At 40.2% G+C, this 144,179-nt stretch overlaps 2 protein-coding genes and 1 pseudogene across 7 annotated transcripts in view; 1 reads left to right on the top strand and 2 right to left on the bottom strand.

Moving 5' to 3' along the window:
- LOC120245535 (charged multivesicular body protein 3) overlaps positions 1-10,887 on the top strand; it is a 102,784-nt gene extending 91,897 nt beyond the window's left edge. For all 4 annotated transcript variants that reach the window (XM_039252622.1, XM_039252619.1, XM_039252620.1 and 1 more), the window contains 3 exons: positions 5,437-5,558; positions 8,616-8,730; positions 10,282-10,887. In XM_039252622.1, coding sequence (XP_039108553.1) covers positions 5,437-5,558; positions 8,616-8,730; positions 10,282-10,424 — 380 coding nt within the window. In that variant the 3' untranslated portion in view covers positions 10,425-10,887. The remainder of the gene's footprint in view (positions 1-5,436; positions 5,559-8,615; positions 8,731-10,281) is intronic.
- A 23,819-nt stretch (positions 10,888-34,706) lies between these two features.
- On the bottom strand, positions 34,707-88,056 carry KDM3A (lysine demethylase 3A). Of its 3 annotated transcripts, none has more exons than XM_039252624.1 (26): positions 87,968-88,056; positions 87,148-87,363; positions 80,435-80,590; positions 78,727-78,837; positions 75,356-75,458; positions 74,517-74,641; positions 74,193-74,265; positions 73,995-74,083; positions 67,415-67,578; positions 65,224-65,744; positions 59,794-59,998; positions 56,351-56,565; positions 52,812-52,964; positions 52,580-52,675; positions 52,062-52,189; positions 50,377-50,572; positions 48,222-48,394; positions 47,621-47,857; positions 45,826-45,997; positions 43,176-43,263; positions 42,327-42,457; positions 38,466-38,585; positions 38,247-38,386; positions 36,590-36,766; positions 36,372-36,506; positions 34,707-35,418 (listed from the first exon to the last, which is right to left on the bottom strand). In XM_039252624.1, the coding sequence occupies exons 2-26, from the start codon at positions 87,331-87,333 to the stop codon at positions 35,338-35,340; spliced, it is 3,975 nt and encodes a 1,324-aa protein (XP_039108555.1). In that variant the 5' UTR covers positions 87,334-87,363; positions 87,968-88,056; the 3' UTR covers positions 34,707-35,337. The 3 variants fall into 3 exon arrangements, with proteins under 3 accessions (XP_039108555.1, XP_039108557.1, XP_039108556.1); XM_039252626.1 differs by having other exon boundaries at positions 50,377-50,524; XM_039252625.1 differs by lacking the exon at positions 87,968-88,056 and adding an exon at positions 87,682-87,720.
- LOC120245538 lies at positions 69,119-69,733 on the bottom strand (annotated as a pseudogene).
- Positions 88,057-144,179: the final 56,123 nt, after the last annotated feature.

Below are 144,179 nucleotides of genomic sequence, written 5' to 3'. Positions count from 1 at the left end.
GAGCAGGAGGGAGGAGTCTATATTTTGGAATGAGAGAAAACTAGAAATATGTAATGAGAGTTCCCAAGAGATTAGGGTCTTGCCCTCAAAGTCTGTCCCCCTTCTACTCCTAGCCTGTTGTTGCTTTGAAAAGCCACCATTTGATGAAGTCACTTTCCTTAGGATCTTCTTCAGCTAAAATGCAGATATCCCTGGGAAGGGTAACATGTTAAGCCTTGTCAGCTATTAATTAATACATTATGATTAGATGCTCTCCAAGTGATAGCTTTCTGACAGCAGCTTCTTGCAGAATAGGATAGATGATGAGTATGCTTTAATTGGGGGAGTAAGTTAAAGGAAAGTTTCAAAAGTGAGGCAGAAAATAGAATTACCATATGATTCAGAAATTCTGTCTCTGGGTATATACCCAAAATAATTAAAACAGGGACTCAAACAGATACTTGTACATCCATATTCATAGTCACATTATTGATGATAGGCAAAAGGTAAAAAGGTAACCCAGGTTTCCATTGAAGGATGAATGGATAAACAAAATGTGGTATATATACACACAATACAATATTATGTAGCCTTAACTAAAAAGGAAAGAAACGATGGGGTGCCTGGGTGGCTGAGTTGGTTGAGTGTGTGACTCTTGATTTTTTGCTCAGGTCATGAACTCATGTTTTGTGGGATGAAGCCCCAAGCGAGGCTCTGGCAGTGCAGAGCCTGCTTGGGATTCTTTCTCCCCCTCTGTCTCTTCGCTCTTCCCCTGTTTGCACTCTCTCTCATTCTCAAACTTAAAAAAAAAAAAAAAAAAAAGGAAGGAAATGCTGACGCTTTCTTACAATGTGGATAAACTTTGAAGGCGTTATGCTAAGTGAAATAGGCCTGTCACAAAAGGACAGATAACTGATTCCACTTACATGAGGTGCCTACAGCGGTCAGATCGAGAGAGACATGGAGTACACTGGTGGCTGCCAGGAGTTGGAAGGAGGGGAAATGAGAAGTTGAGAGTTTCAACAAGTTGTTCCCCAAGTGCCATCATTCTATGTCTGTAATTGAAAATTTGGGGAGAACTAGTTTCTATTTGTTGAAGTTCTTCCCCTTCCTTTTGCCATATGAAATTGGTTGATTTTATTTATTTCCATAAAGAAATGTTTTGGAATTTTTATGGTTAATACAAGAAAGGAATAACACATTTCTGATCTAAATATGTCACTATATGTAGAGGACATCTGAGTCTTTATTAACCACCTCAGTGTTGTTTGCTGTTAAGTGAATATGTTTGGGGCACCTTGGCTCAGGTCAATATCACGGTTTTTGGGTTCGAGCCCAGCGTCTGGAGCCTGTCTTCGGATTCTGTGTCCCCCTCTCTCTGACCCTCCCCTGCTCAAGCTGTCTCTCTCTCTCTCAAAAATAAAACATTAAAAAAATTTTAAAAAAGTGAATATGTTTAACATTTTTAAAAATCCCATTTGAATATGATAGTTTTGCTTGTTGTTTTCTAAATGCATTCATTGGTTTATTCAACATTTGAGTGTCAGCTGTGTCAGGCACAGTGCAAGGCACTAGGAATAAAATTGTGAGTCCACCTCCAAATAAAAAAGATATATCTTGACCTCTCTTGGGCAGCACATACTACCAGAATGGTAACTTTAACGAGAAGATTCAATGGTCTGTGCAGAAGGATGGTGTGGAAATTCATGAAGCATACTGTTTTTTTTTTTTTTTCTTTTCTCATGTCATGAAGCATACTGTTAAAAAAAAAAAAAATCTATCCATCAGGTCTCCACTCTCTAGAGCTATTAGTGGGGCCCTACCCTGCATATTGAGGGAGGAGCTTACAGAGGCCCCGCCCCACAGCTGAAGGAACCTGGGGAGAGCCTGGAAGAGCAGCAGAAAGGCCTGGCTGGAGGCTGCGGAGGGACTAGCAGAAAAAGCTATAACCAGGAAATGGGCTCATTTCATGTGTGACTTTAATCCTTCTAATTTTAAATGTCAGATAGTTTTTATAATGCTAACCTCTTGTTTTCTGTGTCATCTTATCCTTTCTGGAGATTTTTTTATTGTTTAATATATACAGCGAAGAATATTCTGTGCTTTGCCTATTCACTCCTCCCTCCCCCTAACCCCAAGCAACCATTGATCTTTTTACTGTCTCCATAACCTTTTCCAGAATGTCGTATACTTGGAATCATACAAGTCAGCCTTTTAGATTTGTTTCTTAAATTTAGTAATATGCATGTAAGTAAATTTGCTTCATTTTTTAAAGGTTTATTTATTTTTGAGAGAGAGTGACAGAGCGTGAGTAAGGGAGAGGCAGAGAGAGAGAGGGAGACACAGAATCCAAAGCAGACTCCAGGCTTCGAGCTGTCAGCACAGAGCCTGATGTAGGGCTCACGCTCACAAACTATGAGATCATGACCTGAGCTGAAGTTGGATGCCCAACCGATTGAGCCACCCAGGTGCCCCAATTTCCTTCATTTTTTTTTTAAATATTTTTATTTATTTCTAGGAGAGAGAGAGAGACAGTGCGAGCAGGGGAGGGTCAGAGAGAGAGGGAGTCACAGACTGAAACAGGCTCCAGGCTCTGAGCTGGCAGTCAGCACAGAGCCCGACGCGGGGCCCGAACCCACGAACCGTGAGATCATGACCTAAGCGAAAGTCGGACGCTTAACCGACTAAGCCACCCAGGCGCCCCTAATTTTTTTAATTTTTTATTTTTTTACAAATAGTTTATTGTCAAATTAGTTTCCACATAACACCCAGTGCTCATCCCCACAAGTGTCCTCCTCCATGCCCATCCCTCCTCCCCCCCACATCCATCAGTCCTCAGTTTTTGTCAGCATTNAAGATCATGACCTAAGTGAAAGTCGGACGCTTAACCGACTAAGCCACCCAGGCGCCCCTCCTTCATTATTTTTACTGGCTTGAGAGCCATTTCTTTTTAGTGTTGGATATTCCATTTTATATACCACACTTTATTTATTCCATTATTGTTTATTTGCAAGCAACATCTTGGTTGCATCTAAGTTTTGGCAATTATGAAGAAAGCTGTGAATATGCAGGTTTTTGAATACACATACATTTCAGCTTGTTTGGGTAAATACCAAGGAGCACATATAGGAGAGTTTAATTTTGTAAGAAACTGCCATATTGTCTTCCAAAGTGGCTGAACCATTTTGCGTTTCCACCAGCAATTGCTATTGCTCCACATCCTCACCAGCATTGAGTGTTGTCAGTGTTTTGGATTTTGAACATTTTAATAGATGTGTAGTGGTATCTCCTTGTTTTACAAGTTTGCAGTTCCCTAATGACATGTTGATCATCTTTTCATGTGGGGTTTGGATTTTTTTTGCCATCTTTTTTGGTGAGGTATCTGTTTAGGTCTTTGCCCATTTTTAATTGGATTGTTAATTTTCTTATTGAGTTTTAAGACTTCTTTGCATACTTTGGATAACAGTCCTTTCTCAGATTTGTTTTTGCAAATAAAAACAGCTTATGGCTTATCTTCTCATTCTCTTGTAGGGGTGACTATTTTGATTATAAAATAATTTTTATCTCACATGCTTCTTTCCTTGTGGAACATAGAAAGTACATTTTAGTCTTTTCTTTTTCTCTGTATATTTATCTTCTTTGTTTTGAGTTTCCATTGTAGCATTGGCCTTTTAAAAATCCACTTCTCCCAATCCTGATTGGCAATCAAAGTTTTTTGGGATTAGTTTTATGTCTAAGTTTATTTTTGCTTCCTCTTTTCCTACTATACTATTCCTTTTCTTCTCTTCTTCCTCTTCTTTTTGTAAAAATTTATTTTGAGAGAGAGAGCAGGAGAGGGCCAGAGAGAGACATGCAGGGCTCGAACTCCCAAGACATGAGACCATGACCCGAGCCAAAATCAAGAGTCAGATGCCCAAACAACTGAGCCACCCAGGTGCCCCTCTTGTTTCTTTTAACAATCAGAAATTCATCCCTTTTCAAAATACATATGTGTTAGTATTTAACACCTATCACACCATTTTTTTCTGTCTCCCATCTTTTTTTTTTTTTTAATTCAAATCAAAGTGTATTGAACACATGTCATGTTCAAGCACTCTGTCAGAAACTCGGCATGTAAATTAGTATAAAACATGGGCCTGTGTAGACCTCAGATTTTATAGTTCAAAAAGAACTATCTGGAATTAACTGTAATTTTACCCTTCTTTCCATCACTTACCTTTTTACAATGACCAATAGTAACTTTAATATTTTAAAACTTTTTTGTATCATTATAACGGCATATATAATGTTATTTCAGCCATACAGATTCTTGATATTTCTGCTGTAATTATACTGATCTTAATAGATCAATATTTCGCTCTCCCATTCCATCGGTAAGGGAAACGAAGAATACTCTGCTACTAACCAACTTCCTTTAGAAAAATCACACAGTGGTGTGTATGTCACCCAGGCATTTCCCTGGTCACTCTTGTTCCTTGTCTCTTGTTTTCCCTTAGATGTGAAAGCTGCCTAGAGTCTGGATTCAGACAGGGGTAAATTTTTAGAAACTCTTGGCTTAGCCAAACACTGCAGTGCTCAGGAGGTCTCTTTGCCAGTTTTGTCGGACAGCTCAGAACTCATGAAATTGCAAAACAGATTTGGAAGGCTGCCACATCTTTGACATGTTTAAGATGTGTGTGTGGTAGAGGGTAGGGGGCAGGGCAAGGGATGATCGATCATTTGCTATTGTCATCATTTCTTACATAGAATATATAGTGTATATATGATCAGACAACAGAAAATGTTTCCGTAGCTAGGAACTGTAACCACCATATAGCAACACGTAGACTCACTGTGTATCTCATCTTGATTTTTCTCATTTTCCTGAGGACCAGTGACAGGGCCGTCAGAGAGCAGCTGCCATCCATGGGCTAGGGAATGGGGAGCACTAGTTGTGTGTAGCCTAAAGTGTTGTATTCTCCAGTGTGGCCTGGCAAGGTCCGGAGCTGTTCCTCCCATGTGACTCGTCCTGGGTGTCACAGTCATTCCTAGCGGGCTTCCTTCCCTTCAGATACGTGCCTCCAGGCTGCTCTCCACATCAGCCAAATGGTGTGTGTGCTCAGAGTTTGTCCCTCTTGTAGCCAAAGTATATACTAAAAATCAGTCTCTTGGTTAACTAGCATAGAAATGTGTTCTGTAGGCTCACAGGTAGCTTTGGGAGTCCACCTACTACTGTTCTCTTTTATTAGAGTAGCTTATAATTTGACTGTCACTCTTTGTTGTTGTTGTTGTTAATTAGGCTTCACACCCAGCAGGGAGTCCAGCGTGAGGCTTCAGCTCACTGCCCTGAGATCAAGACCTGAGCTGAGGTTGAGACTCAGACACTTAACCAACTGAGCCACTCAGGCGCGCCTATTATTCTTTATTCCAGTACTATGTCACATTCTGTTGAACAGTCCTGTTCCTTTTCCTTTTCAGCGGTTTTGCGAGTGGCCGGTTCCCTGCAGAAGAGCACAGAAGTGATGAAGGCCATGCAGAGCCTTGTGAAGATCCCAGAAATCCAGGCCACCATGAGAGAGCTCTCCAAAGAGATGATGAAGGTGACCTGGGGCAGCCCTGCATCCTATTGCAAGCAGTCGCTCCCAGCAGAGCAGGGGGCTGGGGCTGGGCGGGAATGGACAGACCACTGTTGCCGGACAGAAATGATTTTGAAGACAGAGCAGCAGCTGTTAGCACTGGTTGAAACCAACTGAAGTCAGACGCTGGGTCAGATTGCCAGTGTCCCTTAGGAGAAGGGAAAGTGTGCTCAGGGCTCTAGGGCAGGTGGAGGATTCAGAGAGCTAGGGTTTCCAGGCTCCAGTGTGAGCAGGGAGACAGAAGGAAACCGGGTCTTCCTCTGGGGAGGGAGGTTGTTCCAGACCAGGAATTGGCCACCCTTTTCTTTAAAGGGCTAGATAGTGTTTCTGTAAACGGCCATGCATCTCTGTTGTAACCACTCAGCTCTGCTTTGTAGCATAAAAGCAGGCATAGATAATATGTAACCAAAGAGCACAACTGTGTCCAAGTAAAACTGTACAGGAACAGGCAGTGCACTCTGTTTGGCCCATTCTCTGTGGAGTTTGCTGTCCCCTGTTTTAGGCCAGAAGAGGAGAGACTGAGAACAGAGTAGAAAGCAGTAAGTACCTGCCACTCCCAGGATCAGGGCCTGGAAAGGACAGGTGGTGGCCTTCAGACAGGGAGGGACAAGGCTTAGGAGAGCACGGCTACTGAGTCCCCTGCCAGCCAGTAGTACGTCACATGTGCTGTCCTATAGAGCCCTCCCAGTGACCCTTTGGGGGAGGTATTTTTTACCCCATTTTACACAGAAGGAAATTGAGTCTTCAAGTTGCCAGGTAACTTACCTAAGTGGCCTTGGTTGTAAATGACAGAGCTGGGCTTGGAGCACAGGTGTCTGGCCTTATTGCTTGAGCTGCCTCAGAAATGGAAATAGGAAGTATCTCATACAGGTGTGTTTCACACTTTTGACTTGTGACCTAAGAGCCACCATTATATACCTCAGATTCTTGTATATGGGCTTGTGCATAGAAATTGCCTTTCTTCTTCCTAGGGAATTTTCATTTATGAACTTGAAATATATGCGGGGCTCTAGGGCATGGGAGAGAGGAACTGGAGAGAACTGATGGAACAGCAACGTAAAAAGCTCAGAACCCAGGGCTTTGGAATGAGAAGTCCTTGGGCAGTAGTAGGAAGGAGGGACCGGCATCAGGAGTGTGTGTCCTTTAAAAGTGGTATGTGGATCTTTTTTCCCATGTTGTGAAGACTGTCCATCTAGAATAGGATAATAAAGTGATTTTTGGAATGACTTAGGCCCACTCATTCTAACTTTTGTAGCCACTAGGATCTAAGGGGAAGCCTCTATAAGAATGTGGGGTCTTTTCCACGGTGGTTTCTGAATACTGAAAGTAATACAGATTTGGAGGAAGGCCTGCATGTAGTAGATAAGTTACTGAGTTCACCCCAGGATATACATCCCCAAGTACAAACCAAAGCTTGTGGTAGGAGCCCAGCTCCTTGAGGGTAGGAACACAATAGTCATTCCATTGTCCCCAGACCCTGGCCTTTGTGTGGCACAGAGCAGGCTTTTGATGAATGGTTGCTAATTGAATAGGTGAATAAATGAATGAATAACAGCTTCCACCTCCAGGATGTGGAAGGCTGTTAGAGTCAGGATTCCAGAAGGCTCATTGAACTAGTTAACAAGCATGTATGGCACCTCTTTTCAGTAGCCTCCAACTAAGATGACATTCATGAATTTGTTTGTTCATTTTGGCTGAGAGGAAAGGATCTGAGAATGGGCAGAATATGGTGATTCTGATTCCTGTTACTGAAAGTCACTTGCATATTCTGGCAGCACAAAGGCAGGCAGGAGAGGGGCATTTCCATCTGATAGCAGCCTGGGGAGTGAGAGTCTTGCCCTGCTAAGTGCGGGGAACCAGGCCTGGAGCTGTCGCAGATGACCTCCTGCTCCTTGAATCACTGGGTCAGGTACAAAGCAAGAGGCTCAGCTATTGCAAGTGGCAAAGCAGTTAGGATTTTTCTCTCTTGGCAGCGTCTCAGAAGCCCGAATCCTTGCCTTCCTTCTGCCTCTCAGTCCCTTCTGCCCAGAGGTATCAGGGGGCCTCTTTCTGACATGGGAGGATCCTGTTCTGACCTTCTGCTTCAAAACCAAACAAAAACCAGTCAGTAGGATCCTAATTGGGAGCTGAGGACAGTGTTGGCAAGGAAGACTGTAGGTCTGGCCTGGGTTGGCCAGTGTTCAAAACATTTTACTTTCCTTTTTAAGTTTTATCTATTTAAGTAATCTGTAGACCCAGTGTGGGGCTTGAACTCACAACCCAAAGATCAAGAGTTGCACACTCTTCTGACTAAGGCAGCTAGGCACCCTGAGAACAGTTTTCTTGTTCCTCATACTGGAGTCCCCCTACCTTGAGGACAAAGGAGGCTGAGTGACTCGCTTCAGGCTGCCAGGCACAAGCCTTCCAGTAGAGTCTGAGTGTTAGTTACCTTGTTGGGTCCAGAAATGCTATCTGGTCAGTTCTGTCAGGAATGGAGGATGAGGCTCTGGCGAATCGATTGATCCTTCCCAGCCCCCTGGACTGCCCTTGCACCAGCAGCTGTGACCTGGACATGCCTAAGTACTCTTCAGTGTTCCATGGAGCCCCACGCTGCTCTTGGTACTTGTTATCATAGTGTCCACTAAGACTCCACTCAGCTTTCATACTGTGTTTCAAGTCCGGTGCTCACGGACTTGGCTTGCAGCATTAGGGCACATGTTTCCCAAGGCAGCTACGGGCACACATATTTTCAACAAGTTGTTCCATCATTACTGTCTGGGTTACTGTGTGAGGCTCCACTGATAGAGGCCCCCGTCCAACCTTGGTGCTGAATCTGAGAAGTGTCCCTGTGGCCATTGCCTTTCTTCAGAGAGGACAGACAGCATCCTTGTGTTTCGTGACCATCTGTCTTGAGTGTTCACCCTCAGAAGGGTTGTCTGGACTTAAAGACACTAGAGCTTGGGTGGAACTGGACCCACAGAAGTTTCTGTGAGGAACATTTTTATCGGTTGAGGGACGTGATGTGATTTGTTATGTGTTTAGGCTGGCATCATAGAAGAAATGTTAGAGGATACTTTTGAAAGCATGGATGATCAAGAAGAAATGGAAGAAGCAGCAGAAATGGAAATTGACAAAATTCTTTTTGAAATCACAGCAGGTATGGCCCTGAGACTCTTCCACTTTCTCCCCTCCTTTTATGGTCTTCCTTCTTGCATTCACTAAATTATCTAGTAGCTTTTTCTTTAGGACTATAAATGCAATGCAGTGACTATGCAGGTTAGTTATATAGATACTATGCTTATTTTTCAAGATATTTGAAAAATGCAAAGATCTTTTAAAATTCCTAAAGTTTTAAAAATGGTGAGGAGAAACATTGCTCTCACAACACTGCTTTTGGGAGCTTAAATTGCTGTAGACTTTCTTGAAAGCAATTTGGCAGTAGCTGTCAAAAGCCTGGACCTAATAACACATTGATTTCTGGGAGTTTATTTTACTTTTTAATGTTTATTTTTGAGAGAGAGACCGAGCACAAGGTGAGGGGGGAGCAGAGAGAGGGAGACACAGAATCAGAAGCAGACTCTGGGCTCTGAGCTGTCAGCACAGAGCCCGATGTGGAGCTCGAACTACAAACTGTGAGATCGTGACCTGAGCCAATGTCGGATGGATGCCTAACTGACTGAGGCACCCAGGCGCCCCTCTGTGAGTTGATTTTAAACTAGTAATTAAAGGGGCACCTGGGTGGCTCAGTCGGTTAAGCACCTGACTTCGGCCCAGGTCATGATCTCATGGTTTGTGAGTTCAAGCCCAATGTCAGGCTCTCTGTTGTGAATGCAGAGCCTGCTTCAAATCCTTGTCTCCTTCACTCTACCCCTTCAGCCTCTCTCTGTCTCTCAAAAAGAAATAAACATAAACATTTTTTTTAACTAGTAATTAAGGATGTGCTGAAAGATGGAACGCAAGGATGCCTGTAGTAGCATTATTTATCATATTGAAAAGTTTGAAGTAACCTAAATGCCTAATAATAGAATATTGGTTGAATTATGTTTTAATGGAATACTTTATAGGTATGATAATGTGGAACTAGATTCATTAACATGTAAAGATGTTCACAATATAATGTATGAGAAAAGCCTTGTTATTGAAATACATACTCATATATAAAAACAGGTCTGTAAGAAGAGACTGGAAAGGGGATAAACAAAAAATAGTCATCTCTGAAAGATGGTTGATGAGGTTTTAAACTTTTACTTCTGGAGTTTGGGTTTTATGTTTAATAAAAAAATTGGGAAGATTTAATTTTTATCTGTTTTAAAATTGTTTAATTATTTATTTGTTTTAAAATTGTTGGGAAACACTAGTTCCTCCAGGAGAACCTTTTGTGAAAGTTTAAAAACAATTTAGTTTTACTGAGATACATGTAACATCTGTATGAATCTTAAAACTTAAGTATTCAGTAGTGTTTAGGAATTTAGAACAGGAGTGTCAGACCCAAATTTCTTAAAACCCGAATCCTCTATTATGACCTTGGTATCATTACAAGCTGGTGTTCGCACATCTGTCCCAGTGAGCAAAACCGCAATGTGAACAGCTGGTTTTATTGCCCCTTTTCTGTTTCTCTGTAGGCTCTTCAGGTATGAAAGGCAGAGAGGATGAAGGACCACTTCTTTAAAATGATAATTTGTTCATTTGTTTGCTGTTTTTTTCTCAGGGGCCTTGGGCAAAGCGCCTAGTAAAGTGACCGATGCCCTTCCGGAACCTGAGCCTTTAGGAGCGATGGCTGCATCAGAAGATGAGGAGGAAGAAGAGGCCCTGGAGGCCATGCAGTCCCGTCTGGCCACACTCCGCAGCTAGTGGCTGCCCAGCTGGACCTTCGGGCCCATTCGTGGCCCATCAACCGGCAGTGGGCACACTCCTCTGAAGCAGTCACCATGTTCTGTATCTCTTGCACTACACCTCTGTATGAGGCACTTTTATTCTGGGAAGGTTCTCTGCTAACTATCTCTTCACATTGTAGAGGTTTTGGGATCTCAACAGGATTGTCCTTCAGAGGTGGGGTTATAAATGCATCATTTTCAGGGGTATAAATAGAAGCATCTTTTGGGAGGGATGGAGGGCAAAGGAGTCTGTTTCTTGCGATGTATCCTTTTCAGGAGGATAAACAGAAGTATCTTTTGCAGGAAAGGGCAAGAGAATCTGCCTTATCCCGAAGCACTTCTGATGATAGAGCTGGCCTGAATGTTGAGGACTCTCCATTTTTTGGTCTCTAAAACACTATATAAAATGGATTTTAATAAATTTCTGCTTTAACACTTGGTCTCATTGTAGATTGTCATGTGCAGTGAATTTTCAAGGTGTTTGCAATCTCAGATTATATGTTGACCTTGGAGAGAGAGGAGGTGCCCTAGCCAGTCACATGGAGCTTGGAAGCTCAGCAGAAGAGGCTTCTGCTCTGTGGATGCTGTTCCCCAGCTTTCCCCGATGTGGTGTGGGAGCCACGCTTCTGCTTGGTCAGCTGTTTCGCCAGAAGGATCCTCAGGAATGGTGACTCCTTGTCCTGTTGGCTGGATGGCTGTATTATGTCCTGACTGGGGTGCATATGTAGTTTGCCTTCCCTTCCTTCCAGTGCACGCTGGACCCAGAGCAGACAGCTGTGAGATTAGGACTCTCACTCTCCGTCCAGCTGCTTTTCTCTGCTGCTGCTGCTTGTTGTTCAACTCATTTGGGTAAATACCAAGGAACACAGTTGCTGGATCGCTGGTAAGACCATGTCCGGTTTGTAAGAAACTGCCAAACTGTCTTCCAAAGTTGGCTGTACCGTTTTGCATTCTCACCAGCCATGAATGAGAGTTCCTATTGCTCCACATCCTCGCCAGTAGTTGATGTTGTCAGTGTTTCGGATTTTGACCATTCTGACAGGTATGTAGTATTATCTCACTGTTGTTTTAATTTGCAATTCCCTAGTGACTTATGATGTTAAACATTTTTCCATGTGCTTTTTTGCCATCTGTGTATCTTTTTGGGTGAGGTGTTTGTTTAGGTCATTTGCCCATTTTCAGTTGGGTGTTATTGTTGAGTTTGAAGAGTTCTTTGCATAACAGTCCTTTCTCAGAGATGTCTTTTATAGATATTTTCTCCCAGTCTAAGGCTGGTCTTCTCACTCCTTCACATTGTCATTCACAGGGTGCTTTTCAGTTTTAATGAAGTTGCAGCTTTCCAGTGATTTCTTTCATGATCATGCCTTTGGTGTTAGATCTTAAGTAATGATCATACCCATGGTCATCTAGATTTTCTCTTATGTTATCATCTAGGAATTTTGTTTTACATTTAGGTTTCAGTCCATTATGATTTAATTTTTGCGAAGTGTGTAAGATCTGTGTCCAGATTTATTTTTTTGCATGTTGATGTCTAGTTTTAGCACAATTTGCTGTAAAGACAATCTCTGCTGCATTGTATTGTCCTTATTCCTTTTTCAAAGATCAGTTGACCATTTTTATGTGAGTCTGTTTCAGACTCTCAGTTCTGTTTCACTGATGTTGTACTGATGTATTTGCCTTTTCCTTCACTAATTACCACACTGCTTAATTGCTGTACCTTTATAGTTAAGTCTTGAAGTCAGATAATAGCATCTGTCTTTCAGCTTTTGTTCTTCACTATTGTGTTGGCTATTCTGGGTCTTCTGCCTCTCCACATAAACTTTAGAATTCATTTGTCAATATCCACAAACTAACTTGCTGTGATTTTGATTGGGATTACTTTGAATCTATAAATCAACTTGAGAAGAACTGACATTGACAGGATATATTTTCATGATTGCATTTTTTCTGGCTAGTTTACTCACAGAATGATACTGGAATTAGGGATGCTCAGAATCCCTGAGCATTTTTGTCTTATTATCAGAGTTTACCCTGGTGGATGGATGGACAGAATAATTACAACCACTCTTCCAGCCATTCAAATAAAATGATCTAAATGGAGGGTTGGTTTGTTTTCATTGTTTGAAGAGGTCCTCTTTTCTCCATTCCTGGTTTCAGGTTAAGGAAAGATAATTTTTGTCTTATTATCATGTTATATAGTCCATTTTCCCTCAGTATTCTTTGGGGCATCATTGGAAACAAGGAGAGCCAGTTACTGCCATGGCTCTGTAAGGGTCCACAGTCTGGGAGGAGAAATGATGGTGTAAATACCTGCAATAAAAGTTTTCCTCTTTCCTCAGCCTGTCAACTTAGGTCCAGAGCTAGCAGCACCAGCTCCCAGTGTCTCTGCCCCAACCATAGACCGAATCTACTTGATGCCCTTAAAAAAACAAACATGTCAAGAGTAGCATCCCACACCACTAACCCTTTTGTTTTGTTTGGAAATACAGCTCACTCTAAAAACCCCCATACAGCCTGAGGAGATCACCCAGCATTTCACTCTAGATAGGTTGTAACCTCATTTTCTCTGTCCCTCCCCACACTCCCCATGTTGCGTGTCTTGCCTTCCTGAGCACGGTAATTACCACTTGCACGGCTCACATGACGTGCGGCCTCCTGGTCGTGTATTTCCTCATCTGTCTCAGAACTCCTGGAGAGAAGGGGTTATGACTCATTTGTTCCTAAATAGTTCTAGTCACGCCTTTCTCTTGCACCTCTGCCTGACACCCAACACCTAGTAGAAGAATTATGACTTTTCTTGTCCTACCATAGTGACACAGCTGCTCTTCAAATGCGAATCTGTATTATCAGTAAGAAAGGCTCTTAAGCAAAATGGGAAAGTTTTGGTTCAGATCAACAAAAAGTAGGATCTTTTATTTTTCAGAGCCTTTCCTATACTTTCCCCGAATTTATTTGACCAACACAGTTTTCGAGATGCCAAAATCAACATTTCCTTACCGCTGAAATCTTTTCAGAAATGCAGGTGTAAACCACAGTATGGAAATAACCTTTTCTTAAGCTAAGGAATTTCTCTTCTACATGTAATTAATTATAATTTTAAAAAATGTAGAGCGACATCGGGAAAATGGTAGAGTAGACCACTCCATACACTCACACCTCCAGATTTTCAAAAGTACCAGAAACTCAGAACCAACTTTGTCAGAACTGGGAAACAAGAGTTTATAGCAACCAAGTGAATGCCATATTAAGAAAAAAGAAGCTTCAAAACAGTAAGAAAGCACTGTGGCATTTTACTAGCCCTTGCCAAATCCCTCTCCCAACTTGGCAGCAGTCTTAAAAACTGGAGCTCACATTCTGTGTGTGACCCCAGTCCTAGTTCCAGGGGAGAACAAAGTAGACTTAGTTACAAATTACCTGTTTGTCTGACCTGTTTATAGGCCATCCTGAAGGACTAACATAAGGTGCTCACCTCTGGTTTGCCTATTTTGTAACATAGGGTGGGAAAGCAGCAGACATTGCTTGAAAACATGTTAAGGAAATAATTTTTAAAAAGTGAAATCACCTAGGGCAACAGAATATGCTTGAGACATACAATAGATTGTTTAAAACTGGGAGGAAAAGTGAGGGAGAGGGTTTCTTTGGGATATTAGGATATTCAAAAGCATGTGGAAAGCCACATGCATGCCTAGCACAGGAAATATGATCAGAAAAGATATGAGAAGATCCCACACTTTCACCACTGGCTGATCTATAGGCTTGGGTGCAAGCAGGAAGTGAAGGTTGAGATGGAATTATCAATAATCTGGCTAAGTGTGAAGAGTGTCCCAGCTCAGAGCCAGTCCGTAAAGACTGGGACAGGTGTTTTTTGGTTTGTTTTTTAAAAGGTCTTGGCATTCAAAGAAATCTCTGTGAAAATACTGACTGAAAAGAACAAAGTCTTTAATAATTAAGAAGTATAAGCCTTGGGGAACGGGGAGATTCTGATTTCCAGATTTATTCTCGAATATTCAAATGTCTAGTTTTCAACACCAACAGAAATCACAAAGCTTTACAAAGAAAGTGGGAAGTATGGTCCATTCAAAAGAAAAAATTAAATTTCTAAAAACCACCCCCAAGGAAGCCCAGACACTGCACTTCTTAGAGACTCTAAACCAGCTGCCTTAAATATAGTCCAGAGGTAAAGAAAACCAGTAAGACAATGAATAAAATAAAAATATCAGGAAATTAGTAAAAAGGAACCATATAAAAATTCTCGAGCTGAAGATTATAGTAACTGAAGTGCATTCAACAGATTTGAGTAGGCAGGGGGGAAAAGGTGAACTTGAAGATAGAACAGTTGAAATCTAGTTTGAAGAACAGAAAGAAAAGTGAACAGCCTAAAGGGCTTGTGAGACCATCAAGCTCACCAACATACGCATTATGGGAGTTCCAGAAGAAGAGAGAAAGAAAGGAACAGAATCAATAGTTAAAGGAATAATGGCTAAACACCTTCCATATCTGAAATATATGACTCTACACATCTGAGAAGCTCAACAAATTCCAAATACACAATAAAGGGATTCACACTGTGACACACAGTCAAGGTGTTTAACAGTAAAATGACAGTGATGACAGCAGTGGAAGAGAAGTAACTACTCATTACAAGGGGCGCCTCAATAAGATTAACAGCTAATTTCTCATCACAAACCATGGAAGTCAGAGGCAATGGGATGACCTATTTAAGGTACTGAAAGAAAAACTCAAGATTTCTATATCCAGCAAAACTATCCTTCAAGAATGAATGAGAAATTAAGGTAATGGGGGTCCTTAAGGCTGAAAATATACTACTGAAAGCAATCTACAGGTTTAATGCAGTCCCTACCAAAATACCAACAGTGGGACACCTGGGTGGCTCTGTCATTTGAGCGTCTGACTCTTGATTCTGGCTCAGGTCATGATCCCAGAGTCCTGGGATTTGAGCCTTGCATCAGGCTCTGTGCTGAGCATGGAGCCTGCTTAAGATTCTCTCTCTCCCTCTACTCCTCTTCCCCACTTCTCCCTTCCTCTCCCTCCCCCCTGCAAAGTAAAATAAAAATACCAACAGTATTTTTCAGAGAATCAGAACAAAAAATCCTAAAATTTATATGGAACAACAAAGGACCATAAGTAGGCAAAGCAATTTTGGAAAGGCAAAGCAAACCTGGAGGTGTCATAATTCCAGACTTGAAATTATATTACAAAGGTCTAGTAATCAAAACAGTATGGTGCAGGCACAAAAACACACAGATCAATGGAACTGAACAGGAAACCCAGAAATAAACCCATAATTATATGGTCAATCTTTGACAAAGGAGGAAAGAATATCCAATGGGGAAAAGACCATCTCTTCAACAAATGGTTTTGGGAAAACTGGACGACTTTCTTTCATTATACACAAAAATTCAAAATGGATTAAGGAACGAAATGTGAAACCATAAAAATCCTAGAAGAGAGCACAGGCAGTAATTTCTTTGACATCAGATGTAACATTTTTCTAGATATATCTCCTGAGGCAAGGGAAATAAAAGCAAGAAATAAACTATTGGGATTATTCAAGATAAAGCTTCTTCATAGTGACAGAAACAATCAACAGAACTAAAGGCAACCTACTGAATGGGAGATGTTTGCAAATGACATATCTGATAAAGGGTTAGAATCCAAAATATATAAAGAGCTTATACAATTCAACACTCAAAAAATAATCCAATTAAAAAATGGGAAGACATGAACAGATATTTCTCCAAAGAAAACCATCCAGATGGCCAACAGACACATAAAAAGATGCTCAACATCATTTATAATCAGAGAAATGCAAATCAAAACTATAATGAGTTATCACACCTATCACAATGGCTAAAATAAAAAACAAGAGAAACAGCAAGTGTTGGTGAGGATATGGAGAAAAAGACCCCTCTTGTACCGCTGGTGGGAATGCAAACCAGTGCAGCCATTCTGGGAAACAGGATGGAGGTTCCTCAAAAAGTTAAAAATAGAACTACTTTATCCAGTGATTGCACTACTCGTATTTACCCCCAAAATACAAAAACACGAATTCAAAAGGATATACTAACCCCTATGTTTATAGCAGCATTATTTATAATAATCAAATTATGGAAGCAGCCCAAGTGTCCACTGATAGATGAATGGATAAAGAAGATGTGCTATACACTCTTGCCACTGTTATTCAACATAATATTGGAAACCTTAGCCCCAGCAATCAGACAACACAAAGAAATAAAGGGCATCTAAATTGGCCAGAAGGAGATCAAACTTTAATTCTTTGCAGATGACATAATACTCTATATGGAAAACCCAAAAGATTCCACCAAAAAAAACTGCTAGAACTAATCCATGAATTCAGAAAAGTTGCAGGATATAAAATCAATGCACAGAAATCGGTTGCATTCCTACACACCAAATAATGAAGAAACAGAAAGAGAAATCAAGGGATTGATCCCATTTACAATCGCACCAAAACCCATAATATACCTAGGAATAAATCTAACCAAAGAGGTGAAAAATCTATACAATGAAAGCTATAGAGGGCTTATGAAAAAAATTGAAGAAAACACACAAAAAGGAAAAAGTCCATGCTCCTGGATAGGAAGAACAAATATTGTTAAAATGTCAGTACCACCCAAAGGAATCTACATAGTCAATGGAATCTCTATCAAAATAACACCAGCATTCTTCACAGAGCTAGAACAAACAATCCTAAAATTTGTATGGAACCAGAAAAGACCCCGAATAGTCACAGCAATCTTGGGGGGGGTGGGGAAGCAAAGCTGGAAGCATCACAATCCCAGACTTTTACAAAGCTCTAATCATTAAGACAGTATGGTACAGGCACAAAAACAGACACTCAGATCAATGGAACAGAACAGAGAACCCAGAAATGGACCCACAAACGTATGGCCAACTAATCTTTGACAAAGCAGGAAAGAATATCCAATGGAATAAAGACAGTCTCTTTTCAGCAAGTGCTGGACAGCAACATGCAGCAAAATGAAGCTGGACCACTTTCTTAAATCATACACAAAAATAAATTCAAAATTGATGAAAGACCTAAATGTAAGACAGGAAGCTATCAAAATCCTTGAGGAGAAAGCAGGCAAAAACCTCTTTGATCTTGGCCGCAGCAACTTCTTACTCAACGTGTCTCTGGAAGCAAGGAAAACAAAAGCAAAAATGAACTATTGGGACCTCATCAAAATAAAAAGCTTCTACCCAGTGAAGGAAACAGTCTGCAAAAACTAAAAGGCAGCCAGTGGAATGGGAGAAGTTATTTGCAAATAACATATCAGATAAAGGGTTAGTATCCAAAATCTATAAAGAACTTACCAAACTCAACACCCAAAAACACTCAAATAATCCAGTGAAGAAATGGGCAAAAGACATGTATAGACACTTCTTCAAAGAAGACATCCAGATGGTTAACCGACAACATGAAAAAATGCTCAGCATCACTCATCAACAAAGAAATACAAATCAAAACCATGAGATACCACCTTACACCTGTCAGAATGGCTAACATGAACAACTCAGGCAACAATAGGTATTGGTGAGGATGCAGAGAAAGAGGATTTCTTTTGCACTGTGGGTGGGAATACAAACTGGTGCAGCCATTCTGGAAAACAGTATGGAGGTTCCTCAAAAAATTAAAGACAGAACTACCCTACAACCCAGCAATTGCACTACTAGGTATTTATCCAAGGGTTACAGGTATGCTGTTTGAAGGAGCACATGCACTGCAACGTTTACAGCAGCACTATCAACAATAGTTAAAGTATGGAAAGAGCCCAAAAGTCGATTATGGATGAATGGGTAAAGATGTATACTCAGCAATCAAAAATAATGAAATCTTGCCATTTGCAACTATGTGAATGGAACTATAGGGTATTATGCTAAGCAAAATTAGAGAAAGACAAATATATGACTTCACTCATACAAGGTCTTTAAGATACAAAACAGGTGAACATAAGGGAAGGGAAACAAAAATAAAAACAGAGAGAGGGACAAAAAAGAGGCTTAAATATGAAGAACAAACAGAGGGTTACTGGAGGCGCTGTGGGATGGGGGATGGGCTTAAATGGGTATGGGGCATTAAGGAATCTACTTCTGAAACCATTGTTGTATTATATGCTAACTTGGATGTAAATTTTTAAAAGTTTAAAAACGTTTTTAAAAAATACAGAGAGACCTAAACTGGAAAAAAAATGATGTGGTATACATATACATTGGACTATTACTCAGCTATCAAAAGAATGAATCTTGCCATTTGTACCAACAGTTGGAGGTAGAGAGTATAATCCTAAATGAAATGTCAGTCAGAGGAAGAAAAATACCATATGATTTCAGCCATATGAAAAATTTAAGAATAAAAAAAATGTACAAAGGAAAAAAGAGACAGACCAAGAAACAGTAAAAACACACACTGTTCTCAATGGAATATTCTCCAGGATAAAGCATGTAAGACTGCAAAGTCTCAAGAAATGTAAAAAATGAAACCATACTAAATATCTTTATTGACCACAAAGAAATGAAACTAGTAATCAGAAATAGGGAAACTGGAAAATCACATATATATGTGGAAATTAACACAACATTAAAGAGTCAGGGAAAGGAATCACAATGGAAATTAGAAAATACCATGAGATGAATGAAAATGTAAAGACAATATGCCAAGAGTTACTGCAAAAATAGTGGTTAGAGGGAGATTTAAGCTGTAAATGCAAACATTTAAAAATGAAAAATGCCTCATTAGTAACCTGTCACCTTAAGGAACTAGAGAAAGAAGAGCAAAGTAACTCAAAGCTAGAGAAAAGAATAAAATAAAAAGATTAGAGTGAAAGTAAAATTGGAAACAAAAATCAGAAAAAAATCAACAAAACCAAAGATGGTTTATAAATAGATGAGCAAAATTGATCTTTCACTAGAATGACTATAAGAGGGAGGAGAAAGCGGAGAGCAAGAAGATTCAAATTGCTAACATCAGATTATGCATTACTATCAACATTACACAAAAGGTTTATAAGAAAATAGTATGAACAGCTACATGCTAAACAAGTTTGACAAACCTAGGTAAAATGGGAAAATCCCCAGTAACATAACCAACTACGAAGACTGAGGAACTGAAAAACTGAAAATGTATATAGACCTATAAAAGGAACAAGTAAGGAACAATCAGGAATCAAAAAACCAAACAACAACCCCTCCCCGCCTCCCCCCAACAAAGAAAACTTCAGGACCAGATGTCTTCACTGGTGAATTTTACCAAGTATTTAAAAAGGAATGGGCACCAATCATCAAACTCTCCCCCAAAAATGGAACAGGAGGGAACACTACATAACTCATACTTTAAGGCCAGCAATACCCCAATACTAAAGCCAGACAAAGATACTACAAGAAGACTACAACTATCCTCTTTGGATATAGCTGCAAAAATCCTCAACAAAGTACTAGGAAACAAAATCCAATGGCATATTAAAAAGATTATATGCCATGATCAAGAGAGATTTATTCCAGGAATGCAAGGGTGGTTCAACATAAGAAAATTGAAATAATACACCATACTAACAGAATGAAGGAAGAAAACCACATGGTCATCTCAATTGATACCAAAAAGGCATTTGACAAAATTGAATACATTTTCAGAACAGAAAACCTTCAGAACAGAAAACTAGGAACATCATAAAGGCCATGTATGGAAAATGTGCAGCTAACATCATACCCAACAGTAAAAAAGTTTTCCCATTAAAATCACAAAAAACTATGAATATACAATGGGGAAAGGATAGTCTCTTTAATAAATGGCATTATGAATACTGGACAGAATGAAACTGGAAAAGGCAAAAGAATGAAATTGGACAACTATAGTGCACCAGACCCCAAAATTAACTCAAAATGCATTAAAGATTTGAATAAGACCAGAAGCCATAAAATGTTTAGAACAGAACATAGGTAGTAAGCACCTTGCCACAGATTTTAGCAAGGAGTTTTCTGAATCTGACCTCAAAAGTAAAAGGAACGGAAGCAAAAATAAAACAAGTGATGAAGGACTTTTTAAAAACCCTGGTATTGATTTCATTCAGCCCAGTTAGTACCTGAACTAGGTTACTCACCTTGTATCTTCTATACATGACACACTTAAGTTTTTTCTTTAGAGGAAAGAAAACAAAAGAAAAAAATCCCAGTCTCAAGTCCTAGAGAAAGGGGAAAAAAAAATTGTTGAATCAGACACTGAAAATAAGATGGTGAAGAGGGAAACTGGAAGTCTGGGAGAAAAAAGAAACCTGTGGGATTACAAAATCAAGTGCAAGATGGGAGTCCAGAATTAATCCTACAGGGCAACAGTCTTCCTAACTGTCTGAAATAGGTAAGAAAATGTGTCATGAAACGCAGGGAAATGAACAAGAGCTGTTTGGATAGATTTTAATAGAAGAGCACAAGTTGGCAAGCAAAAAAAAGATCGCAATCAAGACAAGGGTGCCTGCATTGAGGTACTTTTATTCAACACAGAACTGGAAGCTCTGACAAAAGCAATTAGGTAAGATTAAAAAAAAAAAAAAAACTGAAAGTATCCAGATTGAAAAGATACAGAATTATCTTTACTCATATGATCTTCTATGTAGAAAACTAAATATTCTACAAAGACGTGCATGTTCGCGTGCGCACACACACACACACACACCTGTCAGGAATGATAAATTCAAAGTTGCAGGATACAAAATCATGCAAAACTTGGTTGAAAGAAAAATCAGTTGCATTTGTATACATCAGCAAGGAACAATCCAAAAAGAAAATTACAAAATCAATTACACTTTCAATAACGTCAAACAGAATAAAATACTTAGAAATAAATTTAACTAAGGAGGCACAAGACTTGTACACTGAAAGAACAGTGCTGAAAGAAATTGAAGACACCACTAGGTAATAACTGAGGAAAATGTAATGTATCAGATCATCACCTTGTACATCTTAGACTGTCAATTATGTCTCAATAAAGCGAGGAGGGAAAAAGGACATCAATAAATTGAAAGACCTCTCATGTTTGTGGATTGCAAGGCGTAACATTGTTAAGGTAATACTACTCAAACCCATATATGTTGTTTCAGTATAATCTCTTTCAAAACCCAGATGGGTTTTATTTCTTATAGACAAAAAGACCCAACTCAACATTCATGTGGAATTTAAAGGACCCTGAATATTTAAAAAAAAAAAAAAAATCTTCACAAAGAAAAGTTAGAAAAGAACAAAAAGTTAGAAAGAAACGAGGGCTTATGATTCTTGATTTCAAAACTTGTTACAAAGCTACAAGAATGAAGAGTGCACCACTGGCATAAGGATAGATATATAGTCTAATAGATTTAAAGTCTAGTTAATAAATCCTCACATCTATAGTCAATTGTTTTCAATGGGGGAAAGAACAATCTCTTCAACAAGTGATGTTAGAAAACAAATATCATATTCAAAAGGATGAATTTTGAACCTTTCTTTACTCAAAATTGATCAAACCTAAATCTGAGAGTTAAACTATAAAACCTCCTAGCAGACAACATAAGATGTTGAATTTGGCAATGTTCCCCTAAATACAACACCAGAAGCACAGCCAAAGAAAAGTAAAAAATATGTAAATTAGATGATTAAAATTAAAAATTTAAGACCATTTTTACATCAAAGGACACTAGCAAGAGAGTGAAAAGACAACTCACAGAATGGGAGAAAATATGTACAAATTTTATTTATGGTTTAATATCCAGAATATATAAGACCTTATAACCACAAAAAGACAACCTAGTTTTTTAAAAAAATGGGCAAGGGACTTAAGTAGACATTTCTCCAAAGAAGGTATTCAAGTGGCCAATATGTATACCAAAGATACCATCATTATAGAGATGAAAATCAAACAATAGGATGACACTTAATACCTATGAAGATGGCTACACTTGGACAAAGAAAGGAAAATAGCACGTTGGTGATGACACGGATAAACTGGAACCACATCATGCATTGCTGGCAGGAATGTAAAATGGTACCGCCACTGTGGAATGTGGAAAACAGCTTGGTTATACCTCACAAGTTAAATATATGATTACCATTTGACTTAGAAATTACACTTCAGGTTATATTCTCCAAAGGATTGAGAACAGAGACTCAGATACTTGTAGATAGTGTTCATAGCAGCATTATTCACACTAGCCAAAAGGTGGAAACAACTGAGGTATCCATCATCAAGTGAATGGATTAACAAAATGTGTTACACTAAAATATTATTCAGCCATAAAAAAGTATGACCTATGGAAACATGTTACAATATGGATGCATCTTGAAAGCATTACCCTGGAAGATAAATAAGCTACACACAAAATTATAGATATTGTATGATTCCATTTATAAGAAATATCTAAAATATACAAATTTATGGATAGAAGTTGATTAGAGGTTACCAAGGGCTGGAGGTAGGGAAGAAAATGGTTATTGCTGAATGGGTCCAAAGTTTCTGTTTGGGGTGATGAAGTATTTTGGAAATAGATAATGGAACTGGTGACAGATTTGTGAATGCCACTCACTTGTACACTTAAATATAAATCTATGGTGAATTTCCGTAAATTATTCTTTTGCATATTTGAGATGATCACATGGATTTTTTGCCTTCTTCTGTTAAATGTGATGAGGTAATGCCTAAATATTCTGATATGAAACCAGACTTTTATTCCTTAATCTTTTTTTTGGTAATGACACACCATTTTTTATTCATGGCAGATTTGAACTTGGCAATAATTTATCTAGAATCTTTGCCAGTATGCTTATAAGTAATATAAGCCTGTAATTTCCTTTTTCTTGTCATATTTTGGTATATAAAATCCACTAAGTAGTTTTCTCTGTTGTCTAACCTCTTGGCTATTTTTCATAAAAATAAGGATTGTTTTCTAAGCTTGGTACAAACTCACTTAAAAACTGTCTTTGCCTGCCACTTGTTGGGGTTATGGATGGTGCAAAATTTTTAATGAGTCAATTATTTTAATACTAATTTTGATAACTTATCTAGAATACTTTCCAAGTTTCATGTTTTAAATTAACAGTGATTCACTTAAGAATTTTAAAACCTCTTTCATATTTGTAGTTATTTTCATTTTCATTCTTAATATTACTCACTTGTACTTTTTCATCAGTCTTGTCAGAAGTTTGTCTAATTTACTAGTTTTTCAGATAAGCTTCAATTTTGTTGACCATTTCCATTTCATAAACTTGTGCTTTTATTAATCTTTTCCTTTTGTGTACTGTGAGAGTACTTTATTTTTCTAGTTTATTGAGTTGTTTCTTTTTTTTCTAGGCTCTTTTGTTTTCTAACAAATGCTTTTAAAGCTACACATTTACTTCTGTGTAATTCTTCAGCTGCATTCTACAAGCATCTTACTCTATGTACAAGCTAGCAGATTAGTCTGCCACATTTTCATGGATGCTAAGTAAAGGATTTAAGACTCAATATTGACATTTTTTGGCGGTGCCTCAAACCCCAGTTCCCATGGTGATGTCAAGAGGGCCAGATAATACCTCCATCTACAGAGGTTATATTATAGGAGAGGGATACTGGGCTTAGGGAACCCAAATGTTTTATAATGTTCCTCCAGAGGGACGCAGTATATGTTTATTATCAAACAGCTTTGAGAAGATAGTCAAAACAAAGGGCAGTCATTGCCTCACTTAACAGTGTATGCAAAAACATGAGAGAACCAGAAAGAGCTGTCTTCTAACAATCTATAAATCTATGTTGGCGAAACTGACATCTGAACAATATTGAGTCTTCTAACCCAGGAGCATAGCATAATTTTCCCTCTATGTAAGTCTTTCATTTTGCTGTTGTACTTGCAGTTTTCAATAAAAGTCTTGCATGTCTTTCAATTAAATTTCTTCTGAGGAAAGAAGAAATTTTTTTTGCTGCTATTGTAAATGTTATTTTAAAATTTCATTTTAAACTTGTTTATTGCTAATATTTAAAAATACAACTGATTTTTGTATATTATTATTGTGACCTTGCTAAATTATTCTGGTACTTTATAGTTTCTTTTGGATTTTTCATGTACACAATCATGCCATCTGTGAATAAAGACAATATTACTTCTTACATTCAAATCTTTTTCTTCTCGCATTTAAGTAGTTAGGATCTGCAGTATAATATTTGGTGGATGTGGTTAGAGTGAGAACATCAATGAAATGTTCCTGCCCTTTAGGAGAAAGTACAAAATATTTTATTTACCATTATGTGTCATTTTAGCTGTAGCTTTTAATAAATGCCCTTTATCATATCTAGTTTATTAAGAATTTCTATCAAAAAAGGCTATTGAATTTTATCAAAAGTTTTTTCTGATCTACTTACAGTAAGTTTTTCCTGTTTATTCTGTTAATGCACTGAAATACTTGGACTGATTTCCTTTCCTATTTTTTAGGCTTTATTTACTGAGAGAGAGAGACAAAATGTGAGCATGGGAGGGGCAGAGAGAGAGAATCCCAAGCAGGCTCTATGCTGTCAGCACAGAGCCCAATGGGCTCAAACTCACAAACTTGTGAGATTATGACCTGAGCTGAAATCAATAGTCTGACACTTACTTACACTTACTTACTGAGCTACCCAGGCACCCCTTGGACTGATTTTCAAACATTAAACTAGGGGCACCTGGGTGGCTCAGTTGGTTAAGTGACCGGCTCAGGTCATGATCTCACGGTTTGTGGGTTCAAGCCTCGCTTTGGGTGCTGTGCTGACAGCTAGCTCAGAGCCTGGAGCCTGTTTCAGATTCTGTATCTCCCTCTCTCTCTGACCCTCTCCTGCTCATGCTGTGTCTCTCTCTCAGAAATAAATTAAAAATATTTAAAAAAAATTTTTAAAAACATTAAACTAATCTTGCATTCTTGGAACAAACCCCACATAGTCATTTTATCCTTTATATATATCTATATGTAACACACACATAGATATAATTAATGTGTATTAACACATATTACATATATACATATTATGTATATAATCAGCATCTTATAAGATATAATAAAAATATTATAAGAGCAAAGGCCATTACATATTGATAAAGGGGTCAATCCAACAAGATAATATACATTCATAAATATTTATGCATTCAACATAGAAGCACCTAAATATATAAAGCAAATATTAACAGACCTAAAGTGGTGTTAAAAAACAATTGTAGAAGAAGATCTCAATACCCAACTTATACCAATAGATAGATCATCCAGACAAAAAAATCAATAAGGAACACACTGGTGTTCAACAACATACTAGACCAGATGTACTTAACAGATAACTACCAGAAACTTCCCACCCCAAAGCAACAGAATATACATTCTTCAGTGTACATGGAACATTCTCCAGAATAGATTATATGTCAGACCACGAGACAAATCTTAATAAATTTAAGATGAATGAAATCATAAGCTTCTTTTCCAGTGACAATGCTATGAAACTAGAAATCAATTGCAAGAAGAAAAATAGAAAATTCACAAATATGTGGAGATTAAACAATATGATATGAACAGTGGGTCAAAGAAATAAAGAGAAATCAAAAATTACCTTGAGACAAATGAAAATGGAAATAAAACATAAAACATACCAGAACTTGTGGGATGCAGCAATAGCAGTTCTTTTTATTTAAAAAAAAAATACAAAAAAAACCTTTTTAACGTTTATTCATTTCTCTGAGAAAGTACGAGTGAGGGTGGGGCAGAGAGAAAGGGAGACAGAATCTGAAGCAGGCTCCAGACTTGAGCTCCATGGGGCACCTGGGAGGCTTTTTATTTAAAAACAAAAACAAAAAAAAACCTTTAATGTTTATTCATTTCTGAGAGAAAGTATGAGTGGGAGAGGGGCAGAGAGAAAGGGAGACACAGAATCTAAAGCGGGTTCCAGACCTGAGCTGTCCTGGGGCGCCTGGGTGGCTCAGTCAGTTGAGCATCCGACTTCGCCTCAGTTCATGATCTCACAGTTCGTGGGTTCAAGATCCACATTGGGCTCTGTGCTGACAACTAGCTCAGAGCCTGGAGCCTGTTTCTGATTCTGTATCTCCCTCTCTCTCTGACGCTCCCCTGCTCACTCACGCTCTCTCTCTTTCTCTCTCTCAGAAATTAAAAAACAAAAAAACCAGACTTGAGCTGTCAGCACAGAGCACAATGGAGGGCTTGTACTCATGAACCATGAGATCATGACCAGATACAAAGTCAGACATTGAACTGTCTGAGCCACCCAGGCACACCAGCAATAAGCAGTTCTAAGAGGAAGTTCCTGGCAAGAAAGGACTACATCAAGAAACAAGAAAAATCTCAAACAACCTGACATGACATCTTGAACTAGAAAAGGAACAACAAATAAAGCGCAAAGTTAGTAGAAGAAAGGAAAAAACAAAAATGAGTGGAAATCAATGAAATAGAGACTAAAAAGACAGTAGAACAAAATCAATGAACTAAGAGCTGGTTCTTTCAAAAAACAAGCAAAATTGGTAAACTTTTAGCTAGACTCACCAGGTAAAAAGAGAAAAATAAATAAAAATCCAAAATGAAGGAGAAAATGTTACAATAGATACGACAGAAATACAAAGGATCATAAGAGACTGCTATGAACAACTATTCACCAACAAATTTTACAACCTAGAAGAAATGGATAAATTCCTAAAAACATACAACCTACCAATACTGAATCATGAAGTAGTAGACATGAAGAAAGTCAAACAGACTGAATACCAGTAACCAGTAAGGAGAATGCATTGGTAATCAAAAACCTCCCAACAAAAAAAAGTTTACTCTAGATGACTTTCCTGGTGAATTCTACCAAATATTTAAATTAGAATTAATAGCTATCCTTTCCAAACTGTTCCAAAAAATAGAAGGAATACTTCCAAATTCATTTTGCAAGGCCAGCATTACATTGATATTAAAGACAACATAAGAGAATTACAAGTCAATATCCCCAATGAACACAGATGCAAAAATCTCAATAAAATATAAGCAAATTGAATTCAACCTAGAATTTAGAATCATACACCACAACCAAATGGATTTATCCTAAGAGTACAAGGATGGCTCAACCTCTGCAAATCAATGTGATACACTACATTAACAAAATGAAGCTTAAAAATCATATGATCATGGGGCACCTCGGTGCCCCAGTTAAGCAGTTAACTTCAGTTAAGCATCTGACTCAATTCCAGCTCAGGTCATGATCTCATAGTTTGTGGGATTGAGCCCCAAGTCAGGCTCTTTTGCTGTCGGCACAAAGATTCTTTTTCTCCCTGCCCCCCTCTCTCTGCCCCTCCCCAACTCTCTCTCAAAATAAATAAACTTAAAGAAAATCATGTGATCACATCAATATAGAAAAAACATGCGATAAAATTCAACATCTATTTATGATAAAAACTCTCCACAAAGTGTACAGGGGGAATGTACCTCAACACAATAAAAGCCATATATGACAAGCCAATAGCTAAAATAAAATAATAAACTAGAAATAAATACAAAACCTGAATTCTCCTAGATCTGTTAAAGAAATTGAATCCATAGTTAGAAGTCTCCGTACCCTATAATTAAGGACTTCTAACTAAATATTGAAGAAAGAAATATTATCAGGAGAGTTAATCTTTGCACAACACAGAGGTTAGGGGCACTGACCTCCTATGAAATAAAAAATCTGCATAAAACTTTTTACTCCCCCAAAACTTAATAGCTTACTGTTGACTGGAAGCCTTACAATAATGTAAAAAGTCAATTAACATATTTTGTATTGACATATCTTATATACTATATTCTTACAATAAAGTAAGCCAGAGAAAAGAAAATGTTCTTAGGAAAAATTAGAAAATATACACTTGCAGTCCTGTACTCTATTTGTCAATACCTTACATTTACATCATCTGTTTACAAGATTAATCATTTGTCAGCACCTACATCAATATTGTTTTATGTGATGTAAAACATGAAAAGATAATGTGAAAAATTCATATATGTTTACAAGTATAATAATTTATGCACTAATAATGAAGCAGCAGCAATATGATTGCTTTATGGTAGCCTAGGGTAATTGATACAAATGCTTCACCGTACCCTGGCCTGTGCACTAATGAATGAATCGCTATAAAATTTTTATGACCTACGGTGTTAGTCATATTTACAGTATTGGAAATGTTACATTAAAAATGACACTTACCTGTGATGATGGGCTGATACGCAGTTTCAGTATTTTTTGAAAGCAGAAAGCAGAAAACCAACTTATTAATTTTTATAAGTTTATTTTATAAACTTATTAATTTTATATTAATTATCACTCACCTTACACCTGCCATTCTTGCCATGCAATTAGATTTTCAAATACAGACACATACATACACAACAGATCAGCTTATTAACTGTATGGCATGATTACTTACTATTGATAAAGTAGATCATCATAAATGTCTTCATTCTTATCTTCATATTTTGTCTGAGACACAGGAAGAGGAGGAGATGGTTTTGCTGTCTCTGGGGTAGTGGAGATGGAGGTGGAAGGGGAGGCAAAGGAGGCCTGCCTCAGTGTAACTGTATGGAAATACATCATAATGTGTGACTCGTGTTTTTAGTTCTATAAATACACTTCTATATGGTTCCAATCCTTCTTCCCCATTTGCTTCAGTTCCAGTGCCTGTATCATAGAAGGGTCCATGTTGTAAAAGAAGTCAAAAGCAGTCTTAAATGATCGGAACCTTCTGCCAGATTGTCTAAGAGCAATTTGTCTTCTGACACTGCTTTGCCTGTATCTTCTTCCTCAATGTCAGACACCGTTAATTCCTATCAAGTCTTAATTTCCCTGATGCGGTGACTATTAGCCCCTGGATTTCTCCAATATCCATGCCCTGACACCCTTTAACCCCCACCCTTTTGCCATAGTCACATTCTTTCATAATTTCCTTGATTGGCTGTCATAAATCCTATCAAGTCATTCACAGTATCTTAACAGTCTTCTCTAGCAAGAATTTATTTTGGGCTTGACAGCTTTCACAGCTTTTTTTCCTACAACAATGCCCGTATCTTCAACGGTATAATCCTTCATCAGGACTCTCTTCCATAGCATTGACAATCCTTTCCATAGAGTACCAGGCGTAATGAGCCGTAAAGGTCTTTATGACACCCCAAATCTAGAGACCTTGTGTTTGGGGACATGTAGACACTTTAATGCCTTCAGTATTAAACTCATGGAGTTCCGATTGGCCAAGGGTGTTTGTCCAACATCAAAAGAACTTTAAAACACAGTCCCTTGCTGGCAAGGTACTTCCTGACTTCAGGGGCAAAGCATCAATGTAACCAATCCAGAAAAAAGGGTTCTCGTTGTCCAGGTCTTCTTGTGCAACCGTAAGACTGGCAGTACGTGTTTATCTTTTCCTTTCACCTTCCAGCTTGGAGGTTAGCAGCTTTAAAGATGAGGGCAGTCCTGTCAGAACCTGACTGCATTTGCACTTAACAGTAGAGTTAGCCTACCTATCCCCTTCCCACCTTAAATCCTGGTACTTGCTTCTCTCCCAAATAAATGTCCTTTGAGACTTTTTTTTTCCTTCCAGAATAGTGACCTTTCATCTGCTCAGGCAGATACCCTTTCTCCTCAATGATTTTCTTAATGGCTTCTGGGAACTCATTTACTACTTTTGGGTTAGTAGAAATGACTTATCTTGACATTTTTTAAGCCAAATCTTTCTAAAAGTACCAAACCATCCTTGGCTGGCATTGCATTCTCCTCTTTTAGATTTTTCGCCTTCCTTTTGGTTTAAGTTTTTGTCAAATGATAATAGTCTATAGGTATGCCTTTCTAATAGCAATCCTGCACCCAACAAATGCTGCATTTTCAAGAAGATAAAAAATATTTCACAAAAGAGGTTTTGCACCATCTGGTGTAACACAACCATGACTTCATGAATTTCCTTTTCTTTTTAAACAGTCCTTATATTTGGGTTCATTTATCTTGAAATTGTAGGCATCTGCAGGAGCAGATCTCCATCAACGGTACTCACCAAGCAATTCAACTTTTCCTTATGTCATGACTTTTCTCTGCTTCTTGGGAGAGCCTCCAGCATCATCAGTGGCACTTCATATGGGCCCCCTGTTCTTAGTGTATATGGTACTGCACTAAACACAAAAATACATGGCAATACAACATGCAATTTACTGAAGACATGAACTGCTCATGCAGAGATGACTAGTGTCATGTGGTGTTTTACGTGCATTCACTTCAGCAGGTGGTTATGAAATTATTACAGAAGTACAATATGTACAACTAATTTTATGCAGTTACTTCATACTGCATTTTTGTTTACTTTTCTTGATTGCCAGTGGCACCATGTATAGTCTGTGTTTACGTTCCTAAGTTCTATTAAGTTTCAACTTTTCATAATAGTTTTCAGTATATTTTATGGTAATAAATGAAAAATATACTAGTGCCTACATATATTTTATGCATTTATCACATTCCTTTTTTAAACTTTGAATATGTCTAGTCTAGAGAGTTTATCTGTGAGTTTTTTCAAATTATTGCAAATCTCCAAAAATGTTTCCAATAGAATTACTGAAATCCATGCATAAGTGAACCTGTGCAGTTCAAACCCATGTTGTTCAAGGATCAGCTGTATATATATATATATATATATTTTTTTTTTTTTTCAGAGATTAGATGAAGAGAAAGACATTTCCTAACGTGTTAGGTTATAACTTCAATATCATAACCCAACATTACAAGGACATTTCAAAATTTTAGATCAATAAAAAAAATGTTTTAGTCAATACCCTTCATTAAAAAAATTGCAAAAATCTCCAAAATACATTCTATTACTTATGTGTAATTTAAAGCTTTTTCTTATACACTGAAAATTATACATTCCTTTCTAAGCACTATTGTAACAATCTATTTTGAAGTGTTGTATTTTTATTATTCAGTTTCAAAAATTTAATTTCAATTCTGATTTCTTCTTTGATCGATGGACTACTTAAAAGTATGCGGCCTAATTTTTTTTTTTTGCCTAATTTCTTAATATGTGAAAATTTTGCAGCTATCTTTTTACTGATGCTTAAATCTCACTGTAATCACATCAAGAAGGTACTCTAGACAATTTCAGTTTACACAATCCATTGAAATGTACAGTGTACATCCTTTCTGGGAGAACAATCAATATGCACTTGAAAGGAATGTCTGTTTTACAGTCATTGGCTCTAGGGTTCTAATAAATGTTGACTTGGTTGATAGGTTCAATTATTTTGTACTTAACACTGGTTTTGTGTCTGCTTATTGTATCAATTGCAGAAAGAGGTAGAATCAACTATGACTGTGAATTTCTTTTCTCCTTTAATTCTGTCAAATTTTGCTTCATATTATTTTGAAGCTCTCCTAATTAGGTATGTACCCAGTAAGATGATTATATCTTCCAAGTCGACCCGTTTATGAAAAAATCCTTCATGACTTCACTCATATGTGAACTCTAAAAACACAAATGAATTAAGAAACAAAAAGCAGAGCTAGACCTATAAATTGATGATCACCAGTGGGAAAGGGGGTGGGAAATACAGGCCTCCAGTTATAGAATAAGTCACAGGAATAAAAGACACAGCATAGGAAATATGGCCAATGATACTGTAATAGCGTTGTATGGTGACAGATGGTAGCTACACTTGTAGTGAACATACCGTGACGTACCGAGGTGTCCAATCACTATATATTGTACACCTGAAACTAATGTAAAAATGTGTTAACTAGAAGCAAATAAAATTTTTTTTCTAAAAACCAAACAAAAAAATCCTTTTTCTCTCTGGTAATACTCTGTTATCTTAAAATCTTAAAAACAGCATCAATATAGCCACACTTGCTTTCATATGAGTAGTGTTTACATGGTATAATTTTTTCTATACTTTTAATCTACAGTCAAACCATATCTTTCATAAGCAACATATAGTCAAGTCTTTTATTACCGTCAGACCATCTGTATCTTGCATTTGGAGTATGCATGAAGTCCCAGTTGTTCCTTCTTTCCTGCTTTTCTAATCAGTTTTTTAAAAATAAGAATGTCATTTCTCATTTTTATTTTGGTAAAATATACATAATAAAAATGGAGTATTTTAACCGTTTTTAAATGTGCAGTTCTGTGGTGGTACATTTACAATGTTGTGCAACCATCAGCACCACCCCCAGAACTCCATCATCCCAAACAGAAACTCTCACTCCCCTTCCTTCCACTGCCAACACCATTCCATTTTGTCTCTATGGAATTTGACTTCTCAAACATTTTTTTTAATGTTTATTTTAGAGAGACAGATTGCCAGTGGGGGAGGGGCAGAGAGAGAGGGAGGCACAGAATCCAAAGCAGGCTCCAGGCTGTCAGCACAGAGCCCAATGTGGAGCTTGAACTCATGAACCATGAGATCATGACCTGAGAAGTTGGACGCCTCACCAACTGAGCCCTGGTGCCCCTTGATTACTTCTCATATTACTGGAATCAGATATCCTTTTGTGTCTGGCTTATCTCAGCATACTTTCAAGATTCATCCATGTTGTAGCACATGCCAGAATTTCCTTCATTTTTGAGACCAAAAAGCATTCCATTGTATGTATATGCCACATCTTGTTTATCCACTCCTCTTGTTGATGGACACTTGGGCTGTTTCCGCCTTTTGGCTCTTGTGAATAATGCTGCCATGAACACGAGTGTATGGGTATCTGAATCCTTGCTTTCAATTCTTTTAAGTAAGCCTAGGAGTAGAATTGTTGGCTCATATGTTAATTCTGTTTAACTTTTTAAGGAAACTTATCCATGCTTTAAAAAATATTGTTTAACACCATTATTGTTTAAATTCATCCAGTTTATACAATTTCCCTTGTACTCCATTTTTTTCTTGCATGCTCTGGGTTTTCTTTTCTAAGGATATCCTTAAAAGTGCCTTCAGTGAGGGCCTGAAAATAAACTCTGGTTTTCATCTGAAAATTTCCAAGAAGAACAGGGGAAGAATTTTGCTGTGTCTGTACTTCTGTTCTCGGCTGTGTTCTTCAGCACAGAAGAATGGCATCTATTTTCTTCTGACCTCCATGGTTGCTGTTATGAAGTCAACTGTTCGTCTGTCACTTCTCTGAAGATCATGTTTTCCCCACTTTGGCTGCTTTTAATATAAAACCTACTTGAGTATTCTTTTAATATGTTAATATACAGGTGGATTTTTAACTTATCTTGCTTGATTTAGATGGGCCTCTCCAATCTGATGGTGTCATTAATGCTGGAAAATTATCTCTGAATAGCATGCTTGTCCCCTCACTCTCTTGGCTTGCACTCACTCATTATCAAACCTGTATTTTTCAGTGTTCTGCTCATCGGTTAACACTTCTTTATAGTTTCCTGTTACTCAGTGCTGTATTCTGTATTTTTACCAATCTCCCAGTTTATTCATAAAAGATTTTTTTTTCTGTTAAACTCATCTGCTGAATTTCTAATTTTAACCATCATGTCTCATTTCTATAAATTCTATTCAGCTTCTTTTCATAGTTGGTCATTTCTGGAATCTCATTCTTTCATCATATTCCGATACTCTCATTTCTTTTAATGTATTAAACAGTTCAGAATATAATACCAGATCATTCCAGTCTGTAAACCTCTGCAGGTTTAATACGGCAATTTGAAAGTTCCTAATTGACTCTTGTTCATGGCAGCTGTTTTCATATTCGCTGTTACAATGTATTTGAGTATGAATAACAGTGGTTTGACTATTGGTGGGACTCCTCTGAGGCCTGGCTTGAAGAGAAGCCCAGGGAAATACAGAAAGGTGGCTTCCTGATGAATTCTCTTCCTTCAGAAAGGATTGTTCTAAGATCCTACTGTTCTAAAATTTCTAATTTTCTTTTCCTTTGTAAACTCTTATGAAAGACAAGACAAAGTATTTCAATCTCTTTGAAATACCTTTTTAGAACCATTTAAACAGTCACTATTTGGTTTTTTGGTTAACTTCCAAATTTAGTTAATTGGTGATATTTCTTTGCAAAAGTGTGACAAGGCTTCCATTTGGCTAGGAAGAAATCTATTTCCATGTTAGCATTATAATAATAATCACTCACAAATCACTAAAGCGTCTAATTTCTTTGCTTTTAAGAGGCATTCCTGGAGCAACCTCTTATACCTGAAACATTTGAGACATGTGTGTTGAATCTATAACCAGAGGATAAAAATGCCAGTAAGTGGAGTCAAAATATTATATGAATACTTTAATGCAAAATGCTTAACACTTAAAATTAGCAAAGCTTCATTTAAATTAAAACTCCATTTAACTAAAAGATGGTTAAACCCAAGAATTGTACAGTAGTTGATTTCTGCTATATAATGCCAGTCCTAATGCAATACAGTAGGAACTGCATCGTTAGCTGTCATTTCCTCCATCGCTCATCTGAACCCTAAGGGGCAGGGGAGAGGATACTCAGACAGACACAAAACAAAGTACAACCAAATAAACTGTGCAGTGATTCCTAATAGTTATAAATCCATTGACTAAGCTGTCCAACCAAACAGCTGGGAATAACTGCAGGTATTGTTCCAGAGCTGATAAGAGGTTTTGTTTTTACAGCATGGTAGAAGGTCTGCACTAGGTGAAAAGTCACAGTTTAAGGATGCATGTTCTGTAAATAGTTCCTACATATACACATTTAGTGTGTGTAAACACTAGAAATATACATTAGACAGGGTACCCTTACCAGTTGGGTACAGTTTAAAAAAGAAGATGAGGTAACATGAATCTCAAAGTCCACAGGAATCCTGCCTGAAGAATTTGAACAGCTGCCAGTAATTCACGTCCAATATACAGGGGTTAAGGCGGCTCCTGGACCCCTACGGTTTGCTGAAACTGGATTCGCTGGCTTTCAGCATAGCAACTGCATCTTTCACTGCATGGTAGATGACATTCTTCACCTAGAAGGACGGGAGAAAATATGGCCAGTTTACCAAGAAATCTAAAATCTGTCACTAAGAATTAACTTTTCCCCTACCAATTTTACTACCATTCTAAATTTTTAAAAAAATTTAATTTTTAATTTTTTTTTTTTTTTTTTGAGTGGGAGAGAGAGAGAGCACGAGGGGAGAAGAGGGGCAGAGGAAGAGAATCTCAAGCAGGCTCCATGCTCAGCACAGAGGCTAACATGGGACTTGATCCCATGAACTGTAAGATCATGACCTGAGCAGAAATCAAGAGTTGGATGCTCAACTACCTGAGCCACCCAAGTGCCCCTCTCACCAAATTTAAAACTCAGTATTCAAAAGTCAATACTTAAAAGGCCCCTAGGATCCTTTAGGCCAGTATTTCATAACCATTTTAAACCCATGCCTCCTTTTCCCCCTTCTGTAGGTTTTGATGCCATGTGGCACTGAGCCCGGTGAGTCCAAGGAGACGCAAGTCCCAAGGTACAATTTTTCAAGACTTGTATGTTCCCCTAGTTTTCCAAACATAAAATATGTTATATAACTCACTACTTTTACTGAAAGCATCTTTGAGCCCACTCCCTTCTGATCCTCTTTGGATCCCAAAGATTCTGTTCTGCTCTATTCAAGGATAACACCACCACAGCATTCAAAGTCTTTGTTCAAAACCAGTGTCTGGGCAGCTGAGCCAGGATCAGAAATCAGATCTATTCATTTCCAATACTAAAGCGTGGGGCACGGTACTTTACAATCCAAACAGCAGCAAACCAAGTGAGACTTCTACATTTGTTCCTCCTTGGCCGAAGTAGACAGTGGAACTAGACATAAGCCAGCTCATCAACTCATGTACCAAGTGTGATATGGCCAAGTTCAGAGACTCTTTATAAGGTCAATAATGGGTCATGAAGCCAGAGTCAGAGAACGCCAGGAATCAGTAATATTTTTACCTGTAATTTATCTTCATGATTAGTATGAGTCTGTGACAGATAACGGAATTCCTGAGTAAGCCAGAAACAGTGTTTAACATGCTCTGGAGAAACAAAATCTTCAGCCACTTTGATACAGCTATATAAGTTATGAACCTGGAAAACACAAGCTGCATCAGTAACGCATATACAAAAATTCTTACTGTCAGGAAAATAAAGAATAAAGTAATGTTTCTTGCCTGATGTGGAGCTCCTGCTGGAATAAATACCACATCCCCAAGAAACTGTACAATAGCCCAGCCTTGAACTCCATACTCTTGATGAAGACGCTTTCTTAGTGATCGGTCTAAATACCAGCTCTGATCATGAATGGGATCATGATCTGCTGGGTTTTCTTGACCTTGTTCTTCTGATACCTAGAATACATTTGAAATATTATGAAACTGAGCAACATATTGAGGCCCAATGAAGACACTTCCCTCTGAATACTGTGGGCAGCCAACAGATGTCAGGCCTTCCTTAATAGATACCCTGTTGGCATAAAGAGACAAGTAATACTCAAAGACATTAACTGAAAGAACCAAGAGAAAAACCGAAGGCAAATGTGGTTTTCCTTCTGTCATTTCCAATAATGTCTGACTGGCAGTCTGCATAAATTCAGAAATGCTATATTTGGACAATATTTTGGTCTAGACTTTTTTTTTTTTTAACATTTATCTTTTGAGAGAGAGAGACAGAGTATGAGGAAAGTTGGGGCAAAGAAAGAGGAAGACACAGAATTTGAGGCAGGCTCTAGGGTCTGAGTTGTCAGCACAGAGCCCAATGCAGGGCTTGAACCTATGTACTGTGAGATCATGACCTAAGCTGAATTCAGTCGCTTAACTGAGCCACCAGGCACCCCTGGTCTAAAGTTTTGAACATAAATAGGCTCGAGTCCTTAGAAACAGACTTGCTTTTTACAGTTGTTAAAAATCTATACTCATTTAACAATCTATGTTACAGACAAGTCCCAAAGATAGTTGTAGATTAAATCTGTTTATTCTAGACAGAGTTATTTGACAGTCCAGACTCAGGGTGACACACTCAAAGGAAAAATATGGTGACCAACAGGTTTTGGAAGAGTCCAATGATACTAAGTTAGAAACAGCTTTGATTCAAACAATGATGGTTAAGGACCTGCTTGGTAGCAGGCAACAGGCTAGGGCTGTTCACCTTCATTCCTCATGAACAACTGAGGAGAATCAGCCACAGATACCTGGGCTGCAATCAGCAGCTTCAGTGGCAACCAGGTTAAAAACTGAATGCATCCATCTTGCCTAGAACTTCCACACACAGCCCTTGCAGAACAAACCTTGCCTACTATGAGAAACTTGGAATCTTAAAAACCCCAGCATCCCTTTCCAATGACCCTTCACAAACTAGTGGCCACAAGCAATGCCTGAGGCTTTCCTGACCCCCTACTAGTGAAGGCAGACAAAACCTACAGGGTCCTAAGTAACCCCCTCAGAGCAAAGTTAACAAGGGCTAAGGAATAATATATGAACTTCTGAAGCACAGTACTTAGATTTTCAAGGCAATAAAAACAAATTGATACTAACAGATATCAGAGGAACCTGAAGGTAGAATGCACAAAAATCTCCAAGTCCACTATAATGTAAAACACAGACAAAAGAAAAAAGGCACAGCCCCCTCCTCTCTTCAAACGTGTGAGCCTAATCACTTAGAAGTCTCTGTTCCTCAGCAACCAGCTTCAGCCCCGTCAATCTGACACACACAGGTCTAACTTTTGAGGTTGTGATTATTTCCTGATAACCAGCTAGTTTCAACATGTAGTAATTTATAATGTTGCTATTTTCCACGCCTCTCTCCTCACATGCCATAGGATAAAGAGCGCACCTTTTTAAGGAATTCTCGTATTTTCTCCGTGTCCTTTGCAGCATATATGTGCCAGAGGGCTCCTGGCTTCTCTTTTCCCTCGATAAATCGCTTTATTGTGAGTTCATCAGAATCTCCATCTTGGATGGTTTTAAGGACTTCTGGAGCAAGAGAAAGCAAAGATCAGACCACAGCCTCCAGCTCAGAGAGTAAGCCCCACTTCTATCCTCAGCACCCTACCTTCTTCTTGGTCACACTGTCCTTTGGGAATTCCCACATACACCATGACATTAGCTGCATCAGATACGTCTAAGTGAAGATTTGTTGTTCCATATTTCCTGTCTTCTGGAGTAATCAATCCTGCCAAAAGAAAACACTTTAAATTTACTGAGATGTGAAGGCTGCCATTGTCTTTCCCACTCCCTGGGAGATACTTGGTCACAGACCTTAAAAGCTGCCTCTCTAAATCATGTCCAAGAGAGCAGTATTTAATATTAAATTATTCTTTTCACCTTTGAAAGAAAGCAATCTCATCAAATATTTAATCATTAACAAAAAAAAAGTCCTAACAGTAGAACTTCGGTTTCTGATGACAGGCAAAGTAGGTCCCTGACACACCCTTCTCTAAGAACTAAAACTCCTGGATGAAATTATTGGAAAAAAAAAATTCTTTTAATGAATCAGTGTGCTGGCAAGAAAAAAAGAAATAACCATAAGCCAAAAAAATCAGAAAACAAGACCATTAGTACAGTGGCTCCCCCAAAAGGCCATGTGTTTGAGCAGGTGAATCCAAGCTCTGGCTGTCACAGCCTCGAGCGCTGCAGGGTAAAACCTAAGACCGAGGGTTTGAACATGCAGGATGGAGAGTCTAACAGAAACCCCCCTCACATACACATAACGCTGGGACCTCAAACTGGTATATACTCAGAACGAAAGAAAACACTGCCTTGGTTCCTTCAGCTGTAAAAGCAAGCTGTAAAAACAAACAACAAAGCCCCAGAGAGGGTAGGGTTGAGCCACAGCACAAGCTCACAGTGTGAGATTTTAATTTCCTACCCCCAGGAGAAGATCTACTCTGCTCAGCAGTCACCCTACAGCTCACCAAGCCCTGCAGTGACCTTGGACAGCCCACCCGGACAGGCAGACTCTGCTTCTTGAACGTGCAGTGAAGGGAAGCCTGGCTTGAACTGGTCAAGTGGAGGCCATTTGCTAACCTGCCAGCCCGTGAAACAGCCCTGTTTTGTTTGGAGGAGGCCAAGGACTTCCTTCTGATTTGTGAGAGCCTGGTTAGAGGAGCTGTTCTACACAGCAGGGGGTACCCCATAATGTCCACTGGGATTGTGGCCCTAGAGCCCTGTGCTCTCCTTTCTTTCCATTCAGCTGACCTATCAGCCCCAGAGTGGGGAGAGCATTAGGTATTAGGGCAAAAAGCAAAGGATGTGCTTTAGAAGTGATGTATCAAAGGAGATTTGCTTTAAAATGGTAAGGGAAAAATATAACAGGATGGAATAATGAAACACTCATGGTAAAAAAACTGAAAGCTACTGTGACTGGGTGGTAAGTATATGGGAAGTCACTGTATTAGACTCTGAAGTTCTAGGTGCATTTGAGAAACTTTTCTGTAATAAAAAGTAAAATTAAAATTTAATAAGGAAAATCAGTTCATGCAAGAAAAATAAATGAAATGGTTGTAATAAATGATAGCGCGGATAAATATCCAAAAGTCTGATTCTATTTATATAAAACTCAAACACAGGTTAAATCTGAAAGAATATTCTGTGGGGAGATGGTCAGTGCCAAATAGAGGAAAAGAGCTGTGCCAAACGAGGAAGGAGGCAACGCCTATCCAGCCATCAGCCCCAGCGCCCATGCAAATGTGGCCACAGCAACTGCACGCTGGTAAAGCAGTCTCTAAACTGAGAGAGCCTGAACTCCAACAGACAAAAGATTATAAAAACATAAAGGTCCCAGGAAAAGGATTCCCAGAAAATAGAAAATCCTGAAACATACCACCACCATGGACTGTTATGAAAAGCACAGCAGCTGACAACAATCCGGGCCGCTGGTGACACAAGGGGGCTGGGGGCAGAGTAGAATGACTCTAGCCTGGAAATGGGAGACTCGATGTCCTAGTCTCAGACCTGAGAAGGTCACTGTTCCTGCTACTGACCTGAAGACCTGGCCCCCATCTGTAAAACTGCTGGTGCCACTGGAGCTGAAGAGATACTGTCTCTCATTCTACAAAGAGCCTTTCACTCTACAGAGGAGTCACAGCTCAATCACTCAACCTTTGAAAATGACTGCTTTTTAATTCTATGAAAGATACAAGGTATTTGAAAATGAACACATTTTCATTATTTTCAATCCCTCTCTGCTTACTCCGGATGGGAACAATTTTGTCACAGGTAAAGCTTTTAAAGAGTAACACTGCCATCTATCTACTAGTGTCCATGCTGCCAAGCCATTCAAATCAAGCAAATAATTTATTCTGAAAACTTCTCAGATAACCACTTCTACCCCATAAAGCTTGAGGATGTCTACAAAGCACGGATAATCACTACGCAACATTACACCACGTCCACCATTCACTTTGGTGGAAAAATATTTTCATTTACGCAAGTTCATTATAAACCCTCACTGTGAACAGAGTGTGCCCTGAGACCCCAACCAACTAGCTGCTTTGAAGGGCTTGCAAGAAGAAAAGTCAACTAGGGGACATGCAACAGCCCCACAGCGTATGTAGGGCTCTCTGAACTGAGACCTAGAAAGCAAAGGGAATAGGCCAGGGGACCACTGCCTGCTGCGTCCTCTCTCCCACAGGCCATTTCTCATGTTGTTGGGCATCTAGACCATGGGAGCTTCCCAACATAAACTTCCTTCTCGAAATGTTCCCTGACTCCAGTCCAGGTGGATCCCTGAGCTGATTCCACCCTAACAGAAGAACAGTGGGGCTGAGAATCAAGCCCCTGCTCTTCTCCTCCCCCAATAGTCTCGGGATAACAGGGCAAAGGGGCCAAAGGACTGTCCTTTCTTCAGGAGGGTTGCTGCCCTCAGGCCTGAGAGACTGGAGTTGAGAGTAGTTATAGGAAGGAATAAAATCCAACAAGTAATTTCTAGAAGGACTAGAAAAATGGGGTCCAGATAGTATAAAAGACTAAAGCAAATTCAATAAATGATCCAAACAACTGAAACTTCATTTAACAATCAATTGGTAAATAATTCCTTCAAAAATGCCAACTATCATCGATACCTAAATAAAGACCCAACATAAAACTAGTCAAGGTCACAATATTAAGGATAAAAGAGGACTCTGGTAACCGAGGAAATCAGTGTCTATTCTGTACAGTCCTCCTCATTGGATTGTTTACAGAGTCATGTCTAAACAATGAAAATCTAATTCAAAGGGTGCTTTCAGGGGCGCCTTAGGGGCTTAGTTGCTTAAACGTCCAACTTCGCCTCAGGTCATGATCAAACGGTTCATGGGTTCAAGCCCCAAATCGGGCTCTGTGCTGACAGCTAGCTCAGAGCCTGGAGCCGGCTTCAGATTTGTGTCTCCCTCTCTCTCTGACCCTCCCCTGCTCACACTCTCTCTCTCTCTCTCTCTCTAAAATAAACATAAAAACAACAATAACAACAACAAAAACAAAGGGTGCTTCGATTACTAACTTAAGTAACAAACTACTACTCACCAGCATGGAATAATTACATTTAAGAGTAGCTGGTGTTAGAACAGCTGGAATGCTAGCACACTGACTTTAAAATGAGTAACAGAATTAGATTAATTTGATGACATACTATAAAACTATTGAAAAATATCACACTAAAAACAAGCAACACAAAGATTTTAAGATATAATATTAAATGTAGAAAAGAGAAAAATTAAAAATTGCATATGTCCTACAACTGTAACTATGAAAAGGAAATACACAGATACATGGAAAGGAATGAAAGGAAATACACAAAACTGAAGCCAACTGCGATGTTGTTATGATTATGAATGTTTTCCATCTCTACCTACCCCAAAAACAATTTTCTAAACAGAAATTCTGACTTAATTCTATTTCTATTATAAGGTTTTCAAGTTAGCCATTTCTTCCTTACCGTAAGCATTATACATCTTGGGACCGAGATCTGGCCTAACAAAGTAGTTTGGCAGCCTGGAGGCCAAGTTTAGTTTGCCATCTCTCCTTGTATACTCGGGCAGTGGAATATTGGCCATCAGATCATCAAACCTAGGAGAAGAGAACCAAGCATTAACAAAATAAGCTTGTCTTTCTAATCCATCATTGTGTGACCTTGTTTTGTTCCTTCTTACCAAAAGAAACAAACAAAAATTTCTGTGCTCATAAAGATGGAGATAGCGTTCCTTAACATGTTTAAGACCCAACTTATTGTAGCTATGAACAAAGATGTCTTCTTTCTCTACTACAGCACACATTTTTATCAAAATGATAACAACAATATTTCAGACAGATGATTTGAGCGATAATTTCCTGAGGATAAAAAGTGACACTCCAGGATGTATTATTAATTCTAAGTACTCTTAGCATTCAAAGTTCAAGCTCAAATCAGGAAAATGGATCTACCAGTTTAGCAATCTTGCTGTCTAATAAAACGGTATCATTACATTGAACCCTGATGTGTCTGATCCCAGCACTGCCTCCAGCCTGGAGGCTACATACCCCAGCTGGCCTCTTTCTGGCAGAGCATGACAGTGGAAACTAGTGGACCTTTCATCAGTCAGCCAGATCTCAGAGTCAGTAACTTCTTCATGTCATTTAAAACACACATCTCCAAAGACTATAGTCAAGAAATACAATTATCAACACCAGTGGAACTATTCCGTATTTCATCTTTCCCTTCTAAAAACTGTGTTCTCACCACCTCAGAAAGAATTCATCCTACCTGAGTCAAGGACAGACTCATCCCTCACTCCACCAATAATCATACCTAGAAGGCATCATATCTCTAAAGTCTTCTCCTGGTGGCCAGTCCTTAAGTTTCAACACCATTGGTTCCTTTTCATTTTTCAAGCGGTCTGAAAAGTAACCAGAATTACTGAATTGTTACTATTTATAACTCAGAAATAGACCAAAATAAATGGCAAATTAGCATATTAGGTTTAACAACCCAATAAAATTTACCTCTGCAAAATCTTCATAACCTGGTATGTTTAGTACACAAATATTTTTCTTTAATATTCCCCTCCTGCCAAATGCAATAAAATTGCCTATTTTATTTCCATGGGACCAAGAAACCCATTCGTACCCAGCATCCCATTCGAAGGTAGCATGGGAGTAGCAAAATAAAAATTACCAACTAAGCTTTTCTAGATGCTTATTAAATTGCTGCTCACTTAGAGATTTCAGCCATCCCCTTTTGCCCTTTACACATTGGTGATGTTTTCACAGCTCTCTGTCTCAGATCCAGTCTCTTCCTCCTATACAGTGTTCTGGAAGAAGTGAGCAGTTCTCCAACTAATGAACAGCAGGGCACTTTAACAACCAGATGCCACAGATGTTTAATAGACCAGGTTTTCTGAGGCCACCATGAAATAAAAATGACTTATTTTGCTCAGACACTGAAACTACCTGATGTTCTGTCCAGAGATAACTAGGGCCAACAGCACACAGGGTTTAGTCAGAACTATTACCCATTGCAGGCAATGCCAAGGAACCAAGAACCAAGCTCTACAAGGAAAATAAGTGGATAATTACAATTAATAGCAATGACAACTATTATATCATTTCTTGCTGTGTTCTAGTCTCTGCTAAATGTTTTAACCATTTAATCTTACACCTAAAGCCAACAGCCCAGTGAGATTAGGCACTATTTAATATTCCCATTTTGGGATGAGGAAATTGGCAGGTATCCAAGGTCATGCAGCTACTAAGTGGCAGAACTAGAACTGGAACCCAGGTTTGACTTCAGACCCTGTACTCTTGAGGACTAACGTTTGTAATAAGTTTTGTAGTCAAGCAAGTACTGTCCCATAACCTAGCTTAATTAAGTGCACACTCCAGAAGTGTGAAAAATGCAGGGTACAGTGTATGTTCAGAATACCAGCAGTATGTCATTGTGGGTGGTATGCTGGGGGTGTGCGCAGTATAGAAGAGGCAAGCTATAGTTGACTCTTAGCTGTTTTCACCATCTGTCGGCATGAGCAAGTTTGAGACCCAGAAAACTTAAATTACCAAGCTCATATACACAAGTACATATCAAGATTCAGGTTTTGAACTCAGGCCTAACTGGAAAGCCTCATAAGGTCTGCCTCAGCTGCACAGGGCCACCTTGCCAGTCCATTCTGGGACACCAGTATCTAGACAGGGAGACAGGGGGATAAAGGCACTGTCATTTCTAACTGTAGCCTAATCTGAGACAATGAAGGGTGATACTTGCTTCAGAACACCCTTCAAGACTGGCTGAGGTTTTGTTGAGTCTGCATTGTAGTTGACTCCTTTGCCTGCTCAGTCTTGCTTCCTCTTCCTTTATTTCGCAGATGTTGATCCCTAAGTAACCACCTTATGTCTGAAACTCCATCTTAGTACACACTTGTAGAAAACCCCATCATGCCTTGTATTAAATAGATACTGTTATAAATAAAGTATGAGCCATAATCTGTAAATATGGACAAAAGGGAATAAGGAAGCAGACTGAAAGATGAAAGTGTGTGTCTAAAAAAGCAAGGGTGATGAATGAGTGACCTTAAACTACTAGGAGTCTAAAGAATGAGCTGGCCGAACCCTCCAGCAGGGATGGAGGACTGGTGACAGGTGCCTGTGATGTGAATCCCCAGGGTCAAAGATGAACCTGATGCTCTTGGAACCAGTTCCTGACTGGCCAATACACAGAAAGGGCCACATCTTAGCACCAGACACACAGCCTTCTTACTGCCTCAATGCCCCCTAGCCCAGATGCAGTAGGCAGTGACCAGGACACCCAATGTTAAATGAATTCACGTTCCCTGGCATCTTCAGGTGCTATTTTTTCTTTTTTTTTTAATGTTTTTTATTTATTTCTAGGAGAGAGAGAGAGACAGCGTGAGCAGGGGAGGGTCAGAGAGGGAGTCACAGACTGAAACAGGCTCCAGGCTCTGAGCTGGCAGTCAGCACAGAGCCCGATGCGGGGCTCGAACCCACGAACCGTGAGATCATGACCTAAGCGAAAGTCGGACGCTTAACCAACTAAGCCACCCAGGCGCCCCAGGTGTTATTTTCTTAATAATTAAAAATTTTAAAGTAAAAAGGATGTATACAGGTGAAATACACATAAAACCACCAGCCTTGAGTCCCAAGCCCTGGCTTTGTGCTCCCCTCCCACTAGGCACAGGTGGAAGCACAGAATTTCTGTCACAGGACAGACGGAGCCACCTTAAGTACAGATAATGAAAACCTCACCTCTTTAAGGAACTACAAAGTGAATGGGCATCAGGTAGAAAAAATAAACTTTGCAAAAAGAAAGGAGAGGAAGAGATAACACACTAATTTTAAACTGCAAGATCACGGACAATGCTGTTGTTGCCGCTGATGGGCTTCAGACTCCTGCTACTCCTGTGCCATCCTTTCACATTCTAACCCCGTAAAAGGTCTTTAATACATACTTGGAACATCTTCAAATCCATCCCAGAAGTCTCCTACTGTGGCTCCTGTGATGATTTCATTGGTCCTACAGTTAACTAGGTCTACTTCCTGATTCCCAAATTCTTTCCTGAAGGATTCAGGTTTCCAAAGTTCAGTGTTCAATTTATGATGCACTCCTGACACCATCACTGGCTAAAAGAAGAGAACAAAGACGTTAGCTTGAACTCCTCCAGCTCTGTCCCCAAACCAGTGGCAGCCCCTTTTCAAACAGCTGCTTGTTCATTTCTCTGGGGCTGGTCCTCAGTGTCAGATCCCAAAGCGGCAGGTTAGCGCCCTGAGCTCACACAGCACTTCTTGCCTTCACACAGTCCTTGCTTGAACTGCATTAAGCTTCTACTAGCAAGGATCACATCTTCTGACTCAGATCCCATTACTCACAGAATATGCTTGCTGCCAGGCAGGAAAAGGCACCGGAAGTGGCCAAAATAAGCCAGAAATCCCAATTTTTAATTTTTTTTTTTTAAGTTTATTTATTTTGAGAGAGAGAGAAGGTGCCAACGGGGGGAGAGGCAGAGAGAGGAGGACAGAATCCCAAACAGGCTCTGCACTGATAGTGCTGATGTGGGGCTTGAATTCATGAACTGTGGGATCATGGCCTAAGCCTGAGCCAAAGTCAAGAATCAGTTGCCTAACCAACTGAGCCACCCAGGCACCTCCAGGAATCCCGATCTTTATAGGATACAGTCTGACTAAAACACTGGTGAGTTCAAATTTTTTTATTTTTTAAAGTTTTTAAAATATTTGTTTATTTTTGAGAAAGAGAGACACAGAGTTTGAGTGGGGGAGGGTCAGAGAGAGAGGGAGACACAGAATCTGAAGCAGGCTCCAGGCTCTGAGCTGCCAGCACAGAGCCTGATGGGGAGCTCCAACCCACAAACTGTGAGATCATAACCTGAGCCAAAGTCGGCCGCCTAACCAACTGAGCCACCCAGGTGCCCCAAGTTCAATTTTTAAAAAAAAACATTATGTAATGTAAACAAAACACAAGTGGTGGATTGTATTCATCCTGTCATTATCATCATGAACAAATCTTATTAGTTAGTATACGGGGCTGAATTTTTAAAAATTCTTAAATTTTGGGGGGGGTTAAATACATACATAACTCGGCAATTCCCCAAGTCTTGGCCTTGTCCAAGAACACAGTATTCCCTTAGTGAGGGCTCCATTTGGCCCAGAAGAGAAGCCAAAGATCAGGAATACAAAAACCGAAACAAGAAAGCGGAGGAGCAGGTCTGCAAGCCATGCATCTCCTAAACTAGCAACCAAAACCTAAGACTGAACAACACTGCCCTTTAAAAACAGGCTCCTGGAGACTACACACCAATTCCAAGGTGATACCATATGGCTCTGGGCCACCTAAAATTGCCTTCAGCACAAGGTTTCAACTCTGGGAAGAGGGACACATGATTTGAGTCGTATTTTGTCTAACTCCCTAAACCCCATCAGCCTCTCAATAATGCTCTCACTTCTGCTGAGGTTTATCACCCAAGAACCACTGAGCCAAGAAAGCACTCTTCAAAAACCCAATGATAAACTGGTTTGGAAGCAATGAAAACCTCATTGGCAGAGGGCTCAGGAATGTCTGCTGCAAACAATAAGACTCACAGCTACAGTGCCCTAACTAGATTCATCCTAAACAATAAAGTACAAAATAGTATATACCACTTACAACTGAGAGGTAGAGGGTGGAGGGCAGGGTTGTCAGAAGCCCAAAGGGGGTCTGAGCTGGGTTGGGGGAGCAGAGGCCCCTCTTACCTGCCCTTGTTTCCAGCACTCCCTAAACACATTCCAGTTGCTCTTGTTGTTGGGATCCTGGAGGCACAGCAAGCGATTATCACACAGCCAATAGTGAGGAGTGTCAAAGCCCAGAATGCTAGGCTTAATAGTCAGTCCTTGAGGCCTCTTAGATAAATCAGAGGAGGTCTTATTTTGCACCAAAGAAGCAAAGATGTCATCGAGGATTTTTGGTGTATTCTTGAGTCCATTTTCTGTCTGAATTTGAGAAAGAATGCAAGCCTTAAACAGGTCATTCCCTACCATCAAAACATCCATTCCTATAATGGTGGGATGGGTATTACGGATCCAGAGAAGATTCCATGTCAGGATCCTAAGACAAACAGGTAAATCCCCTCCCCTCACTTGAGATTACAACTCACAGGAAACTGGTATAGAAAAAAGGTTTAATAGGAGAAAACGGCCCAGCCCAGCGCTACAAGCCTGTGAAGCCTGCCTGCCAATGAAACCCGCACCCAAGAAGGAAAGCCCAGGATTCAAATCCTTCTTTCTACTTTCTCCTCCTGTTCTGACTGTATTCATCTTTGTAAGATGGAATGCAAACAATAAAACAAATGCATACCTTGCCAGTAGAGGAATTCAAGAGATTTCGGAGGAAACCAGAACTGTTGTTGCTTACAGGTGTTAAAATTGTGCTGTTAAAGGTGTGGAGGACTGTGCTGGATTTGCTCAAAGGGGGGAGGGGTGGAAGGCATTTGATTTCATTCTTTAGAATTGGCATCGTCGGCTGTTTTTCTGGAAACAAAACCACAAACACATAGGTAGAAAAGCATTCCAAAAGGCAAATCCCTTACTTGTCTTCTGTTAATAGAATTACTCTGGAACTTGGTTTTCATTTACTTTAGAACCAAAAAACTTAAGGGGATATATACTAATAAAATTACTGATTTAGACAAGGATTTCCAACTGGTATTGAAATAATAAATATCCAAATTCAAGGCGATACTATGTTAAAAAAAAATTTTTTTTTTTTTTGGGTATATAGCTAACATATCAGGTTACTTTAGTTTCAGGTGTAGCTACCATTTGTCACACCATACAACAGTATTACAGTATTACTGACTATATTCCCTATTGCTGTGCCTTTTATTCCTGTGACTTATTCATTCCATAAATGGAAGCCTGTATCTTCCACCCCCCTTAACCCATTTTGCCCACCCCCTCTCCCCTCTCACAATTATAGGTCTGATTCTACTTTTTGTTTATTCATTTGGTGTTTTTAGATTCCACGTGAGTGAGGGGTGCCTGGGTGACTCAGTCAGGTGAGCGTCTGACTTTGGCTCAGGTCATGATCTCATGGTTCATGGGTTAGAGCCCCATGTTGGGCTCTGTGCTGGCAGCTCAGAGCCTGCAGCCTGCTTTGGATTCTGTGTCTCCCTCTCTCTCTGTCCCTCCTCTGCTCACACTCTCTCAAAAATAAATGTAAAAAAAAAAAATTAGGTTTCACATGAGTGAAATCATATGGTGCAAGTGATATTTTTTAAACTTCTATTTTTTATATGTATGCTCCTGGTAAACAAAATACAACAGATTTATGTAACTTAATACTGTACTAGCAACCTTGATAGATATGTTTATTAAATATAGATATTTTCAGATTTTTCACATGTATAATCAGATTATCTAAAATGTTGACAGCTTTATCTTTTTCTGTTTGCCTTTGCAATAGCCAGGGCTTCTGGTACAATGTTAAACAAAATAGTAATGGCAAGGATCCCCTTATTCCTGAAAAGAGGCAAACTGTTCAAAAGAAAGCAATTTAAAAAACCCCAATCATTATATTTGCTGTCAGTTTTATTTAGAAGCTCATTAGATTGAGGATATTCCCTTTTATTCCTAATTTAAGAGTTTTTTTTTTAAATCATGAATAGCTACTGAATTTTAGTACTTTGTGTCTTGTCACATGACTTTTCTCCCACATTTTCAATGTTTAACTACAGGTGCATTTCTGAAGCCCTACTTGGTCACACTGCAGAATTCTTTATAGTGTCAAATTCTTTTTTTTTTTAACGTTTATTTTTACAAGAAAGAAATAGCGAGTGGGGGAGGGGCAGAGAGAGAGACAGAATCCCAAGCAGGCTCTGCACTGTGAGCACAGAGCCCGATGTGAGGGTTGAACCCACAAACCATGAGATCATAACCTGAGCTGAAATCAAGAGTTGGATGCTTAACCAACTGAGCCACCCAGGTGCCCCAGTGTTGAATTCTATTCACTGAAATTCTGTTTAGGATCTTTGCATGAAAGTAATTAACTTGCAATTTTTCTTTCTTATAACATAGCTAAAAAGCATAATCACCTAAACCTAACTCCAAAGCCTATGTTCTTTATACTGTCCTCATGCATCCTGAGACAAAGCACAGATGAGAAAAATAAAACTGAAGCCAGAACATTCCAATTAGACAAAATAGAAAAAATAAACAGGGTAAGGATAGAGAGATGGAAAATCACTTATTAACACAAACAAGTCTCAGCCCCTTCCTTTCTTGCCAAACACAATCTCACCCTAGAGTTCTACTGTCAGCAAAAGTTCTTCCCTTTGGGGTTGCATTTTAAAAATATTTGCATTTGTACCAGGACTCAGGATAACTCCAGGGAACCAATACTGTCCATCACATACACTCCTAATTACTCTGTTCTTACAGTGGCCGAGGTTGCCAATCCCCCTGTGAATGGATTAAAGTCCTCAGGAACCCGCAGGAGAGCAGGAAGCACTCACCCTTGTTTTCCTTGTTGACATTCCCGCTGGTCAGGTCTGCCAGCCAGTTTAAAGGAGATGTGCTGGCCGGACAGGCAGGCTTCATGCTGCTGGCTGGCTTGGAAGCAGCTTCCCCAGCCACAGGCACTGGCTCCAACACCAAGGCATTCTGCTGGAGCACAGCACCAAGAGTAGGTTTTTCTCCAGCAAAGGAAGTCTGTGTTGAGTTTAAAAGAGAATTTTCCACAAGCTGAAACAAGACATTTCCTTTTCCTTGCCTTTTTCCCTAACAGCTCACCAGTAAGAGAGAAATACCCTAAACAAAGCACATAATGGTCCTGGATATCACCACACAGTAACTTTGCAGTAATAAAGCAGAACTATACAAGATAAAAGAGACTTTTTCTTATAGCTTCTAAATAGCACTGGTAAAAACAAAAGACATGTTTCCCTTCCTACCCCTTTATCACCCATCTCTTGCTCATACAAATCCTTATCATTCCTCCTACTATGCTGCTTTAAAATGACTAGTTTGTGTCTATCTCCCCTGTGAACTCATAGTATGCTGAACAGACACAGCCTGGTTGCTGAACGAAGGAAGGAAGGAAGGAAGGAAGGAAGGAAGGAAGGAAGGAAGGAAGGAAGGAAAGAATCAGGGTAGGAAAGGTACAGCTGTGATTTCAGAAGGAAATGGGATGCAGAATAAAAAATTCTTTTTTGTTTTAGCATAGCATAGTAGGTTTTAAAATGTGACCAACAGCTCTTAAAAGAACTCAAACATTTAAAAAACTGGACAGAGCACACCACTTATTTTTCTGTTACTTAAAAACTTGACTCAGCTAATGAGTTTATACAAACATAAGAAGGAAAACAATCAATTCCTACTGTGGTCCTGGTCTTTCTTTTACATGTGATGGATTTCTGTGAAACCCATTATCAGTATTATTGTTCCTCCATTACTGATGAGGAAATGGAAGCCCATGTAAATCAGTCCGCGTGAGCCAAAGTCATGTGACTAGAAAGTGGCAGAAAAAGATTTCAAATTCAATTCCAAGTCTAAGGAGCACAGCTCTTTTTGCTCTACTGCCTTTGACACCAAAGCTTTATGAAAATGTAAAAGAACTTCTGATTATCCAATCAATGTGAAGGAATGATAAACTGGGGTACAGGGGCAGAAGGGGGACAGAGCAGGGTGGATGTGATGGTGGGTATGAAAGGGATGCTACCAGGGAATACACACGAGCACCACAGAAATGTACAGTTTTTGACATGAGAAATGATTATATAAAGGCTCATTTCAATATTATTTCCTTCAATTCCTCAAATAGAGAGGTAAAATACATTCAGTAATTTTAAAAGATTGTAAAGAATATCTAACTAATCTTAACTCTATAAGGCACAAAATGTTTTTTATAAACCCACATAAAATTCGACAGCAACTCATTAAGCAGGCTACAAGAGATATACATTTTTGCTTTCTCAAGGAACAAAAATTAAAACCAACTAAGAGACTACAGATGAGGTATACAAAAATAATGTGGAAAGTGAGAATGAGTCTATGAAGTATCACATGAAACGTAGGAGCTGTTTCTTTCCACGGACCACTGTCCCCATGTTCCTTTCAGATACACTACAGACATCCTTGGGTTATTTGAAAAGAAAGACAACAATCTCAAGGTTGGTGAATCTAGCATTAACAGTAATACCTGTTTTATGTCTTCCTTTGAGGCTGGCTTTGAAAAAAGTTTGAATTGCCTGTTCGAACAGGGACAATTCGCTTTTATTCCCCATTTTGCTCTCACTGAATGAACAATGTCTCCAACATCATAGAGGGCTAAAAAAAAAAAAAAGGGCGGGGTGGGGGCAGAGACAAACATCTTAACAAGGGCATTAGGTACTTTCAACCTCAACATTACAAAGTAGAAACTGGTATTTCCAACAGGATTACTTTTTAGCAGCATGGTGCTTCTATTTCCTCCTTTTCATCCTAAGTATGCCTTCCCCTACAAAAGCATTTTTTTCCTTCCTTCTACAAAATGATTCACAAGACCTTACTTAATCAAAACGTTTTGGGGCATTACTTAACACATTTTTGGACAATTTATGGTACACACTAAAATAAGTTAGCAAGTTAATTAGCCTGCAGAAAGTAAAACCAAACCACCAGCCCCTATGAGCTAACCAGAACAAGGGGAAAAGAAAATCACTGCACCACATGCAATACCTTTTCCAGGAATAATCTGTGTAGGCATCAGGTTCTCTGGTTCATGTATCTGACTCTTCACACATCTCAGCCATGAGAAAGTCTTGTAGGCAGCACCTACAAAGAAATGATTTATAGTAATTGCTCCCCATGGACTCCAGCCCTAAATGTTTCAGAAATCCATCAACCACAAATCAATAAATGGCTTAATTTGTGTAAGGGGGGCTTGGAGGAAAATCAAGTCATTTCTAACCTTGTTGGCAATTCTTCCGCTTCATCCGGTAGCAATCCACACACACTCCAAACCCGCACCGAGGACACACCCAGTGCAGGTTGAAGATGGTGGTGTCACACACATCACACATTTCCCGAACACCTTTGACAGCTCGCTTCCAAGCAACCTGTCCTACAAAAATCAATAAATCACTTAGTCTTGGGGAGGAGAGTGCTTCTGAAGTAAAACACGAAAGGGGAGAGACTTGGTATCATTCCTCCCTCTTACTGGAGTTCCCATCAACTTTGTTTAGCCTTCAAAGATCATCTCAAACGCCACCCCCACAAACTCTCCACCCTCCACCATGAAGCTCTCCTGGATTCCTTCAGCACTCCCATCAACTTGTATTTGTATTTCAGACTCAGGCTTCTTTACACTGTATGCAGTCAGGTGTAATGTTACCTCCTCTTAGGAGACTAAACTCTGTACAAGCAGAATCCCTGCCTGGACTGTGCTTTGTCACGAACCCACTCTGCATACCACTGGTATATAATAAGTAGTGCTGAGTGAAGCAGTGGAAAAAGCATCAGTAATTACACAAGCTGCAATTCAGACACAGGTATTACACAGCAGCGGTTCTTTCACCTTTTGTTTGCATCATGAGCCCCTTTCAGAATCTGAAGACAGCGTGCACAATGCTTTCTCCAAAGGAAAGAGGAATGACTCCGATCCGCCAACCCAACATAATTGTCAGGTTATTCACACAGGCCCTGAACCCATACATACAACCTAAGGAAAAGCCGCAGGCATGTAGGGAACCTGGAGGGAGCAACACATTAACTTAAAGGGGGCACAATAGTACACAGCTGGTTCCTTCACTGGCCAGAGTCAGAAACTTGACTTTTTTAGTGCCAGTAGGGATGCAGGTCCAGGACTGACTCACACTAATCAAATATCCAACAGGTTGAAGCATAATCCAAGATTCTACAAACCAGTATTTTCTGCTGCAGTGGCCAAGCCCTGATAACTGGCTGGGGTGGCCTGTATTACAGGACTGTGCAGGCCATTATACCCCTCGCCTAGTCTGGAAGAGTGCCAAATCTGATCTGAGGGATCAGAAAGCCTCAAGGAGTATGTGCAAGGAAGTACATTTTCCTGGATCGCAAAAAAGTCCAATGTCTGTTAATCAGAAAGCTCTTTTCTGTCTCTCTCTTCTGAACAAGACTGGATCAATACTGCAATGTTCCTGTTTTATGGAAAATACCTTTTTCCTAATCTAATCTGTGGTTTTTTCATTCTTTCTTGATGGACCAAAACATAAATGATCAACTTCAGCTTTTACCAAATTAATCCACCTGCTAAGTGAACTTCTGCCATTCATTATAATGTAACAGTTCCATGTACAATACACAGAGCCTTAGATGTTTTACAAATGAGGTTTTATGAATTTCACCTTGGTCATCTGGGTTAGACTGTTTTATTACAGAGTATTCTTACATTTCTTTGCTACCTATTTAATGATTATTTGTCATTGAAAAGACAGGATAAATGTATAAAGGTTGAGACCTGCTTCCTAATCTCAGGATCAGAGGGTAGCCCTTTTAGGAACACCTTATGGTGCATTTGTCAGTTATCACTCACAGTGAGTTCCTCTCTCCAACTGACCAGCTTGTCACAGAGGAAACAGAGAGGAACAGGATGATCAAAAAGGCAAGGAGGAAAGGTTAATCATACTTAAATCTTCAAGGACCATCAATCTTCTTGAGCAGAGAAAAAACATCAGTTGCTTATAACAGTCCTGCTAATTCAGGAGTGAAGCTACAAATATATTCCCAACAAGTGTTTCTACATTCCAGTCATTTATATAATACCTCTAGACCAGTTATGCAGAATTTTTCTTGGGGCACCAGGGTGGCTCAGTCGGTTAAGTGACTGACTCTCGATTTCAGCTCAGGTCATGATCACAGAGTTTGTGGGATCGGAGCCCCATTTCTGGCTCTGCACTGACAGTATGGACCCTGCTTTGGATTCGCTCTCACCCTCTCTCTGTCCCTCCCCGCACATGCATGCTCTCTCTCAAAATAAACATTTTAAAATAAAATAAAACATGTAAAAAAAAAAGAATTATTCCTCAACCCCACTTTTACTTAAATGTATTTAATAAGGAAACTCTGTATCTCTGCTAAAAATTAAAACCAGGGTCACGTGTCCTAAATAGACTATGATAGGAAAAACAACTTTAATAAGATCTCTGACTCATAAGAGTCTCTATTAGCCCAACAGAACAGATTCTGCAGCTCTCTTTAGTGTAACTTTGGCTTCCCCCTGGAACGCACAATACCATTCTCCTTCTAGCTTTGAATTCCTCCTGCTTCTTGGAATGCCTCAGTTCCATTCCTTGGACTTGGCAATTTAACAGTATCCATACCTATCCAACAAACTACTTTGTTGCTGAAGCTAGGAGCTTCAGTTAGTTTCTGGTACCTAAAACGAAAATTCTTAAGGCTGGTATGTGTGGGTGCGAGTACTGAAACATAATTGGTTATGCTAAGTTTGAAAAGATATCTACAGAGCAACGGAACGACTTCAACTTTAAGCTGCAACTTTAAGCTTCCCCATTTGGGGAAGATAAAATGATGGAAGAAAGTGTGAGACTTAAATAAACTAGCTGCTCCTTGGTGCTTATGGTTGGTTGGATGTCTTACTTCTCAGAGGCATAAAAAAGAGAGATCATGCTGTTCTCCCAGAAATCATACCTTGAGATGTCACGAGGGAGGTCTGGCTCTCGTGTGTCACTTGCACTGATCCCTGTGGATTACTGGGCTGCCGGATGAGTATGAGAGTGCTCTCAGAAAGTGGAAGACACTGGCACTCATTCAGCTCCGTATATTCTGTTAAAACCCTGACTCTAACAGAATCCTTCTCATCTGAACCTGTTCCCACTCCCTTGCCTGGGACTCAGAGCCCCAGACTGATTCAGTCGAGTGTATTTTCTTTGAAATTCATTCCTGATTAAGAGCTTTGTCTTATGGATGCCTGGGTGGCTGTGTTGATTAAGTGTCCAACTCAATTTCAGCTCAGGTCATGATCTCACAGTTCTAAGATCGAGCACTGTGTTAAACTCTGCACTTACTGTGTGGAGCCTGCTTGGAATTCTCTCTCCCTCATCCTCTGCCCCTCCCCTGCTTGCACAGTGCACTCCTGTTATCTCAAAACAAACTTAAAAACAAATAGAACCTTTGTCTGAAAAATAACCCAACCTGAGAGGCCTCATCACCTTCTGATGAGCCCACCCTGCTGATAAGGCTGTGCAAATTCCACCACTACCTCATCTTCCTTAACAAAGAGTTCTACTCCTCTGGTAACTGCTCTAAAACAACCCCCACAGACAAATGACTGACTCTGACCAATGGACAGAACCTTATAAAAGTCATAAAAGGAAAAATGCAACCATACTATACCAAAGTCATCCAAACCTCTGGGTGAAAATGAAACCCATGCAAATTAGAACTTAGATGTCATTTAGGAACAAAATCAAGTTGGACTCAAAAATCCTACCCCCTAAGAGATGCTCTTACTGTGTGGCTCAATAGTTGACATAGCTTCCTTTTCAGAAATCACCATTTGACAGAAGTGATCTCCAATGTTGGCCAGGATATACTTTGCAGTGTCCAAATCAGTCCCCACAACATTTTTGGTTAAAGGCAACCACAAGCCAATTGCTTCACTGTCATACTTGTTTGGTGTTAAAAAGCCTTCTACCCGCAACACACCATGTTTATTGAATTGTAACCTAGAGGAAATGGAGGGGAAAACAGTGCGTTACACACATACAAAGAATCGATTTACATCTTGTAGTTACTATTTAAATCAACAAATTCCTTCCCAGTTTTCTATAATCTCATGGCTAATTACAGCCAATCGTTACTTAGCAACATCAGTGGAAAGATTTAAACATTTTTTAAATTTCCAAGTTTTCCCTCAGAAGACATAGAGAGGGAAGTGAGAGAGAAGTGCTATTTACTTCAACCAAGATCTAATCATAGTGCCTCTAGGGGCACTTGCTGAACCTTCCAGACTTGGGACTTCACAGCAAGGACAATCACAAGTCACCGCAGAAGAAAATGGAAACCAAACAGCAGGTGACAGATATTCTGATCAGATTTGAATACAAACACTGCTTCAAGAATAATGCTTTGCAAAGGAAGGCTAACTCTAGACAGTCACTGAAGCTATGACCACATAGATCCTTGAGGAATTCAGCACCCGTATGAATCCCAGCTACAAATTATTATGTAAGCTTCTGGGATGAGAGGCAGTGTTAAGACGGACCAAAGTACCTGAAGGTGAAGCAAAAGGCAGAATACATTCTCAGGATTTTCTTTCAATATCTTTAACACCTGAGTGTGTTTCCTAAGCTATGTGTTAGTTTTGAATTTTTTCAAAACTTATTCAAAATGACATTCTATGTTAATCAAGTTGGAGACACAGATGTAGACATAATATACACAGAGAAGTAGGGTATGTTAGGTATAATAAGAATCATTAAATCTTGTAAGAACCAGAGAAGGAAGTACTGACTGTGAGTTTCGTGGGGCTAATATTAAGACTTCGTGGTAGAGATAGTGATTCACATTGGCCTTTCAAGAACAGGTAGACATTAGGTAAGAGAAAGTATGTCAAGAAAACTATATATTTCATACAAAAGAAAAAAAAAAAAGAAGGATGTTGATTTCTCCATGGGTCATGGGGCAGCTAACCAAAAATCTCTGAGCCTATGATACAAACCTAATGTTGTATATTAGAAAAATATTTGTCCAGAAGAGTGTAGAATGAACTGGAAAGACATTGAGAGTTACTTAACAGAAGCAAATTTATTGCAAGCAGCCCAAAGGAGAGGTGCAAATTTTTAATTGATCACCCAAATAAGAGAGTCATAATACTAAAAAATGAATCTGAAAAACTCTTCAAAGGGAGAGATGGCAAACAGGATTTGGCAACTGGGCTTAATACTGTGACCCTAAGCTTCCTATTTCAGTTGCAGGAGAATTTAATGAAAAACAAACTTGATGAGAAAGCTAACGACAGCCTTAACTTTTCTCTAAACGTCAGGGGGAAGAAAAGGCTCTGTTTTTTAAATTATGACTTTTTTTTTTCTTTTACCAAAGAGGTGGGTTTGTTCTAATTTCTACTAGACTGGCTTCTACCATGCAACATTAAGCAAAGGCACTTTCCCTTTCAAAGAGGTCAAAAACAGAAAAACAGCAAAGTCATAAAGTCAGTGCTTTCTAGATGGTTACAAAACAGTGGCTAATAGAAAAACTCCAGTAATATTCAAAAGAAAAAACTATCCCCTCCCTATAAGGCCTCTGCAACTTACACCAAAACTAAACAGTATCTTCCCTCCAGTCCACTTTACACCTTCAGAGCGGAGGAACCAATGAAATCAAGTCTGTAATAGAAATACATAGATCTGGGCGCCTGGGTGGCTCAGTCTGTTAAGCATCCAACTTAGGCTCAGGTCATGATCTCACAGTTTGTGAGTTTGAAACCCGCATCGGGCTCTGTGCTGACAGCTCACAGCCTGGAGCCTGCTTCAGATTATGTGTCTCCCTCTCTCCCTCTGCCCTCCCTTGATCACACTCTGTGTCTTTTTTAAAATTAAAAATTAAAAAAATATATAGATATAATGCATAATATTTTGTGTTCTCTTCAAAATACATTATCAGAACCCACTGTGTATGCATCTTCACACACTTAACAATATAAAAAAATTCTCCAGAGAGGAAGTAGAATAGAGCTAACCTATATTAAGAACTTATTCTGGGCCAGGTGTTATTCAAAATATACACTAATATATGGATATGGTAACATGCTTACAGTTATTACAGTTCCAAATACTAGACACGCACTTTATCATGGTGTTTTTGCAATTTACTCAGGAACAAATGGGGCAAACTACCACCTAAAAAACAGAGTTCATTAAATAAGCCTGAATCTGAAAGTTATCAGAACAGATTTCTGTCATTAATTACAAATGACCTGAAATATCTGTGCCTTTAATTCAGTTATTCAGCACTCTTTCATCTTGATAAAACTAAAGGGTAGGTGAATACGAAGAAATTCAAGTCAACACCTGTTTAGGATTATAACTAGTTGAGCCTGAAAGTGTCTACATTTCTGAGAAAGTGAATCCTACCTAAAGTTAATCTATACCCAGAACAACACTGCTCACTTATATCAAGAAGAAGAAGAAAAACAGCCTTTTTCTTCACTAAAGAGAGAAAAATTTAGAGAAAATTAACTTGACTTAAAAATACAATGAAAAATCAAAGATTCTGCCTATAGATTTAGAAAATATTTTCTAAAAAGACACAACTCTTCCTGCTGGCAGGACTGCACAGAGCCGGGAAAATCTCAACCACTGCCAGAGGGCAGGGACACAGGTGCAGCCTTCCTGCAGGGCAATTTGGCAGAATATCAAAGTCTTAAAAACACACACTGCTTCTCATCGAGTAATGCCACTTCCAGTGATCCTTCCAAAGTAAACAGTGAGAGATGGAGACAAGGAGATGATCGTATCTGTATTATTTTTTAGTGGCAAAACCCACAAAATGATCTAAACACCAATAAGAAAAAAAAAGCTAACATATCAAGTGGTTCCTACTATATACCGGAAACTAAGATTCAAAACAGTATATGCAATATACCCAAGTAGGTATGCTCGAATATAGTTTATGACCATATTAAATACTAAACTGCACTGAAAAGTAACAGTGGTTATTTGTAGCGTTTTAGAAACTTCAGCACTTTTCTATGTTTGTTTTAGAAAGAGAATTTTTTTTTAAGTTTCTCTACTTTAAAAAAAAAATGGAAAGGGATACTGAGAAGGCTATAATTGGCGATAAGATCTAAATGTTCTAACCTAAAGATTAGAAACACAATCTTCACTCTTTTTAGTTCTAGATTTACTGTATGCTATCGAGCCAAGATTATCTGAGCTTTCCCCCAAATACCTCACCTCCTGAAGTGAAAGAAGCGACAAAACACAGGTGAGTCTTTCTGCTGCTCCTTATCCTTGCGGAGACTGTCCAAGCGACACTCCCGGCACTTAGGCAGTTGCGCAACAATGTTCACACAGGAGTCATCCTGGACAAAGGCCTCACCGCTCTGCTGCAGCTTCTTGACTTTGGCTGGGTCTGTCAAAACTGACTTCCGGGATGGGGCTAGAAAAACACAAGATTGAAGAAATGAGACCACAGATTTTTAAAAGTCACCTTGACATCTGAATTCTATTCCAAAGGCCAGTTTTCCCAAATGGAAATCTCCTTAAGTTCCAGTTCAACTATAATTTCTAAAAATGGCTTAACATACTATCAGAATGACTGGAGAGTTTTACTACCTTTATAAAATAATTCTCAGGGCACCTGGATGGCTCAGTCAGTTAAGCATCCAAATCTTGGTTTCGGCACAAGTCATGATCTCACAGTTGTGACATCAAGCAAGCCCCACGTTGGGCTCTGCGCTGAGTGTGGAGCCTGTCTGGGATTCTCTCTCTCCCTCTGCCCCTACCCCATTCGCACTCTCTCACTCTCTCACATAAAATAAACAAATTCTAATTTGGTAAATCAATTTGACAAGGCAACTTAAAACCCTAAATTCATCAACTCTATTCACAGCCCTAGATAAGAAAAGTTATTTTAGGAAAACTCTTCCAAACCAGATAAACGCACTGCAACATTAGGAATGCACAAAGAGAGGTTCACCTCAACAAACAGAGAGGTCTGTGTGTGAGTCAATTCTGTCACTTTTCACACTCAAAGACGGGCTTAAGTGTATTTTCTAAAACACTGTGCCAAAGCTAACCATTCTAAATAGAATAACCAAACAGCTTTCCCACATAGGTCTCTGGATCTGTAAAATAAGAGCTATCTTCTAAATGCTTCAAAGGGGTGCCACATGACCTCTGATAGGTCTTCAATTTCCTTCATGCTAACGTTCCGCTCAAGATTAAGAGCAGTGACTACAGACAGGATGAGGATTTTAAGTAAATGTATTTTTAAGTTTTAATTTGTAATGGCCAGGAGAACTTACAAGGAAATGTTTTTAACATGGTTTCCAAAGAAAAGGGCCACCTGGCTAACTCACTCGGTAGAACATGCAACTCTTGATCTTGAGTCTGTCAGCTTGAGCCCAGCGTTGGCTATAGAGGTTACTCATTTAATAAATAAATAATCACCATAAAGAAAAAGGGAGAAAAAGCAAAGATATGCAGGAAAGAGTGATCTTTGCATCAGCCCAAACAGCACAGAAATGAATCTATTTCTAAGTCTAGAGCCTCGAGGAGTATTTTATATGAAACTGACAGAAAAGACCTTTCTGTGGACACCTGGGTGGCTCAGTCGGTTAAGTGTCCAACTTCAGCTCAGGTCATGATCTCACAGTTCATGGGTTTGAGCTCCGCTTCAGGCTCTGTGCTGACATCTCAGAGCCTAGAGCCTGCTTCAGATTCTGTGTCTTCCTCTCTCTGCCCCTCCCCTGCTCACACTCTGTCTCTCTCTGTCTCAAAAACAGATATTTAAAAAGAATTAAAAAGAAAACACTTTTCCTCCATCCAAGGGAGCAGGGAAGTAGATTCTTGGGCAAATAAATAAAAAACAAAAACAAAGAAACAACTTTTGGAGAACCAGCTGAGAGACAGCTGGGAGAGGTTAATAGTTACGGAGGAAACTGGAAGATCTCAAAGCAAAAATGGTTTTAAATAAAATAAACTTCTCTAATAATGACCTTAGAGGTGTTCCAATGTGACCTCTCTTTTAAAGCAGAACCAGAGAGCACACTGTAAAATGCCAAATGGATACTGTCAGGCCATGACCCCTTACACATTCTTACTCAGTTATAGTGACACAGAAGGTACCTACAGCAAGAAAGGACACAAAATAAAGAGATCAATAGTTCAAGGACTGAGTTTTAATTACTCAGATACTGAAAAAACATCATCCTTGAAATTGGGCTAGGTTTTCACAGATCATGGGCAAAGAGCCGAAAGGTTCTTCCCTGGCTTAGGAGAGGAAATACCTAGAAATAAGTAAGCTAAACTATCCATATCTAGCTCTTTAGCGAAGAGTGCAATAGTTGACCCAATCAGTGATTCCTTCACTTTGGAGCAGAGCCAAGGGAAAAAGGCAATGCCAGCTTCTGAGGAGGCACACATCTGCCTAACAGAAAAAAGGCAGCTGTTCTTACACTCAGCCTGTTTTTGTTTTCTAGTCCTGAAGTGGAGAAGGGACACAGGGGACAGAAGAGCTTCCAGTCAAGTCTTTCTATATCTACAAGCAGTATCAGTGGACATAGCGGAGAGATCCTGGTCACAGTCTCTCACTCTTCAAGCAAGAATCCCAGTAGAAAGTATGCACTGGGACACTTACCGAGGTTTTTCATTTCTCCTAAAATCACTTTAGCTGGTACATAGTTGTACAATGTATTAAGACAAAGCAAGACTCCATAACTCATTTATATACTTGCAATGTGCTTATCGATCTAGAATTTTTACTATTTCTTCACATTATATTAAAATTGGTCTCAAAAACTAGCTGAATGTTAAGGCCTGGTGACTCAAAAAGAATAAAAAAATAAAACAGAAATATGGTTATGAATATTCACTTTCTTTGGGGAGTTACATAACACAAGAGGAAAAGTATAATATTATGCAATTAATTTTATGCAAATCAACAGCTCTATGAACTTAAACCTCAAGAAGGTGGAAGCCAGGCTAGAAGTATCACTAGGCAAAGACAGGTTTTACCACTCCTCCAACTCTGCATCCAAAGACCAAGTCAAATCCACCCATTTTCCCTCTAGCTTCAGAGACCTGAAGGAAAAGCTAAATTGTGGATATATTCATGTCTTACTTATCCAAGTGAATAGTGTTTCTCATTAAGTTCTTTTCAAGCTATCAAAATCCATGCTCATTTTCCCACACAGCTGACAACGATCAAAGGTATTTTTAAACTGTAATAGCTCTGAACTTTTTGACATACCGAAGCCATTTAGTTCTACTAATTCTAATAAGGGAACTTCTGTTAACTACCATCAGTAAAATACATCCTCCAACTTAACAGAAGCGGTATGAAATACAGTGTACCATTTTCTCTAAAGATAATAGGCATACCTTGAAGACATAGTGGGTGTGGGTCCAGACTACCTCAGTAAAGCAAATTACTGGAGTAAAGCAAATCAAATGAATTTTCTGGTTTCCCAGTGCACATAAAAGTTATATTTACACTATACTGTAGTCTACTAAGTGCAACAGCCTGGATCCATTAGGAAAAAACCCAACACATTATCTATGGTAGCTGTAGCCTTACAAAGCATATTACTTAAATAAGACTTGAAAGTCAAAATGATTCCTTGATCCATGGGCTGCAGAACTGATGCTGTGTTAGCAGGCATGAAAACAACATTAATCTCATACACCTCCATCAGAGCTCTTGGGTGAACAAGTACATTGTCTGTAAACAGTAATATTTTGAAAGGAATCTTTTTTTTGGAGCAGTAGGTCTCAACAGTGGGCTTAAAATATTCAGTAAACCATGTTGTAAACAAATGTGCTGTCATCCAGGCTTTGTTGTTCCATTTATAGAGCACAGAGTAGATTTAGCATAACCTAAGGGCCCCAGGATTTTCAGAATGGTAAATGAGCACTGGCTTCAACTTGAAGTCATCAGCTGCATTAGCCCCTAACAAAAGAGTCAGCCTGTCCTTGAAGCTTTGAAACCAGGTATTGACTTCTCCCTAGCTTTCTAAGTCCTAGACGGCATCTTCTTCCAATCTGTTGTTTAGCATAGCCACCTTCATTAGTAATCTTAGCTAGATTTTTCAGCTAACTTGCTGCAGCTTGTACATTAGCACTTGCTGCTCCATCTTGCACTTTGTTATGGAAGTGGCTTCTTTCCTTAAGCCTCATGAACAAACCTCTGATAGCTTCAAACTTTTCTGCAGCTTCCGCACATCTGTTAGCCTCCATAGAATTGAAGAGAGTAATGACCTTGCTCTGGACTTAAAGGAATGTTGTGGCTGGTTTGCTCTTCCATCCAGATCACTAAAAAGATCTCCATGTCAGCAATAAGGTTGTTTCACTTTCTTATCATTTGTGTCCACTGTAGCAGTACTTTTAATTTCCTTCAAGAATTTTTACTTTGCGTTCACAGACTGCCTAACTGTCTGGCACAACAGGCCTAGCTTTATCTTGGCTTTCGACATGCCTTCCTCACTAAGCCTAACCATTTCTAGCTTTTGATTTAAAGTGAGAGACCTGCAACTCTTCCTTTCACTTTAACACTTAGAGGCCACTATGGGGTTACTAATTGGCCTCATTTCACTATTTTTGTGTCTCAAAGAATAGGCAGGCCTGAGGAGAGGGAGAGAGATGAGGAAATGGTTGGTTGGTGGAGCAGTCAGAACAAATGCAACATGTATCAACTAAGTTCGCTATCTCGTATGGGTGCAGTTTGGGGTGTCCCCAAACAATTACAACACTAACATGAAGGTCGCTGATCACAAATCATCATAACAAATATTGTAATAATGAAAAAGTCTGAAATATCCCAAGAATTACCAAACTGTGACACAGAGACTAGAAGTGAGCAAATGTTGGGAGAATGATGCCAACAGACTTCTTGACACAGGGTTGCCACAAACCTTCAATTTGTCAAAACCACAGTATCTGCAAAGTGCAATAAAGCACACACAAAAAAAAATAATAAGGTATGCTTGCACATGGTTTTAAATTGTGAGTGCAGTAGGATTTCCTTTTAAGCAAAGAGAATGCTCAGTGTTACAGCCCTGTCCTTAAAATCTTTAACCAACAGTCCCTTTTCTAGAGGTGCTGATATAAATTCTTTGCCTTTAAAAATACACTGCAGATCTGAACTACCTGCATGAGCATAAAGTATCAATCTCTAACGCTCTATCTGGATGTTAGCAAAAAATCAGTGATAAGCTTAAGATAAAATAATCATCAGATTACTTTGAATTGTGTTTCAAAATTATTTTCTTACAACCAGGAACTGGGAACCGCCTAATTACCCATCTAGTAGAAACCAGTTAAGTCAAATAATAAATGCATACATAATGGAATCCTTACAGCCTTTGAAATGCTGACAGACATCTATACCTATACGAATTCACAGGATAAAATTGTTGGTATAAACCCATTTGTGGAATAGTTTATCTGTATTTGTAATATACATGTAACCAGGTACACCAAAATATTAACAGTAATCATTTCTGAGAAGATTTTAGGATGCTACTTTTCTCCTTTGAACTTTTCCAATTACATGAAGTTTTGCTACAGTCACTTTCATATTATCTTCTCATAAAATAAGGAGATATATATGTACCCACTACCATCTCTCACCTTCTACCGGTACAAACCTGTAAAAACACTCACCATTCTGGATTTTATTGTTGCTTCTTGTACAACAGCTTTCATTATCTGTTTTTACTGAAGATTCCTTCGAATTCTGTGACCGGCATCCTAAAGTTGAAGGTTCTATCTTTTTTTCCACACAACTATTAGAGCTATTACTATTGACACCTGCTTTCTCTTCTGGCTTATTTGAGAGGACATCAGATGTGGAAGGTGTATATTCTAGGTGCTTCTGCAGTTCAGGAGTACTGGCAATTTCCAATTCTGCCGTAGAAGAAGGATTTGTAGGTAAGCACTCCTTAGGAAGGCCAGTTGATGATTGAGAAACAGATTCCAATTTGTTTTCCTGATCAGTGCTAGTCTTCAGCTGGGTACAGCTACCTTTCTGTTCACTAAGGGGTTTTAAGTCTCCAGTTCCAATCTGAGAGAACTTTGAAGACAGCAGTCCTACTTTGCAGACAACGTCTGGTTTTGTTCTCGGTATTTCAGGCTTTGTATTTAGACAGGAAGAAAGTTCTTCTGGTAAAATCTGTTTATGACATCTGAAAAAGATAATATAAAAAAACTAGCATCTAGGTCTCTTTTACTAGGTCTCCTCTTCTTCCCAAAAACAACTGTTTGGTACCTTGAAGCAACCAATACAAGAGAGAAAAGAAAACTGCTTACTTTAGAGAATGTAGGATGGGTTTCTGTGAGCTGGAGTTAAAGATAGTGGCTCTGCAAAAATATCCTAAACGCTCAAAAAAATACAATCCTAAATCCTATCTGTACATTCTCATAAATCTCTGACTACTTCAAGTTCTATTTATTGCAGTATAACGAACCTTAGCTTTCCCTCAAAGCAAACAGTATCATATGGAACCAAAACCACCAGCCACACAAAACCCAGTCCGGCTATGAACAACACATAACTGGCTCTGACGCTGAATAACTGCATCCCTGTTTGGTTAGTAATCAAGACCCAAAGCAACTGAAAAGCCAACTGATTACTTGCTTGTTCACAGAATGATGGGATATTTCTCTTATCTCCTACCTTAATAGGAGATATCCTTAAAGAACTTTTGTTTCTCTGAAATTCACCCTAAGTTTTTTCCCCAGCAAAACACAAAGTGCTTTTTTCCTATTATACTTTTTTTTCCCATCTCTAACACAGGATTTCATTCCTGAGAAGAATTTTGTTTTAAGTAAGGTTTATGCCCAACATGGGGCTTGAACTCACGATCCTGAGATTCAAGAGCCACGTGCACTCAGTACTGACTGAGTAGTGCCCCAAGAATTTCATTTAAGTACTCACATTAGACACTTTGCTTGGGTAGCACCGTCCTTCTCACCGCTCCTTCTTTCTACTCCAAGGATTGTTCCTCCTTCCATCTGACTGCTCTGTGGCCACCTTCCACGCTCATCCCAAGCAGCCCACTTTCCTCCCAACAAACCAATGTGCTCAACCACTCTTCCACCTTATTGCAACAGTCTTCCAAACCCACACTTCACCGTCATCTCTCTGGCCTGTATCTTAAGTCTTTATCAGCTGTCTGCACAGGCCGCCACCGCTCCTAAGAGAGTGTCTTCCCTTAAAACTCTTCTCTCTGTAACCTTGTAGCCACTTCATATCTCTGGTTACACTTTACATTTCTTATTCATTTTCTTCACCTATCACTTAGTAGCCTGTTCTTCCTACAGCTACCGCATCCTCATTTCTAGGACTTCATAGTTTATCCACCGCCACGTTTCTCATCTATACGTGAGATCTGGCCCATAAGAACCACTCCCTATCACGTCTCCCTGTTCTGCACACTCCCGTTGACCTCAGTCTTCCACATACAACCATTCAGCTCTCTTTTCCTCATAGCAGAGGTTTATTCTGCAACTCTCTATAGTATTTCAATTGACTGTTCTCACTGTATCAAGTGAAAGAAGTTGCCCTTTCTTCACATCTCCTTCATTTTTTAAAGTCGTTTTCCACATCTTTCAGTATGCCTACTACCCTTTACACCTCTGAAGTCACCTGACCAATTTGAAAACTCTAATGAAAACCCTGGATAACTTGAGATGTGATGACACCAAACGTAGCTATGCTAACACACTATAAAACACTGAATGCAGGTTAAGCCTTGCCACCTGAGCAATGGTTATGCTCAGACATGGTGAGCCATGGCTAAAATCATTTTCCTCCCATTATGACTAAACATCTTTAACAAACACCCTTACTTACCCTTGGGGGATTTTCGCTCCGAGACTGGGTGGAGAGTTGGCAGCCTGAGGAGTGCTCTGCTGCCTCGGGTCCTTACTAGGTGGGGTTGCTGCCGTACAGCCGAGCAGGATCTCCTTAAAAACTGCTGTGGGCACAGACTGTACAGGACACATACTGGGAGAGGCCTAAAAAGATTACCAAAACAACAGATATTAAAAGGAAAGTCCTTAGTTGGGAAATTATGAAATCTTACCAAGACTCACATTTATTTGCCTGGTGTAGTACTGAACAAGCACAACACCATTTCCAAACAAAAAGCACAAGACAGTAAATCAAGTGAAAAGTCACAAAATTAAGGACTTCTATCTGAAGGCTGTTAAATCATTCCAGCTTTTCACAAAGCTCGAGTCTTCCTATAAAAGATCACTTGCTGATCTTTCACATACCTCTGAATCAGTATGTCAGGAAAACGCAGCCGTGTGCCAATTACTTTAAGAATACGATGCACAAAAGTGACCTTTCAACTGACAGTCTTTAGATTGTGGCAGCTTCATATGCATTTGGTTTCGCATGACTCGAGTGCCTACCATGCTTACTGCACAGGCTGGCAGGAGACCAGACCACTAGGACTCCTGGAGGCAGTGGTGCCTACTGGGCCCCAAGCTAAGCCTTTACAATGCAATAAAGGTTGAGAACATGGTTCTTGCTCTTATATGGCTCATCAAGTCACAAAGGCCACCACAAGCTGTAAAAAATATCAAGTCATGACGAGCCTGTGGGACAAAGTTGGGACACCTTCTCTTTTCAGGGAGTTTTATCTTCACAAAAATATAAATAATGGACTGGCTTCTTTCCAGTTTCTACTATCCACAAACGTGAACTTCCCACCAGGGAAAAAGACGGAAGAGATTAAACTCAACCTCACCTGACTAGTCCTCAGTGAAACCAGGAGAAATCATTCCCCTTGCTCATGTGACAGCCTCTTCGCACGTGCTTGAACTTTAAGTCCTGGGCCCTTACCAGGTGCAGCTCCTTCATTCCACAATGACTTCTACATTTATCTTACCACCAAATCTAAACCCCAAGAATCTTCGAAGTTTCTTCATCTTCTAGGGATTAGCTTCTAAACTTTAAGGTACAACTTCCCTTAGTAAGTTTTTAAAACTTCACAATTCTGAATATATTTATATGTAGTCTATTCATGAATTTTTCTCAGACATTTAACTCTGGCAGCCTCGAAAAGATCGTGTAGTATACGCTAAATAAAAATATCGGAAAACCATGGATCTACTGATTCACTGTCAAAGTTTTGGCATAGCTTCAAATGATACTAAAATATAAAATTATCTGCTCATATATTATATGATTTTAGTCAACTCAACTTTGGTTAAATATTAACTTAATATTCCCCAGAAAAATTTCTTTGGAGGGGGGAAAGCTTTGGCTATTCTAAGAATATTCTTGGGATGGTCAACTTTAGCTCTCTGGGCCTCAGTTTCCTAAACCTTCAGCTGGGGAAATTAGAGAAGTATAGTCTTAAAAGTCCTTTTTGACTTGGTTTCATAATTCTCTAGTAATCACCTATAAAACGATTACCTTCCCAAAGTTTAATTGCTAAGTCATTTCAAAATGCTTACTTGAGGCTTTTACCAAGCATCTTCCCTCATATCACTTTCCTTGTTCTGAATTATGTTTAGAGTTGATGCGCTAATACATATAATTATCTTTTTTTTTTCTGTTTTTACTTTTATTTGCATGTACTTTATGCAGAATTTACTCCCGGGCCATAAGTTTTTGTTTCTTCAGCTTCTTCTGGGATATCTTTTTCTTCTGTGCAACTTCCTCTTCTGGTTTAGGAGCAATCTGCTCTTTTTCAGTGAGGATCATCTCAATGTGGCAGGGAGAGCTCATGTATGGGTTAATCCGACCATGAGCCCAGTAAGTTCTATGCCACATCTTGGGGGCTTTGTTCACCTGGATGTGCTCGATGACCAGAGAATCTACATCTAAACCCTTAAGTTCAGCATTACTCTCTGCACTTTTAAGCATGTGCAGTAAAGATTCAGCACTCTTTTTGGGCCACCGACCCTGTGTCCAGCCCCACTGTTTGGCCTGGGCACTTCAACTCCACCATTGTAGCATCGGAATGGCACACATTGCTTCTGCAAAGTGACATCTTTAAGATACTTGGTGGCTTTTTGGATATGCATCCCCTTGATGGCTGGGCAGTTTCACGTGTGTTCTTAAAGTGAACACGAAGATTTTAACCTCTTGATTTGCATGATTTTGTCGGGTTTTCCGGGTCAAGTGAATAGCGAACCATTTTCAGAGATAACCTCAGGCCGCTCACAGGAACCATATAATACCTTTTCTTAAATTACTTTCCTGAGACAAATTTTGACTGCATAAATTTTTACTCTGCACAACAGCCATTGAGCTGTTTAAGTTAAAAAAAACAACAACAACCCTCTATCTCATTTCCTAAATCCAATCAATGAACCAGTAAATCTGCCTCTATTTCCAAAATATTTACAGAATCTACCCAATTTCTTTCCATTCCACCACTACCACCATTTCCCCCCCCGCCCCCCACGTGGGAGTACAATGTGTCTTCTAACTGGCCTGACTTCCCTCCATTTTTGCCAAATGGTCTGCCTCCTACCCAAAATGTATTTTACCACAGAGCAATCTATAACATATAAATCAACAAAGATCATGACCACTCCACTGCCTAGAAGAGTTCTATGTGGTCTGGTCTCTGCCAACCTTCCCACTCCTCTCATTCTACTTGTTCATGGTGCTGCAAATACACTGGTTTCCTTTCCAGTCTAAACTCTTTCTTGCCTGCACCTTCTTACTTGCCATTTCCTCTGCACAGTTTCATGTGGCTGGCTAGGTCCATCCCCTCACTATCAAATCTGCTCTATTGTCACCTCCTCGGAACCTCTGATTACTCTTTCCAAAGTAGTGCCCCAAAAGGCATCCCCCTAATCTTCTTCATATTTCTGTTTGTACCTGTCATTGCATTAGTACACTGCACTGTGAAAATCCCTTTATTTAAATTATTTTTATTGTCAGTCTCCTCACAATGAATCATACACACCTACTGGCAGACCCTGCTCTTGTGTCCACTGTTAAACCTTATAAAGCAAAGCACATAGCAGATATTCAAGTAAAGCTGGTGGAATACATGAGTGAATGAATGCTGTGAGCACTTAGTATTTCAAAATAGCTAGGTCAGTCCTATGACTGACAGTAATGCTCACCAATGTCTAGTACATATTTAGTATTCAGTAAATATCTGTTGGAAAGACGGATGGAAGGACAGAGGGAATGAAGCAGAAACCTGCTGTTTTACAGTGGTGACTCACCACACCAAGGAAAAGATCTGGAGAGGAATGGCAACACCAGCACAGGGCCTAAGAGTACTGGGCTCTGGTGGCACACCTTGGTCTGAAACTCATCTCCGACATGTCCTAGCACATTATTTAAGCTCTCTGAGTTCAGTTTTCTCAACTGTAAATAAGAATAAAGAATATTTTACAGGGCTGTACTTCACCACAGTGCCTGGCACAGAGATGAGCTGACTCAAAGCAGCAAGATATGAAAATTTTCTCAGTGCAGTCACCATGTATTACAAATACTGTAACTTAGGAAGTTTCCTTTTAGAAACTGAAATATGCTCAATAGGGATAGGGCTCCAATTTCAAAACCAATGTTCACGAGTGCACCGCTGCACTGGCCTCTGACTTGACAAGGGTCAAGGTTTCTTCTTACCTGTAGAGTTTTCCCTGAAGGTCTTCTATACCAGTCATGGCAATAGTTCCTCCCTGCCAGCAGACGGAGATAATATAATTGAGTGTATGATGGTATTCTAAAAAAGACACTGCTGGCTCACACTACTCAGCAGGCTCTCTCAATTAACCAAGCAACGTCCTAACTCTGAGGAATAGTCTGCTAGGCAGAGAAGACCTTCAAGGAGCCAGATGTTACTGGCAAACAGGTTTATTCTATCCAAAAGTATACACCAAGGCAATCCAGACTCTCATCTACCTAATCCCAAACTCCTCTCTTCCAAAGACCACCCTAAAAGTGAACTCTGTGCCAGTCCAACACATCTGGGAAGTGCAAACGCAGTGCAATGTGTGCCAAATGTGTTACTATACTCACCTTCACCCCCATATTTAAGTGAACTCTTTCACCACTTCTTCCTTTATCTCTCTAGCTCTCTTGAAATCTAGCCCCAGCCACTGTTTCCAAAATTTGCTAGATTACAAGAACCACCCAGAATAAAATAAGAATATTTAGGGATACGGAAAAATAGTCACAACACTGGAAAGGAATCAAGGAGGCCAGAAAACATTATGGTTTTTAGGTTGGTTTGTTTTTTTTTTAAAGGCCTCCATGATTATACAGGAAAAAATGAAAAACAAAAAACAGCAGGATAGATATTCCAAAATCTGAATGGTGAGAGTCTGTGAGAAGTGTGATTATAAGTGATGTTTCTTTACGTTAGTGTTTTTCTGGGTTAACTAAAAATTTTTAAATAACTTTTTTTAATGGGAAAATCTTTATTTGACTAGTAAATGCAGCATAAAAGAGAAAAAGGTTTACAATAAAATTAATAAAAAGCCAATACCCATCTCCAGCCAAATCTATCATCCCAATTTCCTTTGGAATGAGAATTTGACTAGTACAAGGTTTAAGAGCTGAAACAGCCATTTTTAAAACATCAAATTTAGCTTCTCAATTTAGATGCAGAAATTAAGCTCAAATAGGTTATGGGAACTTATCTCCTAGCCAAAGTTCAGGCTTTTTTCAAAAACAGGCTGTACTATGCCCAACAATCAGTTCAGCAGCACACAAACTTACTGAGCTGGACAAAATGCTGACTGAGATCAAAAAGACCTGCTTCCTACCCTCGAAGAGGAGTCAGGCAGAGAGGATCACTTACAGATGTATATATTACCATACTTTCATGTGCCTCCTTGAAGGCTAACCATCTACTTGCTCAACTATCCGTCCCATCACTGACATTGTGAAGAACTGATGCCTTCTTCCACTGGAGTTCCCCAATGATCCTAGTCCTCTGCCTGTACCCCACACTGATTCTTCAACGATCCTACCTGTCAGGATGCCATTTCTGATTCTCTGGCCCCTCCTCAACACAACATCATGTGGTTCTCCTTTTCATCTCACCAACTACTTACACTGATGCATCCTCCATGCCAGGCTACACCCAATCAGCTTCTCCAAACTGCCCTTTATTACCTCTGGGACCCAAGACTGCTAATAACCTAACAGGTCATTATTCTATTCTGTTTCTCTCTCAGATGCTGATATTGTGGATTACTTGACAATATCCTCTGTGAGCTTAACTCTAAGATATAATAATCACTTGCTTACCTCTAAGATACAATAATCACTTAACTCTGTAATAATCACTCCCTACTACATTACTTCCCTTGTAAACTTAAAGACAAAAATGAAAGCAGTAATACTGATTTCCAATAATTACCTCTTCGTTCTTTCCTGAACAACCTGAGGTCAGGCCTACACACTTGGAAGAAAGACAGATATTAGATACCTTGGTTTACAAATTTTTTGGTCAAGTGTCAAAGTTCCTGCTGCCTGTACACAGGCTTCAGACTCAGGAAAGGCAATCATCCTAGCCACTTAGATTCTTAAATTTCTATGTGTGTAGCACAGCACTCACTTTGGTTCTAGCTGATGTTGTTGTAGTACCCTGGGCCCTGATGCAGAGCCCTGGATGCATTAACGGACTCTGGCTCAGTACCAAGCCATTTCTTCTTGCCTTACTCCTGCAGACCCCAAAGTTTCCTCTAAAGTGCTGCCAACAATCTTAATACCAACTTGGTCAATTTTTAAGTTCTAAGCTCCAGCCTGGAGCAGAGCCTCACAAAGATGTTTTTCTCCCTGTAATATGAGTACATAAGGATACATACCTAGGTTGTAACAATGTTACCTGTATTGCAATAGGTCCTAAGGATTCAACTCACCTCAAAGAGAAACAGCCTTAAGTTTCTTGATCTAAATCCTTACTAATTCAGAACAGAATTAAATCCAGTACTTGAACTCACAGTGGCACTCATACAAGCCTATACTTTTCTGGGCAGAAATATGTTACAGCAAACCAACACTTCCTTTAAAAATCTAGCATGTCTGTATAACCAATCATAAATTACCAATCAAACCTCTCTATTACCGAGGAGTGGGGAATCCTATTCCAACACCTACTCAGAATTCTGAGGTTCCTCCCCTTCTCTTGTGCCAGGCATTCTTCCAATTTGATGCACACAACTCAGTTTACCCTCAAAAACACTCCTTATGGATGAAAACTGTCAAATCTATTGAGCATTTTCAGCAAATATAAAAAAATACATGTTTTACACAAAAAAATAGTTAACCAGAAACTTATATTATCTCCATCTGCTTGAGTGTAGAAATTATGGCCAAGATCTGGAACTGGCAAAGAAGAGCAGACAAGACAGCCCAGGAGAGAGCTTTATAACCACCAAAAAACTGGCCACGCACCATGAGGGTTAAGGAAACTTTGATACAGTGACAAACATAAGGTTACCTCAGAGCAAGATTTTGCTTGTTTGGAAACTAGGCTTCCATTATTCTCAGAAGACTTGCGTTTTACAGCTCCAATTTTTGTAGAATTACCTAAAATATATAAAAATAAGTAAGTTGGCCTCCCTGTTTCTCTTAACATGAAAAGGAGAAAGGGGAAAGATCAGAAGAACAAACGCTTTAATCAAACAATGTATCTTACCACATGTCCCAAAGTTATCGTGTACAACTTCAACATGAATCAGTGATGGATCAACAATTTTCAGTGCCGGAATCTTAAAAATAAATAAAACAAAGATACTGGAAAACTTAAAAATGCTCAGAAACATACCAGAAATTAGTTCTGTTAACATACAGGAGGAGCTTCTTACAATGATTTCTTTTAAAAATAATATTTCTCTTTCTACTCTAACAGTTTAATATAAAGATAATAAAACCATTTAATTCCTACAAGATATTGTAATTCTTTTCAAAATTATCTTTCTCTGTAAAGTTATCTTTACACACAATTAGCATTCTCTTTTACCTCCTCACAGTTGACTTGCAGAGTTTTTGATGCTGGGTTTCCGTTTACAATGGTTGCAGAAAACCACTGAGTAGATGGGTCCAAGCTATAAATTTTTACTTCTGAACCAACTAAGTTTTTGTCACCTGAAAAAACAAACAAACAAAAAAAACCCTTAGAGCAATTTGCATTATCTCCCAACATACCAACATCTAGGATAATCTCAAGTCTTTGGAAAAAACAGTAGACAAAAATAAACATTAAAAGATACGGTTATAAGCATGAGAAGGCAGACATTGCAGAAAAGCTAGGGGAAAATTTAAAATTTTGAACTATGTATTCCATTTTCTTATTAACCTACCTGAAAGTGGCAATATATTTATTCTACCATTTGTATGAGATCAAGTAGTAACCAGATAACTCACTGAACCCTTACTTTCCTGTGCAGAGTTTTAGGGGATCCAAATTCAGGAACACCAACAGAACTGTGGAGTTCTTACAAAACACTTAAAACTGTGAAACTGACCAGGAAACTCAGTAACAGTATACGGGAAGATCAGGATTATGACATTCATGTTTCATCAATTTTATAAGACTGAAATTTCAAACATATCAAATTCCATGTTAAAATACATCTGAGCTTTTTAAATATCTACTTTACTAGTTTTCACATAAGTCCCAACTTTCCAAATTTCAGAGGCTTTTGAATATATAAAGTCCTTCAATCATCTAGTTGCATGAGGATAGCAATCACTAAAATATTAGAAATTTCAATGAGAAAATAAGTGAGGACTAAAATAGCTCCTTATAAGCTCGTTGTTTATCAACTCATGATCTATCATCAACAATAATCTATATACCTTGTAAAAGATGGCTTTCATCCAAATGTTTCACAATCAAAGCTTGAAATTCTTTACTGACATTCTGATTATCCATAAGGGAAAGTCGAAGATTGTTTACATCCTGAAAAATGGAAGATTTTAAGGTACCAAATATGAAGAGTTAAATTCCAGTGGATACTTCAATTAGCTTACTGTTAAAGTACTGTCGTCAGCCATTTGATGGCACTAAAACCACTGCAACTCCAATGAACTGAAATGGTCAAACAGTAGGAATCCATCAAATGATCACAAGTATAAGGGAGACTAAAGTGAAGTCACCCCAAGCTAAAAGCACGACAAATGCTAAGGAGTGACTCAAAGCATAATTTTAAACATGACACAAATTTGACTATGGGAAATACAATGAACTAGCTGGTCAATCAGTGGATTTCCCAGGGGCAAGACACATACACAGAAACACACAGCTACGCAGAGTCAATTCACTTAAACTGTTTTTAACAAATCACCACACAGATTGATTTAACCTAAAATTCCAAATGCATTCTTGTTTATAAATGTTAAAGGGAGCTATAGGGAGGAACAAAAATCTGAATGAATAGCCTAAGTTTAAAGCAAGCCAGTTTTGAAACACTCAATTCTTGGCACCAGCTCCATTTTGGGCACTATTCCATAGTCTTTTGGCTTTGCGTGCACACTAAGTTATGATAAATGTATACAGAAACTGTCAATAGGAATAACCTGCCAAACACACACTATACAGCACAGAAAACCTTCTAATATCAGGCCTTCACGCTTTTCTGACACTGTGAAATGGATACACAGTAGCCAAAATTAGTTCATCCATTTCTCCCACTGGGATAAAGAACTAGTCTTTTAGTGAGACCATGCTGGGAAAATGCATTTCTTAAGCCAATTAAACTTAGGATCTTCAGAAGAACTCAACATTAATTATCAGAATGGACCATTTATGTTTTTTTTCCCTCATGCTGCTGCAATTTCAAAAAAAAATGTAAATGTGTGCTTCTCTTCTTTAATTTTTTTAATGTTTATTTATCTTTGAGAGAGAGACCACGAGTGGGAGAAGGGCAGAGAGAAAGAGGTAGACACAGAATAGGGAGGCTCCAGGCTCTGAGCTGTCCGCACAGAGTCGGACACAGGGCTCGAACTCACAAACTGTGAGATCAGGACCTGGGCCAAAGTCAGATGCTTAACCAACTGAGCCACCCAGGCACCCCATCCAATTCTTATTAAGAAATAAAACGGCACATTAATGGGGAGAATCACAAATGGCTTTTAAACAAGATAGAATAATTCTATTCTGTCCATGAGAGTTTTAGTGCCAGATGGTTGACCTGGATATTTTGACTTTTTTCTTACCCACAAATAAATAAGTCAAATTCAATCCAAAAGACAGACCTTAAGTTTCAATTCCAACTTCTACATATGCCAAATGATTTTCAGGTTCTCTGTGCATTATACAGGGCAAGCATTCTACTGCAGTAAACACATCCTCCAACAGTTTCATACAGTAGAAGCTGGATGTAATCACCCACATCTACAAGAGAATGCCCTGAAGCACTAAACTTCAGCCACTATTATCATCAGTAAAAGTCAAGAGCACACATCATAATCTCCCTCAATTAATATTATATTAATAGTAATATTCAGAGAGATAACCAAAATGCACCTCCCTGATAAAAAATACTTACTGATCTAGATTTTGCTTTTTCATCTTAAGAAACAAAATTATGAGTTCTACTTTGACTAAAAAAACAGAATTGTCCAGAAAACAATGCTGAGAAGTAAAAACTACTCTATCACTAAATAAAGCGAGATACCCAAAGCCCCTCCTGTATGTCCCTTGGTCCTTAAGAGCAAGTCATTCTTCCTTTTATGGCAGGAAAAATATCAACATCATGAAGGTAACCTGCATCTGAAATTAACTTAAACAAAAGCACCTTTTTTGTTCTATTTAAACGTTACAAAGTAAGGTTCAGAATGTGGACCTTGTTTTCACTCACCTCCAGGACACAGAAATGAGACTTAAGTAGTGAGAAAGCCAGTGCTTTGGGTTTTCCAACATAGGCACATCAACGGCAATGACCACTGACCCTAAACTGCGTTTTAACAAATACAGTCCACAGAAACAAGTCCAAATGGATGTGGATAAAGGGGATTGAGCTTCATAAGTGACCTCTAAAAGACGAATGGTATTACATGACCAATATTATTCCCAAGGTAGTAATCTGGAAATAATCTGTATTCTTTCCTTCTCTCTGCAAACATTTTCATGAGGAAAATAATCACATATAAGCAAGACCCAAGAGCCTAAATGTTGTGAGGAAAAGGGTGGGGGTTTTGCAACCTAATTGGAAAGAACACGTGTGCATGCACTCTCAATTCTCTTTATTCGTTGTAATTATGTTTCATTAAGTCACCACAAACACTGAAATAATGAAGAGTGAACCACTGTTCTTAGTGGAAAGATAGGGTTAGGTTTCTTTGAGCCTCTGGGTCACATTTTCATCAAACAACCTATATACAACCTTGTTTTTGTGTGTGTGTTGAAAGACACATTACTTAATACATATTATTGCATTACTAACCTAGAAATCACAGCCAACAGCATTATAACTCATGGCTGAATGAAACTTCTCTAACATATGTATTTCTTCCCTGAGACACATCACAGCCTTCTTGCACTCAGGAAGACTAGACAGTACTTCGGCACTAGAGTTGGTGTAGTGAAACCACCAAAAAAAAAAGAAAAGAAAAAATTCAGCATTAATTAGACCTCAAAAAGGACACTTGTTTACAGTATGAGAGATGAAACAAGAAGACAGAATGTCACCTTAATCAACCTCAGTTGGGAATATTTGTCAGGCAACTCAAATTTTTTGCCACACTGCCAAGTCTGTGAATGACCATGAAAGTGCCAAAGTACTGATCTGGGGGTTACAAATATATTTTAGCAAGTAGGCAACTTCCCAAATAAAGAAAACAGAATACATAAAATAACAACTGCCGTATATGGACATAGACACGTGTATATCAATGAGAGTCAATCTTTTTAAAATTACTTTTGTATCACCTAGGTGTTGACATACACACGCACACATGCGGACACGGATGGATGGGGACACACACACACACACACACACACACACGGACACCATCAACTGCAGTATCTCTGTCCTTCCAATCCCAAATGGACACACCAACTCAATGGCTAACACTGAGGGATGATGTCTAACAACTAACTGCTCAGATGAGTCCTTTTCTGTTAGACAGCTATTAGAATTAGAGCAATCAACCTCAATATTTTAGTTCTCATCTTAAAAGACTTTGTATTTCTACCTTTAGAGTTTAATATTGTTTTTATGTTTTACCTGTATAGGCTTCAGGAGGTCTTTAGAAAGAAAAACTCTTTGCTGATCTCCCAGAAAGCGAATAGAGGTTATGGATCCCAAACCAGCTTTGTCCAACAGAGACTTGTACACCTACGTCAAAACGAAGGAAAATGTTTTGGCATCACAACCGGTGTCAGCATAACTCTGAAACTGAGGACTAGCAATTTTCCACACATGCAGAAAGAGATAAAACCATTAAGTTTTTTATTTACTGCTGGTATCCCGATAACAACTATTTATCCCATAAGACCACATAAGATCACATAATTTTTATCCAAAAGTCAATCATTTGAACCAGATACACATTTGGAACTCATTAACATAGAAGTCTGGGTCCAAAGATATACAACTTCTCCAAAATTTATGCCAAAAATTGTGTGTATACATTTTTCTGGGAATATAGAACCATGTTTTTAACAAATCTTATAGCAGCAGTGGAAAAATACAATGAGCAAAATACAACTTTAAACAAAACCCTACGTTACTCAAAAACCTCCAGTAGCTCTTCTCATCCACTGACAAAACCTTAACTTTGCTAACACAGCATGCTTGGCTCTTCACAATCTGGTCAGCCTTTTCAGTCACCTTCCTGGCCTTTCCAACGGTCTAAATCTGGCGCTTCCACCATTAAGCCCTATGTCTCAGAAACCCTGAATAGTCCTCTCTCCAGACCCCATGATCATTCTTGTATTCCAACTACACCAGACTTAGATGTGGAAATGGTGTAATCATATGCCGACTGCTATTACCTTCAGGACTAGAGAATATTATGAGTCAGAGAGAACCTTAGAGATCATAAGGCCAAGACTGGTAACTCTCTACAGGAGGCAGGCAACAGCCAGATTTTAACGTATACTCTCCACATTTTAAAAGCAGACAGGGGTACCTGGGTGGCTCAGCCGTTTAAGCCTCCGACTTTGGCTCAGATCATGATCTTGCAGTTCGTGGGTTCGAGCCCCATATCGGGCTCCATGTTCATAGCTCAGAGCCTGAAGCCTGCTTTGGATTCTGTGTCTCCCTTTCTCTCTGCCTCTCCCCAACTCACGCTCTCTCTCTCTCAAAAATAAACATTGAAAAAAAATTTTTTTAGGTGCGCCTGGATAGCTCAGTCGGTTAAGTGTCTGACTTCAACTCAGGTCATGATCTCACAGTTCGTGGGTTCGAGCCCCACATCGGGCTCTGTGCTGACAGCTAGCTCAGCCACTGACTGAGACTTCAGACTTTGAAGAGTCTGTTTCAGATTCTGTGTCTCCCTCTCTCTCTGACCCTCCTCTGCTCACAGTGTCTCTCTCTCTTGCTCTCAGAAATAAAAAAAACATTAAAAAAAATTTTTTAATAAGACAAAAAATAATAAAAATAAAAGCAAACAACTAATTTAAATCTTAAAATACTATGAGGATCAAGCTAAACAGATCTGTATGTCTATATATAGCTGATTTCTGTCTGATCTCTGACCTAGACATCACCCATATTACTTCCAGCCCCATTTTTCAAGAAGAAACAGGCCTGAGAAAGGCAAGGGCCTAGAGTTACAGGAGATCCCAGGTGCTCTTCTAATTCCCCTACATGGTCATGTTTCTGTACTATTATTCTCCAGAGGCCAAATACAGGCATTACATATCCATTTCCCTTGTTTCACACATAACGAATTAAATACCCTCTTCACATAAGCCCAAATTCTACTCACTATTGCAGGCCACTGAACAACTCGTTCAGAAATTTCAGGAGACTTTCGTTCAGCCAAAACCAAGTTATGCTCTACTAAAAATGCTCTCCTTAGAAGGCTGTAGACTTCTATCCATCTTCTCTTCCTCCAAGATTCCCCATCAAACTCCACACACACCTAAACAGAAGGTTAAAAAAAATCAGATTTGATTAACAAAAACAAAACAAAAAACGCTAACGTTGGATTATGCCCTTATTAATCTACTTGCATCTTTAATCTGAATATCTTAACGTTTGCTGCCCCTCTTTCCCGCTCTTACTTCCCTTCACAGCCCACAGTAAACCAGTCAGACATGTTAATCTAACCATCAAGCTCTGGCACCCAAATCTCTTTGGGAAGCGGCAGTCTAGGGTTTTGGAGGCCAATTTCTGCCCCCAAAGTAACTTCTAGGAAGCCCATACATACCAAAAAAACCCTCAGGTAGAAAATTTTTACATATGTTAGACATCAGAGCTCTAAGAATCAAAAGAAAGAAATCTGAAACCCTAAAAGTACTTACTGTGTGTCATTGTAATTCTAAATTGACTCGCTTGTGGGCCTAAAATGACTCCCCCCCCCCCCCATTCACCATAATCCACGACTTGCTTTTGAATCCCTTTGGTATTCATAGGATTTAACACTAGGCCTAGTAGACAGCATATCCTCAATATCCCTTTCAATTGAATAAACTGGGAGTTTGGAGTCAAAGACTACAAATATAGAAGCAAATAGTTGATAAATTGACCTCAGAGTTAACTTGTTCAATACTTGGTGTAAAAATCACTTTATTTAATTTGATTTAAAATCTCTTCTACTAAAGAGGCCTCTCGCTTTTGGTTTCAAAGAACTAGTTAATAAACATATCAATTCTGTTCATAATTTCACAATCATATCTCCCTTTTCAACTTTTAATTTTAAAAAAATTTAGTTAACTTCCATTTATCTGTCAGAACCCAATTTAAAAAATCCTTTCCTCAAAGAAGCCTTACCTTACCAGATACTCTCCCACCCCTCACAAGAGAGTTCTCTTGTTCACTGCACTCAAAGCCCTATACTTTACCTTCCTAGCATTTATCCACCCTTTGAATTATTTGTGGCTGACTGACTGACATAAATTCTAATATGTCAAAGCCTGCATCTGTTTTTACTCACCATTGCATTTCACTGGTATCTAGTCCCTAGTCAGTACTCAAATACTTGTTGAATGAATAAATGTCTCTCTGAATTGAGCTTTTACCTTCTGTTACTCTCAGCCACTTAGCAGGCAGGACATTCCCAATTGGGATACCACTATAACCCCAATCCTAAACCTCTCCAGTTTCATGGCCTTAGAATATCAATCTTTAAAAATCAATGAAATTTAAAATCTATCCTATCCTTCTCCCTCAACAGTAAAATCTGCATCCCTAACTTCCCAGGCAACTTCCCCTGAGAAGATGCATATCTTCTTGGCAAGGCAGACTTTTGATCTTGCAGTTATCACAGAATACATCCAAATGTGTGTGAACACTTACTAAGGGACAAGGCCCTGTGTCCGTACTCTCTCCTTGGTTCTACCCACCCCACCCATCACTATACCCAATCAAAAGGTCCTTCACAGAGTTGTTCAGAGACTGCTCACCTTTCTGCCTCCCCAGCCACCAGAATCCAGGTCCTCTGATAGCTCCCCTAAATTGGATAGTCTTTCTTCCCCACATCACATCAACTCCACACCCAAACTAGCTTTAGATGACAGAGTTTTCCCATCAATGTGTAATAGGAATGAGCATATATAAACTACAGCACCAGAAAAATCTGGGTTTGAATCCCAGCTATGCTGACGCTTTCTTAGAATAATTTAACTTGCATAAAATAAGATACATAGTATTACAAAGAAAACCAATTAACCTCCATGGCAGTTTAAGAACTCTTACTAAAATCTAAGCTCTTTGAAACTGGTTTTGCTAGCTTCAAAATGAAAAGTACTAACATCTACCCCTCACTTAACTGTAAGATAGATTTTTAAGACAATGTAGATTTTTAACACAAGGAGACTAGGTATCCTTAAAAGCTCTATGGGAATTCAAATCTTAATTTATCAAGGTATCAGTTCAGTTAGGAGTGGTAGAAAGATCTTAAATATAATTATCCAATATCTATTCAGCAAAAAAACAAAGAAACAGACAAGAAAAGTAAAGAATTAAGATCTTTAGTGGCTTTCCAAAACTTAAGCAACATCACAATTCTTATCCAATCACCATCCAGAAAGCTTATGATCAACCTTAAACCAAAATTTAGACAGGGCCCTCCTTCTTTATATGCTAGTTTTTGAGTGATTAAAATATTAAGTTTAACTCCTTAAAAAAATAACTTACTCTGTGATTTTGGAGTGTTACGTTGCATGGTCAAAAATTCACATTAACTTTAGTTTGAAAGGGGACTTAAAAAAATATACTGAAACCAGTAAGTTGTGAGCTCTATTCAACATTCTTTCACAAGTTTCTCATCATAACCACATACTTCTTTCATTTGTGCCTTGAAGCTTGTGGTTCCCTATATAAGGGACCTCTCTACCACCAAAGCTTCCTAAGCAAAAATTTACATAAAAAGACAGACCAATAAAAATTCAAATTCGGGGAGAACTAAAGTGACTAGACCAAGCTTCTGTAAGCTTATCAATATAACTAGCTCTCATTTATACTGTGTTACTCCCCCATGTTCCTTTGGTCCACAAAGGAGATGTTATTTATCCTGATTACAAAAACAAAAAGAGGCCTACTATAACTCAATATAAATCATTTCCTAATTTGCTATTCTTTTAATACGACATTTTGTAAACATGAACCTTATTTGTCTTAAATATCTGGACCAGAAACTGGACTATTTCAAACTAATTATTTCAAGTTAAGTTTTCCCCAACAGAAAATCTCTATCTAATCAAGTTAATCTCAAAACCTCCCACTGTTAACATACATTAATCTCACTGGGCTACATGATTAAGAAACCATCAGAAAGGCCAAGTAAAACATTTCTAAGTTTAAAAGTAGGCACTTACAGAATGGCATGGTTTCTAGTCCAGGTTTTAAAGTGCTATGTAGTGCTATGCCCAGCACTACAATGCAGAATAGCACTTATTTCACTACTCCACAAATTAGGAAATGATTTTACTATGCTTCTGATTAGGTCTTCTTACATCTAAATAAGATACTTGTCTAAAATTCCAGAGTCTAGGGGCGCCTGGGCGGTTCAGCCGGTTAGGTGTCTGACTTTGGCTCAAGTCACAATCTCACAGTTCGTGAGGTTCCAGCCCTATGTCCAACTCCGCGCAACAGCTCAGATCCTGGAGCCTGCTTCAGATTCTGTGCCTTCTTCTCTCTCTGCTCCTCCCTACTTGTGTTCTCTCTCAAAAATAAATAAATAAACATTTAAAATCCCAGAGTCTAGCATTCAATTATTGGGGGGGGGGGGGGGAACAGACTTTAGTACACTGCTAGGACTTTCTCATTTTGCATGGTTTGACTGGCAGCAGAATCTATCAACATGCAAATTCCAATTGTACGTAAGGATGAAAAGGCTAGGCATTGGTCAGGGCACCCAACTGCCAAAAAGGTTTAACAGCAGGAAAGAGTGTAAACAGCAGTATACAGAGATGGCAAGTACTATTCATCTGCTAAGAATATCCCTAAGGACCAAGAAAAAGCAGAAGACTCAAGGATAAGATAGGTTCAAAGGAAGGAGAAGACCTAGACAGACAAGTTGGGGAAGGAGGACATTCCCAGCATGCATAAGAACAAAGCCAGAGCCGCCTGTCTTATACTAGAGAGTGTAGTATAAAAAGAGGTTCTTATAACCACACCTAATAAAAATTTGTTGTTATTCCAGAGAAAGAGAAGTACCACTGCTCCAAAGCAGTTTTTCAGTGTAGAATAATTTTGATTCCTTCCATTTATTCAAATATTTCAGCAAACACTACACGCTAGGTGGTCTTCTAAGTACTAAGGATAGCAAAATAAAGTCACTCTACCTGACTTTTACTGCATAGTGTTTAAGATCTAGAGACAAACTTGGGCAAGGTATTTAAGGTCTTCAAGCCTCAATTTCTAACACTAAAAAATATGGTTTACCGTCTAAAGTATTGTGAGGATTAAATAAGGTGTCACATACTAAGTATTTAATGGTTATTATGTCTTCACTCTGACTCTTTGTAATCAATAACTAGACATATTGTATCTAAGTGACTTTGTTACAAAGTCTCTCTCTAGGTGAAACAAAGTTAACAAGCATTGGCCTTATTATCATCTCTAACTGCAAATCAGTCTAGACAAACTCTATTTCTATTGATTCCAAAACAGTTGCATACTACTTGAATTTTATTCATTTATATACATTTTAGCTCCCAGTCCCACTCCATCCCCCAAACCCCAGTAACCCTAAACCCAAGTGTAAGCATGGTCATAGTTACTTACTAGTTTCTGCCTGTATTTCCCTAAGCACAATTTGGTTCTAGTGCTCTGAAATTCATATACAATATGCCCTTAAGCCATCTGCTACTCAATTAAGGAACATAATGACGAATCATGACTAGATAAAAGAAATTAAGGAATTTGTACCTTACATGAAAACTGAATTATAAAGTCTGCAGGTAAAGCAAAAATCAAATATAGTTAAAACTGTTCTTGAAATTAAAAATCCCATTTATCCTCAGGTGAGGCATCTTAGCGCAGTGGAAAAGACACAGCCAAACCTAGATTCAAATCCTCCCTCCATTACTTAGTAGCTAATTATGCAAATCTGGCCAAGACTCCTTTCCCAAAATCTATTTTCTCATTCCGAAAATGAAGATATTATCACCACCTCAAAGATTTGGGATGGCAGAAAGGGGGGAGATTATAAAGAACAAATAAAAAGGACCTCCTAGATCGCCTTCCTAATCCAACAGGTCTATAATTAGGTCCTGTGGGGGAAGGGAACACCTAGTCTGTCATCATCTGCCAAAGAACTAAAGACTTAAATCAAATCTTGTTTCCATTCAAATCAGATAAAAACAAATGCACTAGAGAAAATTTTATTTGGCAGGTGAAATAAACTACAACAACTATGACTGAAATCTGGCACACAAAGCCCACTTTATGGAGAAAGGTTACTAGCCTGAAGTAAATAGGTTGGCTACCTTTGTACCACTCTACTGTCTTTGTAACAACAGCAAAATCCAGGCTGCTAGAAGTAATGAAAGGAGGAGAAAAAGCAAACTCCAGTGTATGAAGGAATCCTTTTGTGGGACAGGGATCATAATGGTAAAGAAGGTGGGCTCAGGTATCAAAACTTCCTGGGTTAGAAACAGGCTATGCCAATTTCTATGTGACCTTTGTGAGATACTTAATCTTCCCCAGCCCCAATATTTTTGTCTGTAAAATGGGGCAATATTAGTACCTACTCCCACAGATCTGCTGTAAGGATTAATAAAGATCATGGCTATGAAGTGTTTAGCAAGATGCCTGGCACGTGGCTAATGGCTCAATAGTCACTCCTTTTCAACATGAAGGCAAGGCATGCGGAAAGCTTTAACAATATATAGCCACATATCCTTTTCCAACAACCGTCTGCAGACTAAAACTGTTTGGGCATGTGCGTTCACCGTAAAGCATTCACGTGAACAGTGTGTCCGAAATCAACACATATTCAGCTGCTGATGCTAAAACTTGCTTCTCAATTCGAACATCATTTTCAAGACAAAGCAGTGATGACCAAGTGAAGACACTGAAACATATCCACTACCCAGGGTGGAAATATCTTGTCTTCTAACAAGCTTCAAGTTGCCACCACTTTGGAGTCTTTGTTAAGGACCTTTCTCCAGTTATTTTTGCACAAAGGAGTCTTTGTTGGTAGAATGGCTTCTTTACTGGTTGTTCCCAGACAATCCTTCACTACCACTACTTCTATAAGGGAGTACAATCAAAATTCATCTTTCTGAAATGATCTGACTGAAAAAGATTCTGAGCGTCATTCTGATTAAAACTCGCTGTCCACACTTGTTCTCATTTCTCTCCCTCCCAGCGAACAGCAAAGTGGAGTACTTCAAAGCCATTCCTCTAACACACCATATAAGGGGCGGCTCCACCCCTGCCCTCCATATATGGTCATAGCCCACACCTACCTACAAACTCATCAGAGGACCAGGAGCCCACTTCCATCCTGACCCACCAAATAGGGACAAGTACCCACCCTAATATGCCAAACAGAACTAAGCTCCTCCTTCTTCTCTCACACTTCATTTCTAACAAGGCTAAAAGTTTAACAAGTTGGGTGAGGAAATTAAGAGGAGCAGACCCCCCCCCCCCAAAAAAAAACCTACCCGAAAGCACGAGCCTTCAATTCCTAATGATTCCTAACATCACCTACCTGACGAATCCTACATTAAGAATGCTCCCCCTCCCGAGAAACACTCCTACGGTCCTAGGAGGGCACAGCGCGGGCAATAACGAAGCATGTCTGAACAACCCCAAGGCCGTCATTAAACACAGGCAACTGTAGGCCAAACACACGTCGGCTCTACACGACCATTTCAAAGTCTTTCAAGGTCTAGTTTTCTGCAGCTTCAGATCAGATGCCAACTTTCTGGTCGCGCTTTTCAGAAAAGGGGAGTGGGGCCGCTGGCTGTCTCGTTACCAAGGTAACTACAAAACGTCCGACAGCTGAGGCCCGGGAGCTGGTTTTACCTTCAGATCCTTCTTCGTAACGTCGGTGTGGGAGACGGCTCGAATGGTCCCGGAGAGCCAGGGCCACTCGGCGACGCGCTCCACGTCCCAGCTGTCGTGGCTGCCGTCGCTGCCGTCGGCTGCGGACAGGCTCAGGAATCGCTTCCCCACCAATACTGGCCAACTTTCTCCGAGCGTGAGCACCATGGTTTCCACGCCTGCAGGAAGGGCTCCTCCCTGCAAAATTACAAAAACAAAATGCAACGGGGGCTGTCGGTGGGAGGGGGCGGGAAGAGAGGACGCGGGGGAAGCGGGGGCGGAGAGAGGGATCCTAACCGCGCTCGAAAAGACGAGACCCCAGACGGCGGCGGCCGGTATGAGCGACGACCCCAACCCCGGATCTCTACACCCGCGTCCTCCCCCGCCCCCCGGATCCCTCCCCCACCCCAAACACGGGCCCAAGCGCCGCGTGACCCCCGTTCTCCCAAGTTTCGCTTTTCCAAAACCTTAAACCTAAACGCAGACAGAGTGAGGGGAGAATTATTTGCAGCTTACGTGGATTTTAAAGTGTTCGCCCCCCGACCCTGGAAAAGAAAAGGCCCGAAGCAAGGGCCCGTCCCGGGCGGCCGTGTCCCCGCCCCGGGCGGCCCCGCGGGAGGGGCGAGCCCGCGGTTCCGCACTTGCCCCGCCGCCCCGCCCCGACACCGCGCTTTCCCGGTCGCCGACCCCCGGGCGTCGGTCGTCCCGGGCTGCGCCGCGGCGCGGGGGCGGCAGGGCCGCGGGCTCGGCGCCTTCATCTTTCTTCCCCCTCTCCCCTAAGCCGAGGCCGCGGCGCTCTTACCCCGCCTCCTGCCTCCCTGAGTCACCGGCGGCGGCCGCCGTTTCCAGCCGCCCAGCTCTCGCTCTGACTTGGTTCAAGAGCTCTCACAAGACACGCACAGCCTCTCGGAGCCGCCCCCTCGGAGCCGCTGCCGCCGCTCATTGGCCTAGTTCGAGGAGCTGGGCGAGGCTCGTGGGTAAACAGCTCGCCGCCATTGGCCGGCCTGGCGCAGGCGGGGCGAGAGAAAAAAACAATTCCTTGGCTGCCTCCTCCCTCTCCCCTCCCCCTTCCGACTCCCGGACGACCCCCATTAGGTTAAAGTACACAGAGCGTAAGCGAGAGATCCCTCCGCCACAGCCATTCTTTCCGTTTGTTGCCTACAGGATGCAAAAAAGTCCCGCGAAATCGCTTATCAACTTTAGGGCACAGAGGAAAATTGCAGTGGTGCATAGATAAGACTGAATGACGAGCCCCAGGGCTGTAGGTGCCTATTGGATTCCTCTTCAATTGCGTAGGCTGTCGACGGAAGATGGGCTTTCCACTTGGCGGAAGAATCTCACAGGAAAGGGCTGAGGGCGGTGCAGAGTCAGCGGGGGAGGGAAGGGACGGGAACGTGCGGTTTCAAGCGTACTCAGCTAGAGGGAGGAGCCACTGTGCTCTGAAGGCTCTTGCGCAGGCGCTTCGCGGAGCAGGGGCTGGAGTTTGGGCTGCTGGGCGAAATGGCCGCGGGAGGCGCAGGCGCACGTGGTGCTATTCGTGGAAAGTCTGAAGTCCGCCATTTTGAAGAAAAAATGAAGAAAGGCATGGAGTCATTGGGAAATGACGTTCATTAAATATAGAGGAAAAAAGCCCTTTCAGTACAATGCAGATGGGATTTTTTTTTAATGTAGAGGAAGGATGAGAAGATATCCTGAGTCTTACAAAGCAATTGAAAGACTAGAGGAAGGCCATAATGTTGCAAGAAATATGAAGAGGTGACTTTGAAGGACAAAGGAGATAAAAGGTGCTTGTGTCTTTTGGACCTGAAGTTATTTGGTTGAATGAAAAGAAATGGAATGAAGGAATTGAAGACCTCTTACGTAATAAAGTCTGGTGCTTGACATGGCATCACATTTAATCCTTAAGGTTAAATAAAGATTAAGTGAAGAACTCAAATTCCCAATTTTACAAGTGTGAAAACTGAAGATCAGAAAAAGTTCAGAAATGTATTCAAGAAACTATATATACAGGTTTATTCCAGGCGTTAATTTTTAATATAGATGTTCTGAATATATACCGTTAAGTTTTTATATTTAAGTCTAAACACTGAAGAATTAAATTGGGTTTGTAATTTGCAGACCATTAAAAAGGGGGGAAATGGAACAAAGAAAACCTATCCAGTCCAACAAGAGTCAGAAATGAGAACAAGAAAAGAAAAAGAAACAAGATAAAAGCATAGTAAATAGAAAAAATAAGATGAGAGAAGAAAGCCTAACACCAGTATTTACAATAAATATAATTGGGCTAATTTTTAAAAGACACACTGGATTTAAAACAAAATCCAGCTATAACTTGACCACAAGCCGACTCAACAATGACACAGAAAGCTTGAAAATATTAGGTGAAAAAGATTTACTAATCAAATAGTGATAGAAGGAAAGCAATATGGAAGTGTTAATATAATTGAAAAGAAAAACCTTCAAAAGAGGAAAGGATTTTATATTAATAAAAGATAAAGTCCACAAAGATAATAAATGCTCTGAACTAGTATCACTCTGAGAACATAGCTAAGACTAAATATTAGAACTATGGGAAATTTTTGACAATTTGTAATAGAAGCAGAAGATACAAATATATCTACCTCAGAAATAGACTTCTCCAATTTTTAAAATAAATGGGGGTATAGAGGGTTTTTATTACATAATTAACTTAATTTGGAAAACAATCACTAGGGATAAGTTAGTTGTACCAAGTTTCAAAGAACATATAATTCCTATGTTATATTCATGGTTCCAGAACTCAGGAAAAATGGAAAAATATCTGAAGCATTTTATAAAACTTGTAAAATCTTATTATCAAATCTGAACCAGGAGAATACAAGAAAGGAAAAGTATAGATAAATGAGGCTCATGACATAGATGGAAAATTCTTATATAAAATATCAAGAAATTAAAGTTCATATTTTTAGAAAATAATCACCAGGATTAATTAGGATTATCATATAAATACAAGGCTATTTCAAGGTTAGAAAATTACTATAATTCACCAAAACAGGTTAAAAGAGAAAAATAATATGTTTATTTAAGTAGAGGCTAAAAAGATTATGCATTCACACTGAACACTGAACTACCTGGAATGTTAGGAATGTACAGAGACACCAATACTCATAACTTTTTTTTAATGTTAAACTTCCTAGAAGCCTTTGAATATAACACCCACGTATTGAACTAGGAGACATCAACAAATTTGTTCATTTCAGCAGTTGGCAGTTGTGAACATCTCATACTAATCTAAATGCATTTCAGTTGAGAAATGAATAAATAAAATTAATAAAGAATGTGATACATCTAACAGAAAGCTGTAGAGCATTTGAAAATAAATGAAATATATTTAGATGTACCAATAAAGGTATTTTAGCAAAATACATTTTGGATGAAAAAAATAGTTGTATTTGGTAATATTTGAAAATACACACAAATAGCACTATAAATGTTCTATGAAACATATACTTAAACTCATAATAATAGTGACTGGTATGGTGCACAATAGAATTGGGGGTATTGGTCAAAGGTGATTTAGTATTATTTGTAATTCTCTCATTTTTATAAGGCAAATATATTCTTATGTTACTTTTGAAAATTAATTTTAAAATCCTATGAATGGAATCTACTACGTTAACACCCAAGAGCATTTGTGAAAATTGTTAGAGCTAATATAAGAGTCAAAAAGGTGGTAAAATAAACCTCACGCCAGTCAGAGTGGCTAAAATGAGCAAATCAGAGAACTCTAGATGCTGGCGAGGATGTGGAGAAACGGGCACCCTCCTACACTGTTGGTGGGAATGTAAACTGGTTCAGCCCCTCTGGAAAACAGTGTGGAGGTTCCTAAGGAAACTAACAATAGAACTCCCCTATGACCCAGCAATAGCACTGCTAGGAATTTACCCAAGGGATACAGAAATGCTGATGCATAGGAGCACATGGACCCCAGTGTTCATAGCAGCACTCTCAACAATAGCTAAAACATGGAAAGAGCCTAAGTGTCCATCAACAGATGAATGGATCAAGAAGATGTGGTTTATCTATACCATGGAATACTACATGGCAATGAGAAACAATGAAATCTGGCCATGTGTAGCAACCTGGATGGACCTTGAGGGTGCTATGCTGAGCGAAATAAGTCAGGCAGAGAAGGACAAATATATGTTTGCACGTATAGGAGGATTAGGAGGAACTTAATGGAGGACCGTGGGGGAGAAGAAGGGGGAAATGATGGGAGAGAGGGAGAGAGGCAAACCATGAGAGACTCTTGAATGATGAGAACAATCTGAGGACTGATGGATGTGTGTTGGGGGGGGAGGGAGGAGATGGGCACGGAGTGGGGCACTTGTGGGGATGAGCACTGGGTGTTATATGGAAACCAACTTGACAATAAACTATTTGTAAAAAATAAATAAATAAATAAATAAATAAAAACAACAAAAAGGTGGTAAAATAAAAAAATCAAACAAAAATAAAAAGAATTCCTATTCCTTAACAAGCATTAATTAAAACATACAATAGGAAAAAATAAACCATCTAGGATCCTAAAAACTCAAAATACCTAAGGAAAGAACATAATGTAAAATCAATAAAATGTATGTGAAGAAAACTGTGAGACTTTACTGACAGGTATAAAAGAAGATTTGAAGAGTTCTGTCTCTTCACATGACTTGATAAAAATGTTTCTTCTTAAACTACAGTATCAATGAAAGAAAGAATCAAAATTGAAATATAAAATTGTTGAGAATACAGAATCAAATCCATGTATATATGAAAAATTAGTTTATGATTATCAGAGCATTTGAAGTGAGTGTAAATAATAAACTGTTCAATATATACTTTAGGGTCTATTGGTTATAGGGATCAGAGAGATAAACAAAAATCTAGTAATTAAGATTCCTTTCCCTCTTCTTTCTCTTTCTCTTTCCCTTCCTCTTCTTGAACATTTTAGTCCTGAAGGCAGTAGGAGTGCAGAGCAAAGTATGTTCTCATAAGGACAGGCTGCCTGGCATGGAATGATTGAATTAGAAAGAGTAAGGAATAGTAGCCTGGCATGGGGAAGGAGAGCCCAAGGGAGGTGAGATGGGTAGACACACAGAAGATGAACCCAACGTGGAATATCTAAAGCCCAAGTGAGGTGAGGAGGGCATCCATGAATGGGAATTACCCAGTGTGGTATGTTTTTTTTTCAATTTTTAAAAATTTATTTCTGAGAGAGAGAGAGTGCTTGTGCACAAGTGAGCAGAGGAGGGTCAGAGAAAGAGAGGGACATAGAATCTGAAACAGGCTCCAGGCTCTGAGCTAGCTGTCAGCACAGAGCCTGACCCAGGGCTTGAACCTACGAACCATGAGATCATGACTTGAGCCGAAGTCCGATGATTAACCGACTGAGCCACCCAGGCGCCCCCCTAGGGTGGTATGTTAAGGGTCCGACCAAGGTGAAGAGACTGCTCACATTGGGGGAAAGCCTGGCACAGGGTATTAGAACCTAAGGAAGATGACCTGCAAAGGACACTGAAAGGACCGAGAGAGATGTTTCAAGCAGGAGGAGGACCAGGAGAGAGGTGCATTTTGGAAAGAAGGCAGGAGAGAATTCCAATTTGGAGAACTATTCAGAACCATTCAGAGAGATCAAGGATATGCTGACTTCAAGGCAAATAAAGAACTGAGCATCAGGTTATTGACACTCCCAACAAATATATTTAACCCGGAAGTATTGTTAGAAATCATTTCTACGGGTTAATAAGCTCCAGCATATGCATTCTAGTCAAAATCCTGCCACTAACCAGTTGATTTTTTACCCCAAAGGGCATCAGAAGTTTCTAAAAGACGAGGAAAGTTAGCAACTAGTAATTTGGAATTTGTTTGGCCCTTGGTTTCTCAACTGCAAGACAATTTGAATACAATCTTTTCTGTCTAAATTTCCTTTCCTTAAATAGCACAAGAATGGTGTCTTTGTGTGAAAATGTAAATATCTTATGCTATTCTGTTAACGCAGTGCACCTGTAACAATTAATGAAGCAAGAAGAGCATCAGTAAGCTCCTTGCTATTTTTTTAAAGGACTTTTTCTGTTAACTTACATCTAGAGAAATGCCTGACAGATATAAATGAACAGTTTCATCGGTTTTACAAAGGCCTACATAATATATAACCCACACCATATCAAGATATAGAATAGGCATCAGACAACTACAGCCCATCGACTAAATCTGGTCCACCACCTAATTTTCTACTGCCTTTGAAAAACGGTTTTTAACATTTTTCCAATGTTTGGAAAAAAAATTGAAGATAATAATCATATTTTATGCTCATAAAAATTATACAGAATTCAAGTGTTATTATCTACAAATAAAATTATAACACAACCATACCCATTTCATGATATTTTATCTATGGCTAATTTCAATGGTAAAGTTGAACAGAATTACTAGAGACCCTACGTGCCTCAAAGCCTAAAGTATTTACTCTCCACCTCCTCACATCCCCTGACAGAGAACATTCCGTCACGCCTCAATGTTTCCAAGTGCTTTTTTCTAGTCAATACTACTGCCCACAGTAAACTTTGTTCCAGTCTCTACCAACATAAATTGGCTTTGCCTATCCTTGAATTTTATTTAAATGACGCAATACAGTATGTACTCTTGTGCCTAGCTTCCTTTACTCAGCACGTTTTTGAGATCCATCCATGTGATTACATCCATAAGATATTTATTCCCTTTTATTGCTATTTAGTATTCCATTGTCTGAATATGCTGTAGTTCTTATATTCACACTCTGTTGATGGATACCTGAACAGTTTTCAGTTCTTGGCCATTATGAATAATATAATTATAAATATGTCTGATTTTAAGTCTACTAAGTTTTATTTTTATTTATCTTATCTGATTGATTTTTATTTTTCTAATATTTTAACTCTTCTATTCCTCATTCCTTCTTCAAAGCCAGCTTTCCACCCAATATAATTTCCCTTCAGCCTAATGAACTTTTAAAATGGATTAACAACTTATTCAGCAATTTAGGTAGCATAAGGACCAATCAAAGGAATCATCTAATAAAGCTCACTGTGCAATTCTGCCCCTATAATACTAAGCCAAGACTGAAATATGTACTCCACTTAGGTTTTTTTAAATTTACTTATAACATTTATTGGCGTTCTTGTATTTCTTTTTTCTCCCCCACATAACACCCAGTGTTCATCCTAACAAGTGCCCTCCTCCATGACCATCACCTCCTTCCCCTCTCCTCCACCCCCATCAGCCCTCAGTTTGTTCTCAGCATTCAAGAGTCTCTCATGGTTTGCCTCCCTCTTTCTCCCCAACTATTTTTCCCCTTTTCCTCCCCCATGGTCCTCTGTTAAGTTCCTCCTAATCCACCTATAAGTGAAAACATATGGTATCTGTCTTTTTCTGACTGACTTACTTCACTCAGCATAACACCCTCAAGTTCCATCCATGTTGCTACACTTGGCCAGATTTCATACTTTCTCATTGCCCTGTAGTATTCCATTGTATAGATAAACCACATCTTCTTGACCCATTCATTAGTTCATGGACATTTAGGCTCTTTCCATGATTTGGATATTGTTGAAACTGCTGATGTGAACATTGGAGTACATGTGCCCCTATGCATCAGCACTCCTGTATCCTTTGGGTAAATTCCTAGCAGTACTATTGCTGAGTCATAGGGGAGTTCTATTGTTAATTTTTTGAGGAACCTCCACACTGTTTTCCAGAGGGGCTGCACCAGTTTACATTCCCACCAACAGTGTAGGAGGGTGCCTGTTTCTCCACATTGTCGCCAGCATCTATAGTCTCCTGATTTGCTCACTTTAGCCACTCTGACCGGTGTGAGGTGGTATCTCAGTGTGGTTTTGATTTGTATTTCCCTGATGATGAGGGACACTGAGCATCGTTTCATGTGTCTGTTGATCATCTGGATGTCCTCTTTGGAGAAGTGTCTGTTCACGTCTTCTGCCCATTTCTTCACTGGATTATTTGTGGAGTTTGGTGAGTTCCTTATAGATTTTGGATACTAGTCCTTTATCTGATATGTCATTTGCAACTATCTTTTCCCATTCCGTCGGTTGCCTATTAGTTTTATTGTTTCCTTTGCCATGCAGAAGCTTTTTATCTTGATGAGGTCCCAATAGTTCATTTTTGCTCTTGATTCTTTTGCTTTTGAGGATGTGTCAAGCAAGAAATTGCTGTGGTGGAGGTCAAGGAGGTTGTTTCCTGCTCTCTCCTCTAGGGTTTTGATGGTTTCCTGTCTTACATTCAGGTCCTTTATCCATTTTGAGTTTATTTTTGGGTGTGGTGTGAGAAAGTGATCTAGTTTCATTCTTCTGCATGTTGCTGTCCAGTTCTCCCAGCCCCATCTGTTAAAGAGGCTGTCTTTTTTCCATTGGATACTCTTTCCTGCTGTGTCAAAGATTAGTTGGTCATAGATTTGTGGGCACAATTCTGAGTTCTCTATTCTATTCCATTGGTCTATGTGTCTGTTTTTGTGCCAATACCATACTGTCTTGATGATACTATACTCCACTTAATTTCATTACACATTTCCATGTGCGTGATCTGATCAACAAAAAGAAAATGTGTACACAATGTCAAGCTGTTTTTCTCTTTTGTTTTTAAAAGCAGCTCAACAATTTGGGGAATATGTACACTGTAGAGAACATAAGGGGAAAGTACAAAATGGCACCTAGCACAGATGTCAGGACTCATTTCATGGTTATAATTAATAATATTAATTGTTTCATTATTCATGTTGCTTTATAGCATAGTTAAAGCCATCAGTTTAACTTGAGGTATATAATAAGCAGTACATAATTGTATGAGGAATATTTTTCGTAAGTATTCAGTACACTTTAAAATATTTGAAACTGAGTATCAGTGCTGGTTTGTATTTTGACTTAATGGAACAACAGGAGAACAACAATCAACCAATAGTAAAGCTAATAGTAAACCTCTTACTCCCCCTTTGTGCTTACCACAAGCTAAGCAATGTTCTGTGAGGATTTATTATAAGAAAAATGTCACTCATGGCTTTAAGATCTTACTTTGGAAGGACTTACTAAGAAAGCACATTGGAAGGTGAGGTTTCATGTTTGTTTTCAAATAAGTGATCTTAATTTTTCTTCTTACAGAGAAAGCTTAATTCAGTTTATCATAAATATATCCAAACCATTCATTTTTACAGCCTTTGGGTAGAATCCAGCACTTTTTTCTTTTTATAATAATGAACTTCTTGTAGTAGATCTTGTAGTGCAGATCTGCTGTAGATAAACTATCTCAGCTTTTGTCTGTTCAAAAACTCTTAATTTCGCCTTCATATTTGAAGGATGTTTTTGCTAGATATATAATTCAGGATTAACAGGATTTTTTTCCTTTTACCTTTGAAGATGGCAATATATTGGCTCTTGGTCTTTATTATTCCTGATGAGAAGCCAGACATTATTCTTATCATTATTTCCCACTATGTAATGTATCTTCTAGTCTCTGCTTTCAAAATATTCTGTTTACCACTGGATTTTAGCAATTTAACTCTAATGTGCCTAGGTGCAGGTTTCTTTGTAAATAATTCACTGTAAATTTACTGAGCTTCTTAGATCTGTGAGCTAATGTCTTTCATTAATTTTAGAAAAATTTTCAGTCATTATCCCTTCAAATGTTTTCTGCCCCATTCTATCTCTCTCTTCTCTGTGGGAATGAATGCACACATGTATTAAACTATTCAATATTGTTCTACACAACTCAGATGTTTCTTTTTTTTTTTTTTACTCTTTCCCCTCTTTGTATTTTGTTTCAGATAATTTCTAATGACTTTCTTCAAGTTGGCTGATACCTATGTCTAACCTGTCCTTTAAAAGAACTTTCTCTTGCATTTTTCATTTCTTGCATTTCCACTTGGTTCTTCTTTTTTTTAATGTTTATTTTATTTTATTTTATTTTAGAGAGAAAGAGATAGAGGGTGAGCATGGGAGGCGCAGAGAGAGAGAAGAGTATAAAGAATCCAAAGCAGGCTCCAGGTTCTGAGCTATCAGCACAGAGCCCAATGCGGGGCTTGAACTCACGAACCATAAGATCATGACCTGAGCTGATTTCAGAGACTTAACTGACTGAGCCACCAGGTGCCCCTCCAGTTGGTTCTTCTTAATAATTTTCCTCTCTCTAGGGAAAATTCCCCACCTGTTAACATATGTTGTCTACTTTTACCACTAAATATTTTACATATTTATCACAGTTATTTTAAAATAAGGAGCTGATTATGCCAACATACAGGACAGCTCTGTGTCTGGTTCTACTGAATACTTTATCACTTGACAATGGATTTGTTTTCCTCTCTCTTTAAAAAAGAATTTTTAAATTAAATAACAGATATTATATGTCAAATAACAGAATATCCTGGAATAAATAATCTTCATGCTCAGGAAAAGGCATATCTCTTCTGTCAGTCTGTAGTGTGGGGTATTGGGACAATCTAATTGGTCCCAAATGATCTGGCACGGAGTTTTATGTTTGTTAATTGGATTACAAATTTGAATTATTACGCTTTGAATTATTTGAGAGGAAGTCAAGGCCAGGACTAAGGTAAAGCAAGTAAGGCATTTGCTGAGATAAAAAATGAGACAGTATCCGTTAATGCTGTGCTGAGCTATTTTGGAGCCCGAGGCAGAAGGATAAATCAGTAATTCCATTTCTGTATTTAAAATTTTTAGACCTTGGTCATCATAGATGTTTTTGCACAACTTGGAGTTTTTGTAAATATTGCATTAAAATATCATTTATTGGGGCACCTGGGTGGCTCAGTCGGTTAAGCATCTGACTTTGGCTCAGGTCATGATCTCGTGTTCACAGGTTCGAACCCCACATCGGGCTCTGTGTTGACAGCTCAGAGCCTGGAGCTTGCCTCGGATTCTGCCCCTCCCCAGCTCACACTCTGTCTGTCTGTCTGTCTGTCTCTCTCAAAAGTAAATAAAGATTAAAAAATTATTTATTATTTATTATAATTGCTGGGCTTTGGGGTACCCCTTTCTTGTGCCAAGGGCAAGTTCCTCATTTGCTACATTTGTCTCACACTAGTCCTGACCTTGCAGTGTCAGAACATTTTTTTTCACAGGACTTGGTAACTGAATGCCTGGAAGATTTGTCTTCCTTTTCTTCATCTACCCACAGAGGTCAGCAGATCCCATATGACTATATTTCAGGGGTCTTGCTGCGCTTTTCTATCTCTTCCAAGCAGCAGATACTGTTAAGGTCTGGAGTGCTTGGGGGTTTCTTCTACGGGGCTTTCTCAGCTTACTTGTCTCTCCCCAGTGGTAGACAACTGCTCCCTCATCTTCAGTGTAAGGCCTATAGTGATTCTCCATTCTCTTGCTTCACCCCCATACATCAACAGGCCTAATGCTTCTGTGTCTCAGAGGGTGTCTCTCAAGTGGCCCGTATTAACCTTTCTTCTGAGAAGTCAGTAAAAAGGTCTATGGAAAAGAGTTGGCAGTTTGGTTCAGACTCACCTGTGTCTTCACATTCCAGGAATTCTAAACTGTCATAGACCACATCCTGCCTTTAGAAATTCATATAATATTCAGTTGTTTTCTTCTCACCTGGATCCACAGATTCTTCCTTCTGCTGTTTCTGCTGCTCTACCATGAATGAAAACAGCCATGGGTTCCTTTTCTCCTAAGAAGGCTTTCCACTTTGTGGATTTTCATTTATTAGGTTTCTTTGGGAGCTTTTAATGGACTGATTCTGTAGATAACTTAGCTCATTTTCATCATTACAGTGAGAACAAAATTCTCTTGAAGTATTCTACATCCAAAGTAGAAAGGAAAAGGCAATTTTGTTTGTTTTTATTACTCTTCTGATAAATACTGGGCTGTCTCTGATCTACTCTTTGAAACTTTTGACCCTTAGATGACCATGATCCTGGATACAGCTGCCTCTGACTCAGTCTTAACCCTAACCTATGCATTCCCTGCATCTCAACTAGGCTTGCCTTCCTTCTCATTCAAATATTTTGCCTGGGATTTTTCTATCTTGTCTTATTTTCTTTGAATCTTTACTTAGTCGCACTAGTTAATAGCAATTCTTCAATAATATTGAACTGATCCTTGACAGTTTGAATCTATTGCTCCCATGTTCCTTGCTGATTCCCCTTTCATGTAGATTCTGAACCAGCGTCCTTCTTTACACATTCTCTCCAGATTATCTGAATCCTTGTCTTTGTCTCTGTTATGCCCAGGATCCATTTTCAGTTTAGTGGACATGACCAGGCATGGCTAAAAGGAACCAGAGATACCAGGCAGATCCGTGAGATCAACAGGTGCACCGGACAGATTTCTCTGGTGAACACAGCATTACCACAGAAAAGTCTGGGCATATACATACAGCTGGAAAAATCAGAGAGGCTTGGCATTCAAAGGCAGGGCACAAATACATGGAAAGAGAAAAGGGAGAAGGCAGGACAATATGTCTAAATGAACCAGGTAGAATTTACCAATGAAGTCATCTAGTCCTGGGGATTTCTTTCCTGGGAAGTTTTTGATTACTGATTCAATCTCTTTACTTATTATAGGTATGTTCAGGTTATATATTTCTTCTTCAGTCAATTTTGGTGGTTTGTGTGTTTCTAGGAACTTGTCCATTTCACATGTTATCTAATTTGTTGGTGTATAATGGTCATAGTATTTTCTCATAATTCTTTTTATTTCTATAAGGTTGATAATAATAACCCCACTTACCCTTCTAATTTTATTAATTGAGTCTTTTTTTTTCTTGGTTAGTGTAGCTAAAGGTTTGTCATATTTGTTGCTGTTTTCTGAGGAAACAACATTTGGTGTCATTAATTTCTAACCTCTATTTCAGTGACCTCAAATCTTTATTTTCTTTCTTCTACTAGCTTTGGATTTAGTTTTATTTTTTTTTTCTCCTCTACCTAGTTTCTTAAGGTGTACAGTTATTGATTTGAGATCTTTTATTTCCCTCTGTGTACTGTTTTTGCTGCATGCCATAAGTTTTTGTATGTTGTATTTTTGTTTTCATTTGTCTCAAGATATTTTCTAATTCCTCTTGTGATTCTTCTTTGACCCAGTGATTATTTAAGAGTGTTGTTTGATTTCTACTTCATCAATTTTCTTGTTTTTCTTTTGTTAATAATTTATAATTTTATTGTTGTCAAAGAGCATGCTTTGTATGATTTCAGTCCTTCTAAATTTATTGAGACTTATTTTGTGACTGCTGCTGATCTGGGAGGTGGGAGATGGTAGATAGAAAAGGAAAAATGCCAAACAATGCTCTATTACAAAAGTTCAGCAGCTTTTTTCTGCATTTCCTTGGTTGTTATAAGTTTTTATTATGTTCTAAAGTTCTGTAAAAGTTAATTCAGACAGGTTTTACAAAACTTAATCATTGCTTTAAAAGAGGAGCAGAGGGGCGCCTGGGTGGCTTAGTCGGTTAAGCGTCCGACTTTCGCTTAGATCATGATCTCGCGGTTCGTGGGTTCGAGCCCCGCGTCAGCCTGTGTGCTGACTGCCAGCTCAGAGCCTGGAGCCTGTTTCAGTCTGTGACTCCCTCTCTCTCTGACCCTCCCCTGCTCACGCTGTCTCTCTCTCTCCTAGAAATAAATAAAACATTAAAAAAAATAAATAAAAGAGGAGCAGAGTTTGGGGTGCCTGAGTGGCTCAGTCGGTCAAGATCCTGACTTCGGCTCAGGTCATGATCTCATGGTTCATGAGTTCAAGCCCCACATGGGGCTCCCTGCTGTCAGCGTGGAGACAGGGAGCCTAAGATCCTCTGCCCTTTTCTCTCAAAAACAAATAAACCTTTAAAACAAATAAAAAGACAAACAGAGTTTTAAACCTCCCTACTCTGCCATTTTCAGTCCTTTATGATATTTTGATTTTCACGCATTTTACCTTTACATATGTCATAAGGCCCCATATACATTTTTATTATTTTGTTTAAAGTCAATTTTCGATTAAAGAGATTAAGATAATAAGAAAAATCTTAAATGTTTACCAATGCAGTTATCATTTCTGGGGTTTTTCGCTCCTTTTTGTGGATCCAGGTTACCATTTGGTATCTTTTTTTTTTTGGCCTGTCCGTAGAACTTCCTTTAACATTTCTTGTATTGTGGCTATGCTGGTGAGTTTCATTTGATTATCATGTGCCTTGAGAGAGTTTCTTCATCTTTTCTGCTTGAAGTTGTTGAGCTTCTTGTATCTGTAGATTTCCAAATTTTCAAATAATTTGAAAAAACCAGTCATTACTTCAAATGTTTTTGTTTTGTTTTGTTTTCCTCTCTCTTTTATCTTTCTCATACTCCAGTTAGACTTATATTCAGCCACCTAAAGTTGTCCTACAGTTCTCTGATGCTTAGTTTTCCAGTCTTCTCACTGTGTTTTATTTTAGATCACTTTTATTGCTATGATTTCAAGCTTACTAATTTTTCTTCTGCAGTATCTAATCTGCTGCTGATCTCTCCAATGGTATTTTTCATTTCAGACATTGGTTTTCATTATCTCTAGAACTTTAATTTGGATCTCCTGTATAGTTTCCATGTCTCTCTGCCTGACATGTTTCTGCTTTCCTCTACCTTCTTGATCGTATGGGATATATTGATAACAATTGTTTTAGTGTCCTTGTCTCCTGATTCTATTATCCATGACATGTGTGGGTCTGTTTCAGTGGATTGATTTTTCTTCTCACTGTGGATGGTATGTCTGGTGGTTTTTTGATCAGATGTCAGACATTGTGAATTTTGCTTTCCTGGATGCCAGATACTTTTTGTATTGCTATAAATAGCACTAAGCTTTGTTATAGTGTTTTATCACACTATTGAGGCATTTCGTCCATGGCTTATTTTGCTCTTCTGAGAACTTTACCTAATACCCCATGAATGGTGACATATTCTTCTCTACCTGGTCCAATCGTTGGATATTCCTGGCTCTCTGCAAACTCTGGTGGTTTTATTCCTTTCAGCTAGTTATTTCCCTGGTTTTGGGTAGATTACTTACTCATGTGCTCTGAGTATTTAGAGCATTTAGCTAACCACTCAAAGTGGACTTTTTACAGTTATCCAGAACTGTTTTGTGTGTGCAGCTCTTTCCCCCTCTGGTACTCCACTCTGTGAATTCTAGCTGCCTTAGCCTCCACAGTCTCCTAAGTCTATATCTTCAATTCAAGGAAAGGAAGCCTCAAGGCTTTGCCTGGGTTCCCACTCCCTGAACTGCGGACTAAAAACTCTCAAAAATGTAAGCTTGTACAATTGTAGGGCTCATCTCACTTGTTTCCCCTTTTTCAGGAATCATGACCACGCACCACATAATGGTATGTTTGAAAACTATTGTTCCATATATTTTATCTGTTTTGTTTTGTTTGTTTTGTTTCAGGTATGGCAGTAAATCTGAATTGACTGTTGCCTCACACTTTGAGGAGTCAGGGCACATGACATGAGAACACCCCCAAATCCAGAAATGGGATTGAAATGACACTGGGTGGTTACAAATATGACAAATGATCTCACAGCAAAAACTAGATAGCCATCTGAAAAAAGGTAAAATTGAAGTTCTACATCATACTTTACACCAGAATTCAAAAGATTTAAGCAAGAAAAAATAAAACTGTAACAGTGCTAAAATAAAACTAAGAAAAATTTTAAATAATTTTTTTGCATCTATATCTTCTAATCAACTATCCAAGAGTGTATTACAGATTGAAAATAAACAACATTAGGGGCACCTGGGTTGTTCAGTCAGTTAAGTGTCCGGCTTCGGCTCAGGTCATGATCTCATGGTTTGTGGGTTCGAGCTCTGTGTTGGGCTCTGTGCTGACAGCTCAGAGCCTGGAGCCTGCTTCGGATTCTGTGTCTCCCTCTCTCTCTGCCCTTCCCCCATTTGTGTGCGCACTCTCTCTCTCTCCCCAAAATAAAAAACATTAAAAATATTAAAAAAAAATAAAATAAACAACATTAAAATAGACCAAAGAAATGCTGATGACCTATGAAATGCACATAAATCCAACTGATGGCTCTGCCTTAGGAGTAAGCTGTACTAATACAACCTGGGAGGTATTCCAAAGACTCTACTAAACTTTCCCATCTGTATGACAAAGTATCCACAACCAATTAACTGTGTTTCTAGGTCCTACCCCCTCAGGCCTCTACTTTTGTCATCATGTACATCTCCCACAGAGCCCTTTTAGCCTCTAAGAGTTTCCTGGGGGTGAAGGGGTCTTTCTTGTGGTATTATTAACAATGTTGCTGAAAGCGCTTAGTTGCATTGTGAAACAACAGACACAAGGAGAGGTACTTGTACAGTGGAAGGAACAAAGGCTTTGAGTCATGCACAAGTCCTGAGTCATCATTTACTGGATGATTGGGCACATTATCTAATCTCTATGGGTCTCAGTTTACTTACAGATAAGATTGCTCCAGTAATACTTATCACACAGTTTGATAGATAGATGGGTAGATAAAATAATTAATAACATATTCATTAATTAATTAACCTAACACGAGTATTCATTATTATTCATCATTCATTATTAATGAAAACAACATGATAAATATTATTTTCATGAAAGAAGAGATGTTTAACTCTACATATTTTAATGTACACATATGCCACAACAGTATTTAGAAAATTAATTTTGAAATAGCAAATTATCATAGCACTTTCCTTTGGAAATGAAGAAAAGTATCCTTCTAATATGTCAAGGAAGACAGGGCTTGCATTGTGAGAAAGGAAACATGTATACAAGGCACAAAGAGTCATACATTTTAAACTGCCCAGGGCTCACACTTGAACTGATGAGATCAAGAGGTTAAACTAAGATGGTAAAAGGTTTTCACTGCCAGTGATTTTTAAGAGTGGTGGCCTTTCAGAACTCCATCTCATTTGCCTAGAGTGAGGGAGGCATTCCCCCCATATCACAAAAGCTGTGGAAAGTGAAACTGGTTTACCTCTTCCATATTTAGGGAAACACAGGTTTAATCCTTGCAGTTCCTGGTTTAACAAAAGCTATAGGGAAGTAATACCTACCTTGGAAAGTTGAGAAAAAAACCAAACTATTGAATAGACCACCTTAAATTTTTTCTGTTGTCTTCTTACTTCCAAAAAAAAAGCATATTTTGACTTAGCTGAACTTGGTTGTTAGAAGTAGTAATAAATCAGATTTGAGGACATAGTTGCCATGATGAGAGGCTTTGGAAAGGCAAAATCTTCTCATTGGTCCACTTACCTGCCATGTGGCATCCTCAAAACCATTTTTCATGCCGCTATATACCTGCCAGAATGTCCAAAATCCAAGACACTGACAACACCAAATGCTGGTGAGGTTGTGAAACAATAGGAACTCTCATTCCTTGCTGGTGGAAATGAAAAATGATATGGCCACGTTGGAAGACAGTTTGGCAATTTCTTAAAAAACTAAGCATATTCTTACCACGGGATCCAGCAATTGTGCTCCTTAGTATCTCCCAAAGGAGTTGAAACCTTATGTCCACACAAAAACCTGCACAGAAATGTTTATATCAGCTTTATTGCTTTATTATATCAATAGTTGCCGAAACTTGAAAGCCACCAAGATGTTCTTCAGCAGAAAAAAATGGATAAATAAACTATAATATATCCAGACAATTAGTACTTAAAAAGGAGTGAGATCTCAAGCCATGAAAAGACATGGAAGATTCTTTTTTATTATTTTTAACTTTATTAATTTTTTAAATGTTTATTTACTTTTGAGAGAAAGAGAGACAGAGTATGAGTGGCGAAGGGACAGAGAGAAAGGGAGACACAGAATCTAAAATAGGCTCCAGGCTCAGCACAGAGCTGACAGGGGGCTCTAATTCACAGACCGCAAGATCATGGTCTGAGCCAAAGTCAGATGCTTAACTAACTGAGCCACTCAGGTGCCCCTAGATAAAGATTCTTAACTGCATACTACTAAGTAAAAGATGCTAATCCAAAAAAGCAGCATACTGTATGATTCCATCTGTATGACATTCTGGAAGAGGTAAAACTATGGAGACAGTAAAAAGATCAGTGGCTGCTGAGGGCTGGGAGCTCAGGGAAAGGGAAGAATGAGAGGAGCACATAGGATTTTTAAGGCAGTGAAATTACTCTGTGTGATACTATAATGATGGATACATGTCATTATGTAGCATCATATACATTGTATATAAAACGTGCAATACCAACAGTGAATGTAAAGTCAACTATGGACTTTGGGTGATCATGATGTGTCAATGTAGGTTAATCAGTTTTAACAAATATACCACTGTGGTGGGGAATGCTGGTAAAGGCGGGTAATAATTTCTGCTCACCTTTGAAACACAGCTCCAGTGCCACCTCTCTGACACTCCCAGGGTAGGCTGAGTACCAAACCTTCATTCTCCTGCTCTCAGGGCTCAGAGATTAGGGTGGGTGTGTGAAGTGGGAGGATAGTCAACAGAGAGGGTGATGAGTGCTATGATGGGGAAGTACAGGATTCTGTCTGAGCTGCTGTTTTGTGGAAGAAGTGACACTGCAGCTGTTAACCAGGCAAAGAGGGGATCAAGAGACAGTTTTATGCCAAGGGAATAGCCAGTGTAAAGGCCCAGAGAATGAAGGCTAAAGAGTTATACTGGCCCAGATGGAAAGGAGCTTTTAAGCCATGTCAGGGAGTTTGGATTTTATCCCGAGAGCATACACCAGCCATTGAATGGTTGAAGCAAGCTTAAGCAAATCATGAAGTAGGAGGAGATGAGAGCAGCAGCAGGGAGGTGAGTCAGGAGACTGTTTTCTTAATCAAGAGGAGAGATGATGGTGGCTTGATCTAGATTAGCAACAGAGGAGATGGAGGGAAATGGAAGGGTTTGGAAACAATAAGGAATATACAGTAGGACCTGTGATGCTTAAAAGGGGGCTAGAAGAATCCAGGAAATTTCCAGGTTTTCTGGCTTGAACCGTGGGGTAGATGGTGACCTTAACCATGAAATGGGAGACAGGTAAGCACATGTGACACTTTACTGCAGATCTAAAGACACTTACAGCTTAGTTTTGAATTTCTCAGCTACAGTGGAGTCATTTAATATTTAACAAAGATTAACTGAGCACCTACTATGTGCCAGGCCCTATTCTAGGCACTGGGGTGCAGTAATAAATAATGCGGAAAAAAACTCTTGACCCTCTGGAGCTCACATGCCAGTGGGCAGATAGGGAAAAAAAATTTGCGTATTATACAGAATATCGGAAGACAGTAAATGTAATGAATGGCGTTCTAAGTAAGAAGGTGACATCTGGACAAAGACCTGAGGATGTGTGAGAACATGTATGTGGGTACCTGGGAAAAGAGGGTTCCCAGCAGATGAACCAGTAAGTGCCATGAGGCAGGGTGTACCTGTCATGTCCCATGAAGGTCTGAGTGGCTGCAGCACAGTGAGAAGAGACCTAAGGCCTAATACGTAACAGAAGGCCAGGGTTGGTCTTTGCAGCCACTACAAGCACTTTGGATTTTAGTCTGGATGAAATGGAAAGCCGCTGGAAGATTTTCAGACTCAGAAAGAGATGACCTGACATATGTTAGGTCAGGATGCTCCTTGGGGCAATAGTAGAAGTTTGGAGTCCAATTAGGAGACTATTGCTGTGGTCCGGGTGGGAGATGGGGGTAGCAGTGGAGCTGGTGGGAGGCAGTCAGATGATAGATGTATTTTCTTTTCTTTTCTTTTTTATTTTGTTGTCACACATTTCTTTTTTTTTATCTTTTTTTTTCTAATAGTTTATTGTCAAATTAGTTTCCACATAACACTCAGTGCTCATCCCCACAAGTGCCCTCCTCCATGCCCATCCCCCCTCCCCCCCACATCCATCAGTTCTGTTTTTGTCAGCATTCAAGTGTCTCTCATGGTTTGCCTCTCCCCCTTTCCCCCACCATTTCTCCCCTTCTTCTCCCCCTTGTTCCTCCGTCAAGTTCCTCCTAATCCTCCTATACGTGCAAACATATGGTATTTGTCTTTCTCTGCCTGACTTATTTCGCTCAGCATAACACCCTCAAGGTCCATCCAGGTTGCTACACATGGCCAGATTTCATTGTTTCTCATTGCCATGTAGTATTCCATGGTATAGATAAACCACATCTTCTTGATCCATTCGTCTGTTGATGGACACTTAGGCTCTTTCCATGTTTTAGCTATTGTTGAGAGTGCTGCTATGAACATTGGGGTCCATGTGCTCCTATGCATCAGCATTTCTGTATCCCTTGGGTAAATTCCTAGCAGTGCTATTGCTGGGTCATAGGGGAGTTATATTGTTGATTTTTTGAGGAACTTCCACACTGTTTTCCAGAGGGGCTGCACCAGTTTACATTCCCACCAACAGTGTAGGAGGGTGCCCGTTTCTCCACATCCTCGCCAGCATCTAGAGTTCTCTGATTTGCTCATTTTAGCCACTCTGACTGGCGTGAGGTGGCATCTCAGTGTGGTTTTGATTTGTATTTCCCTGATGAGGAGGGATGCTGAGCATCTTTTCATGTGTCTGTTGGCCAGATAGATGTATTTTCAAGTCTTTGCTGACAGATTGGATGTGAGGTATGAGAGAAAGAGAAAGAGAAGAGTAACAGACACAACCCATGCCAACATCCTGCCCCATTTTCACACAGTGGCCTTATTCACAGATGCTCCTCATGAATGGCATTCCCTTCATGGTTGTGCTCACTTTTTTGTTCACCACGAAGTCTATTTCCATGAGAATTGGAACTAAATGGTGCTAATAATAGCATCTTTAACATCACCATGAAATAATCCGTCCATGTTCTGTATCCCATTAACATGACCCTCAAGAAGCAGGTAATTTCTGTTCTTAGGTGCTGCGTAATATTTTGAAAGACCTAACTCCTTTATTCTCCCTTCATTTTCCCCCTTCTCTTTCTTCTATGAAAGTCCCCAATCCCACACTGTGAAACTCAGGAGTAACATAATATGTTGGCAGAAGTGAAGTGGATTGCTTTGAAGTAGAATCTTTAAGAACTAGCCCATGATTCTCCACATTTCCTTCCCCTTTGCCACAGTGGCTTACAATACTCCATATAAAGGCTGCTCTATCAGCATGGGTCCTGAAGTGAAAACAACATGGTATAGAGACATAGCTAGTCCTCAGAAAATATGTAGCATGTGGGGCACCTGGGTAGTTCAGTCAGTTAAGTGTCCAACTCTTGATCTCAGCTCATGTCTTGATCTCAGCTCAGGTCTTGATTTCAGGGTTGTGAGTTCAAGCCGCACACTGAGTTCCATGCTGGGCGTGGAACCTACTTAAAAATTAAAACAAACAAACAAACATGTAGCACAAGAGAGAAATACCCGTTGCTGCTAGAGCTATTGAGATTTAGGAGTCATTTGTTACTGTAGCATAATCTAGACTATCCTGACTGGTACACTAATTTATTAGTGATACATATCTAACCACTAAGTAGGGTTGCTGAGATTCTGGGGCTCAGGCCTGGGAAGTCTGGCTGCAGTTATTGGATCCATAGAAATATGTAACACTTCTTTCTTTATCATCATCATCATCATCATCATCATCTTAAATCAAAATAGGTATTGTGACTAATCATTGAAATCCTTAAGATGAACTGAATGCTGCAACACCTGCTCTCTTGGGTTTAGATATTATTCTTTCATGGAATCCACACTTAAATCTGCAGCATACAATCTTTAGGTGCCTCATTTTACTGGCCCCAGTGGTGTTTCATCTTTCAACCTGAGGACTACAGTTATACTTTCTCTTCTGGTTGGCAGGGAAGCCACACTTACCACAGGTCAACTTCTGAAGACGGTGGACTTTAAACACACAGCAGCAGCACAACATGTGTGTCTCACTGTCATGCTTTCCCATCATGCTTCTCTTCATCACCTTGCTTCTGGAGCCGAGACAAAGAGGCCTGAAGAGTCACACTGCCTCTTTATATAAATACAAAAGCTGTAGTACACTGCAACTCAGACATGCAACATAGACAACTGTTTTGATAACTTGACCTCATTTCTGTTTCAAGCCTATGCTCCATCAGGGTGCTATAAACTCCAGTGCAGGGTTGGATCTAAAATATTACATCCTGGACATACTTCTAAGTTAGTTGATACCGAGTTACAGAGTGACCTTCCTAATTCCCATCACTCCCCAGGTTAGACTTCTCCAATGACTTCCATCATATTCTGAGTAAAACCCAACCCTTACATCCCCTTGCACTGCCCTGTCATTCATCTGGTCTCTTCTTTCTGGTGCCATCCACCCAGGCTTCCAGCTACTTCCTAGACTCACAGGCTGGCTCCCAACTAGAAAGGTGCCACCTGCAGTTGAATCTGGGACTCTGTTCTCCCAGATATTCCCACGACTGGCTTCTCCTACTTATGTAGTCTCAACTTAGCATTTATTTCTTGAAAGGTGACTTCTCTGACAAGCCCCTCTCTGTACTGCCTCCCACGAACACATTTATTTTATTTGTGGAATTCATCATTACTTGAATTTATCCTGTTGATTTATTGATTGTTTATTCTCCATCTCCATGCCCTTTCACACCCTGACAGAGAAGAAACATGTGTTTTTTTTTTTTTTAACTGTAGAAAACCCGGTGAAAATCCTTTAAGAAAAGGGCCTGGCCCATGGCACATGTTGCATTTTGGAAATGTATTAATATTGTAAAGAGTCTTGATACATATTCTCAAAATGCTTTCCAAAAATTTGGACAAGTTATATTGTTTCTCTGCACCCTTGATAGATTGGATAAGATTTACAAATTCTGATTTTGCTAATTTGCTGGTGACCAAATTCTAATCTGGTTATTAAAAGCTGCTTTTCTTTGATCACTAGTAAAGCTGAACATTTCTTACTCTCTTTCTAAAAATTGTTTATTCATATCCTTTGTCAGTTGATTAGCTAGGGAATTAGTGCTTGCCATACTCATTTACATGTTTTCTTTATAACGGAAGGTAGAATTTCAAAGATCAGTGACTTTCTGGGAGCTTAAATCTATTTTCAAACAAATCACTGGAATCCCAGGATGAACACAAGCCCACAAAGATGGTTTGGTTTGGTTTGTTTGTTTGTTTTTCTTATGGGGGATGCATTCATAGTCATGAATTCATAGCTAATAAGCCATGTCAAGGGGATAATTACAGGGGTAAATAAAATACTTTTCATAATATGGTAAAATACCCTATTGAAAACAGAGACAGGAATATATCAAGTGAGTCTGGTGGGTAAGCACAAGTCTTAGATTAGGCTTCAAAATAAGATTGAAGATGAGTTCCATAGGGAATTGCAAATTAAGATCTCAGTATGAGACTAGCATTAGATGAAGTTACAGTTAATAATATTAAGGCTAATTTAAAAGGTAGAGTAACTATTACTTCTATTTATTATTCATTAATTCATTTAAATCATGCTTATTAACTTTGTACACTTGAGCTGTTTTAATGAAAAGTTGATTTGTTGGGTATTTTGTATCTGCCCCTCCAGATTTGCCTCCTCCTATTTCTGTGCCCCAGGAGGCTGACTCTCCTATTGAGGAGGAGGTTGGAGGGTAGGAGGAGAGAATGGCAAACAGATAAAGGATGTTCCTTATTAAAAAGAAGAAAGAGGGGTGCCTGAGTGGTTCAGTCAGTTAGCATCTGATGCTTAATTTAGGCTCACTCAGGTCATGATCTCACAGCTCATGAGATTGAACCCCCATCGGGCTCTATGCTAACAGCACGGAACCTGCTTGGGATTCTCTCTCTTCCTTTCTCTCTGCCTTTCCTCCACCTTCTCTCTCTCTCAAAATAAATCAATAAACTTTAAAAAAAAAAAAAGAAGAAGAAGAAGGAAGAAAGAAGGAAGGAAGGAAGAAAAGGTACAAATTTAATAGTCACCTGTTGGTTGTATTACTACCAGATGGTAGAATCATAAAGTATTCAAAGAGGAAATAATCTCTTAACAATTAGACTTACAAACCTCAGCAATGACAAACCTAATGACATATCTGTGTTTTCCTTGCACAGCTCTCTCTACTTCCATTGTGTCCCTGTACCTCTCTTTGTCATGTATGTTGGTGGAGACAGCTGGTTGTCTCTGCCTGTCCATTATCCTATTTTAGTAACGAATTCCTAAGTTTTTTCTGGACCTGTAGCTGTTCAGCTCAAGGTCAAATTTCTGAGCCTTTCTATAACTAGATGTGACCAGGTGGCTAATTGTTGGCTAGTAGGATATGAACAGAAACAATAAGTATACCTCCAGGTCATACCTTTATGGGGAAGGCATGACCTGCACTTCCTTTTCTCCCCCCTCCTACTGGATGAAATATTACAGAGTGATCAACTTGTTTGTACAGGTTTCTGAGACTCATGACCTTCTGAGCTAAAACTGGAAAGGTCTCTGGCAACCTGGGACAAGTTGGCCACCCGAAGTTTAGATGTGATGGTAGAAACTGGAGTTGCCATTTGGGAAGCTGTTGAAGCCCTGGTCCCATGCCTCTACATCATTAAAAAAATATACTCTTATTTTGCCCAGGGTATTGTTATTTTGTTTTCTTTTACAGGACTGAACCTATAACCCAACTAATTCATGGTTTTCCTTTTATTTTTTTTCCTCTTTCCTTTCATCTTCTCCTTCTTTCCTCTTTTGCCCTTTTTTCTTTTGCCATCTTATCCTTGAGAGGACATATTCCCTACTTGAATATGGTAATGGTTTTTGTTGAATTTACTTACGTTTTATTTACATTGTATTTTTAAAAGATGGCCCATTACAATTTTTTTAAATAAAAAAACGATGGCCTATTAAACACATAATTATCATATGGCCCTCCAATCCCACTCTTAAGTGTGTACTCAAAATACTTGAAAATAGATGTTCAAACAAAAACTCATAGATGAATGCTTATAGCAGCATTATCCACTAGAGATGGAAACAATCCAAGTGTCCATCAACTGATGAACAGATAAACAAAGGTGGTAGATCCATAAAATGGAATACTATTTGGCCACAAAAAATAATGAAGTACTGATATACACTACAATATGGATGGGCTTTGAAAACGTTGTGCTGGGTGAAAGAAGCCAGATGCAAAAGACCACATTTTGTGTGTCTCTATTTATATGATCTGAATATGACATTCTACATAGGCAGAAGTAGATGAGTGGTTGCCAAAGGTTGGACAAGAGGAAATGGGGAGTGACTATTTAATGGGTACAAGGTTTCATTTTGCAGTGATGGAAGTTGTTCTCAAACTACATTGTGGTGATGGTTGAATAGCATTATAAGCGTACTAATTCCACTGAGTTATACACTTTAAGATAGTTGAGATGGTAAATTTTGTTGTATGAATTTTAACACACACACACACACACACACACACACACACACACACACATGAGTTTATATAAATATAGCTTAGAAAGGTGAAGAAGCTGGTTGAGTTTCCTTCCTCCTTCCAATAAGTTGTCACTGTTTTACCTTTCTTATGAATTCCTAGACAGCTAGGGCAGTAACATGCCCACAGTGCAGTGTTCCCCTGACTTTCACCACAAACCACTGGACCCACTCCTGCATACCCTTTTTGGGGAGGGCTCTCTGTTTGCCCCTAGACTGAGCACTGGATCCCATTTGCCTATGTCAAAAGTCAGGGGAATTTCTCATCTGCAGAGGTCTGACATGGTAGAAGTTCCTCTGAGGTAGATGTGAATAATCCTCTCCTAATACAAGGTAGGGCTTAAACGAGTTAGGGCACCTTAAGATGGATATGAGGTTAATCCTTATAGGAGATATGGTAGACAGAATAATGGTACACTAAAGACATCCATGTCCTAATCCCTGTAACCTGTAAATATAACGTTTTACATGTCAAGAGGATTTTGTAAATATGATTAAGTTAAGGATCTTGAGATGGGGAGAGTCCAGGTGGCCCTGATGCAATCAGGATTCCTTGGTGGTTGGAAGGGGGGGTTCAGGAGGGTCAGAGAGGGGGGATTTAGGGGAGTTCAGGAGGATAAGAGAAGGAGATTGTGACCACAGAAATGAGCGAGAGATGAGTCGGGGGGGGAGAGAGAAGGAGGGGGAGAGAGAGCGAGCACACACACATGCCTCTAAGAGGCTAGAAAAAGCAAGGAACCAGATTCTTCCCTACAGTCTGCAGAAAGAATTTAGCTCTGCTGAGAATTTGATTTTAGGACTTTTGAGCTCCAGAAATGTAAGATAATAAACGTGTGTTATTTTAAGAAAAAAAAAAAAGATGGCATGTTTCAACCTTTTTTTTGGTTCTCCTTCAAGAAATCTTAACACCTTAAAAAAATTTTGTTTCCTGTACAGCTGCAAGGCATATGGACTTTTTTCCTCCTAGTGGATTAATGATAAAAACTATCCTTTGTTGATTACTTGTAACAGAATTTGTAAGCTTTAGTGTGTAGAATCTTCCAAATAGCATCATAAGGTAGGTATACTATTCCCACTTTTCTCATGAGAAGCCTGAGCCATAGAGAACTTAGGAAATTTACCTAAGAGCATGTAGCTAAGAAGGGTGAGCTAACTTGCATTCAAAACTGGTGTGTTCACTTACTGCTGTCCTATGCTGTCTGTGACCCTGAGTGTAAAAAGGTGCCTGACGCCACCACAGACCATTATTGACTGCTGCAGCTGTGACTGGCACATGTAAGGGGGTGAAGGGGCCTCCTGGCAGCCCAGTTGGCTTGACAGATTTGGCTGTCAGCTGCTTATTCCTTCAGCGTGGCTCCTCCCAGACCATCCTTCAAGGGGCTCCCGCACGGGGCACAAGTCCCGCCCGCATTCGCTGCTCCCACCCTGGATCCCCCCCTTTCGCCTCCCTGAGGGGCTGCTTCAGCCCTAAGTTCATGCTTAGACACTAACCCTTGACCATTTGTCATGAGTATATTTGTCCTTATTAAGGATTTAGTCTGAAAAAATTTTACCTTTGTACTTTAGAATTCTCTGTTTTTTATTCTGATTTACATTGCTTTGAATTATTTCAAATGGTGTTATCTTATTTTTTTACCTTTAAAGTCTTTATCAGTTTTCTAGTTTTATCTTTCTAATCTTTTCATATTTGTTTGCTTTTAATCTTTTTAAACTTTCTAAGCTTTTATTTTGTAGGCATTTAAACAATATTTTATTTTTCTAACATGGTGTTTGATTTTTAATCTTTTTATTGCTGTTTTTTCCCTTTAATATTTTTCTTTTTATTATCTTGCTATGCTTTACAGTCACTATTTTGTCTTCAATATTTTTGATCTTTTGGTTTTACTTACTTCAATGTTCTTTAAGAAATTCTTTACATTTTAAATTAATTAAGTTCCATATAGCTGAGAAGGAGCTAATATTCAAAATACATCTAAAAAGCGTATGTAACTCAACACTAAAAACCAAAATAATTCAGTTTAAAAAATGGGCAAGGACCTGAATAGGCATTTTTCCAAAGAAGACCTACAGACACATGAAAAGATGCTCAAAATCACCCATCATCAGGGAAATGCAAATCAAAACCACGATGAGATACCACCTCACACCAATCAAAATGGCTAGTATCAAAAAGATAAGAAATAACAAGTGTTGGACAGGATGTGGAGGAAAGGACCCTCGTGCACTGTTGGTGGGAATGCAAATCGGTGCAGCCACTGTGGAAAAGAGTATGGAGAGTCCTCAAAAAGTAAAAATAGAACTACCATACAACCCAGTAATTCCACTTCTGGGCATTTACCCAAAGAATACAAAAACACTAATTTGAAAAGATAGATGCACTCCTATGTTTATTGCAGCATTATTTACAACAGGCAAGATATAAAAGCAACCTAAGTGCCCATTGATAGATAAGAAGATGTGGTAATATTCATGGAATATTATTCAGCCATAAAAAAAAGAATGAATTCTTGCCATTTGTGACACACAGGTAGACCTTAAATGAAATAAGTCAGATAAAGACTTAATATCTTAAGTCTTAATATCTTAATATCTAATATATTAATACCATAAGATTTGACTTCTATATGGAATCTAAAAAACAAAACAAACAAAAAAAACCCCCCAGAAATAGACTTACAAATACAAAGTTAGTACTAGTGTTTGCCAGTGAGGGAGATGGTGAGAGAATGAGTGACATAGGGGAAGGGGATTAAGAGGTACAAACTTTGGCTTATAAAATAAATAAGTCACAGGGATGAAAAGCACAACATAGAAAATATAGTCAATAATATTGTAATAACACTGTATAGTGACAGTAACAACACTTACAGTGGTGAGCATAGTATAATGTAGATAAATGTCGAACACCTGAAACTAATATAACATTGTATGTCAACTATACTTCAATAAAAACTTAATTTATAAATTAGCTTCCTTATTTTCATTTCATAATTTTGATTCTTAAATTTTTAGTCTCTTTTGCTATCTGAACACATTATATTGGCTTAGGATTTCTTTATTCATTCTTAAAGGTCATTTGGTCCTTTTAAAAATTCTTTTTATGTTTATTTATTTATTATTTTTATTTATTTCTAGGAAAGAGAGAGACAGCGTGAGCAGGGGAGGGACAGAGAGAGAGGGAGACACAGACTCTGAAATAGGCTCCAGGTTCTGAGCCGGCAGTCAGCACAGAGCCCTACGCGGGGCTCGAACTCACGAACCGCGAGATCATGACCTAAGCGAAAGTCGGATGCTCAACCACTAAGCCACCCAGGTGCCCCATTTTTATGTTTATTTTTGAGAGAGAGAGAGAGTGAGCGAGCACAAGTGGGGGAGTGGCAGAGAGAGAGGGAGACAGCGAATCTGAAGCAGGTTCCACGCTGTCAGTGCAAAGCCCAACTTGGGGCTTGATCCCACAAATTGTGAGATCATGACCTGAGCTGAAATCAAGAGTCCAACTGAGTCACCCAGGGGCCCCAAAGTCATTTGGTCCTTTTTTGTTGCTATTCATTTTCATATTTACATTATTTTTAAATATTGTAAATCATATATTTATTTAAATCATGCCATTACTTTTACCACATGAATTATTAAGCTCTGTTTTTTTCTGAATTGAATTTGTTTCATGCATTTGAACCATAACTCTTTTCCTCCCCTTTCATTTGATTCATTTACCTGCTTGAAAAGATAACTTCATCTTAATAGCTTTACCTACTTCTTATTCTTAACTTCTACTTTTCACTGTTTGTTATCATAATTAGGAAGTTGGTGGGGAGTTGAAAACTATTGTAAAAACTCTTAACATAAACTGGGAAGACTTCTTTTTGGCTATAGCTACAGCCGTGTCTCTGGTTTCTCTTAATAGATTTCACATGCCCTTTGGCACTGGTCTAGAGACTAAAAAATAGCAATCAGAGAAACAAATCACCCCTCCAAATGCCTTTCTGCCATGGACAGCTTGCTGTGCACCAGCTGGGGGGCATGGATTTAGCAGACACTGTCACTGAGTTTGGGGAGCAGCGTGTCAGGATGAAGTCACGGAGGCAGTACCAGAACCACACATTGAGGCTGGTGATGGGAATGCACCGGGGATTATTCTGTGCTCATAGCTGATATTCACATCCTAAGCCCCTATCCTCCTGAAAATCATGTCTTCAGCAAGCGAGTAGTTGTGACATTCAATCCATAAACATAGGTATGTGAAAAACATGTCTATTCACTTCCTCTAGCTTACCTTAAATTCCATCTCTGGTCTAGCCAAAGAATCTAACCAGAACCATGGCTAGCATCCCCACCCATAAGCTATGTCCAAGAGCTGGTCATCGGTCATCTGAGCCGGAACTCTGCTATGCTCCTGCTCCGTGCTTGCTAAAGACATGGGCATCTTTTTGAGGCTGACAAGAAGACAAGGGTACCCATTCCTTCAAAACCTAAAGATCTGCTTCCTCCCTGGTTATTTTTTCACTTTCCTCTGCTTCCGTTCTCACAGGCTTTTTGGACTTAGGGATGATCCTTTTGTCATTTGAAATTTCTTCAAGGCCCTGTTTTATGCTTATGAATTTCTTCTTCCTGTTAGAATCCATGGCAGACTTGTGGATAATTCTGGTTCTACTCCAGAAGACAAGGGAGTGAGTTATTTCATATCTCTATGCCTAAGTTGTCTCATTTGTAAAACAAAAATAGCAATGGTGTCTACCTAAAAGCATTGTTGCAAGAACATCAAGTGCAAAAACAGTGCCTGGTTACACGTGCAGTAAACACGTGGCCCATGAGCTAAGATTGGCTTGTATATTTTTAAATGGTTGGAACAAATCAAAAGAAGGATAACCTTTTGTGACACATGAAAATTAACATGAAATTCAAATTTCAGTGTCCATTAATAAAGTTTTATTGGAACATGGCCATGTGCTTTTGCTTACGAACTATCTGTTGCTGCTGTTGTCCTACAATGGCAGAGTTGAGTCATTGTGACAGAGAGGGTGTGGCATACAAAGCCTAAAGATTTACCAGCTGTCTTTTTATAGAAATTATTTGCTGACCTCTACATAGACTGAGGCCACAGAAGGACTATCTTAGATCAGGTCGAATGAAGCTTACCTCATGTAAGTGACAGGAAGGAGCTAGACCAAAAAATGTCCTCCCTTCTGTGGGGCCTGGGTCAGAGAGGGTGATCTATGAGCACACATTCCATTCCGACATCAGATCATGAAGCAAATTCTGAGAATGGAGGACTCCATCAGACAGAAACATAATACCTACCCATACCCGCCCATGCTGGGGGTCCAGGAATATCAGCTTAGCATGTTATCCGGTGTCTGATCTGAGGTACCAAAAAATGGTTTGGGGCTTACTGTGCTGCCAAATCCATCTTTAACTATATATTATAGCAAGGTCAGAAATATTCATTCTAGAGATTTATATTGTTTTCCTCAATTTCTTAGTGTACTTTTTGGATACAATCTGGAGGGGTTTTTCTCACAGGAATACACCTGACTTTTTGAGGGGGATAATTCTTTGCTGCATAGGACTGTTCCTGTCCACTAAATGCCAGTAGCCTTCCCAGTCATGCTGATAAGCAAAACAAAAACAAAAACAAAAACAAAAACAAAAAAGTATGAGAGAATTGGCTCTCTCATATTTCTCAGTGCCTCCCAAGCGTCGAGAATAGGAGAGGGGATTGGATCCTAGTGTCTCAACCTGCACCTTATGCTGGTGTCAGGATGACAGGATGCTTCCAGAGCCCAGGAAGAGCTTGAGCTGCTGGAATACGCACCCAGAAGGAAACACACTTCTCTGGCTCTGTGACTCGTTTAGACTTTGAATGCTTTGAACTCAGTGGAATGGCCAGGTTTCATTCTCTTTGACTTATCTCTCCTGGCATGAAATCACTGTCTTACAAGCAGAGACAAGAGAAATTGGGAACTTCCACCCAAAGGAATTTCCACTTCCGCATCACGAGTGCAGGCTGGGTGGAAGATGGTAGCCCCCACCAGTTAGCCACATTTACCTGGGACAAGTAGCTGGGGGCCAGATAGGAAATTCTGAGCTAACTCAGGAAGACAGTTCTCTAACTAGGAACTGGAAAGGAGAGATAGGAGCCCTGCGGTCTTGGCTAAACCAGTCTGGAGTGGGGTTTCCACCTCCCTGACTTGGGAAGGTGGAGGTAGGGAGCACACCTAGGTTCAAAGACTACTGACTCTTGCTATGCATGATGAATTCTAGTAGGTTTTCTTGCATAAACATTCCTTCAGTTGCTATATGCTCTTGGGACCATTTCTAGAGGCTTTCCATGGTTTTTGAGTTTTTTGAAATAATTTTCACTACTTCACTTGGGATTGGGTCCACTCCAGAAGTCCCTCTTTTAGGTTCTCTCTTTTTGTATCTCCAAGCCAGTAAATCTTGGTTGTGGGGGGCCCTTGGATGGGGAGTGGGAAAGAGTCATAATATCCCAAGTGATATAACTTCCATTTGGCGAAAGGTAGTTAGTTCTCTGGAGAGAGGGTCTGCCGTGAGATGTTAGCTGCTGACTCCATAGCAGCTGGAGGATGGATGTCCTGCTTAAACAAAGAGGGTCTTGGGAGACCACCAAAGGATCCCACTGTATAACTTGGGCCAGGCCTAGGGTGAGGTGACTGAAGCACCTAGGATGCAAAATTCAAAGAGGCACCTCCTCTCAGAGTCATGCAAATGCAGGCTCAATGCCTGAGCAAGGTTGCCTGAAGTCTTGTCTCCTGTGTGCCTCATCCTAGGGACCTTGACACTGCTCCCCCTTTGCTCCCCCTGGTAGACCTACCTGTGACTTTCATCCCAACAAGGACTCCTTCTTGAGACACAAGCAATTCCTCACCTTCCGTGCATCACTAAACACTGTAAACATTACAGTACACAGTTAACCATATAATTTTATTTTTATGATACCTTTTTCCCCTCACATCTTGCTCACTTAACGGGCCATTGCTCCACAAAGCTAGGAATAGAGTCTATTATTTCCTAGCATCTGTAGCCCCGAGTCATACTAGGCACTCAGTTAATGCAGGATAATGAAACAAATGACTGGATGAATGGACATTAAGTGAATCTAACCAGTCACACAGCTCCTACTTCACAGTAAATCTATAAAATAGATGTTAGAGCCGGGGTCTCCTTTTGAAAGCATCTGATCAAGTACTTCTCAAACTTGAATACTATTTACAACTTGTTTAAACACAAAAAATATCTCACGAAACCCCTGACAGATTGCTTGTTCCCAGTTTGAGAAAAACACATAAAATGTCTTACTCTGTGAACACTTAAGTGATTTTTCACAGCAAATAGGAAGATTTGCCATTAGAAATGGTTAAGGAATTCTTTTTTGAGATTGTCATCAAAAAGAAAGCAGCAAATTAAAAGTTGCTCTTGGAACTCAGCCTCATACATGTACCCCCAGATCTCACATAAGCCCCTCATTTAAACTAAGCTTCATAGGGCAGGGGAACCAGTCTGCATTTTAGCTTTGCTAATTTTTAGCTTTCTGGAGATGGGCAATTCATTTGACCTATAAAAGTCTCCATTTCTCCATCCATAAAGTAGTAATAATAACATCGATGTTATAAGGTTGTCATGGGCATTGAGTTAGAAAGCCTGGAAAAGTGTTTTGGAATACACACTGGGCCATACATACTGTTGCTTGTTAGTGTGCAGAAAAAACTCATTCTTCCTGCTGTGTGTCTCCTTTGCTTTCAAAGGACTGCCACACTCAGCGTTTCTGACACCAGATGTGTGTAAACGTTTGTCCCCACTAAGAAATGCTCTGACACCAGCTGTGTCCTTTAATTTAACTCAATTCTGACTATCTATCTGGAGATAGTGTTGGGTCTCATCAGTTGAGGGACTGCCCTCATCCCACTTCAGATGCCAATCTCTAGTCCAGGTTCTCATCTGTGCTTCTCACCAATGGCCTATAAATCAGAGGTTCCCATGACCTTCTCTTCAGAATCCATTAATCTGTTAGAGCAGCTCATAGAACCAGGGAAACAGTTTACTTATGTTTACCAGCTTATTATTGAAAGATATAATAAAGGATACAGATGAACATCCAGATGGAGCAGATGCATAGGGCCAGGGAAGGAGTGTGGAGCTCTCATGCCCTCTCCAGGCACATTACTCTCCTGGCACCTCCACGTGTTCACCAATCTGGATGCAATCTGAACTCTGTATTTTTGAGATTTTATGGAGGCTTCGTCACATAGGCATGACCAATCATTAACTCAATTTCTAGCCCCTCCTCTCTAGAGGATGGAGTGTGGGGCCGAAAATTCCAAGCTTCTTTAAAAATTATTTTTAATGTTTATTTTATTTTTCAGACAGAGAGAGACAGAACATGATCAGGGGAGGGGCAGAGAGAGAGGGAGACAGAATCTGAAGCAGGCTCCGGGCTCTGAGCTGTCAGCACAGAGCCTGACGTGGGGCTTAAACCCATGAATCGTGAGATCATGACAGGCTTAACCAACTGAGCCACCTAGGCACCCTGAAAACTCCAAGCTTCTAATTGTGTCTTGGTCTTTCTGGTGACCAGTCCCTAACAAGGAGTACATCAAGAGTCATCGCATTAGAACAAAAGACATTCCTATCACTCAGGAGTCCCAAGAAATTTTGGAGCACTGTGTCAGAAACCAGGGTCAAAGACCAAATATTGGAACAAATGATAATCCTAGTGTTCTTATCACTTAGGCAATTACAAGGGTTTTATTTATTTTTTATTTATTTTTATTTATTTATTTTTTTACAAATAGTTTATTGTCAAATTAGTTTCCACACAACACCTAATGCTCATCCCCACGAGTGCCCTCCTCCATGCCCATCCCCCCTCCCCCCTACATCCATCAGTTCTCAGTTTTTGCCAGCATTCAAGAGTCTCTCATGGTTTGCCTCTCCCCCTTTCCCCCGCCATTTCCCCCTTCTTCTCCCCCCTGGTCCTCAGTTAAGTTCCTCCTAATCTTCCTATACGTGCAAACATGTGATATTTGTCCTTCTCTGCCTGACTTATTTCACTCAGCATAACACCCTCAAGGTCCATCCAGGTTGCTACACATGGCCAGATTTCATTCTTTCTCATTGCCATGTAGTATTCCATGGTATAGATAAACCACATCTTCTTGATCCATTCATCAGTTGATGGACACTTAGGCTCTTTCCATGTTTTGGCTATTGTGGAGAGTGCTGCTATGAACATTGGGGTACATGTGCTCCTATGCCTCAGCATTTCTATATCCCTTGGGTAAATTCCTAGCAGTGCTATTGCTGGGTCATAGGGGAGTTCTATTGTTAATTTTTTTTGAGGAACCTCCACACTGTTTTCCAGAGGGGCTGCACCAGTTTACATTCCCACCACCAGTGTGAGAGGGTGCCCATTTCTCCACATCCTCATCAGCATCTAGAGTTCTCTGATTTGCTCATTTTAGCCACTCTGACTGGCGTGAGGTGGTATCTCAGTGTTGTTTTGATTTGTATTTCCCTGATGAGGAGGGATGCTGAGCATCGTTTCATGTGTCTGTTGGCCATCTGGATGTCCTCTTTGGAGAAGTGTCTGTTCATATCTTCTGCCCATTTCTTTACTGGGTTGTTTGTTTTTCGGGCGTGTAGTTTGGTGAGTTCCTTATAGATTCTGGATATCAACCCTTTATCTGATATGTCATTTGCAACTATCTTTTCCCATTCCTTTGGTTGCCTATTAGTTTTGTGGGTTGTTTCCTTTGCTGTGCAGAAGCTTTTAATCTTGATGAGGTCCCAATCGTTTATTTTTGCTCTTGATTCCTTTGCTTTGGGGGATGCGTCAAGTAAGAGGTTGCTGCGGTGGAGGTCAAAGAGGTTGTTTCCTGCTTTCTCCTCTAGGGTTTTGATGGTTTCCAGTTACAGAGGTTTTAGAAGCCATGTGCCAGAAACCAGGGGCAGAGACTAATAAACCTATTTTATATTGTTTCAGAGCTATTATTGCTCATGAGCCAAGCATGTCACAGAAAGCTTCTGACCTTTCCATGTACATTTTCCCAGACACTATGGAGGTGAGGGTAGGGTTCGACACATGATCTGAAGAGGATGGAGGACTTGCTGTCCCATATCATCATGTTGCTGGCAAGTCAAGATGGTACTGCTTTTTCCACCAGGAAGGAGGCTTCCTTAAGGTGATGTTCTCTTCTCTGCTTCATTCACTGCCTTTTGAACACATACCTGGACTTCATGGGGGCAGCATGTGCCCACGTGGCCAGAGGGCCATGGTACTTACAAAGTACAGCATGCATTTACCTCCAGACCCCACTGTGAGCCTGGCCTCAGCTCATAGTATAGCTTTCTTGGACTGGGATTCCAAACTTCTATTGTTCCATAGACCAGAAACCTCTCCTCCAGGAGAACTAGACCTTGGGGGTAGGGAAAGAAGAGCCAGGCTATCCCAGTCCCTCCTGCTTATGTTGGCTACCCTTGAGTAGTCTTAACATCTTTTCTAGCAGCAAGCTATAGCTGTCATTGTCTCCTACTCCCAATACCCCAGGCTCTGGGCCACAGTCACAACTGCCACAGGACTCTAAAAAAGTCGCAAACTAATTCAACCTTTAACCCCTCAGCAGGGAAATGCTGTTCTAAGTTAAGGGATCTCAAAAAAAGCCTGTCAGCCACCTAGTCAATAAGAAAGTCTCTCTAAGGTCTAGACTCGGGGGGGAGGGGATTCTTCCTAATCTCAAGGCAAGTTGCAGTGTGTTCTCCAAAAAGACCTCCCCCACAAATAACTCAACATCCCTAATAATGGAGCCCGTTGCCATCATGTATGCTACAGATTGAATGTTGGTATGCACCTATCCATCCCCAATTCATACATTGAAGCCTAATCCCCAATGTGATAGTATTTGGAAGTGAGGCTTTGGGGGTTATTAGGTCCTGAGAGTGGACCCTCATGAATGGGAGTAGTGCTCTTATAAGAAAAGGCCCCAGGGAGCTCCCTCTCCATTCCTGCCATATGAGGTTATAACAAGAGTATGGCCATCTATGAACCAGGAAGAAGTTCTCACCATACACTGCATCCACCCATTACCTTGATCTTAGACTTTTCAGCCTCTAGGTTACTCTCCTTCCCACAACTCTTCTTTATTGCCTGTGTCATGGTTTCTCCAGTTTCTGATTTCTTTCTAATTCCTTCTTTGCCTCTTTCTCTAGCTTCAATTGCTTGCTCCTCCACCCATGAAGAGAATGTCCCCAAAGTTCCTTTGTCTTCTCTTCCATCTATACTTTTTCACTTGACAATCTCACATAACACTGGGAATTATAGGCATTTGTGGTCATAGAAATAAAGAAGCCCTATGTACTATGGAGTAGAAAAGAAGGGTGACTTAAATTGTGTTCACCATAAGCCATGGCTTAATAATTCTCTTTATAAAGATTACTATAAAGTAAATGAGACAAATGTTCATCTCATGGACATAACTGAGTTGTAAAATCACAGCAATTTGCTGAAAATAACTGGATCAAAATAATTTTTTCTGAAACTTTGAATTAAGTAATTTGCTTATTTATATTAAAAGCCAAATACCTTGTTCTGAGTAGACAATATATTGGTGATACCATGAAAAGAAAATTTTAAAAATACTAGTTATTTCACAAGCAAAATACTAATTATTTCCTCCATATCAAAGTTTAGTATATATCTGTCTGGTATATAATTATTTATATCATCTGCCCATAACAGCAACTTCCTTCCTCTAGGAAACTATTCCTGCACCCCAGTCATGAGTCTGCTTCTGGCCACTAGTGAGGGTAGGTGTCACAAGCTGGGCATTAATTCCTAAGGCATCATGGTTGGGCAAGCACTGGACACATGATGTGGACAATCAGTTTTTCTGTGGATTTTTCTCATTAGAACTTGGGAAAGAGGCCTGTTTCCTTTCTGGCTGCACGCTCTGAAGATGTAAAGCTGGGACTGCCCACAGTTACATCCCCTTATCCAATGAGCAGCCATTCCAAGAGAACAAAGCCGGCTTTATCATCATCATCATTATTATTACTTTGCTTTAAATACATGTAGTTTATTGTATGTCAGTTACATCTTTTTAAAATTATTTTCAAGTTAGTTAACATACAGTGTAGTCTTGTCTTCAGGAGTAGAAACTGGTGATTCATCTCTTACATATGACACCCAGCACACATCCCAAAAAATGCTCCCCTTAATGCCTGTCACCCATTTAATCCCCAACAACCCCCTTCCAGAACCCTCAGTTGGAATGTAAACCTCTCTGTATGTAAAAGTCTCTTATGGTTTGCCTTTCTCTCTAATGGTATCTTATTTTTTCCTTCCCTTCCCCTATGTTCATCTGCTGAGTTTCTCAGACTCCACATATGAGTGAAATCATATGTCTGTCTTTCTCTGACTGACTTATTTTGCTTAGCACAATTCTCTCCAGTTCCATCCATGTTGTTGCAATGGCAAGATTTCATTTTTTTTAATCACCAAGTAGTATTCCATTTTGTGTGTATGTGTGTGTGTGTACATACAACATCTTCTTTATCCATTCATCAGTTGATGGACATTTGGGCTCTTTCCATAATTTGGCTATTGTTGATATCACACCTATAAACATTGGGGTGCATGTGTCCTTTCAAATCAGTATTTTTGTATCCTTTGAATAAATTCCTAGTAGTGCAATTTCTGGGTCATAGAGTAGTTCTATTTTTAATTTTTGAGGAACCTCCATACTGTTTTCCAGAGTGGCCGCACCAGTTTGCATTCCTACCAACAGTGCAAAAGGGTTCCTCTTTTTTCACATGCTCACCAACATCTGCTGTTTCTTGAGTTGTTAATTTTAGCCATTCTGACAGGTGTGAGGGGGTATCTCAATGTGGTTCTGATTTGTATTTCCCTGATGATAAGTGATGTTGAGCATCTTTTCATGTGTCTGTTTGCCATCTGGATGTCTTCACAAAGCCAACTTTATGACTCAGTGGATCAGATAACACCTTAATTCATGATGGACAGTTTAGGTTGCCTCGTACCTTGTGTTTAAGATTCAGTCTCTATCAGGGTCTAAATTCAGCCTTGTTCTGATAATTAGTATCCTGGAAGCTTGTGGTTTCATGGAGGATGGGGGGTGGGTGTATTTTGGACTCTCTTCCCTAAAGAGGCATAGGGCTTTCTGTGTAGAAAAGAGGTTCTTGTACCAAAGGTTAATTGAAAATCTTCCCTAACATGGTTTTGTTGCCACATAAACCAGGATAATAATGACTAACATGGTTTTCACTTCTACTGTCTTAGTTAAGCTTCACAATAATTTGGTGAAGTGGGTTTTATGATCTCCATTTAATCAGAGAGGAAAACTAAGAGATGGCTCTTAAGTTAAATGCCTTCCTCTAGTTTACATGGCTCACAAGTGGTGACAGCTGGATTCAACTCCCCAGTGCAACACTGTTCCCTTGCCCACCCAAAATAGCTATCTAAAGGCATGTTTACATCACTAGCCTCTGGCATCTTCTCAATGCACAGAGCCAAATTCGATTTATCTAGCTTTGGCCAAGGGTAAGGGCATGGAGTGGGGTGGGTAAAAGCAATAGACCAGTAGGTCTCAGTATGGGCTGATTTTGTTGAACTCCAAAGGATCACATTCACAAAGGTGATGACTACATTGTAACATATATGGAAGTATATATGGATAAACTTATATCATGTCTCAAATTTGCTTTAAAATGGACAGGTGGGGGTGGGGGGTGTGCCTGGCTGACTCAGTTGGAAGAGCATGCAACTAACTCTTGATCTTGGTCATGAGTTCAAGTCCCATGTTGAACATGGAGCCTACTTTAAAAATTAAATTAAACAATTAAATTAAATTAAATCAAATGGCCAGGAAGTGAGAACTCAGTAATGTAGTAAGATTGGTCATGTGTTGATAATTGTTGAAGTTGACTGATAAAAATATAATATTATATACTTAGTAATATAGTATAATTATTATACTATGTTCTTCACATAATAAAAAGTAAGAAATATGCTATAGTTACCAAGATAGACATTCTGGGCCATAAAACATACCTTAGCAAGTTTAAAAAATAGAATCCATACAATGGTTTCAGATCACAATGGAACTGAATTAGAAATCAACAACAGAAAGAAAATCACAAAATGCTTGGAGATTAAACAACACACTTCTATATAACACATGGATCAGTTGATGGGCAATGAGGAGGGCACTTGTTGGGATGAGCACTGGGTATTGTATGTAAGTGATGAATCATGGGAATCTACTCCTGAAGCCAAGAGCACACTGTATATACTGTATGTTACCTAACTTGACAATAAATTACATTTAAAAAAAAAAAAGAAAAAGTAACACATGGGTCAATAAAAGACTCTCAAGATACGTTAAAACTAATCTGAACTAAATGAAATAATAAGCTAGACTTCATTAAAATTGAAAACGTTCTGTGAAAGACCATGTCAAGAGATGAGAAGACAGCCGCAGACTGAAGAAAATATTTGCAAAAAATATATCAGGTAAATGAGTATTATCCAAAATATACAAAGAACTCTTAAAAATTCAACATTAAGAAAATGAACCCAATTAAAAAATGGGCCAAAGACCTGAATAGACACATCATCAATGAGATACAGATGACAAATAAGCATACGAAAGTTGTTCAACATCATGTCATGAGAGAATTGCAAATTAAAACAGCAATAAGATGCCATTATGCACCTATTAGAATGAACAAAATCCAAAACACTAACAACGCCAAATACTGATGAGGATGTGCAGTGGCCAGAACTCTCATTCATTGCTAGTGGGCATGCAAACTGGTACAGCCACTTTGGGAGACAGTGTGAAAGCTTCTTAAAAAACTAAACCTACTCTTACCATACAATCTAGCAATAGCACTTCTAGGTCTTTACCCAAAGGAACTGAAGACTTATGTTTACACAAAACCCTACATGTAGATGGATATAACAGCTTTATACATAGTTGCTCAAATTTGGAAGCAACCAAGACGTCCTCCAGTGGTAAATGGATAAATAAAGTGTGGTTCATTCAGACAATGAAATTATTTAGCACTAACAATAGATGAGCTATCAAACCATGAAAAGACATGGAAGAACCTTAAATGCAGATTACTAAGTGAAAGAAGCCAGTCTGAGAAGGCTGCATTCTGTATAGTTCCAACTATATGATGTTCTAGGAAAGGCCAAACTATCGGAACAGTATAAAGATCAGTAGTTGCAATGTGGGGCAGGGGAGCAGTGTGAGAGAGATGAACAGACAGAAGACAGAGGCCTTTTGGGACAATGAGACTATTTTGTATGATATTACAATGATGGAGACATGTCACCATACATTTTCAAAACCTGTAGAATGAACAATATCAAGCGTGAATCCTGATGTAAGCTGTGGACTTTGGGTGATAATGATGAGTCAATGTAGGTTCTTTAATTGCAATAAATGTACCACTCTAGTGCAGGATATGGAGAGTAGGGGCGGCTGTGGGGGCATGGGGATGGGGTATATGTGTGGGGATAGGGTATATATATATGGAGTTATATTTACACACACACATATATACACATACATTAGCTTATGCAAATGATAATCCACTTTAAAGAAGGCTGAGGTAGGAAAGAGGAAGCTACATAATCAAACAAATGTAATGGTGTAAGTCTCAGTTGGCTAAATTTATTTTCTTTTTTTTAAAGGCCTGGTTTTTAAAAAAATGTTTATTTTATTTTTGTATTTATTTTGAGACAGAAAGAGACAGTGAGCGGGGAAGAGGGAGAGAGAGAATCCTAAGCAGTCTGTACACTGTCAGCACAGAGCCCAATGCAGGGCTCAAGCATACAAACCGTGAGATCATGACCTAAGCCAAAAACAAGTGTCAGACGCTCAGCCAACTGAGCCACCAGGTGCCCCTAAATTTATTTTTTTTTTAATCAATTTAGTTCTGGCACCAAGATCTAGTCCTTTCTACAAGAGCCCTCAGGGCACTGCTGAGCTCCCTGAGCTGGGGTGTCCTGGCACTCTAGAATGCTGATACGGAGCCCTGAGAATCAGAGAAGGGTCTCTACTCTCCAGTTCATCACATTGTTCAGGCCTGCAGTGTTTCCAGGTATGGTACCTTTTGTGTTGAGGTCACTCGTGGGGCCCAGGAATTTTTTCTGAGGTTGGGAATGCCCTTCTGGGGTCTCAGCCTCCTTCTTTTCCATACCCAGTCATCCTCCTGAGGTCTGACTATCATCTCATGGAACGTGGAACAGGGTGAGAGTGATGATAGCTCAAGGCTCCCAGACCTCCCCTCCTTCTCATTCAGTTTGAGGGGGATGGGGAGGGGTCCCCTTGGCCCTCATGTATCGTCATAATCCCTTCCGTGGTGACCTATCCCATGACAGCAGACAGGCCTCTCTCTTAAGACTGTCTCTGCCTCAAGAAAAACCCAGTTGGGCAGGACCCCTCAGCTTGGCTGCCTGGACAAACTAGGAAAGGACAAGATGGAAAGGTGTGTGGCGGAAGGGGAAGAGAGAAGCCATCACTTCCACTTTGGTGGTAGATGACAGGCCAGGGGAGAGCTGGGCTGGCCCTGCAGGTGCTGCGGAGTTCCTTTAGCCCCTCCTCCTGCTGCTCTCTGGACCTGAGCTGTGTCAATTCTAGCAGGGCCCTACCCCCCAATGATGGCACTCGTGTCTGGGCCCCACCACCCCTGGCTGAGGCCTCTGTTCTTCATTCTTTGCCTTAAGGTGTAATTGTCACTCATCTGCTGCCCTTATCGCCAGACTGCACACTCCTATGGGCATGTAAGACAGCCGGGGAGCCAGGCCTGGTAGCCTGCATGTAGAGGATGATGTAACAGTTGTGTGGGAAGGGCATTCTGCCTCTTGTTGCCCAGCTCTGCCATGAGAGCCAGGAGAGCAACCCAACCTGCTTCTCCTCAAATGTCCTCACCTGGCAGCTGTCCAGGAGACTCCAGGGCAGAGAGCAGAGACGGGTGGTTCCCCCGCCAGCCTCTCCCCTTTAGACCCACTCTGTGAAATTCCCCATCCCCACCCCTCCCCCACACACCCAGAGCAGCAGGAGTCATGGGCTGCAGACTGTGGTGTCCTCAGGCTACTAAAATTCCAGCCTCCCAGAGCTTTCTACGGCCATACCTACCTGAAGATGCACTCTGGCAGGTAGCTTACCTGGGGTTGCCAGCAGAATGTGGCCCCATCAGCGCTCAGGGAATGATGACACTCCAGGCCTTACCTGCTCTTCTGCAGAATTCCTGTACCTGGTATTCCTGAAGGCCTCCTGAGTTTGTGGTTCCAGGCCAGCAGCCAAGGAGGCATAGACATAGAGAGGTATGTGTTCTGCCCTTGAGGGGACTTTACTCAGATTCTGGGGGCCAGGCCTGATGGGAAACAGTACAGACACATTAACTGCATGGGTTTCTAATTCCTGGGTCAATGGGACCAGCCTGACCTGCTCTTTCCATCCCCTCCAACACACCTTTATAGTCATCCACAGGATGGTCCAGGGCAGCAAGTCCCCAGATTCACCTGCTCCTTTATCTCTTTACTCTTATATTTGTCCCCAGTGATTAGGCATGTGTTTGAAATCAAAATGTGGAAGGTTACAATGCAGTGTTTTTCACACTTGCACTGCTGCAATGATTTTTCCCATATGTGCCTTCCTATAAGTTGCTAATTTTTCCTTACCACACCTGACTTTCATTTCTTTTTACCTATTATAAACAGAAGAGCTGCACAAATACATCCATAGATACCCAGCATTGCCACGATCCTCATTCAACACAGGTCTGCCGAAGTCATTAAGGGTAGAGAAAAGAAAATTGAGATGGCACAGAGCTGGTATTTTAGGCCAGGCAGACAGCTCTGAAAATGGCAGTAGACTATAGTCCATTGTCCAGAACTCAATCATGAGGTGCCAACCCAAGGGCAAATGGGCCTGGGAAATGTAGTTTAGTTGCGGACACAGGAGCAGAAGCAACTGCATTGGTGGCCACTTAGCCAGACTCTGCCTTCCTTACGAGAAAAGTACTAGAGTAGGTGTCAGAGTCCCAGGTTAGAGTCATTCTTTCAATCTCTCACTCTCCGAACCTTGATTTCCTCCTTTGAAGGATGGGAGAAATAATACCAGCCTTGCCCATATCACTGGGTATTGTCAGGGATAAGTAGCATTGGGAAGTTGTTTATGAAAACTCTTTCTAAACTGGACTCTGAAGGGCTAAGCCAAAGTTCACTGCTACTTCTGCAAAGCATTTGGGGGAATCTGAGCATTCAGAGTTCTCAACTGCATCTACCCAGATATCCCCATTGTAAGTCTCAGAACCCGATGCTTCCTGGCAGGCCCCTGACTGTGGGAGGCCGTACAGAAGGCCATAAGGGCTGAGAATCCAATATCCTCTGATTCTACATGATTACAATTCAGTCTGGAGCTGGACTGGAGTCTGGTCTTCCGCTCTGTCTGCCCTCTGGCTGCAGGAGATTAAAGTCTCCTTAAATACTGCCAAGGAGGCCCTCTGGCTTTCATATTTCACCTTGAGTTGGTGAGTGACCCCCTGTGCTGGCCATTTTCTCTCTCCAATAACTTCAATGTTCTCAGCAGCAGTCATCCTATTCCATAGACTTTCCAGTCACCGTCTCCCTCATACCCCTCCAGTGCTGAGATTATTGTATCTGCCGGTGTATCCCCTTCTATTTGTATTGCATTCCAGATCACCACAGGTGAAAGTCTTAACAGTTGCGTGGCTACAGCATGCCAACGACTATCTGTATTTCACCAACCACCAGTAAGGTGGTCCTCACTGCCAGCTAGCCAACAAATACTTCACTTCCCAGATTCCTTTTTAATTATTTATTTTTTTTAATGTTTCTTTTTGAGAGAGAGAGAGCACGCGTGAGAGCAAACACATGAGCATGGGAGGGGGCAGAGAGAGAGGGAGACACAGAACTCGAAGCAGGATCCAGGCTCTGAGCTGTCAGTGCAGGGCCCGATGTAGGGCTTGAACCTTCAAACTGAGAGATTATGACCTGAGCTGAAGTCGGATGCTTAACCCACAGAGCCATCCAGGCGCTGCCTTCCCCCCCACCCCATACTCCACCCCTGCTCCCAGATTCCTTTTTAGAGTCAGTTTCCTAGGACCATTCCCAGCACTGATTGCCCTAGAATAAGTTCCCATTCTGACATGGAGAACTGCACACTGTCTACTCACACAAGGGTTTATTGGAAAGTGTTTGTGGGAAGTGCATCTGTAAGGGAGTGGGAGAGGTAGGACCGGGCAGACAAAGAAGCCAGCCTGCAACGTGGTTGTGACTGTGACCTCAGCATATCCTAGGAGGAACTCTGGAGCTGGAATGATCCTTCAGAATTATTCCAAATTGAAGCAAGGGAGTCTGACCTTTGGATTCCTGCACCAGACAGTCTCTAGCTATGGTCTGCTCCTGCAGAGAGGGCAGTTTCCCATAGCCAGGGAAATTCCCACTGAAGAATGGCCAGCCACCAGTATTCCCAGCATTTGGGAGGAGGGTGCATCCCCTAGAGAGGGAATATGGGGGAGCACCACAGTATCCGCTAAAGCAAGGCTCTTGGCCCATGTCTTCATACGGCTATAGTCATGGATCTCACACTACTTTCTATAGCAGCATCCCCTTCTTATGACCAAGAGATACTGCAGGTTAGCATTTCTTTTTATTTGACTTCTGTACTCTCTGGAGGAGAGGGTCTCAAGAAGATGTTCCCTCATGCCCCTTTGAACCATTGGAAGTTAGGTGAGGTTGCCCCAGGACATCTTGGCATCCCATTGCCCTGTTCTTTACTCTATGGCTCTCATGCATGAGAGCATGAGAAATTCCTGGGAAGTACCAGAATTCTGGAGGGAATGGAAGAAGAGAGCTGTTCTGCTCTCAGATCTCCACGGGACAGTGCTAGACTATTATTTTCCATTCATTTGGATCTAACCTTGGTGGGAAATGATACCCTCTCCTCTGAGACTCCCACCAGCCTTAGTTATCTTGCTTCTCTCCAGGTGTCTCTCTTCCACAGGCCAGAGGGCATCTCCATCTCCCCTAGAGTGTGCACTGGGGTTGGGGGGACATATTGATTAATAGTTTAAAACACCTCTCCGTGGCTTTCTCATTATTTCCTAAGTGTCATCGGTCATTAAATTGCTGGCCTTTCTTCAGACTCACAAGGAGAGGAAGGGGCTGGCTTCTTCTTATGATAATATAAGACTATGTTATCCCACTGCTGCATGTTTTTGTTCTCTCTCTCCTCTTGCACAAAGAGAGGAAATAGTCAAGAGACAGGCGAAGATGAAATGAGAAAGGCGGTAGTGGACCCCTAGCTGCATCCTCACCGGAACTGTCAATAGGCAGTTAAATGTCCGTGCTCCTGGAGAGAAGTCAGATCTTGAAGTTAAGTTCCCAGAAGGAATTGTGAAGCTTTCCTCCAGCTACTGAAAGCTGGAGAGCTGCATATTCCTTAAAATTTATCATACATTTTCTTTTTATGCTTTCTTTTTTTTAAGTTTATTTATTTTGAGAGAGAGAGAGAGAGAGCTGATGAGGGGCAGAGAGTGAGCAGGAGAGAGAGAATCTCAAGCAAGATTTATACTGTCAGCACAGAGTCCGACTTGGGGCTTGAAGTCATGAGCCATGAGATCATGACCTGAGCCAAAATCAGGAATTGGATGCTTAACCAACTGAACCACCCAGGTGCCTCAAAACATTTTATTTTAATTATAAAAGTGACACATGTTCAGTCTAGGAAACATGGAAAGTATAGGTAAATATGAAGAAGAATAGAAAAATAAATCACTATCCAGAGATAAACACTATTATAATTTCCTTCTGTTTTGTTATATATACACACTCTGTTTATTTTAACATAATTGAGAATATTCTATAGATACATTATTTTGGTCTTTTCCCCCTTTTTACATTATATCATGAGAATTTCACAATTTCCTTAATTGCTTTTTTTTGTTTTTGTTTTTGCTTTTTAATTTTAGAAAGAGAAAGAAAGAGAGAATGCACATGAGTGGGAGGGGGCAGGAGAGAGAGGAAGCCAAGCAGCCTCCATGCTCAGCATGATGCCCAACACAGGGCTCAATCCCACAACCTCGGGACCATGACCTGAGCCAAAATCAAGAGTCAGAGGCTCAACCAACTGAGCCACCCAGGCACCCTGTTAATTGCTTCAAAATAGCATTTTGATGACCATATAATATTCCATCTTGTAAAATCACCATAATTTATTTAATCATTCTCTTGTCAGACTTTTAAGCACTTTTTTCTCCTCTTCTAAACAGCATGGCAATGATCATTTGTTTGCATCCACTTATCACAGGTCTTTAGGAATAAAAATCCCACTTCAAAGAGCAGGACTTCCTGAACAGTGTTTGATGCACACATGGCCAGGGGCCCATCAGGCAAGTCTCTGCCCACTGAAACTCCAATTGTAGACAAGTTTAGGTTGTTTCCTACATGTAATGTGAACCCCATTCAAATGAAAGGATGCCATTTTTCAATGTCTTGAATATTCTGAAATAGTTCTACTAGAGAGTGCTGGTTATCAATTTCTTGCTTTTCAGCTCCAGATTCACCCTTTTTGACTGCTCTGTGAAAATGGGGATGGAGCTTTGAAACATTTTTCCTTTCCCAACTGGCATTAAAGCTTGATCAATAGAGGGCTCTAGAAAGACATCGCAGGAGGAAAGAGTTGCTCCTGGGTCCTGTGTTCTTGTTCGGCAGCTTCCTGCAGCAGGACAGTGTCTCCGGCCCCAGGCTCTTGCAGCACCCAGAGTCCAGCACCTTCTGCTGGCACCACACCTTTGGCAGTTCTGTAGCAGGGCACCTCCAGTGGCACGTCCCCGTGAGCAGCTTTCCCCGGCACCCGAGGGGCCTGATTCCTGGCAAGTTCTGCTGCAGCATCTCAGCAACCCTGCCATCCTGTGCACCAGGCAACCCCAGGGCCAGCGGCTGCTTCCTGTACCCACTATTTCCATATTCTTTGGAGTTCCTTTGCTTCCTTCTAGCCAACCCCTTGTTACTCCAATCCACTACTGCAGTTAATAATTCTTCATATTAAACTCCCCCTGTCCAAGCTGCTGTGTGGTTTCTCTTTTCTGATCGGACCCTGACTGATCCAGGGGCTAGACTGTCCTGATCTCTCTCACTGGTGATGCAGCCTAATCCCTGAAGCAACTCGGATCTCAGCTCTGCCAGCCCCAAATAGCCCATGTTGCAGTATTAAAGAATTGAAACTCTGGCTGAAATTTCCTTTTAAGCTTTCAGGTTGAAAGCCTGATTGACACTGAATTTAGGAGGCAAAGTATAGGCCCTACCGAACTATTGCTTCTTCCTCTTTTCTGATGGCCTCTATGCAGCAACTACCAGTTCAGTCCATTACTTCTCTATTTCTTCTCTCCTTCTCTCTGTTGAGGTCTCTCCACTCCCATTTCTCCATTTCTGGCATCTAATCCTCTTTGCACAGTGACGCATTCTTGCTGTCACCAGGTAATTATTTCTGCATATTGCTCCTCTGCACAAAACCAGTGGCATCTGGGTTAACAGTCCCCAGCCATGACCCTGCGTGATTACTAACCTTGTAAACTAATGAAGATCATTTATTTTCCCTTTCCTGTTATTATCCAGAGCTACCAGCAAATGAGGCTCCCTGGCTTGTTGGATATACAAGAGATATCAAGGATAATAGCTATTCTGCTCTATTGAACATTAAAACAAACAAACAAACAAAATAAAAAACCCCCTCAGTTTAAGGGTATCTGAACTGCCATTGAGTAATAATAAATTCCTCCTCCTCTGCTTGCTGGAAATCACACACATCCTTCAAGATCCAAATCACATGTTTCACGAATGCTTTCTCTGTACTTTTCAGTAGGAAATCCTCTCTCTCATCTGTGCCCTTATCGTTAGCGGGTCACACTTCATCTGGGTTACAATCAAGCTTCCCATCAGATTGTGAATCCTACTAAGAAGGTACCATGTTTTCTTCATTTTTGTGTTGAACCACTGGTGCCTCATTAACAAATGCTCTATTGTTATAGTACCAGTAATAAAACTGATCCCAGCAGAGGACAAAAACAACCAGAAAAAGATGAACTCAGACAAGTGATTCTCAAACCTGAGCTTACATCAGAATCCCAAGGTGGGGGTAGAGAGGGTGGAGGTAGGGGGTGCTGGGAGAGAGGGGCTTGTTAAAACACAGATTCCTGGGCCCCACCCATAGAATTTTTTAAAAATTATTTTTAATGTTTTATTTATTTCTGAGAGAGAAAGAGACAGCGTGAGCAGGGGAGGGTCAGAGAGAGAGAGAGGGAGACACAGAATCCGAAATAAGCTCCAGGCTCTGAGCTGACTGTCAGCACAGAGCCCCACGTGGGGCTCGAACCCACTAACCATGAGATCATGACCTGAGTCAAAGTTGGACGCTTAACCGACTGAGCCACCCATGCACCCCCTACCCATAGAATTTTTAATGCAACAAGTCTGGGGTGGAGTGGGGGTCCCCAAATCTGCATTTTTAACAAGTTTCCAGGTAATGTTACACGAGCTGGTCAGGGACCACATTTTGAGAACGACTAAGCTAGCTTACACCCATCCTTCTCAGTATTCCCTCTAAACGTGCTTCTTTAATGCTCAGATTAACCCCAGGTGTGGGAAGACTCCCACGGTGCACTTTTCCCTAGGGAAGTACCTGTCACAGAATCACTGACTCTTGACACAGAAGCTTTAATCAGAGAAACTTCAGAGTTTTCTCTTAATTCCAACTTTGTGTCCAAAACAAGAATCCTTTTGACCATCAAAGGGGTCCTCTGCACTTGAAACTTCCTCCTCTGTAATAGTCCATTGTCCTTTTCCTCTCATTGACTACCTCTGAGTGGGACATGAAGAGCTTTCACCTCCCCTGGCTGCCTCTGACCAGCCCAGGACTGAAGATGATGTCAGCTGACCGGCACCAGGGACCGCCTGTGAAGGGGGCTTTTCTGGGAACCTCTCTCGTTTTGAAAATTCTCACCCACCTGTTCCTGATTCATGCTATCCACCCCCCCACCCCCAACACACACAAAGGTCCAAGCATTCGAACAGTCTGGGTTAGAACTTGGGCTTAACTTGGGGACCTCACTTAATTGCCATCCCTAGCAAAGAGCCGAAACCGGCTCAAGGCCGAGGGGGCTTCCGAGCCTCTTGCTTCCCCCCACCTGTAGCTGTTGCTTTCCTCGGTCTCTCTCCGCCCGCTCCCCCAGGGGGCGCACCCACCCCAGGCCAATCCTGGGCGAGTCCCCTTCCCTGGGCCGCGCACCGCAGGCCTCCTCTCGCCTAGACCGTCCTAGCTGGGGAAGAAATTGGGTCGCCCAGGCTTGCTTCTCAGTGCGACCCACGGCGGGGCGCAGACACTGGGGGCGGAGCCTCTGCATGGGTTGGGGGGTCGGATGGCTGGATCCTGCTCTGACGCTAAATTCCTGCGGGACCTCGGGCAAGATACTCACCGTCTCTAAAACCTCAGGAAATTGCAGGATTAGTATGACGATTTAACAAGAAGATGCATTTAAAGCACTTACCACCAGCCTAGTACATAACAGTGTTCTAAATAGTAGTTGCTCTTATTAAGTTTGGATCCATTAACTTCCATCTGAGTTGAGTATTTTCTCATCTGATGGAGGGATGTTTGCAGGAAAGAGCCAGGGCACAGGATTCTGCAATTAGAGGGAAGGTGTGGGTAGATGAGGAGGGGCTTAGCAGGGTGGGGGTGAGGGAGGAAGCAGCAAGAATTCTGGGAATACTATGTGCCACTTGCTTTACAGACATTGTTAGTGTAATTCTCCCAGTAAAGCAATGAAAATACAAGAAAACCATCCTATTGTAGAGATAGAGTGGGGTGTGGGTAGGTTACATAACCTGTCCACAGTCAGCACTCCACAGAGCTGGGGTTTGAACCGCGGAGTTGAAAAGCTGTGCTGATGTTTATCCAGGGGAAGCCAGGGCAAGGAGGAAGCTCAGGATAGGGGCAGCTGGGCACGGGCAAAGGAGACTCAGCAAGGGCACTTGGGTCTTGAAAGACACTGTCCCCAGTGGGCTGCCTCACAAAGGCAGCCCCAAGTTGGCCTGTCCCACAATCAGCCCAGAAAGCCACTTATACTCTGCCCCTGAATTTATATTTCAGCCCTCCTAATTACAAACAGATAGGCCATTTGATTGAGGCAAAATTTAAGTCTGGTACAAGCCTGCCTTGGTTTGCATCCCAGCCCCAGCCACTAACCACCTCTGACGCCTCAGGCAAGTTTTCTGGGCCTCAGTGCCCTTATCTGTAAACTGGGAGAATAATAATACTTGCCTCCTATGACTGTCAGGAGCTTAAGTGGGTTATATTTTTGAAGGCCTTAGCACAGTGTCTGGCATAGAGGTAGCATGGATCGGGGCTATGGAGTAGATCTAACTTGTCAAAGATTGGTTTGGCTTGGCTCTGCTACCAGCCAGCCTGGCTTCCTTCAGGAGTCATCTCCTGACTCTGGTCAGCAATATCCTCTTCTAGAAGGTGGTCGTAGTAGTTTCCTCCTCTATAAGTTTTCCTCCTCGATAAGGTAGTGTTCCACCCTCCTGACACGTTGAATCAAGCACTACTCATGACCACCCTGAGAGAAGATTGCTAATATTATCACAATGGGGACACTGAGGCTCAGAGAGGTGAAGGGATGTGCCCAACATCACGGAGCTAGGAGGGGCAAAGCTGGGAATCAGCATCCCTTTTTTCAGATGTAATCCCATAATGAGGTCCTGTGGGTGAAGCAGCTCAGTACAGGTTGGCTCAGGGTGGGGGAGGTAGGGAAGGGCCTAGAACATCTGTGTCATGCTCACCCCTCCTCCAGCAACTCTGTGGACCCTCTGGCTCAGGAGATCACGGATCACTTTTCCAAGGCCTGTTATTTTATTTAGTCACACGTGTGTGCCTTCTTCATCTCCAACCTCAGTGTAGACATCTGGCTCCAGTAGAGAATACCCACCCCAGAGTCTCCACTTTTCCTGAGATAGTCTTTCCATGTGGAGGGTATCGGCTCTCTGGCCCACCCATTTCACTAATAATCAGATTGCCTAATACTTATTGAGAGCTTACTCTCTGCTAGACACCTTAGAAAAAAATCCGTTGAAACATTAGCTCATTTAGGCTTTAGAACAACGCTATGAAGTTGGAACTATTTTTGTCTCTATTTTACAGATTTTTCTACACTGCATGCCGCTTCTCCTGCTAAGTCGTGTCATAAGCACGTACTATCTTCACCTCTGTTGTTTCTTCTTTCTTTTAATGTGCACATGTCTTATCTGCCCTTCTCTGTTACTGACTAGCTTTTTGACCTTGGATACGTTATTTATGTCAACAGGCCTGAGGGGAGGCTAAACTGAGACAATGCTTGTATAGTCTCCGCATAGTGCCTGGCATGCCAAGCGCCCAATAAATGGGAGGTCTTATCATTACATTATTAATAAGAACTGGATCATAACCTCCAAATGCTTTGACTCCTTGTTCTCTCCCTAGCACCCAGCCTTGCCTATTTTTAGCAAAATTCTGCTCATTCACTAACATTACCTGCACACTGGGGCCATATTATCATCTGTACTGGAGAAAGGGGGCAACCGAGGTGAGCAGTACATCCTGTCCCCGGGTCCATGATCAGACTTTGCAGAATTATTTTCAAGGAGGTTGCTGTGGCTGGCTGTCACAAACCATGGTCTTGTATGCTTGACTCACATGACTGTGATTCCCACCTTGGGCCCTGCCGGTGATGCAGAAAGAGCCCAGACCGCAGAGAACATGGAGACACAAAGGCAGGTCCCCAGGGATTCTGAAGGCAGCCACTCATATCAGTCTCTTCGAGATGCTACAACACATTAGCACAAACTGGGTAGCTTAAAACAACAGACATTTATTCTCTCACAGTTCTGGAGACCAGAAGTCCGGAATGAAGGTGTTGGTCAAGTTGGTTCTTTCTGGAGACTCTGAGGGAGAAGCTGTCCTATGCCTCTTTTCTAGCTTCTGGTGGTGGCCTGCAGCTCTTGGTCCTTCTTGGCTTCTGGATGCCTCACTCCAATCCCTGTCTCCATCATCATGTGACCTTCCTGTGTGACTCTGTGTGTCCTGTCCTCTCCTAAAGACAGCAGCCATTGGTCCTAAGTCTTAGGACTGGCTAATCTAGTATGACCTCATCTTCACTACTTATATCTACAAGACTCTGGGTCCAAATAAGGTTGCATTCTGAGGTCTGGATAGATATGAATTCTGGGGGACATTGTTCATGCCACTTCATTCCCTCACCTCCCATCCCACCAATGGGGTTGTTACTGCTCCTAGAAGGTGGTCCTGGTCCCTCACAGAGAGAGAGATATGTGCTCTGCAAAGCTGAGACTGTGCTTAGGTTCAAAGAAACACACATAGATGCTTTTTTTAATTGGGGAATCTTTGCTAGCTTGAATATCATGTTTTATTTGCTCTAATTCTATCATTCACTGATGGATGGGAGAGGGATGTTAGGGATGAAAAGGAAAAAAAACACAGTATAGTGTGACAAATTTGGCCCTCACTTCAGATATTTCTGCACAAATCTCACAGTGCTGATGGAAGGCCTTCTAATGACCTTTGAGAAAATGCCAGATAGTGTTTTTAGGGATACTTGTAGAAGTTCACAAAAGCCAGATATTGAGGGAATTTGGATAAGATGTAAAGATGCCTGTCTTGGCTTGAAAATTTTTCAAATACTGGGTGTTTGAGATGCAGCCTAAATGTCTGAGGTTTATAACTAAGGCCTCTCTGCCTTCTGTATTCTCAGAGTCAATCCCCTTTTTAACTATGCTGCCCGTTATCCAAAGCTACACACACACACACACACACACACACACACACACACACACACACACATTTGTCAAATTGGTGTCCCAATTTGGGGGCAAAAAAACCCCAAAAAACTTACCCAGTCCTTAGCACATAGTATTTTTTTTTAATAAATATTTTTTTTGAAAGACAGAGAACAAAAGCGGGGGAGGAGACAGAGAGGGAGAGGGAGACAGAATCTTAAGCAGGCTCCACACTCCTCAGCGTAGAGCACCACATGGGGCTCGATACCACGACCCTGGGATTATGACCTGCGCTGAAATGACACTCAACCAACTGAGCCACCCAGGTGCTCCCTTAGTCAGTCTGTCATTCAACAACTGGGCACCTACTATGTGCATGTAGCAGGGAGCCAGTGGGGCTGTTTGGAATACATATTGTCCCTATCCCAGGTTGCTCACCAATATCACAAAGGCATAATCAGTGGGGCCACTAGGCAATGAAGGAAGTTTCTGGGAATTCAGAGGGTGTTTGAGCAACAGGAGCACTGCTCCCAACTGGAGGTCAGGAGAAGCTTTTCTTAAGAGAGAATATCCTATCTGGGAGGAATATATGGACATGAATGGACATCGTATGTGGACTGTCCCTGAGACTAACACAGATCAGGCAGGGATGAGGCAGGGTGGACTCCCGGGTAACTGTAGCTAACTTGCAGCAGAATCTAAGACTGAGCATCTCCTCACCACCCTCACTCCACCCATTCCACTGGTAGGGAAAACAAGAACCAAGTTTTTAGGCAGGCCATGGGTGAGGCTTGGGAGCCAAGACAACAGATTAGCTGGCTTCTAGGCCTATGACGCCTGGTTTTGCCACATGCATCCCCCCAACCACCCCCCACCACTTCTATCCAAAGAGTAGGGCCCAAAATCTGCATTCTTTTTGGGTTGGGGGAGAGACAGAGAGTGTGAGCAGAGGAGGGTCAGAGAAAGAGGAGAGAGAGAGAATCCCAAGCAGGCTCCACACTGTCAGTGGGGAGCCCAATGTGGGGCTCAAACTCAGAAACTCAAGAATCAGACGCTTAACCGACTGAGCCACCCAGGCACCCCCCAAAATCTGCATTCTAACCAGCCCCGCCAAATAACTATGTTCCACCGATGGACTACAGTTTTGCCACCCTAGTTCAGGTGGCAGTGGCTGGGGGGAGCAGAATGGGGAGCTGAGGGGGATGAGGTGTTAGAGAGGCATCCGGACAGACAGACCTGACCAGACTGTGGCTCATTTGGAGTGTGGCACAGTTAACTCCCCAACATTCCAGGATGGGGGTGGGAGCGGGGGACAGGGCAGACGGAGTTGTCAGTGACGTCTCTGAGTCACAAGGAAACTCTGAACGCACTCCCTGGAACAGTGTCTATATGCACACATAAACCAATGTTTACACAAACTTTTTAGGGTCAACAAAGGGTCTGTGAGTCCCAGGTTAATACCCCCTGTTCCAGGATGGCAACATGCACTCTGGAAAAGAACAGCAGTGCACCAGGACCGTCTCTCTCCCACACCGCAGACCCTCTTGCTCCTGGCATCCGGAATCCAGGCTGGAAACACTCAGAGCTTTGGGGGTTAATCAGAAGGCAGTGCGGATCCGGACCTAACCGCTTACCGGGCAACACAGTTTCCAAGGGGAAATGCAAGCTTGCTTCCACAACAGACTCTAAAGGGCTCTTGCAGCACAACAGAGTTTGTGATTTGGGGGTTGGTTGTCCTGATGGTAATCCACTTTAATGAGCTCAACAGTAAGAACAGACAAAGCAGCCTTTTCTGGGCCTTTTTTGTGGCCCTGGCTCTGAGTTGAAATGCTTCCCACCTCCAAATACGAGTGTTCTGCAGGCATGGCTCTCCTGTGCCGTGGCTAGCCAGCGCTCATCACGATAACTGGACTCCGGGTGGATTAATTAGAGTTTGTGGTTCGTAATTCACCCAGCTTCCACAGAACCTGCTTCTGCCTGGAGAGAAAAAGAAATGGCTTTAATTAATTCTGAATTAAAATAACTAGAAAAAAATCTCTCCAGCCTACCAATCAGAGTAAGCAAACTGAAAAATAAGCTAGCTGTAGAAGTCAGAATTTCAAGTTTTACACACTCAGCAGGCTCAATTGATTCATATTGATCTCATATTTGAGCTGACTATTTTTAACTAGATCAATTAAAATATAGAAGCAAAAGATTATTTTTTTTTTACAAGTAGTTTATTGTCAAATTAGTTTCCACATAACACTCAGTGCTCATCCCCAAAGTGCCCTCCTCCATGCCCACCCCCCCTCCCCCCCACATCCATCAGTCCTCAGTTTTTGTCAGCATTCAAGAGTCTCATGGTTTGCCTCTCTCCCTTTCCCCCACCATTTCCGCCCTTCTTCTCCCCCTTGTTCCTCCGTCAAGTTCCTCCTAATCCTCCTATACGTGCAAACATATGATATTTGTCCTTCTCTGCCTGACTTATTTCGCTCAGCATAACACCCTCAAGGTCCATCCATGTTGCTACACATGGCCAGATTTCATTGTTTCTCATTGCCATGTAGTATTCCATGGTATAGATAAACCACATCTTCTTGATCCATTCATCTGTTGATGGACACTTAGGCTCTTTCCATGTTTTAGCTATTGTGGAGAGTGCTGCTATGAACATTGGGGTACATGTGCTCCTATGCCTCAGCATTTCTGTATCCCTTGGGTAAATTCCTAGCAGTGCTATTGCTGGGTCATAAGGGAGTTCTATTGTTAGTTTCCTGAGGAACCTCCACACTGTTTTCCAGAGGGGCTGTACCAGTTTACATTCCCACCAACAGTGTAGGAGGGTGCCCGTTTCTCCACATCCTCGCCAGCATCTAGAGTTCTCTGATTTGCTCATTTTAGCCACTCTGACTGGCGTGAGGTGGTATCTCAGTGTGGTTTTGATTTGTATTTCCCTGATGAGGAGGGATGCTGAGCATCGTTTCATGTGTCTGTTGGCCATCTGGATGTCCTCTTTGGAGAAGTGTCTGTTCATGTCTTCTGCCCATTTCTTCACTGGGTTGTTTGTTTTTCGGGCGTGTAGTTTGGTGAGTTCCTTATAGATTCTGGATATTAACCCTTTATCTGATATGTCATTTGCAACTATCTTTTCCCATTCCGTTGGTTGCCTATTAATTTTCTGGGTTGTTTCCTTGGCTGTGCAGAAGCTTTTAATCTTGATGAGGTCCCAACAGTTTATTTTTGCTCTTGATTCCCTTGCTTTTGGGGATGTGTCAAGTAAGAAGTTGCTGCGGTGGAGGTCAAGGAGGTTGTTTCCTGCTTTCTCCTCTAGGGTGTTGATAGTTTCCTGTCTCACGTTCAGGTCCTTTATCCATTTTGAGTTGATTTTTGTGCATGGTGTGAGAAAATGATCTAGTTTCATTCTTCTGCATGTTGCTGTCCAGTTCTCCCAACACCATCTGTTAAAAAGGCTGTCTTTTTTCCATTGGATATTCTTTCCTGCTTTGTCAAAGATCAGTTGGCTGTATACTTTTGGGTCCACTTCTGAGTTCTCAATTCTGTTCCATTGGTCTATGTGTCTGTTTTTGTGCCAATACCATACTGTCTTGAGGATGACAGCTTTGTAGTAGAGGCTGAAGTCTGGGATGGTGATACCTCCCGTTTTGGTTTTATTTTTCAGTATTACTTTGGCTATTCGGGGTCTTTTGTGGTTCCATACAAATTTTTGGATAGTTTGTTCT

This window comes from Hyaena hyaena, unplaced genomic scaffold, assembly GCF_003009895.1.
Source record: "Hyaena hyaena isolate Hyena2069 unplaced genomic scaffold, ASM300989v1 scaffold_421, whole genome shotgun sequence".
NCBI classification, from domain to species: domain Eukaryota; kingdom Metazoa; phylum Chordata; class Mammalia; order Carnivora; family Hyaenidae; genus Hyaena; species Hyaena hyaena.
Note: the sequence above shows the minus strand (reverse complement) of the source record. Positions and strands in the feature narration are given on the sequence as shown.

Bases quoted from the DNA above. Each gene is read 5' to 3' on its own strand.
- KDM3A (XM_039252624.1), bottom strand. From the start codon at position 87,333: ATGGTGCTCACGCTCGGAGAAAGTTGGCCAGTATTGGTGGGGAAGCGA. The intron at 50,573-52,061 runs GTATTACTGTTA...AACTCAACACAG, and splicing joins CAAAGGAAGACATAAAACAG to ACTTCCTTTGCTGGAGAAAA. The intron at 35,419-36,371 runs GTAAAAATATTA...CCGTCCTTCTAG, and splicing joins ATCATGAAGATAAATTACAG to GTGAAGAATGTCATCTACCA.